Genomic DNA, 107,768 nt, shown 5'->3' with positions numbered 1-107,768 from the left:
CTTCATAACACATAAACATGGTGAAAGAACACTTAAGAACCGGGCTCATCAAACTCATGCAAAATCATACGAAAATCACACCCGACGAGGTGCCGAAACACACAACACATGGCTGATTTTTTTGAGACTTTTCTAACTCCTCCACGTTTTTTAACCATAAACTAACAAAGAAAATGCTTGAGAAGCTGATTTTAAAAGCTTGAAAGAAGTTTTAACTAAACAAGAACATGACCAACACTAAAACTAAACAACAAGCTAAAACCGGAAATTAAACAAGAGCTAAACTTAAAGCACGTTAAATACACAAACACTTAGAGAAATTACTACTTCAAATGAGCTTTTAGAACAAGAACAATAACAATAACTAAGAGTGAGAAATGTGCAAAATAACTACAAAGTTAAGAACAAGCAACTAGTGAAACAAATACTACTACTAAATTACTACTACTTCAACCCATGATGAACAAAGATATTGGCAACCTTGAAGTTGAAATATCTCTTCTTAAAGAAGAGAGAAAAGTTTTCTAGAGAGAGAAATAAACTAAAACTAAACTAAAGTGATAAAGTGACAAGTGGTTCTTGGGGAAGAGCATAGTTAAGTACTTTTAATACATATATCCAATAAAAGATATTTTCCCTTCTTATTTCCTCTCCAAGGGCAGATATGGGCGTGTGTAGCAAGTGGGATTTGTCCATGATAAGTGTGTGGAAGTGGCTTTAATCATTTTCCCGTCGGGTTCAAACTAGCCCGTCCAACAGCTTGGGCAGTTTGAGTCTTCTTTGCCTTCTTCCTTCACATTCTTCCATTTCATGTCATTTTGCCCTCTTTCTTGCATGTTTTCCTCTTCGTGCCTTCATTAAGCAGCTTCCGAACTTAATGATCCATACCTTGCCAAAAAAGTATCTTTTTCATGCAAATATTTAACTAATAAGTGTGAAAAATGATTGTTTCCGAGTGACGAAAACTAGCCTATCAGATGGCATATACCCATGTGGCCTGTTTTTATAAAGATGATCAGGTTCCCAATGGGTGAAAAGAGTTTTATTTTCGCAAAAGCAGGAGGTTGCGCGGAAGGATGTGGAGCGGGCATTTGGTGTGCTCCAAGCGGGGTGGGCAATAGTGAAAGGTACGACGCGTTTCTGGTTCAAGGAAGTCATCGCCGATGTCATATATGCGTGCATCATCTTGCATAACATGATAGTCGAACACGAAGGTGGAAGAGTCACCGATTGGGGCGGTGATGAAGTTGGATCTAACTCCAGCACGGAGACCTCGCCCCACGTTCGAGGATTACCGATAGGCTTCAATGAGGTTTTATCTAGCAGGCATCAATGCGCAACCAACAAGACCATTCTCAGCTCATGAACGACATGATTGAAGAAGTTTGGGACTGTAACCGCCGTTGAGAATTTTTAGTTTTTTTTTATTTCGTACTGTAATGTTTGAATTTTCAATGAAATGAAGTTTTTTTTTTCAATTTCTGTAATGTTTTAAATGTTGAAATAAATAAAATGCTTAGGGTGGACTATAGGGCAGACTATAGAGCATCCCACTGCAGGTGAATGGGTGGGAAGATAAAATGCTAATGTGGCAGAGCATAGGACACCCTATAGGGTGGCCTATAGGGAGCCCTATTGTGGATGCTCTTACTTAGTTGTTTGTCTAAAACTCTTATTTGAATGAAAGTTTTGGGGCTTAATAGTCCAAGCCAAAAATTTCCCGCCAACTTAAGTATAATAATACTTAGATAGTTGTGATGAGTGTTGAAGCATTTTATTTGTGAATATAGATAGTAGAGATAGATTCAACAGCACATGACATGTAGAAAAAAAGGGGAAGAAGATATGATGCAAGTTGACGTGCAATGACAAGGTTTCTTCTCTTTGGTTTTAATTAATTTCATCGCAAACTACAAATTGATTATTTTTCAATCCTCAATTCAGCTATATAAATGCAATGTTCATACTCAGCTTCCTTTGTGTTGTTGTATATATTTTAGTTGTGTGTAATGTTGCATAAATCAATATGCTAGACAATTATTTCAGTTGGATCTAGTCAATTTGGTCATGAAAAGTTACTACAAATTTAATTTTTATGAGAATAAGCGCCCATGGCTTGGTCTCGTCTCGAGCCATGAATAGTGTAGTTGAGAGATGGATAAGAAACTGAGCTACTAATGTCCTAAATAATTATATCTTGAAAATCATGTATAATATTAAATGTTTCTAAGATTACTTCAGAAATAATAATAATAATAATAATAATAATAATAATAATAATAATAATAATTAAAAAAAATCCAGAGTCAACCATTATAATATCAAAATGTTAAAAATAGTTTCACATGGATCCTTACAACTTAAACCGTACAATTTGCGGTCGTGAGACCAAATAATCCACTATTTTTAAGGTAATACATTTGCTCAAATTTATTTAGCGTCACGCAATTCCATAACTCATTTACAAACATAATATATGCATATACATTAAATAATTCATTAATTATTGGTGCAAACCTATATCTATTACTCCACTATTAGAAGAAGATAGATTCTGCAGCACATGCAGAAACATAGGGAGGCAAGTAGTTCAGGTGTGCCTCCGAAGTGATTCTTGTCCTAGGTTTATGCATCAAGCGTTTCATGTACAAGTGCAACTAGATGATTTATTAATATGTAGCAACTAGCACTTTACTTAATTTTTTAGTGCTCAATTGGGCTACAAATTGCGTAGAGTTAGTTTATCGTATTGCTTTGCTTGTATATATATTGCATGTAATGTTGCATAAATCTGATAATTTAAGTGAAAAGATGGGTAGAGAAAAGGAGGCATTGGCAGAGGGCGGTGTGGTTCCATTCCACAAACTGTTTGTTTGCGCAGACAGGCTCGACAAACTCCTCATGTTGGTCGGTACCATGGCCGCCATTGGCAACGGCATGAACCCGCTTCTCATGGCCTTGCTCTTTGGCCAGATGACCGACGCCTTCGCCCGCCCTCAAGCTCGTCTACGTCGCCCTCAGCTGCGGTGCTGCAGCATTTCTCCGTAAGTCTCTCTATTTAACGCTTATTTACAGCGGAGAAGTTATCGGGAGGATGTCTGGTGACACGCTTCTCATTCAAGAAGCCGTTGGAGAGAAGGTGGGCAAGTTTGTGCAGTTAATGGCAACATTCTTTGGAGGGTTCCTGATTGCCTTCACCAAAGAATGGCTTCTCACGCTGGTCATGCTCTCGTCCATTCCTCCCTTACTGATCTCGCCCGGGGTTATGTCTCATCGTCGCCAGGATGGCGTCTCGTGCTCAGAACTGCAGCTGCCGTTGTGGTCGACCAAACCATACGCGCCATCACAACTGTTGGTACCTTACTTGTTATGCATATCACTGTTTTCATAGAGAGTTTCAGATTTGATTAGTTAAGTGTGTGTGTGGCGTGGATAGGTTGTGTCGTTGTTGGATTTAGATATTGACTGTGATACAAAGGTACACTAACCGGGCGTAATACAACCCAAAGAAGAACGGAGAAACTTAACGGAAATAAACTGAATTGAAATAACAAATTAGAAACTATAAACCGTTGATATAATTTGTAAGCCGAGTCTAGGAGTCCTCTTTCCGCAAGACGAGATATGCCCTGGTAGTGCTCTCGGTTTGGCGTGTCGTCCCCAAAGATAAAACGGCTTCGTCTCTAAAGTAGCAGCACCGCTAGCAGCAGAGCTCCGACGAACGGGAGTAAGGCGGGGGCAGAGCTTCGACGGGAAGATTATGCAGAGAGGAAGAGAGCGTGTATGCAAGAATGCTTGTGTAGGTTCTGTTTAGAATGCAATGGATGCATGTCTATTTATAGGCCAAATCCACCCGCACGGGCATTGATGGAGTCAACAGTCATTATGTGTGTCATGATGGCTTGACTGTAACCGCCGGGGGTTATTGACTGGTGCACTAGCCATTGAGAGCTGAAGAGACACGACGCACCTGGACATGCTACACGACGGGATACACGATGGACCGTCGGGGTCCTTTTGTCTCTCGTTATGCGTCGGGGTCCAGCGGGAACATGACGTGGACCAGATCCGTTGGGGATAGCGTGTAGTTTGGGGTGGTCTAAAAAGAATAAGCGGGGCTTGAACCACGCTCAACGACCAGCTCCAAAGAACAGCCCAAAGACCAATTGCCAAGATCCAAGGCACAAGGCACCCGGCGCCCGGGTCACGGTGCACGATGCGTGACTCGCAGCTCGCGGGCAGGCGGCGGCGGCGCGCGCGTGTGGGCTCTGTCACCCGTCTTGTTTCACGATAATTATTACACATAATAATTCATCTTATTAAATACTTCATTTAACACTTAGTTAATTAATCCATTAGTTTTTCCCATAGCTCATTTTTAGCTTTATTGTGACCAACTTTAATATATTATTTCTCACTCACCGGGAATCGGATTTGAGAAAATGAATATACTACGGTCATCTACTCAGAACGTAGATCGTGGCTATTGCATTTAATTTCACAAAATTAAATGTCTTGTAACATTTATTATTAGTCAAAGTCGTTTGACCAAGCACGATTTCAACAATCCCCCGCATGAGTGGAAATTGTCAAATGCATATGTATGCAGGCACAAGCTCAACCCTCAAGAGGTATGTAAGCATAAGGATAGGTAGTTTTTGGCTTTGAACCATCCATAGTCAACACCATCGGATACACATGCGGACTTGTAGCGCGATGCTTTGAACTATTCCTCCACGGTGTGCACCGAGACAATGATGTTAACACTTAAACACCTCAACCTCATCCGTTTTCATATTTTGTGTCCATTTCAGGCCTTGGACACCACTTTGGATTCATAAGTGTATTGTTTGAAGCGGCCCCACTTCACACTTACATAGGTGATTCCTCGTTAAGTATCTTGCCATACTCGGTGTCATTGAGAACTTCATCTCGACGAGATCCTTTAGGGATCATTAAAAGTCATAGACTTAACCTCACCACTAGGCAAGTTTTTCAACACTCTATTGCTCTCTAGGGAATAAATATAGATGAGTGTTTCACATGAACTCTCATAGCTTAGTTTTCCCATTGAACCAAGTTCTTGGGATCTCCAGTCATCATGGTTGGGTTACCACTATGACAATTTTTAGTTTCTGGATTTAAACTCATTCCCTCTAACAATTTATTCATTTGATCACGATTTAACCATATGGTTAGCGGATCCGCTAGATTACTCAATGACTTCACATAGTCAAATGTAATCACCTCTGTTGTGATCAAATGTCTCATAGTATTATGTCGTCGACGAGTATGTCGAGACTTACCATTGTAAAAGCCATTATTTGCCCTTCCTATAGCAGCTTAGCTATCACAATGAATCAATACTGGAGGCACTGGCTTAGACCACCATAGAATATCATCAAGGAATTTCTTAAGCCACTCGGCTTCCTCACTAGCTTTATCTAAAGCTATGAATTCTGATTCCAAGGTTGATCGGGCTATACATGTCTGTTTCATGGATTTCCACGAGACAGTACCCCCCAATAGTAAAGACATATCCACTTGTTCAAAGTGAGTCTTTGTTATCGGATATCCAGTTCGCATTACAGTACCCTTCAAGTACCGGGGGGTATATCGAGAATTATAGCCCATGATTTTGAGTATATTTCAAATACCTCAAAATTCTTACAAGAGCTTTCCAATGCTCATTGCTTGAATTGCTCGTGTAACGACTCAACTTGTTCACTACGCAAACAATGTCAAGACTAGTGCAATTAGTCAAATACATAATGCAACCAATGACCTGTGCATAATCTTCTTGTGCAACAGGCTCGCCCTTGTTCTTGCTCAAGTGAACATTGAGCTCTATAGGTGTCTCAGCTGACATGCCTTCATAGGCGTTGAATCTCTTTAGTACTTTCTCAACATAATGAGATTGTGTCAAGATGATTCCTTTGAATTAGAATTTTTCATTCCAAAAATCACATCGACTAGACCCATATCCTTCAAGTCAAAGTTTCTCTTTAACATGGTTTTCGTATAGTTAATCACTTAGGTGATACTACCCATGATTAACATATCATCAACGTAGAGACACACTATAACGTATTCATTATTAGTGTTCTTAATGTAGACACATTTGTCACATTCGTTGATTTTAAATTCATTTTATAACATCACACTATCAAATTTCAAGCAACGACGCTCGTTTCAATCCATAGAAAGACTTAACCAGTTTGCAAACCTTTCTCTCTTGTCCAGGTACTACCAAACCTTCAGGTTGTTCTATATAGATTTCATCTTAAGTCACCATTTATACTTATCAACTGTTCCAACGACCTTAAACTTGCTTTTAAGGACTCATTTGCATCCTAAAGGTTTAGCACCTTCAGGTAGATCAACCAACACCTAAGTGTGGTTTAGCAAAATTGAATCAATTTCTCTTTGAACTGTTTCTCTTTAATGGAGCCCGTCTGGGCCAGCAAAGGCTACTTTTATCGATGTTAGTTCTTCATCCAACATAAAAGTAATATAATAAGGACCAACTGTCTTTGGTGTACTGACCCTACTACCACGTCTTAGTATTGTATCGTTTGGATCGGGCCTTGTTCGCTTGTGCGATTCTGGCTCTTCATCCGCTGATTCAGAACTAGTGGCTTCATCCTCAATTCTCATTTCAGAATTGGATGCAACATTTTCCTTGTCTTTGTGAGGAAATATATTTTTCAAGAAATACTACATTTCGTGACTCGATTGTTATTCCTACGGTCGCAGTCGGTATTTTAGACTTGTAGACAACAAGTCGATAAGCACTCCTATTAAGTGCATACCCAATAAAGATGCAATCAACCGTGCTATGACCGATTGTAACTTCTTTCGGCAGAGGAACCATCACCTTTGTTAAACACCCTCACACTTTGAGGTATTTCTAGGATGACCTCCTTCTCTTCCACAACTCATAAGGAGTAACATCCTTACTTTTGAGTGGGATTTTGTTTAGGATGTAGTTGACTGTCAAAAATAGTTTCCCCCCACATGTTCTGGGCCATCCCTGAACTAATCAGTAACGCATTTATCATCTCTTTAAAAATTCAGTTTCTTGCGTTCTGTAGCACCAATAGATTGTGGTGAATATGGTGCAACCGTTTGAAGAATTATACCACTTGTGTTGCATAATTCCTCAAACGGGGCTACGTATTCGCCTCCTCTATCACTTTGAATCATTTTAATTTACAATCCAAGTTGATTCCGGACTTCGTTCTTATAATTTTTGAACACATCAATTGCTTCATCTTTACTTCTTAAAAAAATAAAAATAGCAACATCTTGTGCAATCATCTATGAACGTGATAAAGTATTTTATACCACTTCTAGTTTGCACGAATTTTAAATCACATGCGTCAATGTGAATTTTCAAGGGGTTTCATGTTTCGTTCAATAGAATGAAACAATAATCTAGTCATTTTCGCCTCAAGAACAGTCTCACATTTATTTTAGGTATTAACTTCTTTTGTCTTTAGTAAATCCAAGTTTACTAAACTTTTATAGCATTAGGATTCACACGTCCTAATTTATAATGCCACAAACAGGAGGAAGTATTTACATTTTCATTATTAGCCAATGGCTTTTCAACGCGGCGAATAGCCGATACACTTAGTTTAAAAAGAACCCTCGGTTACATAACATTTTCCAATGGGTTTTCCAAACTTATACACAAAGAACTTATCAGACTCAAATACAAGTTTAAACCCCTATTTACAAGTATTGATCCAGAAACTATGTTCTTGCGTATGTCCGGGACATGTAGCATTTTCTTAGAGTGATTGTCACGTCGGACGTCATCTTGAGGACCAGGTACTACATGTTGAGCTTCCTCCCCTCAACAGTCTTGTAAGTGTAGAACTTACTTCTATCGGCACACACGTGGGCAGTGATATCTGTGTCGATAAGCAATGAGAGGCACCAATCCAAGAACAATCAGAGACAGCTGCCAGCAAGCAATGAAGGCTATAACAAGCCCCACAGTTGCTGAGGAAAGATCCTGCACAATCTGTGCTAAAGCATCACCAACTAGAGCTCCAATTGTAGCTGCATCACCCGATAGCCTCGCCCCAATCACTCCACTCGAGTTCTCAGCCTCATCAAACCAACCAACCTCCATGTTCACCACATTCTCAAAACACATAATCCTTATCCTCTTGATCAGCCTACAACCGGCTAAGCCAAAGAAGTAACTCCGCACTGGATTTACAATCAACGAAACCACACCAAGACCCACAAACAAGACCGCCCATAACTTGGAGTCCCGTCTCATCTTGTCAGGTGGCTCGTAGAACGTCTTGAACACATGAGACAATAAAATCCCAAATAATGGGACTATTGCCCCATTTACAATTGCAGCCATGGTGCCAGCTAACAAAGCTGGCACCTCAGGCATGTTGAGGGCCACCAGCCGTGTCAATGGAACCCCATGTTGCTTATTTTTGTCAAGAGCGAGCTCCAAATCATTCCTGGAGATATCTACCCCTCTTGATATAGAGTTGTGGCTTGCACTTCTGAACCCGGTGGATCTTGGGCTCATCTGAATGTCGAATGTTTCCTTCTGGTACGCTTGCATGTTGTACCCTGACTCATCAACGGCCTCATCTTCCTGATTACGCTCTTCTTGTAGCCATACGAGCTGAGAATATGCGCCTTCCCGATCCTCCAGCAGCTCTGAGTGGGTGCCTGCATCCACATTATGACATATAAACACAAAATTATATCTTAAATAGTTGCTTTTTTTAAGCTAATAAAATAAGATCAACTAATGAAACTTATAGATGCTTGATTAGATCGATGTGATACATATGCAGAAGATAAAAAGAGTGTGAACTGAAGGTAAATACCTTTCTCAACAATCTTTCCTTTGAGAATGACTACAATCATGTTAGCGTTCCTAACTGTGGTTAGACGATTTGCAACTATGACGGTCGTCCTGTTAACCATGATCTTATCAAGCGTCTCCTGAACTAGTCTCTCCGACTCTGCATCTAGTGCACTCGTTGCCTCGTCCAAAAGCAAAATTCGCGGATCTTTAAGAATCGCTCTGGCTATAGCAATCCTCTGCTTCTGCCCTCCTGAAAGCAGACTCCCCTGCTCACCAACTGAAGTATCCAAGCCCTACACACAAATATATTTAGCAATCAAGATTGGATTAAGCCTAAAAAATTTTAGATGAAGCCTATTAAATAGTTGAGTGAAAAAAGTTACCTGTGGCAATTTATCAATGAATTTAGCAGCATTGGCGAGTGTCAACCCTACCTCCTTGCCCAAGACTTACCAAATATGTGAGAAGATATTATAGGAAAACATTGTAATTGATAGAATAAATAACCTCCTAGAAATAGAGTTATTCTCTACCTAATTTACATTGTAACAAGCCCTATATTAAGGGGGAGGTATCAAGTATCAACATATCAAATAACAACAATCGATTAAACTCAATTCTATCTTCTTTACTTCCAATATGGTATCACGAGCAGGTTCGGGCTTAGAAAAATTTCATCATCGCCCATAGCATACCTTTCCCGACCTTTTTTCTGATCTGCAACACAACAACAAACATGTCAGGCTCCTCCGATACAGAAACATCCCACAAAACCACTGAATCCCCAAACCCATCACCCTTCCCCGCGGAACTTGGCGCGCAATTCGCGGAGTTCCTCTGGCAGAGCATGAGTTTAGTCCCAAACAAAACACCAGAAAAAAATCATTACCCTGAATCGTTGGGTGAAATCACGGTAAAAACAAAACTCGATGAGGACAACTACCCCCTTTGGGCCAACCTCATGGACAGGGCGATCGGGGGAAAGCGACTGACGTCTCACATCGATGGAGTTTCTGTCCCTCCACCCATACCGACCCCAACTACCAACAATGGCAGCAACGAGACCATTGCGTCTTTAGTTGGATCATCAACAACATGGCGGCGGACCTCGTGAACGAAGTTTCACAATATGCCACAGCCAAGGAGCTCTGGTATGGGCTAGCCGTAACATACGGCAGCGGAGCCGACCCTGTCCAGGTCTACGACCTGCACAGACAGACAAATACCATCAAGCAAGACGAGATGTCCTTAGAATCGCTATGGAACAAACTCCAGAATCTCTGGATCTCCATTGACCGACGGGAAACAACACCAATGACCAAAGAATGGCTACGCCTATACCAATTCGTCACTGCTCTAGACGATAAATATGAGGCAGTTAAGAAGGAGTTAATCAGGTCAGAACTGTTACCGTCGGCACGTGAGGCATGCGCGCGAGTTCGCCGGGAGTCAGGTAATAACCAGATTCAGGGAATCGGCACAAGCGGCCCATCGAATCCAAGCATCGGCTCTGGCCTCGCGCTCACCCATCACCACCGCACCGGAAGCCCTCAGAATCCGACGAATCGCCCATGGCAGAAGCGGCCGGAGGATGACAAGAGTCGTCTGACTTGTACACATTGTGGTGGGAAGAAGCACACAAATGAAGGATGTTTCCTCCTCATCGGATTTCCGGAATGGTGGGACGATATGAAGCGGAGTAGAGTGGCAAAAGCAGCGAATCGTGGAGGACGCGTGGCCACCGCGGTAGGAGACAGCCGGACTGCCGACGCCGGCAGAACAGCGAGCAGTTTCAGGGCGGCGCACTTCACCCAGGCCGACGATCGCCCTGCCGGAGATGAAGGAGTTAGCTCCTTAGCTGCGGCAAGGTTCTTCTCCGCTGCAGGTATCAATTGGGGGAATTTAACCCCTAATTGTAATTGTGTTCAATTTAACCCCACCAAAACCCCTATTTTACACAATTGGCACTTCCGCCCCAGTATTTCACCTAATTTCCAGAGACCACCCCCCAGTCCTAATTTATCCCATAAAAACCTCCCCATATCAGATAAATTGCCGAACAAGCCCCAAATATTCACAAAATCCAAAAACTTTCGAAAAACCAACCCTCAGCCCACTACACTTGAATTTTCGCCCAACATCACTTGCCAGAATTCCTTTGATGCCCTAGCTAATTCCTCTGTCACAACAAAATTGGACAAGGAGAACAATTGGATTTTTGATTGTGGCGCCACGGACACTATGTCTTTCGATGCATCTGATTTTACTAACATCTCTACTTCTCGAAAGAGCTTTGTTCGCACAGCGAATGGTCATATGATCCCAGTCGCCGGAGCAGGCACTGTCAAACTATCTCCAACACTGCAATTGTCGAACTGTCTCTATGTTCCCTCTCTGGCGCTGAAACTTGTCTCTGTTAGTCATGTCACTAGAGAGCTAAATTGTAACCTCTTAATGCAACCAAATTTTTGTGCATTACAGGATATTAAGACGGGGATGACGATTGGGCGTGGCACTGAGCGTCAAGGGCTTTACTATGTGGACAGGATGGCTCAACACGGGACTGCGATGCTGACTCACGGACCGACTGACTCACAGGTCTGGATGTGGCATCGCCGGTTAGGACATATGTTTATAGGATATTTACGATTATTGTTTCCTAAACTTACTAGCAAACTTTAGTTTTTAAATTGTAATACTTGTTTTTTGGCCAAAAGTCATAGACACTCTTTTAAATTCAGTAATACCCGAGAGAAATCTCCCTTTTCCATTGTTCATTCTGATGTTTGGGGTCCCGCACCTGTTTTGGGTGGTAATGGGTTTAAGTATTTTGTTCTTTTTATTGATGATTGCACACGTATGACTTAGGTGTATTTTTTAAAATCAAAATCTGAGGTTTGTGAAAGGTTCACTCGGTTTTATGCTCTCGTGCAAACTCAATATGGTCAAAATATTAAAATTCTTCGGTCAGATAATGGGGGTGAATTTGTTAATTCAAATATGCAAGCTTTTTTTTCTAAGAGGGGAATAGTTCACCAAACCACTTGTCCTCACACTCCGGAACAAAACGGAGTAGCAGAATGGAAAAATAGAACTCTCCTTGAAATGACTAGAGCCCTAGTAATTGAATCCCATGTACCCAACACCTTCTGGCCAGAAGCCTTAGCTACTTCCGTGTACCTCATAAACTGACTGCCGACCAAAACCCTTAACTCTGATAACCCACTTGACGTGTTTAGCGCCCACCATCAAATACCACCACCTCTTAATCTCGAGCCCCGCGTTTTCGGCTGTTCTGTTTATGTCCATATTCCGAAACATGACCGATCCAAACTTGCTCCCCGCTCTGTTAAGTGTGTTTTTGTGGGATATGGGACAAACCAAAAAGGGTATCGGTGTTATGATCCTAAAGCCAAACACCTCTACACAACCATGAATTGTGATTTTGTTGAGAGTGAATACTACTACACCCAACTTCGTGGTCAGGGGGAGGGAAACAATAGTAGTGACCACCTCAGTTGCCTTCCAGTTAGCGACCTAGTTCACTTGAATCTTTGTTCGCCAAATCCAGTCTTTGTGCCTGACGTTGGTCCAACAGACGATGCACACAGTAGTCCCATCGAGCCGTCTACAGAGTCCCATAGTCAACCTGAAGAGCTCGGTGACAACGCTACACCATCTTCTCCGTCTATGATTCCTCTGGTCAGCAATAGTGATAATGTTGAAAATAACAATCTGAGACAGGAACATGAAGAAGTCAGTGAACCCGCGGAGACCAGTGGAAGAAACATGGGAGGTTTTACTTTACCTCCAAGGAGCACCACTCAAGAGGTACTCACCAGACTGGAAAGGAAGGAAGACGCAGTATTCCATAGTCAATACTGCACAGGGACAACTCACTGAAATGACACAAGCGTTTGAAGCAGCCCTATATGAAGACGAAGAGATACCATGCTCATGGATTGAAGCAATAAAACACAAACACTGGAAGGAGGCAATGAAAAAGAAAATGGATTCCCTCATCAGAAACGAACTTGGAAGGAATGTGACTTGCCAGAAGGAAAAAAACCAGTAGGGTGTCGATGGATATTCACCATCAAGAGAAGAGCGGACGGTTCGATTGAGAGGTACAAGGCCCGACTAGTTGTAAAAGGATACACTCAGACATACAGAGTTTACTATGAAGTGACCTTTTCTCCAGTGGCCAAAATGAACACGGTCAGAACACTGTTGGCTGTAGCTACATGCAAGGACTGGCTCCTGCACCAGTTTGATGTAACCAACGCATTCCTACATGAAGAGCTAAAAGAAAATGAAGAAGTCTATATGGAGATGCCACCAGGATACACAGGAGGTAAGAAAGTCTGCAGACTGAGGAAAACACTTTATGGGCTAAAACAGTCACCTAGAATGTGGTTTGGCAGGTTCTCACAGGCTATGTTGAAGTATAGGTACACCCAAAGTCACTCAGACCACACCCTTTTTTTGAAGAAACGAGGTGGAAAAACGACATGTCTTCTCATCTATGTAGACGACATGATCATCACAGGAGATGATGCAGAGGAAATCAGCAACCTAAGGGCACACTTATTCCAAGAATTCGAGATGAAGGATCTAGGGCCCCTTAAGTACTTTCTGGGAATAGAAGTACTATGGTCAAAGAAAGGAATTTTTCTGCTACAGAAGAAATATGTTCTCGACCTCCTAGCTGAAACAGGTTTGTTGGACTGTAAGCCTGCTGACACTCCAATGATGATGAACCATGGATTGAGGTTTGAAGAAGGTGCCAAGTTGGCCGACCGTGAAGAGTATCAACGCTTGGTGGGCAAGCTTATCTACTTAGCGCATACGAGACCGGACATCGCATATGCTGTTGGAATTGTAAGTCAGTTCATGCACCGTCTTCAAGTGAACCACTTGGATGCAGCCATGAGAATTGTCCGATACTTAAAGGGAACTACATGATATGGAGTACTATTGAGGAAGAGTGAAGATCTTGAGATAGATGGATACGCTGATGCAGACTGGGCAAGTAATCCGATAGAATTGTCCGATACTTAAGTCGACTGGTGGATACTTCACATTTGTTGGAGGGAATCTAGCCACTTGGAAAAGCAAGAAGCAGAAGGTTGTGGCGTTATCAAGTGCAGAAGAAGAATTCAGAGGAATAAAAAGTGGCCTAACTGAGATATTGTGGCTGAGGAGGCTACTCACTGAAATTGGATTTCCACTTACACGGAAAAGCCAATTGTTCTGTGACAACAAAGCTGCCATCAGTATTTCCGAGACGAAGCCGTTTTATCTTTGGGGACAACACGCCAAACCGAGAGCACTACCGGGGCGTATCTCGTCTTGCGGAAAAAGGACTCATCGACTCGGCATATCTAAGATCCTAAAAAGGATAGATATGTATGAATACATTAAATAATAAAATATCTCTTCCTAATCTTGAACAATGGAATTAATTTGAATTTAATTTTTCATGTCTTATTAAGAATTAAATAATTTATTTTAGACATATCTTATAGTAGACATGAATAAGAATTATATTCTAGAACAATAATTTCCTAAAGGAAGATACCAATTAATAAAAGATTTAATTATCCAGCAAATTAAATACCAACAAAAGTTAATCAAGCCTTTCTCTGCCCTAAGGCTAAGGATAATTAAAGAAAAACCATAACCCAAATATCTAAGCTATAATTACGAACTCAACGTTTGTATATGGTCTCCACCAATTGGTCTGCAATTTATGAAGCCTTTTTCTAATATTATCGCCACCTGCACTGTGGGGACAATAATCCTAAAAAATAGCAAGTTCATATGGCGGACTTCTCAAATATAAATGGTATGAACTAGAATGGGGTTTCCAATATTATCGCCACCTGCTCTGTGGGGACAATAATCCTAAGAAACTACGAGATTCAGAAGTTCACACAGGATTTATGAGATAGCTTGATCTTGTTAGCAGCATGTAAGCATTGTTATGGGAGTGTGTTGTAGAAATGAGATTTTGTAATGCTAAATTCGGTGGTCTTGCTTAGGCAACATTAGGCGGTCATGCCACTCTATGGTCTCTGGACTATTCGTCAGTGTTGTGACCAGTAATATTGTAAGATTTTAATGCGTATTGACTTCCTCTGGAGGGTACAAAATTTTAATTTTACAGTTGTAAGATTTTGAAAATTTTTATGGTTAATCTAATCAAATTTCTTACATAAGTTTATGACAAATAGTAAAATACTCTGTTTTGCAGTGCAATTCAAATAGTCACAATGTCATTCAATCCTCTTTCTGCAATTCTCAAAGAAAACAAACTCGAGGGCCAAAATTACATAGAATGGAAACAAAATTTGGACATCGTTCTTACAGCTGAAGAGTACAACTTTGTGCCCCGCGACCTCCGTACCGGCGGCTAACGCTGCGGTAGGACTCAGAGATGCACATAGAAAGTGGCATAAGGCGAATGAGATGGCTAAGTGCTACATGTTGGCATCTATGTCTTCAGTACTCAAGCATCAGCATTCTGCCATGGAAACTGCCACTGAAATTATGCAGAATCTCAAGAATCTTTTTGGTACTCAGAATCGAACGGCTAAGTCTCAAACCTTTCGGAGTATCATGTCGAAGACAATGAAGGAAGGCTCGTCTGTGAGGGACCATGTCCTCGAGATGATGGGCCACCTCAACCAGATTGAGGTGTTAGGAGGGACGATCGATCCCGAGTCCCAGGTAACAATCATCCTTCAAAGTCTTCCCCCTAGCTTCCAGCAGTTCAAGCTCAACTTTGAGATGAACAAAATGAATTACACCTTGGCAGAACTATTGACTGAACTTCAGTCAGCAGAGGACCTTATGGTCCAGGCTAAGGCTGCCATGATGACTTCGGCACCTCGTTCCTCTGGCTTCAAGCCTAGCAAAGGAAAAAGGAAGGCACCGAACTCAGAATCGGGCAAAGTGGCTAAGGGAAAGAAGAACAAAAGGGCAAATAAGAAGCCCTCGGAGAAGTGTTTCAAGTGCGGAAAAAAGGGGCATTGGAAGCCAGACTGTCCTAAAAGGGGCAAGGCTACAGGTATGCACCAAGCTTTAGTAGTTGAGTCATGTTTGACTTTGACATCTACTTGCACTTAGGTTATTGACACAGGAGCCACTGATCATATTTGTTTTGATCCTGACTTAATGCAGGTGACAAGACGGCTACATGATCGTGAGATCGAAGTCCAGCTGGGCGACGCTACCAAAGTGGCGGCCGTTGCAGTGGGAGACATTTATTTGCATTTTAGTAGTGATAGATTTTTTATTTTGAAGAATGTTTTGTTGATACCTTCTTTTAGAAGAAATTTAATTTCAGTTTCTAAATTGGTTTTTGATGGATATTCGATTTCTTTTAATGACAACTGCGTTATTAAGAAAGATCGTTCTTATATCTGTCTTGGTATCATGGAAAACAATTTGTACACAATCACTTCTACACAATTTAATAATCGCAAATCAGAACTCAATACAACATCAAAAATTTCAAAGAAACGAAAGGAACCTTCAAGTTCAATGAACGAAACGTACTTATGGCACCTTAGACTTGGTCATGCAAATGAAAGGAGGATCCATTCTCTTGTTCAACAAGATCTTATTAAAGGTATAGAGGAGGAACCTTTTCATAAGTGTGAGTCATGCTTAGAAGGCAAGATGACCAAGAGGCCTTTTAAGGCTAAGGGCAATAGGGCCAAGGAAGTACTTGAGCTCGTTCATTCCGATGTATGTGGACCAATGTCTACGGAGGCAAGATGTGGTTTTCGATACTTCATCACATTTATTGATGACTTCTCAAAAATTGGATATGTCTATTTGATGCGTCACAAGTCAGAGTCTTTTGACAAGTTTAAAGACTTTAAGACTCTTGTGGAGAAGTATCATGGAAAGAATATCAAAAGCCTACGATCTGATCGTGGAGGCGAATACCTCAGTGCCAAATTTTTGGACTACTTATCGGAGTCGGGTATTGAATCCCAACTGACTGCGCCGGGCACGCCCCAGCAGAACGGCGTGGCTGAAAGAAGGAACATGACCTTGTTAAACATGGTTCGATCGATGATGAGTTATGCGCGTCTGCCTATTTCGTTTTGGGGACATGCCTTGCTTTCTGCAAGCCATATTTTAGACAATTTACCATCGAAATCCGTACCTACTACTCCTTATGAGTTGTGGACTGGGCGTAAGCCCAATCTAGCACATCTCAAGATTTGGGGTTGCCCGACTCATGTATTGGAAAAGGATCCAACTAAGCTAGGATCAAGGACGGAGGTATGTTTGTTTATAGGATACCCCAAAGGGACGAAAGGTTATGAATTATTTAGTCTCCGAGACAAGAAAGTCATTGTGAGTACTCACGCGACATTCTTAGAGGAAGACTATGTAATGAATCATAAACCCAGCAGTGAAGTGGCTCTTGATGAGCTAACTTCTGTCACAAGTTCCTTTAACCAAGAACAAGTACCAAGTGTACAAACAATTCCCGAAACTTCAACTTCTACTCAAAATATTGTAGTGTCGCGCCGCAGTGGGAGGGTCTCGCATGAGCCCGACAGATACATTGGTTTGGGAGAATCTATGGATCACTCCTCGGACAACAATGTATTAGATCCCTGGAACTTTGCGGAGGCGCAGGCAGATGTCGATCATTGCGAATGGGTGAAAGCAATGGATTCAGAACTACAATCTATGATAGACAAAGACGTCTACGATTTGTCCGTCCTACCCGAAGGCTGTACTGTCATTGGGAGCAAGTGGATATATAAGCGTAAACGTGGACCCTATGGACAAGTTAAAGTCTTTAAGGCAAGACTAGTGGCCAAGGGGTATACCCAAAATGAAGGCATCTATTATGATGAGACCTTCTCCCCAGTGGCCATGCTCAAATCGATCCGGATACTATTGTCTATTGCAGCTTATATGGATAAGGATGTATGGCAGATGGACGTTAAGACTGCATTTCTAAACGGCGGTCTTGAGGAGACCATCTACATGGAACAACCTGAAGGATATGCCATAAAGGGCAAAGAACACATGGTTTGGAAGCTTAAGAAGGCCATTTATGGCCTCAAGCAAGCATCTAGATCGTGGAACCAATGTTTCGATCAAACTATTCGCAAGTTTGGATTCGAAAAGTGCCCAAGTGAAAGCTGCGTGTATAAGAAAGTTGATAAGGGGAATGTGGTGTTCTTAGTTTTATATGTAGATGACATTCTTCTAATTGGAAACAATAAAAAGATGTTGTCATCAGTACGAACATGGTTGTCGAACCAGTTCGAGATGAAGGATATGGGAGACGCGGGACACATCCTCGGGATCAAGGTTCTTCAGAATCGAGAAAAGAAGATGTTGTGCTTATCTCAAGAACCTTACATCAACACAGTACTTAGTCGTTTTAGCATGCAGGACGCCAAGAAAGGTTTCTTACCTTTTAGACACAGCATCCATTTATCTCAAGAGATGTGCCCTAAAACGCCGTCTGAGATACAAGCAATGAGAAGGATTCCATACGCTTCGGTAGTTGGAAGTCTCATGTATGCTATGCTTTGTACTAGACCTGATATTTGCTTTGTTGTTGGCATGGTGGCAAGATATCAGTCGAATCCGGGCCAAGGACATTGGACTGTCGTAAAGAACATACTCAAGTACCTTAAACGAACTAAGGACTATGCTCTAGTTTACAATGCAGTCGAGCTCTGTCCTTTGGGATATACTGACTCAGACTTTCAAGCTGATCAGGACTCGAGAAAATCTACTTCAGGATATGTGTTCACCTTAGGAGGTGGAGCCGTAATTTGGAATAGTGTGAAGCAGAAATGCATCGCGGACTCGACCATGGAAGCCGAGTATGCGGCCGCTTCGGAGGCTGCAAAAGAGGTTGTATGGTTCAAGAACTTCCTTATGGATTTAGGTGTGGTTTCGAATCTGCCCAAGAGCATCACCATTTATTGTGACAATTCTGGTGCTATGGCAAACTCGAAAGAACCAAGAGCTCACAAAGCGAGCAAACACATAGAGCAGAAGTATCATATCATCAGGGATATAGTGCAGAGAGGAGACATATAAGTGGTCAAGATTGCGTCAGAGAACAACCTGGCAGATCCCTTTACAAAGGCTTTGGCGGTGAAACCGTTCGAGTGCCACGTTGAAGGGATGGGCGTTCGATTCACTCAAGACCTCAACTCGCTTTCAGTATAAGTGGGAGAAATTTTAGATGTGTGCACTACCATTTTGTATACTCGAAAGCTGTTTTGAGTATAAGTGGGAGATTGTTAGGGTTTTGTATACTAGAAATCACCTTTCGAGTGATTGGATACTGTAAAACTCTAATTGTTATTTTCCAATAAATGCAACAGATTATTTTTTATCATAATGTTGTTATGTTTTACATTTAATGGTTGTTTATTGCATATTTAAATGTATAAGCAAACGTAACAAAGTCTAAGTCTTTATTTTAGTAGACCGGTTGTGGGCGTCGTCCAATTTAAGGTAACACGGTCAGTTCTAAACAAAGAAAAATAAGAATTTCACAACCTAGATAGGCCTAGACTACCTATCGTGAAAGGCTGCAATGTCAGTCCGATTATTTCTAAGACTTATTGAAATAAGATGACGTTGGTGTGGTATAGCACTGAATGGATCTAACAGCAAGACGAGTCTTTATGCTATCTATTGAAAGACGAGGTCTTGATAATTAATTTCTTAATCAATGTACGTTAGCATTTAGCATACGATATTGAGTATCTACTACTTTGACTTACCAAAGTTGCGGGTTTTTCGTCACCCAACGATCCAGGTATATTGGGTAGTGGCGATCATTATCTAGCGGTGCTAGGATTGCTATTACATTGAATCGTGCGCGAGGGGAGTCTCGTTTGATAACATCCACAAGAGGAGGTCGAAACAAGGTTTTATTATTCGGAACCTAGCTAGTTGGAGTTTAATTACTCCATGAATAATAAATAAGAGTTTCTTGCTAAGTCCACTCTTGGAGATTAAAATATGTTAATTAATTAAGTCCATAGTAGACAATAATTAATTAATGGATGTTTCTATCTTAAGCGCAGGAAATAAATTAAATGCAATTAAAGGAAACCCGGAATACTTGTAATTTCGGATTTGGAAGGCAGTGCAATATTACTTCTGTAGTGGCTGCTTGTAATATTCCAATATAAGCTTATATTAAATTGTGGGTTCAATTTAATTGGTAAAAAGCTAATTGGGTGAGGCATGTTCCAAATTCTTCCTTAGATCCCTGACTGGGCCCAATATGTGACCTAATATAAATAGGAGAATAAAGGAGACAGAAAATATACATTATTACTCTATCAAATTTTCGTCCCCCTCTAAGAAAGAGAGAGCTCGAAATTTTGCCTCCTCCATGAGCTGAGTTCTGTCTTCGTTATTCAAGTCCTAGTACGTTGGTGAGATTTGCCCACACAAATATCAGCGTATAGTCCGGGACACCAGTCAGAAGATCCAAGGTCGAGTATTGAAGATCTTCACGTGGAGACGGAGCAAGCCATCATCGATTCTTGATTGAATCAACGAGGTAAATTGACTAATTCCGTAGTAAGCATATTTTAGGGATTTTATATGCTAAAGCATGTTTTAATTCAAGTTATGAGCATGATACATGTGATAATTACGCGAATAGAATTTGTCTAAATAATCTGCTAAATAGATCAAATTTATGTGATCATTAAATGTTGCACGCTTCCGCTGCCAACCCCTTGATACTTCACATTTGTTGGAGGGAATCTAGCCACTTGGAAAAGCAAGAAGCAGAAGGTTGTGGCGTTATCAAGTGCAGAAGCAGAATTCAGAGGAATAAAAAGTGGCCTAACTGAGATACTGTGGCTGAGGAGGCTACTCACTGAAATTGGATTTCCACCTACACGGTAAAGCTAATTGTTCTGTGACAACAAAGCTGCCATCAGTATTTCCGAGACGAAGCCGTTTTATCTTTGGGGACGACACGCCAAACCGAGAGCACTACCGGGGCGTATCTCGTCTTGCTGAAAGAGGACTCATCGACTCGGCTTACAAATTATATCTACGGTTTATAGTTTCTAATTTGTTATTTCAATTCAGTTTATTTCCGTTAAGTTTCTCCGTTCTTCTTTGGGTTGTATTACGCCCGGTTAGTGTATCTTTGTATCACAGTCAATATCTAAATCCAACAATCGCAAGACGAGATGTACTTGCCGTTGAAGAAGGAGTTTGGACTTTAAATTGAATCTAAAACTTTCGGAACTAATACCTTAGCATGGAGATGGATCCCGTTGCTACGTTTGCCGTCGCCACTTTCCTCGACTCCAACACTAACGTGCCCACTGTTCCCCGTTGGCTCCCCGTCGGGTCCCCGCCATGACCACGACTCCGTCGAGTCCACATCATTACCTATGACTACCCCTGAGAAATTACTAACCCGTTTGGATTAATTGGTGCATCCACCTTTGGTGGCACCGATGGTTCCACATTAAGTGGTTCCATGGGATCCTTGATAGGATCGATTGTTGGACCTTTCGAGGTCAACATGGGTGTCGGGGCCTTCGGGACCAACACGAAGAATGACGGTTCCACTTTTTGTGGTTCCGCGAGATTCTCAAATATATCGTGTGTTGAGTCATTTGGGATCAACACGAGTGTTGGAGCCTTCGGGGCCAACACACAAATTGACGGTTCCACTGTTAGTGGTTCCTTGAGATCCTCTAACGGATCAGGTGTTGAGGCCTTCGGGATCAACATGTGTGTTGGGACCTTAGGGGCCAACACAAGAACTGGGTTCCACTTTTAGTGGCTCCGTAGAATCCTCTAATGGATTGAGTGGCCGGGTCCAATACGAGAGTTGATGCCTTTGGGATCAACACGACTGACTCCAATGTGGGGGAGAGACCTCATGAATGTGAATGGTCGGTAAGTCATACGGGACGTTTCCCGTTGTTCCCATGGATAGGGTCGTTGGGCGTGTCCCATTGGTCTTAAGGGACGTCTCCCGTTCATCGGGAGACATGAGAGACGTTTTGCTCCCGTCCGTGCCTTAGAAATGTTCGAAAACATTTGGCACACATTGGTCCCAAGGGACGTCTCCTGCTCATCAGGAGACATGATGGACATTCGACTCCCGTCTGTGGCATGGGAAATGTCGGGAGACATTTCTCACCCGTTCGTGCCTTCAAAACGTCGGGAGACATTTCGCTCTCGTTAGTGCCTTAGAATATGTCGGGAGACGTATGGCACACATCTCTACCGTGGGAAATGTCGGGAACAAATTTTGCACCCGTTGGTCTCCTGTTCGTCGGGAGACATGGGCTCCCATTCGTGCCTTGGGAAATGTCAGTAGACGTTTTGCACCCTTACATCCCATGTAAGATATCAGGAGAAATTTTGCACATGTCTGTCTCGTAGGAGATGTCGGGAGCAAATTTTGCACCCGTCGGTCTCTCGTTCGTCGGGAGACATGGGGAGACATTTGGCTCCCGTTCAGATGTCGGGAGAAAGATGAAGCCACCAACCAAGAAGCTTGGTGGAGCCAAATTTATCAAACATGCCAAAGGCAATATAGCCGTCGTGGTAACTGAAGAAGTCAACCACGTCGGAACAATAAGAACCGTGGCTTCGTTTTGTGCAGAGGAAAAGATTATGGAAATATACAAGAAAAAGTGTAAAGGGGCAGTGAAGATGGGGATAAGGCAAGGATTGATTAGTGGCGCGCTGGTTTTGGGCTATCATTGGCCTTGTTTTACTTCGCCTATGCAGGAGCTCGACTCGTTGAGGCCCGAATAACTACTTTTGCAGATGTGTTTCGTGTAAGTTCTGCGCGGTGCAAACTTGTGTTTCGTGTATATTGTTAGTGAAACTGTTCCTTGTTTGTGCAGGTTTTCTTCGCTATAACCATGGCTGCTGTTGCGGTGTCCCAATCGAGCACATTTGCGCCCGACTCCAGCAAGGCTAAGAGCGCAACTGCTTCTATATTTGGCATTCTAGACAGAAAATCAACCACTGATCCTAGCGATGAATCTGACACCATCGTACATAATCTTAAGGGGAAAATTGAGCTAACTCATATCAGCTTCAACTACCCTACTAGGCCTAATATCACTGATGTGAATCCGGGTATTCACAATCATAGGATACAACGACATCGAGGGCCATGGGTTGATTGGGGTCCGAGAAGAAGGTGGAGACATGGCAAGGAGCCAATCTGGATTTGGAGGTCTGATTCAAATCAGAATTTGCCTTTGAAGATAAAGTCCAAATCCTCTCCTAAGACTACCATTGTCTTCATCGTCGAAATAGCTTCGTGTGAGTATCTTGCACTCCTCAATCGGATCCCGGATGAGGAAGCTATGGTCGTTTTAAGAAAGCTGCGCAATGCAAAATGAAACGCGCGGGCGGGCGATTTTGCAAGGGGAAAACGCCCGACCGGGCGTTTTGATAGTTTTTGGTCGCGAACGCGTTTTGCATGTGGAAAAACGCCCGACCGGGCTTTTTGATCGACTTGCGCTTTTGGACTCTTTTTGTGCCTTTTTTTTAGCACTTTTTTTCTCTTGTATAAATACCCATGTCTAGGGTTTTTGTGAACAGACTTTGAACATTATTGAAGAACAAAGACTCCATTGTGAGAGCTCATCTTCATCATTGAAGATTTATCCAAAATCCCTTGTGGTTGCATTTAATCTATTGTCGGGCTTAGATTATTTGTTAAGGTATGCTTGCTAGTTCTTGTGTTGTTAGTTGGTGGAGCCATTAGGTTTTTGTTTGTGAAAGTAGCCATTGTGTTTTCTTTCTTGAGCTTGAATCTAAATCATAACACTTATCATCTTCTTCTTCTTTTCCATCTTTTTATTATCATATTTCTTGTTTGAGTTATTGAATATTATTGCAAGAACAAATCCGGGCAACATATGTTTCTTGAATCCTTAAGATTCACATTAATCACAATCTTCACACACCTTTCACTCACAATTCATTCGGCCAAGGTATATATCTATTAAAAAAAACAATTCACATTTTAAAATACAATTACAATTTTCTTAATCTACATCCCCATTTTTATCTATTTTCATTTTTAAAGAAACTAAATTTTGTCAAACAATGATCTTTTATAAGGTGTAGATTGTATACTATACTTGAGATACATAATCATTTTGCATAAATCATGATAAGATTGCATTTAATGTATAATGTATATGTAATGAACAGTAAGTACAGTTCGATTTGTTAGACAAAATAATCATAAGATGTAGTCTAGGATTGAGGGGTAAGATTATTTTAGTTGGACGGGTGGTTATGACTAATTATTACTCCCTTCGTCCGCCATTAAATGTCTCATTTTTCCTTTTTCGTCCGTCCGCTAATAAATGTCTCATTCCACTTTTAACATATTTGTCAAGTGGACTTTACATTCCACTAACTCATTTCATCCACATTTTATTATAAAACCAATATATAAAAGTATGTCCCACTTCCACCAACTTTTTTACCCACTTTACTTCATAAAGTCAAATAATTTCTTAAAAATCGTGCCGGTCAAATATGGAACATTTATTGCCAGACGGAGGGAGAACATAATTATCTAGGGTTGAGTCGTGAGATTCAATCTCACCATACATAAACAAATGACATTAATACACTTTAAATGATAGTAATATATACAATGAGTGCAAATACTTTATACCTTCTCTATGTGTTGGGTGCCTAATATTTGGTTTGGTTTGGTTTGGTTTGGCTTGGCAGACAGTGGCACTGGTGGGGGAGAGTGGAAATGGGAAATCAACGGTGAAATGCCTGCTTCAGAGATTCTACAATCCTAACTCAGGCGTGATCACCGTTGACGGAGTCGATATTCAGAACTTGAATCTAAAATGGCTGAGGCAGCAAATGGGGCTAGTGAGCCAAGAGCCAGTCCTATTCAGCGGAACAATCAGAGACAACATAGCCTATGGCAAGGGAGGGAACGCCACGGAGGCCGAGATCATGGCCGCAGCCGATCAGCGGACTGAAGCAGAGGATCGCCATTGCACGGGCCATTGTGAAGTCCCCCAAGATACTGCTTCTAGACGAGGCGACAAGCGCGCTGGATGCAGAGTGAGAGAGAGTGGTTCAAGATGCCCTTGCACAGGCTGTCCACGATCAAGAATGCTGATGTCATAGCTGTGGTGAAGAATGGAGTGATTGCTGAGAAAGGGAAGCATGAGTCTCTCATTAGTATTAGAGATGGCTTCTATGCCTCACTTGTGGCATTGCACATGCCTGCTTCTGCTTCTGCTTCTGCTTCTGCTTCTGCTTCATGATCATTTGTATTACAACAAACAGAATAATGCAAAATCAATTAACTTTGAAAATGAAAATACCTCAAAAACTTATTTTAATTATTTTTAAATCGGCTTATTGAAACTAATTCATTTGATTACAGTCAATAAATAAACATTCATAATAAGTGTGGTTTGCGTGCTCTGTTGTTTCCCGCCATATCACTTTTCGTCTTTTCCGTTTCGCTCTCACCGATTTCACTCACATACGATTTCCGGAAATTTTGCTTCAGAATCGTGCGCCATGGCTGATTTGACCGTAAGAAATCGTTCTCCTCCCTGTCATTTACTCTCCAAGCCTGCATGATACTTTGATTTCGTGGGTTTTTCTTTTTTTTCATTCAATTTTTGTTTTATTCGTCTCGATGCACTATCTCTGATCCTGTTTCGTATGACTTGAACTGAACTAGAAATTTGGGGAAAATTCTCATACCTGCAGCTGTTTTCGTAGCCCTTGCTGCTGATAATTTTAGTTTTCATGATTTACCACTCCACACAAATCTACTCACAAGCTTTACACTGTTTTTCTGTTTAGTTCTCTTTCCTTTTTTTCTGGTGATAAATTTTGTACGTGGATCTCGCAGAAAAGTATATAGGAACACAATCGAGGAGTTGATTTTTGAATACTGAGATTTTTAGCAACTTCTTTTAAAGCTATGGGAACGGATGTTGGTAGACAGACCGATCTTCACGAGGTGAGTGTTGCATGCTACCTTTAATCCGAGATCTATCGTAGATGAATTATGTATGGACTGAATTTTTGCTTGTTTTGAATCGTCACTTCGAGAACCTTGTATCGACATCCTTTGAAATCATTAATTTAGTTCCGGGAAGAAATTAAGTTTGGGTTACTTTGCTCATTGTTTTATTTTGAAGAATTTGTATTCTCGGCTTGTTCAGCTCTTTCGTTGGCTAATATAGAGTTAGCCTTATTGGTTTCTGTATTTTAACATGTTAGGAGCCAATGAGTGATCGTCAGAGTCTTAGCAGCAACTACCGTTACTGCAGTCAATCCAGGAAGATGTCTGTAGGAATTCTTGTTGATTCTGTTTCCAATGCCAAAGTCCAGGAACCAGGGGCCCAAACTGCTGAAATTGAAAGATGCGGCCAAAAAAATAGTGTCAGATGCCGTGAAGGACATTCACCACGTGTGGAAAAACACCTGATAGTTGAACCGAAGGATGCCTCCCCTTGGGTTTCCACTAGATCTTTCAAGCCAAAGCTACTACCTCATTCAGTCGCAGATCTAGATACAGAATGTACTCCAAGTTTGCCAGCAGCTTCTGTCAACTTTTTTGCTGCTAAGTCTGGCTTAGGATCTGATGTATGCAAACAGAGGAACTCTGGTAGAGCTTACTGCTCCGTGGAGGAATGGAACGTTAATAATGCAGAGCAAGTTGAGAATCCGGTATGTTCAATTGAACAAGGAGTTCAGCAAGAAAAAGAACAGGTACAAAATAATGATAAGACAACAGAAACTGGGGGCCGAGAATCTCTGAGGATCAAACTGTGGGAGATTTTAGGAGATGTTTCTTCACCAAACAAACAGCATCCCAGTCTTCAGCGTGAGGTATTGCATCCGGATCAAGAGAGGAACAATAAGCAGTGTCCTACTGAAAAACTAAGCCTGAGTTCAGACACTATTGAAAGTGATTCTCAAGCGCAAGTTTCCACAAGGCCAATGACTCGATCTTTAGCCCGGAGGAAAGCCACCAGAAAACAAGGTAATAAGAGTGAACCAACAAAATCTAATGATAGAAAAGAGTGTCAACGGAAAAGAATATTCTCATCCAAAGGAGATATATCTGTGGGATCATATGGTAAGTTGATGGATGGTTCTTTACCTTGCAAGGGAGAAAAATTTATGGGAATGAGTTCTCAAGCGGAGACAAATCAGGGTGTAAGGCATAAAAATGTAGAAAAGAGACAGCAGTCAGAAAAGAGCAAATCAATACCAGCTGTGGATAAACTAATGTTGCATAAGAATAAAGTTTCCAATGCTAGCAGTTCCACTGACAGAAGAAATGATGTACATGTTGAGACTGAGAAGGTTTCTCTTAATGCAATGACTGATCAAAGGGATGTTCAGCAGCCAATGGTTGTCGAAGCTCCAAAGAAGAATCTGCAAGAAGACATATGTAATTCTGTGTTAAAAAGGAAAAGGAACTCTCCGCAGTTACAAAAGGGTTTCAAAAATAATTTTTCATTTGAGATTCCTCTTAATGCAATGACTGATCAAAGGGATGTTCAGCAGTCAATGGATGTCGAAGCTTCAAAGAATTTTCTGCAGGAAGACATGTCTGATTTTATGTTAAAAAGAAAAAGGAACTCACTGCAGCCAAAATCGGTCACCAGGAATAATTCTTCATTTGAGCTTCTTCTTAATTCTATGACTGATAAAAGAGATGTTGAGCAATCAATGGACGTTGAAGCATCAAAGAAGAATCTGGAAGAAGATATTTCTGATTCTCTGTTACTAAAGAAAAGGAACACTGTGCAGCCCCAAAAGGACACCAAGAATAACTCTTCGTTTGAGTTTCCTCTTCATTCAGTGACTGACCAAAGGGATCTTGAGCTGTCAATGGGTGTTGAAGCTTCAGGTAAGAATATGAAAGAAGGCATATCTGACATCCTGTTGAAAAAGAAAAAGAACACTGTGCATAATACTTCAACCCCTCCTTCCGAGATTAAGTCACATAGCAGTTTGCAGAAAAGTAAGCAAGAAGAACTTCACGATCAAAGTCCTGCTGCGAAAATATTTCATAGAACTAGCATGCAAAACTTCAAAAGCTTTCTGAGTTCAGAATCAGCTAAACGAGGACCAGATTTGCAACAGGAACCATCTGTATCCTCAATTACTTTCAGCACAATTTTTAATGTAGTGGCACTCAACAAAATAATCATTATTACATTGTTTGACGCACCTTTGTATTCCTTAATAAATTTAAGGTTGGTAAGAGTAAGAACAAAGAAGACAATAGTCTGAAAAGAGGTCCCCTTGTGAAACCAAATGTCTTAATTGATGAAGACAGTGATAACCAGTCCAAATCTTTAATTGATGAGACTGATTCTGAGAGCTCTGAAGATGAATCAAGTAAAGTTTATTGCCTCTACCTAGCATCATGTATATTGGTCAATATACATTCCACTTATTTGCTTTACCGTCTGAATGATATGGTTTATTGTGCTCGACAGAAGCATGATTGTGTTGAAAATGTGCAGTGTCATCTTTTATTGCATTTGTTAGGTTGTTTGGCTAATTTCGTCAGTTGCAATGCACCTTGTGGAACATCATGTTAAGCATCAAGCCATCCTGTTTTGTATGTATTGTGTTAAGCATCATTCTGTGGAACTGCAGATTGCAAAGAATCAGAGGAATTGTCTCCTGAAAATCACATATCTGAGAATATTCTACATAATTCCGATAAAAGTCTTGGCAATGGCAAAGATGTTGGAGTGATTGGATCTAGTCAAGCATCAGATTCATTGAAAGGTTTATTAATTCTAGCAAAAGACCTTCTAGTTCCAACCATGGGCTGGCTCCCTTATTTCATTTGTCTGGTTTATAGTATTATCTTTATTTCTTCCGTGTTTGTAACATCTCTTCTTGCCTCTGCTAAAACTAGAAGGGGTACATGACGCCAATGAAATGTACATGGAAGAGAACCAGGAGGATGGTTTGACCAGGTATTCCTGTCAGTGTTAAGTAGATATAATAATAATAATAATATGGGAAAGGGCTATTCTGATGCAGTTCATTTTTATGAAATATAGGGCTGTTGCACTCTTTACTGTGGCTCTGTCTCGTATTAAAACCAAACTGAAGTCAATAAGTAGCAGAAGGTCTGCTGATATTTTGCGCGCTACAGTTGAGGAAATATTGTTACGATTGCAGAATGCGGAATCTCTTATTAAAACAGATGTGTAAGTGCTCTAGAATTTCAGATCATGGAATTATAAAATTATTTAAATAATAGATTGTGCATGCAAAGGCTTTGTCTCATGAGCATGATGTTTTGTGTACCCAGGGGAAAGCTGACCAATCTGAGTAATTCAAAAAGCAAACAGCTGGAAACTAGATTTCAAGGTGCCTTGAAACTTTGCTTAATAAGTTGACCGATATGTATATATTTTCGGCTATCATGCACTGTGTTAGACCTAACTGCATTTACTTGCACGTGATTGCTTTAGCATGCATGACCAATTGGAAGGTGTGTTTTCAATTTATCTGGGGAACTTGGTCTTGGACTCATAAATGTTAATTTAGGTGTATCATATTTGAAGCTTAAAAAGTTAGGCTTGTTTAAAGACGTGTGAGCACTTAGCTTGCCAATTGCACTGGGTATCAGCTATAATCAGCTTGCCAAAATTACGCTATTAATTATACAGTTTTTACCTGTTCTTTCTTTATATTTTGACGGTAAGTAGTTTATCGTGATAGGGCCTAGTGACCAGGGAAGGGAACGGCATAAGTACAAAAAATCAGGATATGCATCTATGTAAAGGGGTCAAATATTCAGTGTAAAGTAGGAATTAGTTTAATTCGTAATAGGAGAAAACATTATAAACATTTTGAGAATGCTTAGCTGGATGATTATGTTCACAACAGAAATCGCTTGGATATGTAGGAATAATCACGTTTAACCTTTTGGTACAAATTAAGCACTGCTTTGCTGGGTGATTTTGTAGACTGTCTACTGCTCTTGGCTCTGTGGCTTTGGTGGTCATTGCATCAGTCAGTACTGTTAGCTATAAACTAATGATTAGGCTAAATGTACTAATAGATCTAGAGTTGTGCTATCATTTTGGCTAACTAACATTACATATATCACCGTGTAGGCTCCATATAAGAATCAAACATCCACTAAAGAAGTAAATCTCATTTACAAAATTACAAGAGCTAAAAAGACTAATTTTGTTAGTTTCTCTGTGAAATGGAAGTCTCTGGGCTCTTAGATGTCATTCTATCGTGGGTTCATGCATTTGGGAGATATGTTTCTGTTTCTCTTATGTATCGTGGGTTCGTGCATTTTTTCGTACAGAGAAACAGGAACAGTTGATTGGAATACATAAAAGGTTCAAAGCAGAGGTTGAACAGCACCTCCAGGAATGTGGCAGCCTAATAGCAAATCTAGAGGAGCATGAGATTGAGCTCAAAAGATCAATGGAAAAGCAAAGTATGATATTCAATCTCAAGTACTACTTTTGTTTGCAAGTCACGTGTTAAGTGTGTTGACAAATTATGCCGAAGTTTCCACTTTAACCAGTTTAAGCTTCTTCATTTTTATTCTGTTGCTATGCATATATATGCTTCAGTCAAGCAGTTATTAGATATAAACCTTGTGAGCTTGTTTTGTAGACGTGCATGTAAGAACCTTTTGTGCCTTTCGACATGCTGTTTTACTTAGTACTTATATTGCCAAAAATTTGATGATAACTACTCTTTCCTCTGCTAAATTTGGACGATTTCACTTCAGGAGCAGCGCATAAAAAGTTTTTGTCACAAGTGGAGCAAGAAACAAATGTCCAACTTGAAGATGCTGAAAGCAGAATCATGGCTGTCCAAGAGGTGAGTTAAGGTTATATAGAATTTAGTGTATATTAGCTTTAACCATAGTAGGATATTGCAATAGTTGAAAATGTGTTTGAAAAGATTGTATAGAACCCTAAAAGAAAATCTAAAGCTTCTAATCCTTTTACTTTTTTATCTCTTTCATGTTTGCTGCAGGTTGCTAGGGAAAAGATGCTTCAACTGAAACTTGGGGTGGCTGAGTGCTTGAAACATGGTGGCTTGAGTTGAGACTAACATGACTTGTAAATTCTTGCTTATTTTGCACCTAAACGCGGGCCATATTAATTTGTGAGGTTTTTTAAGTAGTTATTTGATGTTTATTAGATGGGTATTTTAGTTAGATATGGTTACTACTTACTATTATGTTGAGATTTTAGTGCATCCACAACCCACAAAGTTTTATAACTAGTAGTATTATTCAATGGTCTAATATTTTTTTTAATTATTTCTTATCATTTGTTATTGCGTTTTATATATCATACAAGAGAATAATTTTACAAATAAGAATATCATTAAAATTTTTAAAACTACATGAATTTACAAGTAAACCTCTTGCTATTTATATACTACAATAACAATTTAGTCTTCATAGAATTCATGTTAGAAATGATATCACCACTCAACAAGCAAACAGATTATCAAAATGACACCTTTTCCTCATCTCTGAGAATAGTATTTTCAAGGTCTCTTGTATAATCCCAAACTCAGAATGTGTAGCATCTCCAGCATCAAATACATGAGTGTGGTGGCCTATCTGCGTCCAACTCTTCCCCGGTTTCTTTCTCAATCCTTTCTCCTTTATCCGAGCTCTAGCCCTCGATGCATCTCTCCATCTCTTTCTCGATGCATACATGTTCGAGATAAGGATATGGTAGCCAGAGTCATCCAGTTTATCTCGGAGAATATCTTCACCGGTAAGATCCACGTTGTGGAGCCGACACGCAGCAAGCAAGCACCCCAGAACACTAGCATTCGGTTCCTCAGGCATCGCCCTGATAAAATCGCACGCATCACCAATCCGCCCTGCTCTGCCAAGAAGGTCCACCATGCACGAGTAGTGTTCCACATTGGGTTGTATGCCATAGTCAACGACCATGGAACGATAGAGGTTGCGACCCTCATCCACTAGCCCTGCATGACTGCACGCGGAGAGGAGCCCCACGAAAGTCGCTCCACTTGGCCTCGTCGCCAGAGATTTCATCTCATCGAAGAGCAGCAGCGCTTGCTTGGCATGCCCGTGGAATCCGTAGGAAGAGATGATCGTATTGTACGAGACGATATCCCTCTCCGCCATCCTATCAAAGAGGTTCCGTCCGACTCCAAGGAATCCACATTTACAGTACATATGAATAACTGAATTGGAGACTGAAACAACCATGTCAAGGCCATTTCTAATAGCATAGCAATGAATCTCCATTCCCTGTTTATGTGCCCCCATTTTAGTACACATTGGGAGAATGCTCATCAAAGTGATGGAGTTCGGTTTAAATTTCGACTCCCACATCTTCCTAAAGATGCCGAGACCCAAACCATGATCCTCAACGGAACTAATTGCCGAGTTCCATATCATGACGTCCCAATCCGACCACACGCTCAACAGAAGCCGTATTTCTCCCGTCAATCCACAGAGAGAGTACATTTCCATCAAAGCACTACAAACGACAACATCAGAGTCGAAGCCTCGTTTCAAGACCAATCCGTGCATCCCTCTCCCCTCTTCCGCTAACCCGAGTCTCCCAATCGCAGGAAGAACACTCGCCACCACAACCGCACTTGGAAAAATCCCCAAACTCATCATCCGAGCGCAGACCTCAATACAAAAGTGGTACTCTGCATTACACGAATAGCCAGCTATCAACGTCCCCCAAGAGACATCATCCCTGCAAGGCATTCTGCGAAACACGGTGTAAGCCCGTTCCGTCTCCCCCAACTTGCAATACATATCAATAGTAGCATTAGCAACAAACAGGTCATCATGGAAGCCACACTTGAGAGCAAGCCCTTGCAGAGCCATCCCCGTGTGGGCGGCCTGCAGCCTCCCACACGCGGGGAGAACAGCTGCCACGAGAGGCATATCCGGGCGGAGGCCACCCCCAGTCCTCATCATGTCACTAAACAGCGACAGAGCTCGGCCCGCGTGGCCGAGCCGTATAGTCCCGCATATCATAGCAGTCCAGCAAGGCAAATCCCTGTCTCGGTGCAGCATTTCATCGAACACCTTGCGTGCATCCTCCAAGCTCCCGCATTTGGCATACATGTCGATGAGGGCGCATTTGGTGTAGGCGTTGGGGTGGAATCCGGCGGCGGAGGAGATCAATTGATGCACATTTCTGGCGTCCTCGAGAGAGGATAGTGAAGAGCAGGCGGTGAAGATGAGGGGGCAAGTGTAGTTGTCGGGGACAAAATCGAGAGTGGAGACGATGTGATTGAAGAAGTGAATGGCCTGGGAGAAGAGGGAGGCGTGGAGGTGGGCGCGGAGGATGGCGTTGCAGGCGAGGTTGAGGTTGGGGAGGCGGGGGAGGGAGTGGAAGAGGAGTAGAGCTTCTCGGAGAGAGGCGGAGGCGGCGTAGAATTGGACGAGAAATGGAGCTAAGGAGTGTAAGTTTGTGTGATGGAAGCAGCCAGTTGTTATTAGCGCGGAATGCAGCCTTTTGGCTTCCTGCAAATCACGATTCTTCAACAGAGATTTCTTCAGTAATTGTAAGAAACCGCCGCCGCGTTGAAGAGCTAACAGCCGCCGCATTGCATCGTTCGATAACAAACTATCCCAACAGAACCTTAGACAAATGGAGTATTTTAAATCGATTCAATTATACAGGAAAGAAATAGTACTCCCCTATCCCTTGAGCGTTCTAATAGTCCTCTCGTAGCATTGCCACTGCTACATCATCAGTACTAAAATCCTCCTACCACATCATCTGGACAAGCAACTGGGCATGCAATAGCCCAGCCACATCACTAAATTATGAAAAACAAACAATTAACAATCACACAAAATACGAAATTGGCGTGAGAATCGGCGTCAGCCCAAGAATCGGCGTGGGCAAGCCGATTTTGACGCCGATTTCGCCGACGCCGTCTGCAATGGTTCGGCGTCAGCACCGGCATCCGCGAAAAATCGGCGTGCCGGTGCCGACGCCGCCATTGGAGATGCTCTAAATATTATCACAGTTTGGACACGGATTTTAAAAAATGTAATGACACGGATTTTAAAAAATGTAATGAAAAGTGAGTTAAAAAAATTAGTAAGATGCGGGTCGTACTTTTAAAGTATTAGTTTTATAATAAAATGTGAGACATAATAAGTTAGTGGAATGTTGAGTTCATTATAAAAAATGGTAATAAGTGAAATGTGACAAATTTTATGGGACGGGAAATAGAAAAATGTGACAAAATTTCAAGGACGGATGGAGTACTATAAAGGGATAATTACATCATACATACAAAATGTTTCATTAATTTTCAAATTGGTACAAAAAGTTTTAAATTAGCATGTTAGATAAGGTTTTTAATTAGTAGATTCTATTAAACTCTTTAACACCGTTAATTTGATTAACTCTAAATCATCCAACATATCATTAGAATACTAGTAAATGAAATAGAGTTTACCTTCAAGAAGATGAACAATAACTTAGCTTCTCTCTCCTAATTGCTTCAAAAGAATCATAGAGCTTCTTTATGTGAAAAACAGGTAAATCGTCTACTTTTTGGAAATGTTTGGCTCAAATGGTTTACACTTTTGAATGTTTATTAATCTTGGAATTTAGATTTGTAGATTTGATTCAAAGAGTATTCCAACTAAAATTTTTAGTCTTGGTTTAAGAATATTTAAGAATGGGATTCAAAATTTTGATTCGTAGTTTTGCTGGTTTTTTAAGAAGAGATAACATCTTTTTTAGTACATCAACTATCCAAAATACGCAAATTTGGTCCATAACATTTCATAATATCTTTTAAGGTCCATCAACTATAAGTTAATATCAATTCAACTACTTTTTGGTCATTTCCAATATTTTCATGATCAAAGTACCCTTAAGGCCAATGAAAGCTATTCAATCTATTTACCCTTTCATTTTCATTAGAGTATGTAATTTGGGATAGTTGATGTACCAAAAAAGAAGTCCCCTCTAATTTTAATTTCAAAATAAAATTATCTTAATGATATTAATGTTCTATTACTATTAATTATTAACGTTTAGTTTACTTAATTGTAATGTTTTAAATCAGTGTACTATGTTTAATAGTAATAGTGAAATAACTTAGATATAAATATAGGTAGACATTATACTTACACAATATTTGTATATAAAAGTAGTTCAATTTATTAGATGGAATATTAATTTTTCAATCTTAAAGCTATACATAGAATATGTTATTTTTAAGTGCAATACAAAATTGATAATTAAAAATACATTAAAATTTATTAACATACATAGAATCTTAAATAATTAAAAGAGCTAAGTTTTATTTTATCTACTCTTATGTAGTAATTGTAGTCTAAAAAAATTAGTTGAAATTATCAATAATCAATTTAATAAAAAAGACAATGACATTCTTAGTTGAATATATGATTAATTTAAATCTGTGATTGTTTAATTAAATAAAAAATCAATAGTTGCTATCAATTGTTTAATATCATAATTCACAATGTTGCATCTTAATATTATCATTAGGCCATTTACAACATCATGAAAACTGTCATAGTTCTCATATCTATTCCCTTGACTATTCGTGAATCATATTTTTTCTACTTTATTAAATTTTTATTTCAATGTAGTATATATTATATATTATGATTAACTTAAATTTTGAGTTTAATAAAATTACGAGATTCATTAAAATAAAATATTTATCTTTGTTTTTCTAAATAATTGAGAATGTAACCATATAAAAGTATTAACTAGCACTAGAAAGTAATATCATAATATTCAAATAAGGTATGGTATATAGTTATAATAATAGTATAAGATCTATTAAACTTAATCCTAAATAAATTAGAAGAGAGAAAAAAGTGGATGAATAAATAGATTGAATTACCATTCATGGCCTTAAGGGTACTTTGGTCATGAAAATATTGGAAATAGTCAAAAAGTAGTTGAATTGATATTAACTTATAGTTAATGAACCTCAAAAGATATTATGAAAATGTTACGGACCAAATTTACTCATTTGAAATAGTTGATGTACTAAAAAAGATGTTCTCTTTTAAGAATGTGTTTCAAAGATCTTGTGAAGGAGCCGGGAACATTAATATATATTGTAGATTAAGGTGATACACAGTGCATTAATGGAGCTATGTGATACATGTTTTATTGGAGCTTTGAACATTAAAAAAGTTAAACGGCGTTAAATATTTTAACAGAATGTACTAATTAAAAATCTTTATGACACTTTTTTATGAACCATGCTAACTTAAAATCTTTTGTACTAATTTGAAACATTTGTGAAATATTTTATATGCATGATTTAGGGTGTAATTACCCTACTATGAAGGAGTATTGCAATTTTAAAATTTTTAATTTTATTGGTAGATAGTGAAATTTATTTTTAAATAGAGTATTCTTTTATATACTTCATCCATAGCATATGAATAGACTAATTGGGGATGCCACATATTTTAATGCATAATTAGATAAGTAAGATAGATGGAGAAAAAGTTGTTTAAATAATGTAATGAATGGTGGGACCAATAAATGATAAAGTAACAAAAAAAAAAGGTTTTCATAAATAGATATGGACTATTTTTATAAGACAAATGAAAAAGAAAATTCCGTATATTTCTACAGGAGTGGGACGGAGGGAGCATGTAAAAAAATCCTAGCACGTTTTATAAAATTTCAGGCAAAACCTTTTTCTGCAAATAAGGTAGAATTTGGTTTTACACCGTAGAGTGTAATATAATTTCATACAATATGTTTATTATAATACAAAATAAACTTATCACTCAAAATAAACAATATATACAAAATGTCGAAATGTGGCGTTTTAAGTGATAAATTTACATCTTATTATCATCTTTCTGTTAAGAGGCATATAAAAACAAGAAGAATGATATGCTACATATCTTGTCTTTATCTAAGCACCAATCTCGTTTGACACACGTTTAACGTTGTTAATTTCTATTCATATATTTAGTTTGATTCTAATATATTCAACAATGTATTGCAATTTTTAATTTCACAAAATTCATAAAAGCGAAAGATTATTTTTTATTTTATTAATTTAATTGAATTTATAGAGAAAACGAGTAAATCGAGCTTTGATTTTTATGAATTTGGTGAATTTAAAAATTGCAATAACATTTTTTATGTATTATAATCAAACTAAATATATAAGTCGAAACGAACAGCGCTAAACGTGCATCAAACGAAAATAGTGCTCACATAAGAAACTCAATAAGATACGTAGCATATCATTCCTCTATAAAACAAAGATAAGTATATAAGAATCTAGTGAACTAAAACATCTTTAATCTATAATAAACATAAAAACACTCAATATGATGATTACATTGTATAAATAAATATAAACACGATATGATAAGTATTACTCCCTCTGTCCGCAAATAGGAATTCTATTTTTCTATTTTAGTCCTGCACGAATAGGAGTCCCGATTTACTTTTACCATAAATGGTAATAGAATCTCATCTTCCACTAACTCATTCATCTCACATTTCATTTAAAACTACTTCCTTTGTCCCACTCAAGATGGTCATATTCTTGAGTGACATAGAGTTTTATGTGGAATACTTGTTTGTAATAAAGTATAGAGAAAAAAATAATTAAATATTTTAATGAGAATAGAGAGATTTTATACAAAATATAGAAAGTGGTGGACATCTTGAATGAGAAGGAGACAGTAATATATACAAGTGAGACCCATATTGATATTCCACTAACTTTTTTCCGCCCACTTTTTTTTTAACATTTCTTAAAATCCGTGCCACCAAGGAATAAGACTCCTAATGACGGACGGAGGGAGTACAATGTAAATCTTCGACCTCGATGCAATGGAAACCCTATGTGGCGTCGATCACACACGACCAAGAACCAACCGGCCCGTCCTTCACCACCGCTCGTGCATTAGGTTTGCAGTAACCGTCACGACGTGCTGCCCAACTCCAAGAAATTGTTGTGCCACGCTTGCATCCAACTCATCCACACATCCCATGTGCCCAAGCTTTTTGAGCATCGATGCATCGTCCCATCAATCAGAGTCTGCATGCCTTTCACTCACGCGTTACACGCAGTCTCTACTAGCACTCAGTAGATGTGCTCGAAGCTCTATCCAGCTCCCGACAACCTTTGCACCCATCGACCGAGGCACGTCGCATGAACCCCACATGGCCTGGTAGACAGGCCTTTAGGCCTCTAAAAGTAAGCCACATGGAGCAAATCAAAATAAATGAATACTCCCTCCATCCGTCATTAGAAGTTCTGTTTCTTGACGGCACGAGTTTTAAGAAAAGTGGGTGGAAAATAAAAAAGAGAAAAAAAGTGAATAGCATATTCCGTATCTATTAATCGAGTGCGCACAGGTGGCGAATCCTAAGCGCAGCGCACGCTTTTCACGTTGTCAACTCCGAATGCTGACGACGCAAACAAGGGTTTCACTTTTTACTGCTCCTGCTGCTGCTGTGCTTTCTTCTCCGCACACATTGTTTCAGTGATCGGATGAATGAATAACTTTTTAGTCGGTAACTCGCAGAAATCCCTTTCATTTTCTATCCCTCTCCTTTTCATATCTATATAAGATAATGTAGATTAAACCCCAAAATCAAACTCTCAACGTCAATTCTCCCTCTCTCTCTCAGAAATTGGGGCATTATTATTCGTCAACACGACTTTTCCTCCATCGGCGAGCTCCGGAAGAGCTGTGAATCGAGGGTTTTTGGTTTCGTTTAGGGGAAAACGGAGGCGCTTCGCGGACAAATTAATGGTAAGCATGTTGATACCTAAGGAGCCGGAACAAGTAATTAAGCAGAGAGATGGATCCGTGCTGGGGAAGAAGACTATTCTCAAGAGCGACCATTTTCCAGGTTGCCACAACAAGCGCTTGCTTCCTCATATTGACGGCGCCCCCAATTATCGCAAGGTTCAGTTGAATTAAGCATTTTCTGTCTGTTTGTATAATGCTCTGGCTTTGTGTTTGGTAAATCATGATTTTGTTATCAACAACCGTGTTGTATTCTTCAAAGGTTTTGCAAATTGAGTTCATTGCAATGTGTTTATCCCGCAGGCGAGCTCGTTGCCTGTTCATGGGGTAGCGATTCCGACTATTGATGGCATCCGAAATGTTCTCACGCATATTAGGGCTCACATGAACGGAGAGCAGATTCGTGTGCTCTGGATTAGTCTTCGCGAGGAACCGGTAAGTTTCCACTTTTAATGGTTACAATTTCAGTTTTGGAAGGATTCCTATAACATGCTTTAAAGTAACGTAATGCTTCCCTATGTTACGCCATAGCAATACAGTATTTGCTGACTTCTAAAGTGTTTGGAACCATAATATTTTGTGATATTATAGTGTTAGGATGATGCATAAGCTGTAAACATATGTTTTAAGGGGGTTTTCCAAAATTGTATAACGACTTTCCTGTTGTATTACTAGGGGTTTTGCTCTGACACTACTTTTTCACATGTGTGGATACCTTGTTCTCATTCTAGATATTTGATTTTCTTTATTCTGAAACAATATCTGTGTCTCGTAATAAAATTCGAGATTCCAACTGAGTATTTACATATTTTGGGTTCATTCAACTGCATGTCCCATACAAATATAAGTACATGTATTCCTACTTTGACATGCACAGACACCCAACACTACACTCGTAGCTAAAATTTCGTTATTGCCACACGCTGGTTCATTTCCTTTGATGCTTAGCAAGCAAGGGTAAAAAATTTGAAGTTGATAGGATTAGATATAATACGGAAAACATAGTTTCTGTAAGCATTTTGACATTTAATTATATGAATTAGGAGATTGCTTTACTTTACATGCTGACTTGGAGCCACTTATGGTTTATTGAGAGGTAATATTTTACCGAGTGTTTAGCTTGGGAGAGTAATAAGATTTAAGTTTGTCGTGTGTGATATTGTTGGGATTCTTATTTTTCCTTAGCAATCCTATTGTTAGTTGAGTAAACAGGCTTACCTAAGAAGATAGAAATGTTAGTTTCTGTAAAATGTTTGACTTATTTTGTATACGAGGAAGTAGATTCTAAGATGATCACAGATCCTATTATTGTGATTATCCTTTTTCACCACTTAGATCAAGTTCTACAAAGTGCAAGGACGGAGGCAATGTATAGTAAGTAAGACCCCTCCTCAGTTTCTCACATACATGTAGATATATGTAACACATTATTAAAAATATTTATGGAGCACTAAATTGCCCCCCTTATATTTTAAAATTAAAAAAAATGTAATTACCCCACCTTACAAGATATGGCAGTTAGAGCCCTGGCAAATAGAAAAGATGGAAATTATTTTTTGCCTTCCTTTAGAGAACTGAACACGTAGAAAAAATATCAAGGGTTTAGAGCTGCTGGAGAACAAAAACTAGAGCTTCTCTAGGACAAAAATTTACTCCCTCCGTCCCCCATTAATTGACACCAATTTCCTTTTTCGTTCGTCCCCAATTAATTGGCACCATTACTTTTTACTACTTTTGGTAATGGACCCCACATTCCACTAACTCATTCCAAGTACATTTTATTATAAAATTAATATATAAAAGTAGGACCCACATTCCACTAACTTTTTCCATCCATTTATCGCTATATTTATTAAAACTCGTATCAAGTCAAACGGTGTCAATTAATGGGGGACGGAGGGAGTATATGTTTATATTTTTGCCCCTCCGACTATAATTTCCTGACTCCATCCTTGACCTGTGTATAGGTTTGAATTTGATTCCATATTTTATGCTTAGCTGACGTAGTATCGTTGCATATTATCATTATCCTTGAGTATTCTCACTTCTCAATGTGTATAGCTTCTGAAAAGATAATAATACTGGAGGAATTAACCTACTGTGGGATAATAGGAATAAAAGTTACAAACACTTTTAGCCTACAATTGGTAGCAAGTATTATTGGCTTTGCTAGAAAGCTCAAAGTGTGTTTAATACAATTGTGTTTTGAGCAGCATAGTCTTTGCTTTGGTGGAAACCCAATGCAATATCCAGGACAGAAGTATAGTGTAGGAGATGATAGTTGGGAGGTTATGCAACTGTAAATGTTGTTTTGTCACAGAAGTAGTTTTAGAATTTGGGTTTTATCTAGTTCTTCGTTCCTTCCTTATTTTTAACTTTAGGAAAGGTGTAGGAGATGATAGTTGGGAGGATATGCAACTGTAAAATCTTTCTTGTTTCTAGCATGCATCAATAATAATTGTATAGTGTTTGTCCCAAAAGTATTAGAAACTCAAAGCCTTATTTAGGCTCTACCTGAGAATGTTGGTTTGTTTTTCCATTTTCCGAGCTACAATCTGCTTTCATTGAATCTCCGTACATACGAATGACTTCTCACTGAGATCCACTTGCCTCTCCACTTGTTTATTGGCATGATTACCAGTTTTTTTTTTAAATTCCATGTTATGTTGAATTCCGACTAGATGTGAATTTAGACCAAAAGCAAATAAGACAACATTATTGGCAATAACACTTCCAAGGGTTTATGGATTAACACCATTGTACAGCTGAGTACGTGGGTATCAACTGAATAAGTTGGTTGTCCCTTTGAATACTGGAACTTAGCTGTGTAATAGGGATTTCCCTGGATATTTCTATTTAATCTATTGTTACAATGGTAAATGAAACAGGTGATATACATTAACAGTCGGCCTTTTGTTCTACGTGATGTTGAGCAGCCCTTTTCGAATCTTGAATATACGGTATGTCAAAGCCCTGATATCCTGATACTGTCTTCTACTGTTTATTATCATTTTTTGTTCTCACGAGGCAAAATGCTTGGGGATTATTGTGTGGGTTGAAGTGAAACCTTGGACTGGTTTTAATATAAGACATTGTAATGTATAAAAATTTGACTGGTGTAGGTAGACTCACTACTAGCAGTAGGGAGATTTAGACTAGGACCAGTTTCAATTTTCAGCAATTGCTTTGAATATTGGAATGTTAATCTTTTTTTTTAATATTTTATAAGGGTGATATTAATTAGGATTATCCAAGTAGGACAGCATTGTGATGTCTTGAAGTGTTTCAATGTACTTATTCCTTTTTTAAAAAATAGTTCTGTTATACTATCTTCTATCGTCCTCTTCCTTGAAAGTTCTCTTTGCTGGTGCATGCGCAATGCATTTAGGTTCTTATTTTGGGTTTTATTCAAAAAGGCTCTTGAGACAACATAATTGATCCCATAAAAGCCTTCCAAAAAGCAAAGACATTGGGTTACTCTTTGTTATGTAAACCAGTTTATGGGGTAAATCTCGTGGACAAATGCCTTTTCATGTCTGCTTTGTGGCAATCCACAGGCACTCAAACCTGAACCATGATCAGTCAAATAAAAACTTTTTATTTGATCACTGCGCATTGAATAATTTCCAGCATTGCTTCTAAAATTTAAAAAGTTCCTCCCCGCTTGTTCCAAAATGAATATATTAACTCGATGTGTTTGAGAGCTTTCTACTTCACCTTTTGGTCCATATTATTTGCTTCGATTTTTACACTCTTCACAGCAGCATCTTCATCATTATCTTTCTTTTCAAATAAAAGTAGGGCATTAACAGGGTCAGGGTAGAGCAAATGGAAGATCGATTGAAAGAAGATATCCTCGCAGAAGCTGCTAGGTACTCTTTATTCCTTTAATCGTTCTTCTAGACCTATTGTTCTATGATATATCTTGGTTGTTATTATGGTCTCTTCAATGATATAGTCAATCTTTCCAACCTTGAATAACAGGTATGGAAATAAAATCCTTGTAACTGATGAACTACCAGATGGGCAGATGGTGGATCAATGGGAGCCAGTTTCACATGATTCTGTTAAAACACCTCTAGAGGTATGCATACTTTCTGTTGAAATGAATTAGATTAAACTACATGTTTCATTATTCTATCTTCTTCTCCATCAGGTGTACGAGGAATTGACAAATCAGTTCCTTGTTGATTATGAACGCGTTCCTATAACAGATGAAAAGTCTCCTAAAGAACAGGATTTTGATATTCTGGTAAGTTTCAATTCTAGCTGTAGTTGAATTAACATCTTCCGTAGCACTTACCCAACCAAATATAATCTTTGCTATGCTTACGCCCTTACATGTCTTTTGGGGCACTGCTAAATTTTATTACTTAATGCACCATCCTATTTTCCCCAATAACATAAAATATGGTCTCCTAATAGGAAAAATATTACATGCCAGATTATGTTCTAATCACGAGGAAAGAACCTCCTATAACCTAAAAGATACATCAATGGAAACTCCTTAAATTACACCAATAAATCCAATGCTTGAGCGAGTAAGGCACCCTGGATAAGCCAACAGCAAGTGTTCGGGTTTATATTGGACAAAATAATGCACATTGTGGACCATGTTAAATGAAGGGATAATTCTTTTTATGTTTGTGTTTGATCTAGAGGGTTGGGCTATACTTTGCTTAGCGTTTTATCTTTTCTTTATTCTTCATATTCTCTACCAGTTATAAACCATGGATTTAGTAAAGTATAATCTTTCTATAAATATGGTTTTGAGCTTGGGTGTATCAATCTTACATTGCTACCCAATATTCTTTACTTTTAAGGTCCAAAAGATTTCTCAAGCGAATGTAAGGACAGAGATTATATTCAACTGCCAAATGGGGCGTGGACGAACAACCACAGGGATGGTTATCGCGACACTGATTTATTTTAACCGCATTGGAGCTTCAGGTGAGTTTTTGTTAGCTTTTCACAGCCTAATCTTGACCGTAATACTGAACGCCCTTCTATTCTTAGGATATGCAGATAGAATTTTGAGAAACGAGTTCTTTCGAAAAGAAGTCTTGTGTATGAAGCTTTCATTGACACTTTTATAGGTTTTTCTTTACTTATGTTCATTGATTTAAATCTTCACGCTCTTCATTATCTATATTTGAGCACTGTAATTTGTTACCTGTTATTGATTCATTCAAATGTAATTCTCTCTTTCAGTTGTCTTTGATTCTGTTTTCTGCAACATGGTAAATTGTTGAATATCAGCAAATAATAAAATATTTATTACTATAGATATGATTACATCATCTAGCGACATAAGTGCGTAAGGATTCAAGGGGAATGTTTTCCATCTGATTTTTCGTATTATAGAATCTGTTATATTAGCATTACCTATTAGTTGGGTCATCTGTCCTTGTGATAGAAGATCTATATATATGTCTGTTTGTTCTGTCTCATCTGAACTAACTCCATGTATTACAATATATTTCTATATAGGCATTCCTAGAACCAATTCTATGGGAAGAGTTTCTGATTTAAGTGCTAGCATTTCAACTGAGTTACCAAAGTCAGAGGAATCTATCCGCAGGGGAGAATATGCTGTCATTAGGAGTCTCATTCGAGTTCTTGAGGTACCAGATACTATATAATTTGTACTTCAATGAATTGCAGTAGACCCTTTTTCCCTTTTCTTTTTCTGTATAAATATATATTGACTAGTAAATGTCTCAAGGGTGGTGTTGAAGGCAAGAGGCAGGTTGATAAAGTCATCGATAAATGTGCATCTATGCAGGTAGTGTTTCCGACTTTCCGGTATTCAACTCGGGTGCTTCATTTTCTTAATTCTAGTAAGCAGAAACACTTCTGAAAATTGATTAAGACATGGTGCTACAGTCAAATTCTAAATTTTTGTAAGTGTTGCTTTGCTTACAGAATCTACGTGAAGCTATTTCTAGTTACCGAAGTAGTATTCTGTGTCAAGCTGATGAAATGAAGAAGGAAGCATCTCTTTCCTTTTTTGTAGAGTACCTGGAAAGATATTATTTCCTTATCTGCTTTGCTGTATATCTTCATACAGAAAGAGACGCTCTCTATCCTATATCTCCTGCTCAATGCAGTTTCACAGAGTGGATGAGAGCTAGACCAGAGCTTTATAGTATATTGCGCAGGTAATAATAAAGTTCTTTTCTCTAAGTTTCAATTTACTGCTCAAAGTCTCTTAATCAAGTGAATGTATAATGCTTCGTCACCATATCACCCATGCTAGCATCTCTGTTGCATATTGTATCTACAAGATGCCCTATTTGGTAATTGTAGATTAAAGGTAGTGTAATAAAGAAGATAAACTGACCTGAAACTCCTGAGAACAAGGGCACATGGATTTCCTGGCGGCAAAGCTGTTCTGAAAGATGATTCCAAAAGATGAACCCTAAGGGCATATTTTGTTTAAAGTTAGTTACTAGAGCCCAGGTAATGAGGCCTAGACCAACCCGTACTAAAACCAATCCTAAAGCAATAATATGTAAGAAACATAACTAGGATAAAATTAACTCTGATAACAGCCTAATTCGCCTGTCTTTCACATCTTTTCTCGCACTTCATGCACACCTTCTTGAAGGTTATGCTCTGCACTCTATCAGTAATAGATTTATATTATTCCACCTTTGACCTTTCTTAGAAAAAATAACTTTTAGGTCTATGGACGGTATTTCTAGATTGACATGCTGATGCTTAATACTACCTCCATCCACAAAAAATAGAAAAAGTTGTAAATGGCACGGGTTTTAATGCGTAATTGGTAAAATAAGAGAGGGAGGGAAAATGTGGTGGAAGTAGTGTTAGTGGATTGTGGGGACCACATTTAGAATGACGTGTAGGGTTAGTATTGGTTTAAAACTTTCCATTTTTAGAACTAGTCTAATTTTGGTGGACGGTCCGAAATGGTAAAACTTGTCTATTTTTTGTGGACGGAGGTAGTAATACTAATAGAGACGAACTGGTTTTGTAGGCTTAGGATAAAAACTCCAAACACCGTTGGAGACAATATTTCTTATGGGAAATTCTAGAAAACTAAATTAGAGAACTTGAATTGAGTGTCATAAATATTATTTTATCTTATTCCCTATGTATGGTCAGATGTCAAAATCACATACCAAGGGAGTGGGAAAATTTGTTCCTTTTACTCTTATTTGTAGGGAATATGAAGAGTCTGCAACTTATAGTAGCATGGAAAGCTGGACAAGGGTAAATTTTGTTTTTTGGCGTCGTTTTTTGTAAATTATATGGAAATAGGTCCCTTTTTTTTGGGGACAGCCATTTTCAGAATAGTACATTTATTCAGGGACACATGAAGTTTTTCCTAGAGCTCTCGAATTACCATGACTCTGCATAGCACAACGCTTTAATCTGTCCCAAGTTTATATGGATGGCTATCCACGGTTATTAATTATGGGAGACACAAAATATGTTAAGTATATTTTTAGCAATAAGAGTGGATCGTTTTTTCTGTCAAACTAAGAGGGAGAAATAGTGTAATATATTTATTATGAAATTCCTGTTTCAGAGTCTGGATTAGGGTAGAGTAAGATTTGTTTAATCGTGCACACTTGTGATCAAAGTTATTTCATGCATCTTATTTGAGGAACTGGGGTCAAGATTCTCTGGTTTTGAGTCCCACGTTGCAATTAAAGAATGAATCACCCTGCTGAAGCACATATGTTGATAATGAAATTTGGGAAACTGATTCGTCTATGTCAAAACTGTGTTAATGTTTTTTGATGTCGCGCAGATTGCTTAGGAGAGATCCAATGGGGGCTCTAGGTTTTGCCAATTTGAAACCACCTCTACCGACAAATACTGAATCTGTTGATGGCCGCCCATTAGAGATGAGCCAAGTTGCTGCCTTAAGGAATGGAGAGGTCCTTGGAAGTCAAACAGTTCTCAAAAGTGACCATTGTCCTGGTTGTCAACATCCTTGTTTGCCGGAAAGACTGGAGGGTGCTCCCAATTTTAGAGAAATTCCAGGGTTTCCAGTTTATGGTGTTGCCAATCCAACTGTCGATGGAATCAAATCTGTCATTCAAAGGATTGGTAGCTCAAGAGGCGGCCGTCCAGTACTGTGGCACAATATGAGAGAAGAACCTGTTGTTTACATTAAAGGAAGACCATTTGTACTTCGGGAAGTTGAAAGACCATACAAAAATATGCTCGAGTATTCGGTATTTAACACCATATTCCTTGATTTATGCAGTAGATATTTGCAAGAAGTGAAAACTCTTATGGCCAGAGATTTCCCAAATAATAACATGAGTGTCTTGTCCACCTTCTTTCTTTCTTTTGCTTGGGTTACACCTTAGAATAAGCAGAGTTATTGTCTGTATTTGCAATTTTGCATACTGGGATCTGTGATGACGTCACTATTTATATTCACCAAAGTAGTAGTAATATTTATCTTTTTCCTTTCAAGTCAAATGTAGCGATCAGAGGTCTTGTAGTCATAGTAAACGTTGGTTAATTAGCTCTATTATAACAATAGAAGTTTTAAGTAAAAATTGATAACCAAGCTGGTCTTGCTACCCTTTTTGTTTGAAATATTCTTTGTTTCTGGTTCCCATTTATGGTGTTCCATACATTAATATTTTATGACGTATATTTTCTTAGGCCTTGTACTATCTAAATAATGTCTTTCTCCAATACACTTATTACTTAAACATCTCTGTCAAGGGGATTGACTGTGAAAGAGTAGAAAGAATGGAAGCTAGGCTGAAGGATGATATTTTGCGTGAAGCTGAGCGTTATCAGGGTGCCATAATGGTCATTCATGAAACTGATGATGGAAAAATATCAGATGCTTGGGAACACGTGGACACAAATGCTGTTCAGACCCCAAGGGAGGTATTTAGCTGCTTTGAAGCTGATGGTTTCCCCATCAAATATGCACGTGTTCCAATAACAGATGGAAAAGCTCCTAAAGGTTCTGACTTTGACACTTTGGCCATGAATATTGTGTCTGCCTCCAAAGACACAGCTTTTGTTTTTAACTGCCAGGTAGCTATTGTTTCAAGTTTCGCTCACCCATTTGCATGGACCATTCTTAAGTTTCTGAATGTATAGTTTCTATCTGTTCTAGCTTTCTTACTGGGTAAAGTCTTATACAGATGGGGATTGGACGGACAACAACTGGTACTGTTATTGCTTGTCTTCTGAAGCTCCGGATAGACTATGGAAGGCCTGTCAGAGTGTTAGTTGATGACCCATCACAGAAAGAGCTTAGTAGCCGCAGAGATGATGAGAGTGAAGAATGTATAACTTCATCATTATCTTCTTCCGAAGGAGTAAGGCCTGGGGAAGACTCTTGTCATTCATTTGGGATTAATGACATCCTATTGTTGTGGAAGATTACAAGATTATTTGATAATGGGGTGGAATGCCGAGGCGCTTTAGATGCTATAATAGATAGGTGTTCAGCACTTCAGAATATTCGCCAAGCTGTCTTGCAGTATAGGCAGCTGTTTAATCAACAGCATATGGAGCCTCGAGAAAGACGAGTTGCATTAAACCGTGGTGCTGAATATTTGGAACGATATTTCCGCTTAATTGCTTTTGCAGCATATCTAGGAAGCAAAGCATTTGATGGTTTTTGTGGGCAAGGAGAGTCAAGAATGACTTTTAAAAACTGGTTACATCAGAGACCAGAGGTTCAAGCCATGAAATGGTCCATCAGATTAAGACCTGGACGATTCTTTACTATCCCTGTAAAGTTCCTTTCTTTTACGAAACACACTCAAGTTTGTACTTTTCTTTGCCTCTTGATTGACTGTTTGTTATGTTTCTGATTGCAGGAGGAATTGAGAGCTCCATATGATTCTCAACACGGAGATGCTGTGATGGAGGCAATTGTCAAGGATCGTAATGGCTCAGTTTTGGGGAAGGGCTGTATTCTTAAGATGTATTTCTTTCCTGGTCAAAGAACTTCTAGCCACATACAGATCCATGGTGCACCAAATGTATACAAGGTAAAAAAGAGGTCGTATTTTACATAGAAGTTCAGGATATCATGTTTGTCGATTGACAACAAGATTTTATTAAGATTTTATAACCTTGACTTCAATGACAACCTGTATGTTTTGAGGAGCTATCATGGATTTTATGAACAATGCCAATTACAATATGTATTGCTGATTTTTGGTGTTATATTTTTCTTTTTGGTTTGATTCAAATTACTTCTGAAATTGTTATATATATACATATTGGTGATAGTTCATTTCAATACTTTTCTTAAAGCAAAAACACATTACTATAGAACTATCAAATACATTAATATCAGTTGGCATCACAAAACATATTAGTTCCTGACTCAACATCAGATTCATGAATATCTGCTTCTCACTCAATATCAGTATTGGACTCAATATCAATTCCTGATCGAATATCATGAACTGAAATCTTTTGTGATATCAACTGAAATATTAATGTATCATAGAACTGATATGATTTCCTGGTCCAGTTACTAGATGATGACTGTGGTGCAAGAACTTTTTAACTTTGTTGTGATGATATTCTAAAAAGTATGCCTTTGCTCGCAAGTTTGTCACCAGAGCATGTCTCACTGTTGAGATTTTTGTGGTTTAAGGTCGATGGATATCCTGTGTTTAGCATGGCAACCCCAACAATTGCTGGTGCAGAAGAGATGTTAGCTTATTTAGGCACCAAGCCCATAGCAGAAGGAAGTTCTCAGAAAGTAGTTTTGACAGATTTACGCGAAGAGGCTGTTGTGTACATCAACAACACACCTTTTGTCCTTCGGGAACTCAATAAGCCTGTTGATACACTCAAGCACATAGGAATCACTGGCCCAGTGGTATGCTCAATTCCAAGAGTTTGTTCACATTATAAGAGTGCAGATAAAGTCGAGGACCTTTTCGTTTCCTAATCTGGTTGTACATTACAGGTGGAACAGATGGAGGCACGTTTGAAGGAAGATATAATTTCTGAGATAAAAAAATCTGGTGGTAGGATGCTTTTACACCGCGAAGAATATGATCCTGCATTAAAACAGGCCAGTGTTATAGGATACTGGGAGAATATTTTTGTAGATGATGTTAAGACTCCAGCAGAGGTATATGATGCTCTAAAGCATGAAGGGCATAACATGGCTTACCGGAGGATCCCATTAACCAGAGAAAGAGAAGCTCTACCCTCAGATGTTGATTCCATCCAGTATCGAAAGGATGAGTAAGTTTTCAGTTTAATTGTCTTAATTTCTAATCAAATGTACCTGGTTTGAGATGATATCATTCTATATGTCTAATATAGAGATTCCATAATCTCTAGCCAAAATGAGTGACACTACAAAGATTATTTAGATTATTCGTCCATGCGTTGCCACAACAGACCACTGTATCCCTGAGACTTACTAGAGAAAATTTATCCATCTGACTAGAACGTTCTATATATGTCCTTTTGTTAGTTTTAGATGTTGTCATGCTACTACTATAATCAGAGTGTATATATATATATGTCCTTGATGATTCAAATTCTTTAGAGTGCATATGCCAATTGCAATTGCAATTAAGGTGCTACTATATTTGTGAGTCCTTTCTATAATCTGATGTCATCATGGTATCATAGACACTAAAGCAACGGTTTTTCCTTTCTTGTGCATCTCAACAGCTCTGCAGGGTCTTATCTTTTCATATCACATACAGGATTTGGAGGGGTTGCGTATGCAATGGCTATCATTTGTATGAGGCTTGAAGCAGAGGCAGCACTAAAATCACATGTCTTGCGATCTGTTGGAATTTCAAGCTCCACTAGTTCAGTTAAAGAACAATTTAATTCTGATGATGAAGCAAGAAAACTGGGTGATTACAGAGACATTTTAAGCTTGATTAGAGTCCTTGTCCATGGTCCTGAGAGCAAAGCAGATGTGGACTCGGTTATAGATAGGTATGATACTCATCTGTGCACATATTACGCTTCTCTTTATTAATCCATGCGTTTATGCTTTGATCTGCATCACTGTTCTTTTAATCATTGCTAAAGAATGTCTTGTACTCCCATATAATAGTATTCCCTCTGTCCCAGTCCCACTTAGTTTGTCCCACCCATAGTTTGTCCCACCCAAGATGACCCATTACTAAAAATAGAGCCCCTTTACTTCTACTTTATTCTCTCTCTCTCTCTCTCTCTCCACTTAACACACAAAATAAAACTGCATAAAATCTCATGCCGCCCAAGGAGGGGGCATCTTCCTTTGGACAGATGGCCAACTAGAATAAAAATCAAATACTCCATGTAGCAGGAAAATTGGTATGGAATAAAAAATTGTTCAAATGTACACTATGCTAGGTCTGGTTTCTGTTTTAATATCTTTTAGCAAATAATCCAGAAATTGCATCTTGTAAAAGATATCTGCTTAACCAAACATAATATAGGATTTTGAAGGCACGTGGAGTTTCTTGCAACATTTAACTTACAAAAAATAATACTGGTAGTTTGGTGGTAAAACTGATGTAACTGTTAGCAAAAGTTTGATGGGTGTGGTTGAAGCTCATATAGGACGATTAGTTTGGATTCTCTCAAGGTTTGACTTCATTTCATAGTCATACAAATATGGTGAAAATAGTATACAAAAGGGGAGGGGTGGGCTGTAGATGAAGTATAATTTTCCTTGCCATCAAAAAGCGCAATGATGAAAAAAAGGGTATGGTTATTTTGCTTTGTTTTGATGCTGCTTCTCTAACTATCTAGTTATTTCCTCCCTTTTGAAGGTGCGCTGGTGCTGGACACTTGAGAGATGATATCCTATACTACAGCAAGGAACTTGAAAGGCTTTCAAATGATAGTGATGAACATCAGGCACACCTTGTTGATATGGGTATCAAAGCTCTGAGGTTGGTTTCCGGCTATGCTACATAGGCACCATTTCATATCGATATTCTACTGATGTTCCATTTTCAGTATGCTTTCCATTTGCAATAATGGGCTTTAGGATCTAAGATCTAATGCTGCTGTGTGTGTGCACAACGCAGGCGATACTTCTTCCTGATCGCGTTTAGATCCTATCTGTACAGCACGTCAGCCGGGGAGATGAAATTCACAACATGGATGGATGCGAGGCCTGAACTGGGCCATCTTTGTAATAATCTTAGAATTGATAAGTGATTATATAGTGTAGAAATTATGTATAGAGAAAGCTCTGCTTGTCTTTAATATACTCATCATATAGTAGTAATGAGAAGTTGAGAAATTCACCTCATAAATGTTTGGTTAAACTTTAAACGCTACTCAATGATTCCAAGTACAATTAGGGCACGTTCGGTTTCCCAGAGATGGGTTCATTTCTTGACGATTCTGTCTGTTCAGCATACGAGTTTAAAAAATGAAGAGCCTCGAATAGAACGCCACCCGCACTGTTCCTCTCTTAATTGTGCAGATACAATACCTTAATTGCAGTTGTAACTTTAACCCTTCTCTTATTTTACCAATTGTGTATTAAAATTTGTGCATAATTAAAAATGCATTTTCTTGTGTGGTGGATGAAATATTATCCTCATGAATGAATTTCTTCTTTCGAGATTTTGATGAGTGTTTAAGGGGAGTTCCACACCTTGTTTAATAATTTTACTGCAATCCATATGTGATTTGGCTCGATAACAAGATTGAATGACCACATTATCAAAATTATGCTTGGCGTTAATTTCTTTAAATTAAGTACTCCCTTCATCCCTGAAAATCTGTCACATTTAATTTTCTGAACTCATTATGAAAAAATAATAGCTAAAGCGGAAAGAGAAGGTAAAGAAAGAGAAAATAACGTAGATGAGACTCTTCTCTACATTATTTTCCCACTTACGTTAGCCTCTCTCTACTTTAACTATTTATTATCCTTTTACAAAACGAGTGCAGAAAATAAAATATGACAAATTTTCAGGGATGAATGGAGTAAATAATCAGGTTATTGACTAGATGTTCTCATTTTGGCTAGTAAAATCAGAGGATTTGGGTCACGTTAGCTATATATGAAAATATATTGATACATTTTTATTAACAAAATGTAAAAACTGCTCATTTAGGTTAATAAAAAAGCTTAAAATCTTAAGGTATTGATCAGCATTGATCAAATACTAATATCGATCCTTTTTTATATACTCCACTATACATAGTATGAGATGTAATAAATCCTATTACTGATAAGTCAAAAATAATTGAGCAATAGAGGTAATAAGATTCCGACTTAAAAATAGAATAATGGACTAATGGTAATCATTGAAGAAATGTGGTAAGGTTCCAACTTTTATGTAGAGTTGACAAATTACAAATATATTCAACCATCCAAATATAGGATATACACTCCATTATAAATTCGTGAGGAACATAATGTGAAATCAAAACAAAACAAAAAAAAAAGAAAAACTTCATCCATCCATCATGAATACAAAAATGATATTACCTGTGTTAATAGTTTTGCAGTTACTATCGAAGGCAAATTCTCTGACGGTGTTCGACATCACGAAATATGGAGCGAAGCCAGGTGCAGACATTAGTGAGGTAATTAATTCAGTAGAATTTGATTAAACTTCATAATTTAAATAATTATTGTTTCTAATTATAGATGTAAAAATGTGTAGGCACTGCTTAAAGCATGGAAGAACGCGATCGCATCAACAACGACAAGCCAGATCTTGATCCCAACCGGTGATTGGATATTGAGCCAAGCTCGCATGCTCGGGCCGAACAAGGCTCCCATCAAGCTAGAGATCAAAGGCAACCTCAAAGCCTACGCAGACCCAACCAAACTCCCTGTGAAGACCTCTGAATGGGTCACCATCAACCACGTTAACTTCCTGACCATCTCTGGCGGCGGTGTACTCGACGGGCAGGGCCAGCAAGCCTGGAACTGCAAAAAAAACAACAACTGCCCCAAGCTCCCCATCAATCTGAGCTTGAACTTCATCAACAACTCCATCATCCATGACATCACCACCAAGGACAGCAAGAACTTCCACGTCAACTGCATCTCCAGTCACAATATCACGTTTAAGCACTTCACAGTTATCGCCCCAGGGGACAGCCCTAACACCGATGGCATCCACATAGCCCGAGGCAACCGCATAAGGGTCATCGACTCCGTCATCAAGACCGGCGACGACTGCATCTCCATGGGGGACGACCTCAGCGACGTGCTCATCAAGAACGTGAAATGCGGACCAGGTCACGGTATTAGCATTGGTAGTTTAGGAGGGAACGCGCAGGAGAAAGACGTGAAAGGGATAACCGTGCAAGGGTGCACTTTTGCCAACACTGACAACGGGGTAAGGATCAAGACATGGCCCTCTGCCCCAGCCACACTCACGATCTCGGACATTCGTTTCATCAACCTCACCATGGTCAATGTCAGAAACCCCGTCATCTTTGATCAGCAGTATTGCCCGTGGAACCTCTGTTCCTTGGATAAACCTTCCTTGATCAAGATTAGCAACGTTGAAATCATGAACATCAAGGGTACCACTACCACCTCAGAGGGGCTTATCTTCACATGTAGCAAAGCTAAGCCTTGCGACAATATCAGGATCGGGGCCATTGATCTCAAATACATTGGAAATACACCCGCAACCATCACCACAAGATGTGAAAATATTAAGCCCATCTTGTCCGCCAAGCAAAATCTCCCGGTCTGCTCTGGCTCTCTTGCTTCCAAGCCACCACCTGAATAGTTCTTTCTCTTTTTCTCATCATTAAATTGTAATCACTAGAAAAATGAAAATTAACAAGGAAAATTCCATTTTTGTGATAGAAGATCTCACCCTCTAATTTAATTACGATTGGAATGAAGAAATTAATTGATTGGAGGGCAAGAAATCAAAGATGAAGTTATGGCAAGAATAATGAAGGAAATCAATTAAAGATTATGAAAAATCAAATAAAGAAGATATTAGTAGAATTAGAATATATTTTCCATGTATAGCTAGAATCGAAGCCTATAAAAGATTGTGTAGTCTTTATAGTTTTTCGTCTTTTACTTTCTGCAAAAATATTTTATTTTCCATATTTTATTTTTGAACATGGTATCAGAGCAGGTTCGATACATGGATCAATCCGTCTCTATAGAGCAAAAAAAAACCCATCGAAAAAACATCAAGTAAGAGGAGGCTCTGCAGCTAGCAAGAGGCTGAAATTCTACCCAGTAGGAATTTTTCACCAACAAGGTGATGGCAAAGCAAGATCCGACGGTAGGGAAAACATTTATTGAAAAAGTAGATATTGTGATTAAAAGTATTGGGGCTACTACCTTGTTATTGTTTTCATTATTCTTGCTCGATCTAAATACATGGATTATTCTCCTAAATGAATTTCTTCGTTCGAGATTTTGATGACTGGTTAATAGGGGAGTTCCAACACTTGTTCAACACTTTTACTGCAATCCGTACAGGACATTGGCGGATCCAGCTCATGACAACGGGGTACAACTTTACCCCTAAAATATTACTCGCTCGTTTAAGAAAGTTGAGTCGTATTCCTTTTTAGTCCGTCCCAACAAAGTTGAATCATTTCTTTTTTTAACAAAAGATAAAACATGTAGTCACTCTTACTTTATTCCATCATTTACTTTACTCTCTCTTATTTTTCCTACTTTTTTCATCTCTCCTATTTATTTTATATAAATTCTTAATCTCCATGCCCAAAAGTTTTATCTCAACTTTCTTGGGACGGAAGGAGTACGCTTTAACATATAATTGTTTCAACAACTAACCTGAGTTCGAGTCCCGTTGTTATTTAGTCAATTTAGTTCCTTTTCTTTTATATATTAGGTATTACTGTATTTTATTTTCAATGTATTATATTCATGTATTTGGTTTGAAATTTGCACTAAATTTAAAAGTTCTGGATCCGCCAATGGTACGGGATTTGACTGGATTACATGATTGAATGATAACACTAGCTAATGTGCGATCTAAAATTATGGATGGTGTTAATTTAGGGGTAATTACACCCCACATTCAAAATGTTTTAGAAATATTTCAAATTAGTATAAAATGTTTTAAGTAAACTTGAATCATACAAATAATTTCATTAGTGTTTTAAGTTAATACATTCCGTTAAATATTTTAAGCACCGTTAGTTAATTTTGTAATCTATCCAACTTATCAGCATAATAATAGAATAATCAGTATTTAATATAATTAATCACTAACTTATAAATTAATAATTTTTGTGATAATATTAATAATAAATATTGTTGATCTTTATTTATTTTCGTTTGGTATAAGTTGCGTAATCCAATTAGAATATTGCTGATAAGGAAATTGTGATGTTGCCATGTTCTAGTTCTTCGCCCATTTTTATAGATCTTAGATTAAGAAGGCAGTTTTTTACCTCCTTCATAGTTTATAAACATTTCTTTTAACTCTCGTCTCGAATTATATTAAAATTATGCACTTTTTGTTTTAGAAACTTTTTTCTCTCTAATGAAGTGAGATCATTCTGTTAGTAATTCTTGTGTTCATCTAATTAGCGCAGCGGAAATTGCATACAAGAATAACAGATGTAGATTCATAATCATATTGCAAGTTGAACATGTAATACACAACGGAACTAAATCTTACTTGTTGTTGTGTTTTCTTCTACGATTGTGTCCTGCAAGTTGAATCCACTACTATCGAGGTCCACGTGTATTCTGATCCGATGCAGGAACAATTCCTCGGTACAATCGCTCTATAGAGAAAGCTAGGAATTCTCTACAAAGCTTTTCGTATTTTCTCTCTAATGTTACGATATTTCTCATCCCCCACAATGGAGAATAAATAACCATTATATAGACAAAGAGTCATTAGGGTTTCATGATTGTTGGGCTTATGGACTAATTATAATTGTAGCCCAACTATAATTATTTAATCCATATTAATCTAATCTAGCCCATATCCTTTCAATCTCCCACTTGGACTAGCATTAGATATAATACGCAGTTCCAACTTTGTACCCTTGAGCGGATCAAAATACACTTATAGTGTGACCCTTTAGGCCCTCATTATCGACGACGATCTAATCGAAGTCTGCACAAAACTCTTAGACTGCGTTGGCAGCGTAGCTCGATATATGAAGGACGTTTACGTGAATTCGGTAAACAAGCCTTTACACAAAGTTTATAGTAACATCCTTTCATTCACGAACCACCCGATTGAGCCTAAGATTTGTCATGTGTCATCCAAATAGCTCAATCACTTTATCTCATCTTTATTAAATGACTCATTCGATCATATTCAATTACTTTAATTGAATATATCTTTGCATTGGCCAATGACTTAATGGTCAGGTAATATAGAGAATTTGAGTGTTCTCTCGAAATTCTAATCGATGAATGAATCTCACTCTTGGCTCAACTACCATTTCCATTTATCTTATGATGTACCCAACACAAGTCCGTGTCTTAATCCTCCGAGGGGAGGCAAAGCGTTGGACAAGATCAAAGCACACCACTCAACAAACAAAATGTGTAATGACCTCAGATCCAAGGACTATTACATACTTCATGTACTAATAAACTGTAGACACTTAACAAAACAGTTTAATAGTAGGGTATACCAATACTCTCCAAAGTATACCATGTGTCCATCACGAGTATCTAATATCTCATAGTTGTAAGAACAACTACATTCTCGAAGAATGTGATGCAAACCTCATGCTAACCTATAACATATCATCAATATCCCATTCTTGATGATCATTGATTAGGGCTATTTTAGAATTATACTATATCTTTAATGTCTCACACCATTAACGACAGTCATAATTCAAGGGAACAAATATTTAGAATAAAATCAAACATTTAAAACAATTATTCCAATAAGTGCACAAAACCCATAGGAAATAAAATTTTCATATAATGTGATCAAGTAATATTGTCTCAACATAAAATGTTTCTAAGACATATAAAACTGTAACTCCCACTGATTCAAAGCCATCTACCAACATGCATAACACATAAGCTCTCTAAGTGCTTGTTGTGTTTTGCTATACATAACGGTTTGGTGAAAAGATCAGCCAAGTTATCATCAGTGGGCACTCTTTCTAATTTTATATCGCCTCTTTTAATTATTTCTCTGATCAGATGATATCTTCTGGGAACATGCTTGTTCATGTTCGTAGCTCTGGGTTTTTTTTGCTTGCGCAACAGCACCAGTGTTGTCACAATACAAAGATATTGCACTATTGGCACTCGGAATGACACCCAGTTCTTTAACGAACTCTAACAAAGCAACAACTTCTTTGGCAGCTTCAGATGCATCAATATACTCGGCTTCGGTGGTGGAATCGGCAGTTGTACCTTGTTTGGAACTATTCCAACTCACTGTTCCACCATTGAGGACAGAACTTATCCAGACTGAGACTTATAGTCGTCATGGTCTGTTTGGAAACTAGCATCAGTGTACCCAATAACTGATAACTCTGGTTGTCCACCATAGACTAAGAAATATTCTTTAGTCCTTCTAAGGTACTTAAGAATAGTCTTAACAGTTTTCCAATGTTCCTCACCGGGATTTTGCTGAAATCTGTCAGTCATGCTAAGCGCATAGGCCACATCTGGCCTAGTAGAAATCATGGCATACATAATAGATCTTATAGCTGAGGCATACGGGATCCTTTTCATGTTGTCTCTTTCTTTGTCATTAGAAGGACAATCCTTCTTTGACAATACAATGCCATGTCCCATAGGAAGAAAACCTTTCATAGAATTCTCCATTGAGAAGCGCCTTAGCAACTTGTCTATGTAAGTGGATTGTGATAATCCTAACATCCTATTTGGTCTATCTCGATAGATCTTAATTCCAAGGATGTAGGAAGCATCACCCAGATCCTTCATCATAAAGGAACTAGACAACCATTCTTTCACGGATTGCATCATGGAACGATCGCTTCCCATAATCAAGATGTCATCAACATATATGATAAGGTATACGACGTTTCCATTTTCGCGTTTACTATAAACACATGGGTCCTCTTTGCTTCTGACAAAACCAAACGATTTGATTGTTCTGTCAAAACAAATATTCCAACTCCTCGAAGCTTGCTTAAGTCCATAGATGGACTTCTTTAGCTTGCACACTGCATTCGGCCTTTCTTTCGATACAAAACCTTCTGGTTGTGTCATATAGACATCGCCTTCTAATTCTCCATTGAGAAATGCGGGTTTGACATCCATTTGCCAAATGTCGAAATTGTAGTATGCAGCAATTGCAAGTAATATCCTAATGGACTTGATCTTAGCAACTGGCGAAAAGGTTTCATCATAGTCAATGCCTTCGCGCTGACTATAACCCTTTGCCACTAACCTAGCCTTGTAGGTTTGTACTTTGCCATCTGCATCTCTCTTCTTTTTGAAGATCCATTTGCAACCTATGGGGTAAACCCCATCTGGCAAGTCAACTAGTTCCCAGACTAAGTTGAAGTACATCGAGTCCATTTCAGATATCAAGGCTTCAAGCCACTTCTCTCGATCGGTGTCTGACACCGCCTCGGTATAGGTCTTAGGCTCATCGTCGTCTAAATCAACTTCATCATCTTGGTTCTCAACCATTAGATTCAGTCTCTCAGGTGCACGATGAATCCTTCTAGGCCTATTGAGTTGGTTTTCTTCTGGCTCGGGCTGTTCATTCTGATTGTGAGTAGGCCCAGGAATATCACTATGATCTTCTTGAGGTAGAGGTGATGCAACTATTGTATCATCTTGTATTTGATGCATCTCATTGTCTTGAAGAGGTTCTTCGAGAGTCCCTCTAAGGTCTCCTCTAATAGTATTTTCCCCTCCCAATAGATCATAAAAAACTCCCACTGAGTTATTGTTCAAACCATTTGACAATACATCATCCTCATTGTTAACTTGTGGTTCTTGAATTTCTTCAAGATCTACCGTATTTTGACCTTGTTCCTTGCAGACATAACTGTCTTCAAGGAACGTCACATTCCTTGATGTTATCACCTTGTGATTTTCAGGACAGTAGAAATCGTATCCCCTAGTTTGTTTAGGATATCCCACAAAGTAACACTTCTCACTTTTAGATTCCAACTTATCAGTCATTTGTTTCTTAACAAAAGCTGGACAACCTCAGGTCCGCATATAGTTAAGACAAGACTTTTGCCATACCATAACTCATATGGTGTTTTCTCAACTGATTTAGATGGAACTCTATTCAGAATGTAAATAGCAGTCAATAAAGACCCCAGAGAAATAAAGGAAGACTAGCTAAACTCATCATGGATTGAACCATATCTAATAATGTTCAGTTTCTCCTTTCAGATACTCCATTCATTTGTGGTGTACCAGGAGGTGTCCAGTCCGACTGAATTCCAAGCGATTTCAAGTAATCAAGAAATTCTCGGCTCAAGTATTCCCCTCCTCAATCTAATCGAAGAGTTTTTATACTTTTCCCAAGTTGTTTCTCAACTTCACACTTAAACTCTATAAATTTCTCAAAGGCCTCAGATTTGTGTTTCATAAGATACACATATACATACCTTGTCAAATCATCAGTGAAAGTAATGAAGTACGAATAACCACATTTTGCTTGAGTTGGAAACGGTCCGCACACATCTGTGTGGATCAACTCTAGCACATCATTAGCACGCACCCCTTTCCCAGAAAGTGGCTTATTAGTCATCTTTCCTTTGAGACAGAATTCACAAGCACCATATGATTCAAAATCAAACGAATTTAGATAGTCTAACTTTCTCAATCTCGCTATCCTTTTCTCATTGACATGACCAAGTCTACAATGCCAAAGATAAGTAGCATTATCCGTATTACATAGCTTAAGTCTTTTATTTTGCACATTGAGAATATCCCGTTTGCATTCAAGCATATATAATCCATTCTCTAAAGCGGCATTTCCATAAAACAATCCATTATTAGAAAACGAGCACCTGCTGTTTGCAAAATGGAAGGAAAAACCTTCGATGTCCAACATCGGAATGGAAATAATATTCTTTGAAATAACTGGAACGAAATAACAATTATGTAAATCTAGTCTATGTCCTGAGGGAAGATCTAATCTATAAGTTCCCACGCGTTCGGTAGCAACTTTTGCTCCATTTCCAACACGTAGGTCTACTTCCCCAGGCCTCACTTTCCTGCTGTCAATTAAACCTTGCACATTATTACAAATGTGTGAACCACAAGCTGTATCTAATGTCCAGGATTGTGAGTTATTCATAGACATATTTATCTCAATGACAAACATAGCTGAGCTCCCACTCATTGCACCTTGTGCCTTGAGTTTTGGGCAGTCTCTCTGCCACTCCGTGAAATTTGACCTAGTCAATTTGTTTGTTTCCATCATACACTCATAAGATAAGTTTGACATATTATCTGAACAGAAAATAAAACGAAAAGCAAATTAGAAAAGCATACAAAGATCACAATCACATCACTAATCAAACAAGGGTTTATTGTATTGATTAGCTCCCACTAATTTTAACATATATTATGTCCCCCAAACATAAAATACGAATTTATATCTAATATAAATTTTAGTGGTCCAAGATCCAAGTCTATATTATTGCAGCCTCTGCGAGGGCTGATGACTACAATAATATCACCAGGTAGGCCTCCAAGCCAATTGTAACAACAATTTTACAATTCTTGGTTTATTAATCTAATTAATATACGTCCATAAATTATTCTGGTTGCGAGGGCTACTCAAAATAATTTAAGCAAGTCAACCCCATCACACGATGCCAACCATGCATCCATGAATGAGCCTAAACCTTGTAGATTTAGAGTAAACGCGAGGGCGTAAAACTCGTGGTCGAAAAGGCTAGGAGCATCAAACAATTGTGACGGACGACGCGTTTGTTTCAAAACAAGACTTATATTTTATGGGGAAGAGTGTGATACTAGTTTTTTGTGAATATAATATCTAATATTAAATTTCAAACAATACTGGGCGCCGCCTACCCAGGCATAGTATAACACGGACTACAAATACTGGGCGCCGCCTACCCAGACATAGTATAACACGGACTACACATACTGGGTGCCGCCTACCCAGACAATAAAACGGTCTCTAACTACTATAGTTAAAATAAATAAGCATAAAATCAAATAGCATGCTTATCACATAAGATATCAAATAATGCTCAACAAAAAAATCAAATTTTATTCTCTAATTAAATGTGGATTTAATTATTTATATTAATTCTAAATTAATATAAAATTATAAAATATTAATCCAATTAATATTTTATTACAAATTAAACGTTGACTAACAATTCATATTAATTCTAAATTAATATATTAGATATTCAATATTAATTCCAAATCAATATTAAATATATATGGATAAGCACCTTCTTTGCTCTTCCTATCCATGGGCTATCTTCTGGTGCCATAAAGATTAGGCATTAAAAGCTACTGTTCCAGCCCAATAAATCCACCTAATTCCCTTCTTCACACATACACACACACGATTAGATTCAAAATTCGACATTGCAGATTCAAAATCACGATCAATCGCGATCGGCGATGAAGTTCGGGAAGAGATTGAAGCAGCAGACGGAGGAGAGCTTGTTTTGCAGAAATTGGTCGATTTGTTGCTTGTATCGATTTGTTTTTCGGATCAGCCGGAGCCGTCCCCGAGAAGCCAGTGGCCTCCCACCGCCGCCGCGCCGACGGCAGCGGCAGATTCTCCGGCACGATCGTTTCAAGCGAATTGAGCTGCCACGGCAAGCAAGCTCTCTTGTCGCTCCATCTTGGAGCCCCGACGGCGATCGCGGACGGTTGCATATCCATCGCCATAGCTCTCTCCTGATCCCCAACCAACGCGAAATCGCCGCCTTCGAGACCGATTATCGCGCACGTTAAGCGAAGGATGCATCGACTCCTCCACAATCGATTTGTTGAGAGTCGGAGAGCGTGAAAGTTGTTTTTATTGGGGGAGAAGGTGGTGTCGTGGAAGGAGTAAAAGAATTTTGAAATCCAATTTCAGAATTTTGATTTCCAAAATCATCCACAAATTAATTAAGCAACAAAATTAATTATGAATCGAGCCCTGAGCTCTGATACCACTGTTAGAAATTCTTGTGTTCATCTAATGAGCGCAGCGAAAATTGCATACAAGAATAACAGATGTAGATTCATAATCATATTGCAAGTTGAACATGTAATACACAACGGAACTAAATCTTGCTTGTTGTTGTGTTTTCTTCTACGATTGTGTCCTGCAAGTTGAATCCACTACTATCGAGGTCCACGTGTATTCTGATTCGATGCAGGAACAATTCCTCGGTACAATCGCTCTATAGAGAAAGCTAGGAATTCTCTACAAAGCTTTTCGTATTTTCTCTCTAATGTTACGATATTTCCCATCCCCCACAATGGAGAATAAATAACCATTATATAGATAAAGAGTTATTAGGGTTTCATGATTGTTGGGCTTATGGACTAATTATAATTGTAGCCCAACTATAATTATTTAATCCATATTAATCTAATCTAGCACATATCCTTTCATATTCTCCATTAACAATACTTCATTCACTTTTTCTCTCTATCTCTATCTTACTTTACCAATTGTGCATTAAATTAAAAACCGTGTGTTCATCATAATTGATAGCTTATAAAAACTTATGATAGCACGTATCCCCTTTATGCAGGAATTCCAATTGATAAGGTTGCATCCAATCAGGTAATGAGGTGTGGAAACAGCGATAGAGAGATGGTGATTGAGATGTCGAGGAGGCTAGGGTTTCTGAGCGGAATGGAATCAGAGATAATGGTGGAGGCTCATGTGCAGGGGCTGCCGTTTGGGAGGGTACGATTTTGGATCTACGAATATCACTCAAATCTGGGGGCAACGATGCTGCGCCACAGGCTCACACCCCCTCCGAAAGTGGCCTACAGCCTTCACCGCAAGCTTTCCTCGCTTGCATCAAGCTTCAGGCTGTGGTTCCTTGCACAGAACTGCTGCTTCAAGTTTACAACAATTATCACTTTGGGGGATCAACCAACACCGGGGATAATTACATATTTCATATAAAATGTTTTACTTAGTATTCCAAAATAATACATTCCGTTAAATATTTTAAACACCGTTAGTTAATTTATAATTTATCCAACTTATCATCATAATAAAAGAATAATTAGAGATTTAATATAACTAATCACTCTAAAACAGTCAATATCAATTCTTCCGGCAATTGATCGTGATTTTAAAAAATTCTAGTTTTTTATTGTATGCTTTATAGAACACGTTATAAAATAAGTACATATTTCATCTTTACAAAATGACTAATTTGAGCTTCAAACAGCCAATAAGTTTCGACCAAAAGATTCAATATGTATTTAGTTGTATTCTCCATTATTACATGATAAAGCTTCGACAATAAAATGCAATTCGCTAATTTAATGGTGAAGCGTGGTGATTTTTTTTCTCTGTGTTTTTCATTTTTGTGAGTAATAAAAATAATTGTATTTGAAATAATTAATGGAAAGTTTTAATTTAAAACTTTTTGTACAAATTTGAATCATTGATGAAACTTTTTGTATGTATGATGTAATTGGAAGTAACGGTGTTAGTGGAGACTTAACGGAACGTATTATTTTGGAACACTAAGTAAACTTTTTTGTATGAAATATGTAAACTTAGTACTTTTTATATTAAATTGAAACAAATGTAAAACATTTTGTATGAAATATGTAATTATCCCACCAACACCGCTATAAAATAATTCTCTTCATAGTATTCATTTTGAAATTTATATTCTTATTAGATTGGATAGGAAATTTCATCAAACATGTGAAAGAAATTGGAAATAAAAAACCAAACATGTACTGGTTCAGTTATTATATTAACTATGCTTTTATTTTGGTATCTTTTGTTTTACAATTCAAATTTAGAATAGACTCCAATTTTAATTTTCATAGACGACATAAATCAACGAAGCGAAGGCTAGAATAGACTAATTAGTAAATGGAGGAGGCAGAGGAAGCGGCGGCGGCGGCGGCGGCGGCGTTTGTGAGGAGAGAGGTGGAGGACTGGGACGAGGAGGTGAAGAGTCGAGCGCGATTCAAAGCGCTGAGCGGGCAGAGGTCGGATTGGGAGGCGCGCTACTGTTTTTGGAGGGATTTAATCGTGAAGACAGCTCGACACCTCCGCGTCTTAGTCATCCGCCCTTCCCGCCTCACCCGCCTCTGGTTCCGCCGCCGCCCCGACGGCCTCTCCCCTTTGTGCCTTGATCAAGTGCTCCTTGAAATGCACCGCGCCGGAGACTTGCTGCTTCCTCGCGCTTCTTCCTCCTCTTCTCGCCTCCCTCACATTTTCCGCAGGGCGCTCGATTTTCTCCCCCTCGGCGATCGCCGCCCTCTCGCTCTCACCGCCGACTGCTACATTCTCGCACCGCTCTTGGAGGTAACCATTTTCATGTTTTTTTTTCTAGGGTTAATTGCATATACGAACTACACCTAATTTTTGCCCCAATTCACAATTTTGTGGAATTTGGCTCGCGTTGGCCAATAACTCAAAATTTTGAAGCCACGATTGGAAGTGATTAGAGAATGAAGGGGCGATTGAAACTATATCCTTTTATTATGCCGGAATTTGAATCTCTCTACCACATACGGTTACAAAAACTATCGTTGAGAGCTTTCCAGCACCTTTAGATTTCCCATTGGCGTTTCATGTATTTTTGACAGTGGGTTAAAAACTGAAATTTGGTTATAGTTTGTTTGTGCATTTGCTGAAGGTTAACCCTTCTTTCTAAGTCTCTTTAGTTGAATATAGGAACGATCTGTAGAAGTAATTACCAAATTGTCGGAAAATTGTTGGACTAGTACCTGTGTTGTCACCATGGACAAGTTTGGGGAAGTTTGTGCGGGCTCTGAGGAGGAACGACTTGCCATTTTGGATTACTTGGAAACACGCGGAAGAGCTACACGCCTTGTCATCAACAGACCTCATCCTATAGAGGTTGCTGCTACTCTTATGCATAATAACTTTCTGGAATTGGAAATGATGGAGTTTGACTTGTTTCTTTTCCATTCTGGTGATGCAGGGTGTTAAATTGTGTATTTCTCCTGCGGCAGCTTCTGCTGCCTCAACTACGGATTACAGTTTACTGCACTTAACTTGGACTGCTGAGAAGCTGGGGAAGCAGCTTCATTTGATTGACCAACGATATCAAAAGTAAACATTCTGAGCTTAGTACATTTGTGGTTTCGTTAGGCTAATAGACATTCACATGTTAGTTAAACTGATTATTATAGCTATGACTATTCATATCATGTTTCTCAAGGGGTTCCTAACTTCTCAAGAAGGAACAAGTTACTGTTGTTTCTTCTTCTTTTTTTGGTTGATGTTATTAACCTAATTACTGAATTGGGCTCTGTGCAGAAGTAGGGAGTCTGCTATAGCATCTCTTAGAGAAGCAAACAAGAAACTTGCCCTGAGACATACAAAAGAACTGAAGCTGGCATCTCAAAGTAGAGAGAGGTGCTCGGCACTATTGGACCAGGTGGAGAAAGTTCTCCAGGCTATCACGGATGCTGAGTCCTCCAAAAAGGTTGATTTTGCATGCTAATCTTATTTCATTATTCATTCGTCTTGGCTCGTTGGATGTGATGTACAAAGTTAGGGATGTCTTTGTATTGATGCTTGATATGGTCCATAGCTACTGAAGCCTGTTCAAGTACAGCCTGATATTTTATTCGATAAACATAATTCGATGCTTCGTTTCATCAGTCTTAATCAATATGTTCTCATACAGGTGGCGGAAGCCTTGCAGAGCAGCAAACGTGCTATGCAGGAAAACCAAGTTAACATTGAAGAAGTTGAACAGTGCCTGCTGGAACTTGATGAGAACATTGATGCACTGAAACGACTTGATAACGCTCTAGGTAAGCATTCGCTATCAGATCGTGCTGAGCATGTTAACAAAATCATATGCTTACATACTATGGTCATTATATATATGCCTAACATGTGACTATAATTTTGTAGAAGCAACTACAACATATGGTGAGATAGATGATGAAGATATCGAAGAAGAATTTAAGACGCTGCAGCTGGAGCTAAACAGCACAAAGACAGTTGCAGCAAAGGCTGAGATATCAGAAGAAACTGAAACAGATGCTTTGAGCAATGTGTTGTCGAATCTTCGTCTCAAGAGTGAGGAAGCCAAGAAGGTGGAGGCAGAATGTTGCACAGATGAAAATATGTCAAATGATGGAGGCCTTGAAGCGGCTTGAATTTATGTAAACAGATAGGATAGGTAATCCAAGTGTTGGATTTTATGTAAATGGGTTGATAATATATGTATGAAATGCGAATGAGTTCAATAGTCTTGTAAAAACATACATTTTTAGGAAACAGAGGGAGTATTAGTAAAACCATCTGATATGTAATTCATCCAGCTCCAACGGCATACAAGAATGCTAGAAAACTTCTGGTGTATATTAAACAATATTGCGAATCAAATTTAATGTTGGTAGCGTTCAGATGCTATAAGATCAAATTTCAATAATCTGAAATACAAATGTTACATAGAGAAATCGAGAAAGGACGATAAACAACCGTGGGACATAACGAGAGCAACCTCTTCTACTCTTCGTGGTAAAGGTACAAGCCAAGACCAAATCGCGAACATGCTCTGCAGAAAGCTATCTGCTCTGCTGCAGCAACAGGATCTACAAGTTCGCCATTGCCAGGTGACACTGTCCCAGTTGACTCACGATGTGCCTGCATTATAAAATTTCAGCCCTGGTATTTTTCCTATTTTCCTTCCCTTCCATAATAAACAGAAACATTTATGACCTAGCTTCCAATGCACGAAATATTAACACCATATATTGCATATAAAAAAGGGACCTCCTATTCCAACAGCTTAATAAACCTTGCATAATGAGCATTTCTGGTTAGCCCAAGCCAGAAAAATCTAGTGTTCAATATTTTGTTGTTCGAAGTGAGTGAATGTTGAAGCAAATGAATTTCATAGGAAAACGATCCTGGCCATCCAGCCCATGTACAAGAACTTTTTATGCACTTTTCTAGCATTTTAGTAGTTCATTAACTTTATGTAAATTTCATCTACCAGATAAAACACCATACATATTTTTCCAAATATTTTCAGATTTACAACAGCCAGATGACAACAAGCTTGTACATTTTATTGTTTAATCAATATCTTGTAGGTGGATCCCTAAAATGTCATATTCATGAACCCTCAGATGACTATATCAGAACAGCCATAATTGTTGATGTCACATCCAATTCAGATGGACAATGAAGTCCGTAGGCCAAGAAAAATGGGGAAATTCTTCAACTTTAGAAACATTATGGATAATGTGCTCTAACATGTATAGGCAATAATTACATACTAGCAAACAGATAAAAAATATTAATTCCCTATTAAAACAATGAAAATCATATCATCCATTCACAAAGTATTTTAGTAAACTGGCTGCAACCGATGCGTACAACAAAACCAAATATATGAAAAATGATAGATGGTAGCCCAATTGCAAGTTCATTTTAGGGGAGGGAATCATGAGAGTTGTTAACATTAGATGCTAAAACATCATGTGTAAGGTCTCCACTAAAATAAACCTTGATGAAAATATTATATTCAATCCAATTTGCAAGCAAACAATATGCTTTATTAGATCAGTCACTTAATATATTCTAAGCAAATTGGATGAGGTGCAGATTGCGTTATCAGGTATGAGGTAATATGGAAAGGAACACACCTCGCCATCGGAACCCCGTACAGTCACCCGATAAACCACAGTCACACTTCCATTCTCAGAAAAGATAACATCACGGATTTCTCCACACCAACCTACATAAAATGGTTAGTATTTTGGAAGATCCAAACACATCATTGGTATTAATCTTGCCTAACATTTAGCCCTACAATTTCTGACTAGCATAATGCAGTACACTATTATGATATAATAACCATCAATGAGTTCGCAATATCAATCATTCTGATACGTGCATATCTATAGGAATATCCCCATATCTTTATTAATTAGTTAGATTTGATTTCCGTATCTTTAGCATATCTATTTTCTTGTTCGTTTAAGTTACTAGCATTATAAATAGGTGACATTGTTAATCTTCTAATCAATCAAAGAAATAACAAGTATTTGTCTTTTATCTTCTTTAATTTCCTGTCTTTTAAGACACTATAATACAAAAGATCTATCAGGTTCCACATTTTTTTTGCATTTTGAGATAACAAGGTTATCAGAATTCAAGGACTAAAACAGAAGGTTATGTATATAGTACTTCAAGACAACACAATGATATCTTTTTCTTGAGTGAGTAGATAGAATAAATATGGAAACCATGCAAAGGGACGTCATGAACTAGTTACGAGGAAGCAAAAAGACAATGTCGCACCTAAGGGGTTCAACTGAACAACTATGCAAGATTGTGATATTTCCGACGAACATATAGTTCGATGTGCATCCATAATCAGAGCTATACAGTATGTACTAGTGCAATCGATAACTGAATTGGTGTGGACTTAAAAAAATAGAAACCTAATCACTAATGAGTTCTTTTGATATTGTGAGATGACTCATGACTGTCGTTACAGGGCATGCCACAAAATCATTAAGCGAGAATTGCTTCAAGTGCTGCTTTTACATTTTAAGACCAAGAAGAAAAATGAGACGAACTAATGTTACCTGGGGCATAAAAGCTCAGCATACGATTGGCATGGTACCTGTGAATCAATAATTAGTACTACCACAATAGATAAGTAATAAAATAAAAATACACAAAGGTCCAGAGCAATCACCATGGGATAAATGTGGAATGATCATCATTGGTCTTAATGATATTATCAGAAACCTTCTTATTGAGGTCACGGAGAATCTCAGCAAGGGGGCGAGCGATGCAGGAAGACTTGTCTAACGGAACCACATAATTCGAATTGGGGGCAGCAGATTTCTTGATACTACTACTATTGTCTCCTCCAGAGAGAGCTGAAATCCTGAGATTCATTGCCTTGTTGGGAACACTGAAGCTGATCTTAGTCTGTGTCTGCCATGGTAATCGATTACGCATCACAGGAAAACCGGCTTCTACTGCTGGCCTGATTTTAGGGCATTGGACTGCCATTCCAACAAACCACAGCTACCTGAAGGTATAAAAAACTTCAAAAGCTAAATCGGTGCTAACAAAAAGGCATTGAAATCCAGAAATCATAGCCATTAATAATTAGGTCACCTGTATCCTAATTCCTAACCCTATTCCTCATCAAATTAAGTACACACATAAGCTGGATTTGAAGTAAAATGGAAGCACGGCATTCAGAATCAGAAATTGAACAAATTGGAGATCATATAAAGTAGGAAAAATCATTTGCACGGGTTAGGGCTAAGAAAAAACTTAAACCTTGAGTAGAAAAGTTGAGTTTTGGCTTGTGCACGATGGAGGATTTCGATATTGGAGTGCGCTTAAACCGATGAAATGCGGCGAAGGATTTTGAAGATCCGATTGAAATTGAGGGAGAAGAATACCTAATCGGGTGAAGAAGAAGGAGAATGAATGGCAGAAATTGCAGAGAAGAGATGTGTGAGGAAAGAGCTTCAGTTGAGGTTGCTGGAAGAATAGTCATATTTCTGATTTTTAGATTTTTTTTATTATGGAAATTCCGTTGACATCGATCGAGTACACGTATTAATTTAATAGGTAATGAACAATAGTAATGTTTAGTCCTTATATTTTGGCTCTTTCTATAAATAACTACAAAGACTTGTTCTCACCTTACATCATTTTAGTGCTATACTACTACACTACTATTATATGTTAAAGCATCCTGGTCCGTCCTATAGCCCGCCCTATAATTCGACACTTTAGCATTTTATCTTTCTACCCATTCATCTGCAGTGGAGTGCCCTATAACCCGTCCTATAGTCTGCCATATAGCATTTTATTTATTTAAAAATATAATAAAATTGTAACACTACAAATTTTTTTTTAAAAAAATCATTTTATTGAAAGTTGAAAGAATACAATACGAAATACTTAAAAAAACTACAATTTCAACGGCGGTTACGTGCCCAAATTTCTTCAACCATGTCGGACATGAGCCGAGCATGGTCCTGTTGGTTGCGCATTGAGGCCTGTGCCGCTAGAACCTCATTGTTGCCCATCGGTAATCCTCGAACGTGGGGTGGGGTCGCCGTGCCGGAGCTAGATCCAGCTTCATCATCACCCCAATCGGTGACTCTTTCACCTTCGTGTTCGACTATCATGTTATGCAAGATGATGCACGCGTACATGACATCAGCGATGAATTCCTGGTACCAGAAACGCGCCGAACCTTTCACTATTGCCCACTGAAGTGATGCGTGGTGCGCTGTGCTATTGATATATCACAAACCCCTAGGTCCAGAGGATTCGCTAGATCACAGGGTCTAGGAGATCGTGGAACCTTAAGAATCCGGTCGTTGGACACACACTTTCCCGCTTCAAAAACCTCAACCCACTACACTATTGGCTAGTATAGATAAGTAAATGATTGATCCCACGAGGACGGATGAGTTAGCATGCATTTGGAGGGTTTTGGGAGGGTTCGGCTGCTGTCACGCAACAAGTGGGTCGAGAATTTTAAACTACTGGACTTAGGAAATGAAAACTAACTAATCTATCTACAGGGTCCAGGAAACGGGTACGTACGGTGCATGCATGACTCAAAATGTAAATCAGCTTAAGAGACAAAATCGACGAACTCGGACTATACTGACTTTCCTAAAATGATCCCGAACAAACTAGCACAGAAAGTGGGGACCAAATTTCCCCAAATGTTCAGGTTCTAGAGAATTTGCAGAAAAGTAAAAGGACAAAGCAGAGAGAGAACAGACAACTTGCATATTTGATCCTAACTACTAACAAACTTCATCTTCTTCAGGTATCCAACGGGAAAACAGAGTAGAACAGAGTAATAAACATCATGAAAACATAGCAAGTTCCAGATCTGAGATTAAACAAGGAATTAAAGGCTAAACTCGACAGATCTAAACTGCTAGACCTAGCAGATGCGAGAACAAACAGTAAACAATCATAATCATGCAGAATGTAAACAGCAACTTCAGATCCACTACGATTCACAAAATCCCAACGTCTCCATAATCAGATCCAACAATTCCAACAACAAACCAACAGATCCCAACTCCAAATATTCAACAAACAACCTTAGATTCAACCAACCTCAACTATGATCCAACAATCAATTGCGAAAAGCATCCAAAATCAGTACTACCACATCAAGCATAAAAAATCATAATTAAACAGAACGTAGAAACTGCCATAGCCACGAGAATAATATCCAAAACACAAAACAGTCGCCGAGCTTCCGGCAAGGAAGTTCACGACGAGAACAAACAACGGAAAATAAAAGCAAATTGTATCTCCGTCCTCGTAAGGACGGTGTTACACCACAATAGCCGGAAGTCACCCTATAAGTGCCAAGTGCGTGTGAAGTGAAGTGAACTATGATTGGAGAGCGAAGCTAAGGAAACTAAATGTAAAAGATGGAAAAAAATTCTAAAAATGAAGGTTCTTCTTCTAAAAGGGGTTGTCCCTTTATATAGGCAGCAGTCCCTAGGGCACTCTCTCTTCATAATTTATCTTTTTTGCCCTTCATCTTTATATTTACTCCTTGCTCCCTTTTTATTCGGCCAAGGTTCCTTTTCATCTCCTAAGTCTGGTAAATTGCTGGCGTTTTCACTTCTTTTTCCTCATTTTCCTCTGCCCCTGGTAATTTATATGCGCTTCCTAGGTCCGGCAGATTTTACACGTACCTCAACTTAGAAACATACATTAGTGCACCGAAAACACAGAGTTTTGATCTAAAACCAATGCATGAAACGAGCCTTATCACCCACCGCGCTTGGAGCACACCAAGTGCCCGCTCCACATCCTTCCGCGCAACCTCCTGTCGTTGCACAAATAAGGCTCTCTTCCGATCCGTTGGGCAGCTGATCGTCTTCAAAAAACAGGCCACCTCAGGTATATGCCATCGGCCAAGTAGTACCCCATATGATGCTGGCGTCCGTTTGTAGTGAACTCGATGGTCGGGTCATTGCCATTGCATTGCTCGGTGAAGAGATATGATGTGTTCAGGACGTTGATGTCGTTGTTTGACCCCGCCACACCAAAGTAAGCATGCCAGATCCAGAGCCGATGATCAGCGATGGCTTCGAGAATCATCGTCGGGTGGCTGCCCTTGTATCAACTAGTAAATTGGCCTCTCCACGTCGTCGGGTAATTCTTCCACTCCCAGTGCATACAATCTATGCTCCCTAGCATTCTAGGAAAGCCGTGCACCGTCTCGTGCATGTTCATTAGGGCCTGAAAATCGTCAATAGTCGGCCTTCGCAAATATGTGTTGCAGAAAGCCTCCACAACACCCCTACAAAATTTCTCCAGGCACTCGCGGCCAGTTGTCTTCCCGACGTGAAGTTACTCGTCGAATATGTCCGCTGTGGTGCTTAGGTCAACTGCCGGAGCGCAACCGTGCACTTCTACAACGACGTAAGTCCGGGTCTGCCGATGCCATCTTCCCGATACTGGAAGTATGGATCACGTGCCTCCAACGTGTGGACAATGCGGAGAAAAAGATCTCGCCGCATTCTAGACCGACGGTGAAAAACCGTCGGGTCCCACCGTGGTTCCTCGGAAAAATAGTCTGCGAACAGACATTGGTGCGCTAAGTCGTGCTCGCTGCGGACAAAGGTCCGACGTCGAATTGGACTCTGGACCTGCTCCGCTGCTTCACACTCGCGCTCCATTTCGGCCAAGCAATCAGCCGCAGCTTCATGAACGCAATCGAATAAGGCCAGAGTAATTCCCTCTGAGGTACTCCAGTCGTCGTTGGGTCTTATTTTTAGAGTGCGAAAGATTGGTGTGTGAGGAAAGAGAATTTAGAGATGGGAGAGAAAGATTGATGTGAAAAATGGAATGAGAAATGAGGTATATATAGATAAGAAATTATAAAAAATAAGAAAAGAAAACGCGTTGCATCGTCCGCGGTATCATCCCCGTGGCCCGCAATGGGACGGACGATACCGCGGACGATGCATCCGCCATCGTCCGCCTTACTACAGTGGCAGACGATGGGGCGAACGATGCATCGAGCGGGCTATCGTCTCCCCCCCTCCCACTGTGGATGCTTTTACTACTTTCTTAAGGTAAATAAATTTTCCAACTTACACTACAACCTTTCATGTAGGTAGCCAAAGACTATCTAGGTTATGAATTATAGTTTTACTTCTGCATGAAACTGACAGACACCTACTTTAATGTCCTATTCCACGACCTGTCTATAATGGACCTTGACTCCTTTACTTTTAGACATAAATGCACAACATTAATGAATAAGCAAAACCCAATGTGACAATAGTATTTCTTCTCATTAATTAATGGATAAAAGTGGGTTTACACTATTTTCATTATGTTAAACCCTAACATGGCTGCCATGCTCGACACCATCCGCCCGGATAAGGTGCCCGAGATTCAAAGAGGGAAAACCGACCGGGTGCCTTAGTGGCACTTGTTTTACCCAACCGACTAGATAAAGCACCAGTGAAAGTCAGAAAACTCCACACGACCAGATGGCTCGCAACAATTAAATCATATTTTAACATTGTAGGAACCCTAAGAACTCATTTGAATCTCTTTTTCTCCCTTATAAGAATTATCTATAAATTTCATTTCATTGTTGTTGCATTCATTGATTTATTTTTTTAGTAATTACCAAGGGTATCTATTCTCGGATCCAATGACTATTCTCCGCGCTAATTTGTAGCCATCTCAATGAATGAGACAATTGACCCAAGGATTTAAAGCTGCTCCATAATTATTAATTATTGTAAATATATGATATGACTTTTAGATTGAGTTTTGTTATATATATAGAGCCAATATAGGTAGATTGCTTGGTAAAATAATGACCCAACCCAGTAACGCCTAATTACTCGAACCGACTTGTTAAGAAAACTATCAACCCTAATATGAGCCCGACATGTTAACTTCAAACCCGAACAAGATACAATATAATTTAGGTTGACATAATATGATAATAATACGATAACTACACAAACCTGATTTACAGTATTAAAACCCGATTTAGACGATTTAAACCTGGTTTACACATACCTAAAAAATAAAACTAAAGTATAATTTTTTTAAAAAAAGAAAATAAAAATAAGTGCAATAATAATATTATTTTTTAATAGGTTACTGGGACCTTACCCAACCCGACTTGAAAGTATCGGATTCTAACAGACCGATTCGATAAAGATCCAAACCCAATAGAGTTTAACCAAAATTCATCAATTTCGTGCATGTTTGGGTTGGATTTTGTGTCGCCTTCAATTCCATATAAAGAGGAGCAAATAATGTCCCAAGTGAGATTCCTAATTCACAACACTTCCTCCATATTCTCTCTCTTTTATCTTTTTTTATCGTCAATTTCTTTGTTGATTAAGCTTGGGAATTACAATACTACATGTTTTGGGGAAGCCATGTTACATCTAAACAAGGACGGCTTTAGCTAGACTTTTACTTTCAACTTTTCATCTAAGTGAATCACTATGAAGATTTAAGTTTGTTGTAAAGGCTCATCTTTGAAGAATCTAAACAGCAAATTAAATTAATACCTCCCCTCCTTGAAATCAAGTAAAACAATTGCATCAAAAAAAGATGAAGTGAAGAATAAAACCAAGTAGGCATTCTCATATATACATAAAGTATGAGAACAATGTATCCAGTAAAATGTTGTGTGACAACAAGAGATTCACAAATTCTACAAGATATATAAAAGTACATAAAAAAAACAAAAGGTGAGGACTCAGTCTATAAATGCAGCCCCTCAAATCAACAAAAATTATAGGATTATAAAATAAATAAAATGAAAAAAAAGACAGAAACATGATGTGTAGCTCTCTTTTTTCTGAGTTTGCAACTTTGAGAGATGAAGCCTATATTAGTTTGCTCTTTTGCTTCTCATTCCTTTCTTGGGACTTTGGAGCTGTAGAAATATCATTTAGTACTATAATTTAGGAATTATATTGAAAATGTAATTCATTTAGGGCGATATACATACCGAGTCCATTGGCCTCGGACGTTCGCATGATTCTGAGTCGTTTAACCGTGTTGAGAAACATCCTGTTCGATGAAGAAAAACCACATGTTAGCCTTATGAAGAAAAATCTGTTATCCTATTAATAGTTTTTACGTGCGTACCCCCATGGAACGTCGCCCACCAGCATCCAATCGCCTTCTTTGTCCTCGTACGTTAGCACAAACTCGGATGATCCATCCAAGAGCTTAACAGTCTGTTCTTTTCCTCCACCTGATTGACATAAAATGGTATAGTGAGTGATTTAGTCACGCTACAACAAAAAAATCGGATAAAGACACTAATTTGTGTGTCTAATTATACCACCAACGTTTCATAAAGTGTCCTTATTGTTAGTGTCTCAGCTAAAATTATGGGACACAAATAAAAGCGTCTGAAAAAAACAAAAGATGAAAGAAAATTGTCTTCAACAAGGTACACTTTCTTTTGCATCCTAAATTTATGGTTATTTTTTAAAATTTCCAAACGCTAGTAATTGCGTTTGTCCTTAAAAGATAAGTTTTTGTAGTGTCCTGTCGAATTCTCGATGATATGAAGAGAGAAACGTACGGCTATGGGGGCTCGGACTGAAGAACATCTCCTCCAAGGCCTTGGCCAAAGTTTGGTAGGTTTTGTGAGCATTCAAATCAAGCTTCCTTCCAATTGGCAAGCCATCCATGTTCACCTTCACAAACCCAAGATGGCCTCCGTGGTTCATCTTCTTCTTCGAGCTCTCGTCGTCTTCGCCCGCAACATTTGAAGCCTTGGCTTGACTCAACAAGCTGTTCATCCTGTAAGACCTTATGGGAGGCCATCCTACTACCTGCCTGCTTCAACCAATGAATTCAATCTCTATTACTCTTATATTCAATTATTAGCATTACCTAATTGAAGGGCTAAAAGTGTCATTATAAACCAGAACATGATTATGTTCAAGTAAAGGGTTAAAGGGGTATTGAAACAAGTGCTACACAACAACTTTTTTTGGGTGAAATGAATTGATGCAAAAGCAAATTAGAGGAGACATAATAATATGAAAATGGATAAAAAGAAGATAAAGTAAATCTAGACATAATGCCAAATTATTATGAGATGGATTAAGACAACTAAGAGGCATCATGGGTTTTTAGAATCAAGAAAAAGAAAGTGGATGGTCTTTTATATGTTGTCGTTCGTTCGGAAAATTTATGACATCTTTATAGTATATACTCTATTAGTCCACAATTTAAAGAGTCCTTTTGACTCGGCACGAATTTTAAGAAATTATTTGACTTTGTGAAGATAAGTAAAAGAGAGAAATTGAGTAGAATGTGGAACTTATTTTTAGTATTAGTTTTATAATAGATTGTGAGTGTAAAAAGTTGGTAGTAAATAGAAGGAGTATATATATATATATAGCTAGAATAATTACCATTTAAATCACAATTTTTCATTGGTCAGTCCTAAAACTTTTAAAACTGTAATATATATAAATTTTCAAATTTTTCGCAATTTACCACAATGGTCAAAATCAAATATGATGAGACAACAAACCGATATTGTTTTGAAAAAAAATGCATTCTATTTTTTGTGTTGATTATACCGAAACCAAGTTATCTAATATAACGTGTTTTTGTGCGACATAATTTGACCATTATGAGAAAATTACAAAAAAAATTATGATTTTATATTCTAGCTTTAAAAATTATAGGACTAATCCGAAAAAAAAACTACCATAATTCAAATGACAATTATCTCCATGTGTATATGTTTTTCTATATATTTGTCAGCTTCAATTTTCCGTGACTAGCGCTATGATTTGCAGAATGTTATCTATAGTAATAAAAATTAAGGAAATTACTGCGTGTGATGTGTGGTGAGTGATCTTGAGCTTGACCTATATGTACAATATTTCATTTTCATTTTCATGTTCATTTAGATATCAGTATTGATGCAGTACTAATTTTATAATATTTTTGTATTGTAAACAAAAGCGTAGCTACTGCAAAAACAAAAACAATCTAAATATACCATAGTGAAATAAATAATTAAACAAGAATGAACATGATGTAGCTAGTTCGTTACCTGAGAGCAGCAGGATCAGAAGAAGAAGCAGATTTTTGAGCCCTTTCCCTCTTAGTGCCACATGCAAATCCATTTGGAAAATCCTTAGCAGTTAATATCCTACCACCATTGCCATATGCTGCTGCACCTTTCTCACCACTAGCATTTCCAAGACTGAGGCCTAACCCCAGCTCAAGTTCTTCATCGCCTATGTACTCTTTCTCCACTGTTGAATTCTCCATCACATAAACCAACTTAATTAATTACTACTAATTTGCAGAGAGAATATGAAAGAAAGCAACAGAAATACAGAAATAGAGAGCAGAGGGAAAGGATTGAAGTTGGAAGGGATAATGTAATGGCGGAGACGGTGGAGAAGGTCATTATGGTGGGACCAATTTGTCTGCCACTAATTTCTCTCCTCCACTTTCTCTTCTTTCCATTTACTACTTCTACTAGTATCTAATCTAGGGTTTTCGATATTTTTCCTTCCTTTCAGTCACTTATTAGCCCGGATAAATTATGAGAAATAGTCAAATTTTCATTTGTTTGATACCCTCCGTTCTCTTCTTTTATAGTTGAGTCATTTTTTTTTCGGAACTTCCTTTATAGCTGAGTCATTTCCATATATAATAAAAAAATTATTTTCTTACTTTACTCTTTCTTACTTTATTCTCTTTATTTTATTTAATTTCTACTTTATTATCTCTCTTACTTTTTTATCTATTTATTTACCACACTCAATATCCCTTTCTTTAAACTCCGTGCTGAAAAATTTCGCCTCAACTATGAGGGAACGGTGGGAATACTTTTATAATTGGTATATAAATCCCTAAGTTATTTAAAATTTTACAATTATCTACGTTATTTTTCTGATGAAACTCGTAATAAAAGGAAATTAGATTTCGTAATTATCCCACCATCGTATATAGATAAACCATATGATGTCATTATGTGTCACCGCTATTTTGTACACGTAGGTAAATTTGATTACCACATGTAAATTAATTAAGGGCTGAAAGGGGCAGTGGTGAAGAGAAGTATGAAGAAACAGGGGTGATTCACAATTTTTTTTGAAAAACTAGTTTGACCGGCCAGCGGCGCCCTGCCCGACCGCCCGGTTTATCCGGTCTAAAACGGTTCAACAACATGACGGTTTTAGTGAGAAAACCGGACGGACAACGCATTGGTCCACGGCCGATCCGGTCCGGTTTTAAAACAGTGATTACAACTCATTTAACACTAAGGGTGTATTTGAATTGGAGTTTATCTATCATTCAGATAAGAGCATAACCATTTTGCAGCAATGCTTTTTTTGGTTTTCCATTTCTGTTTGTGGTGTTTGGATTGATAGTATGTTATCTATAGTCCTTAATAACACGTATTTGGTTTGATATTTAAAGCCACATTATAGTAGAAAATTAAAAAAACTATCCTCTAACTTTTTCTATATTTCCAAGACTGGAGGCTATATTAGTAATTCTAGGTAATTTAAGATTGAAATAGTATTGCAAAGATTATTACCACTGAATTTTTCATGATAATAAAACAGCCATTTTCAGCCTTTTCAACGGGCCCTTCCTATTGAGCGGGTCACATAGAAAATTTAGCCAACAAATCAAATATCATATTGGGCCATTAAACGCACTCTAAATGTCTCTATCTACCAACTCAAACACACCCTAATAATAATGTGGATCTTACTATCCACTAACATTACTTTAGCTACATTTCTTCTTCTTATCTTACATACCAATTGTATATTAATTCTCATGTAATTTCAAATGCACATATTTTTATAGGACGGATAGAATATACTCCCTCCATCCCATTTTAAGTGGAGCATTTCTATTCCGACACGAGATTTTATGTAGTTTTGTTTTGTGAGTTAAGTGAAGAGAATAAAGTAAGAGAAAGGAAAAAAGTAGAGAGAATGATGTTTCTATTTTTAGAAACGTGTCATTTAGAATAGGACACTCCAAAAAAAAGAAAATAAGAGGTGGAAGGAGGGAGTATAAAATATTGAGAAAATGTTAAATACTAGTAACAAATAATAGTAATATACATGGAATTCATCGTCATATAGTAAAAGTAGAAAAGACAAATATTGAACAGTTCATTGAGAGAAGAGTGGCAAAAATTAAGTATTGAAAGCAAGCAGGAGTTAATTAGTTAAACATTTCCGACATGAACGTCTTTAGTTTTTCATGCTTGTGCTAAACTTTATGTTGATGCACTCATGACAGAGACAAGAATGAATCTTTCTCGAGGCCTACAAATATATGCATAAGTATGTAGTTTAGCGGCCAAAATTATTACTCCACGTACCCATTCCAGTTAATATGATACACTTTCTTTTTTAGTTTATTCAAAATAAAATAATATATTTCTATTTTTAGTAACTTTGTCTTTCCAATTAATATAACCAACCATTTTTTTTCACTCCTACTAAAATATTCAACTCTCTTTCTCTCTTCAATTAATACTATAACCACATTATCTCTCTCCAATTAAACACATTAACATATAACTCCTAAAATATCAAATTGTTGGAGACACACACGACAGCCAAGACCCCTCCACTCCACTCACTACTTTTTGAATTCAGAATTCTTGTTTTACAACTCATAAAAGTAACAACTATGATGATAAAGTAAGCGATTTCATGATGTGTGCTCCCTCTAAACAAGTAATTATGTAGAAGTATATACTTATTTACTGTAATTGTTTTGGTGATATATATATTGGGCTCGCATTAACCTAAAAATTACACCTCCGATGATAATACTTCCTCCGTCCCATCAAAACATGAGTAATTTATATGACACATGAATTAAAACAATCTTAGTAAATTAAGAGAAATGAGGAAAATGGTATTTAAAGTAGTGTTAGTGGGCAGTGAGGCCCACATTATTAGTAGTGTCTAATGGCGGTATAAGTTGTATATAAGTTGATGTATATGGGTAATAAATTCGGATAACTTTCTAAAAATGGAATGCACATATTTTTGTGGGACATGAAAATGGAAAGTGCACATATTTTTATGTAGCAGAAGTAGTATATCATCTGTAGTTCATGTAATTTTAGTTTGTTAGTAATTTTAGTTGTATTTTGGTCTAGACAGGAAAAAACATTAGCAATTATAATAAAAATTTAATTATTATATTTTTAATTTAGTGTTTAAATTAAATACTTATAAAATCTTGATAACTTTTTAAATATGGAAAAGTAAAGTTGTTAAAAATTATATTTTCATAATTTCATTTACCTAGATATTATTTTCGAAGTCGAACTTTACTTTTCCATCAAATAAATAGCCTTACTTTTAAGCTCGCTTCTTTCCAGTGTTAAAGAGCCCATAGTATAGAAGTAAAGTTAATCATTACCATGGTGGTTTTCGTTAAACTAATATTAACAATAAGTTCATAAGGTCAAAATAATCAATTGGATTTTACTCGATAACAAGATCTAATTAAGATTAGGGTGTCTCAGCTTTAGCTAGAAATGTAGAAATTAGTAGGTTAAAGTATGGGAAATTTTGCGTCTTTTTACAAGCATCCATTTTAAAATGTATATATTGTGCTGCTCCATACTTTATTTCTTTTGTAAGAGCATCTCCAATGCTGACGGACGTCAAATAGCCGTCAAATAGCCTTCACACTGCCACATCATCAGCACTACAATTCTCCTGCCACATCAGCTTGCCACATCAACTGGACATCAAATAGCCATCAAATAGCCTTCACACTACCTATCCACATCACTAATAACAATTATATAATTTAATTTACACTTGTATCAACATACGGAATTTAAATTACGAGACAAATACGGAAAATTCGAATAATAATATTAAAATTTTTTTATTACATTAATATAAAAAAAAGTACAATAATTAAAAATATTACATTTAAAAAATTACATAAATTTGCATAAAAACTACCGCCTTGCAGTCCTCAGCGCCCACAACTCTTCAACTAAATCATTTTGCAGTCGAATATGAGCCTCCGTCTGACGCATGTCGGCATGTGCTTGGAGGAGGGCTTCTTCATCGTGCGGTACCCCACCTCGTACGTTGGCGGTGATGACGCCGTGGCTTGGACCTGCTTCATTATCGTCGGTGGCCCAATCAGTCAGTTGTACACCTTCATCTTCGACGATCATGTTGTGCATGATAATACAGGCATACATTATATCAGCAATGCAGTCGACATGCCACAAACGCGTTGGTCCCTTAACTGCAGCCCATCGAGCTTGAAGCACACCAAATGCGCGCTCCACGTCCTTTCGCGCCGACTCCTGCCGCGTCGCAAAGTAGGCCTTCTTCGGCTCTGATGCGCACCGGATCGTCTTCACAAAGACGGGCCACCTAGGGTATATCCCATCCGCCAAGTAGTAGCCCATATCATGCTGGTTGCCGTTGGCGACAAAACTGATGGCCGGACCGACGCCCTGGCACTGCTCGTTGAAAAGGGGCGACGAGTTGAGGACGTTTAGGTCGTTGTTCGAACCGGCTATCCCAAAATACGCATGCCAAATCCACAACCGGTAATCAGCCACGGCCTCGAGGATCATCGTGGGATTTTTTCCCTTGTAGCCGGTCGTGTAAAACCCCTTCCAGGCAGCGGGACAGTTCTTCCATTCCCAATGCATACAATCTATGCTGCCTAGCATTCCCGGGAACCCGTGCTGATCCCCGTGCATCCGCAGCAAATTCCGGCAATCTTCGGGGGTAGGCTTTCGGAGATACTGATCACCGAATACTTCGATCACGCCCTGGCAGAAATACTTCATACATTCGATGGCAGTCGTCTCACCGATGTGGAGGTATTCGTCCCACATGTCTGCCGCGGTGCCGTAGGCCAACTGCCTGATTGCCGCAGTGCACTTTTGAATAGGGGTGTGGCCGGGTCTGCCAACCGCATCGTGCCTGAAGCGGAAATACAGATATCGCTGCTCCAATTCGTTAACAATACGCATAAATAAGTCCCGCCTCATCCTAAAACGACGCCTGAAATGGTTGGCGTCAAAACGCGGCTCCTCTGCGAAGTAATCTGTGAACAGGCGCTGATGTGCAGCGTCATGATCACGATGCACCACTTGTCGACGGTGGACAACTGGTCGTGGGCGAGGTGCCGCCGGCTGCATATAACTCTGCATCCATCGATCAACCTCACGGCTCGTATAGGCATCAAGCTCTTCGTTCATCATACGCTCGTACTCATCCGCATCCCCACCACTACCACCGGCATTACTCATTTCTTAAATTGATCTTGTACAGAAAGTAAGGTAGAGAGAGAGTACTCGTTAAAACAAGTGGTGCGAATGAAAATGAGGTTCAACGCGCGTATATATAGTGTTTTGCGAAAAAAAAAAAAAAATATTTAAATCCGACGCCGGTTTGGCGCCGATCCGGGAGCCACAATGGCGCCCGTGAGGATCGGCGTGGGAACCGGCGTCAGCGCGGGAATCGGCATGGCGACGCCGATTTTGACGCCGATTTCGCCCACGCCGGTTCCAATGGTTCGGCGTCAAACCGGCGTGGGCGAAAAATCGGCGCTCCGGTGGTGACGCCGACCATTGGAGATGCTCTAACTCTGTCTACTGCACTCAACACAATGAGTAGTCAGAAACCTTGCTTTCGAAAGTAGGGACCTATAACATATAGATATGCTCCACCACCATACGATAAATTATTATGAATAATGCTACGTGACCACGTTATGGCCAGCCATAAATTAATTAATTAACAAAAAAATTGATTTTTTTTTTCAAATTTTTGGTTTAATACTACTTGATTTTACTTTTATATCATCTTCATTATATGTTGCTCAACATGTTAGTGTTGCTCTTTCGTAGTTTTTGCTCAACTTATTACTACTGTCATTTCTTGATTGTTGCTCAACGTATACAGTAATTCGTGATATTAACGTGTTTTACGTAATGGAATTCAAAGATAAGTATCAACTCACAAGTCCATTCACACACATATAAGTTTATATCGGTAATTCTAATTTTTTTATACATGTAAATGGACTAAATTAACTCTTTATGGCCGGCCACATTATGGTCATTTAGCATCACTCTTTTCTTTACTCTACTTTATCACAAACAACTATTTCATTTAAAACTCCGTGTCATTCAATAATGTGATCATCTTGAGTGGGACGGAGAGTATAATCATATATGTAATCAATATATTCTCTTTAATAAAAAAGTACTCCTTAATTCCGATTTCTGGTTATACTCCTTATATATCACCTTCATGCTTTCTACTCTAATAATTAATGTCAGGCATGCTACTAAGTACTCCCTCTGTTCGTTGTTAATAGATACATTTCTTTTCGGCACAGAGTTTAAGAATAGTGTATTAAATGGATGGTGGAAAAAGTAAGAGAGAATAAAATAAGAGAGATGAAGAGAGAATAAAGTAAAAGTGAGAATTACTTTTTGCCAAAAATAGAAATGACTCAAATAACTTGAAACTTCACAAAATAGAAAAATGATTCTATTAACATGGAATGAAGGGGTACTAATTAATGTATTTTTCGTTTTTAATGATTTATTTCATTAATAAACAGATCTCATGCGATTAGATGATTAAAAAGATGAAATTAACAAGTCGCTCTTTTAGAGCATCCACAATAGGAAGGACTTCCCCACGGACTAGCACTAGGACTTCCCAAAAACACCTTCTGCCACGTCACTAGGACTTCCCATCCTACTGCCACATCACTAGGACTTTCCACTGCACAATAGTTGACAACCACTAGGACTGGCCGACGCCCTAGCCAATAAAATAAATTGAAAAATACGATTAATTCATTTTAATTGTTGGTGTTTATCAAATATAAAAAAAAAATGAAGTGCACGTAAATATTGAGTATAAATAAAAAAGTAAAAAAAATAGGATGTCCTACCTCTTGTCCGTCGCCTGCCCACAATAGCGGACTAGCGCACGAACTAGCGCCAATTCCGACGGACTAGCTCTAGCCCGTCTGGCTAGTATGTCTGCTGCTAGCCGCCCACAATAGTGGACTAGCACAAGGACTAGCGGCTAGTCCGCGTGCTAATCCGCGTGCTAGTCCACTATTGTGATGCTCTTCTTTCAATTCTAGAACTATAGCTAGTTTGATCAATCTACCATGAAGAAAAATATTTGACCCTTGGTTTAACTTTAACACAGTTTTTGTCAATGTATATTACTCTCTCCGTCCTTGAAAATTTGTCACATTTTTCCATTTCCGTCCATCTACAAATTTTGTCACATTTTACTTTTTACTATTTTTGATAATGTACTCAACATTCCACTAACTCATTTTCACTCACATTTTATTGTAAAACTAATACTTTAAAAGTATGACCTACTACCTACTAACTTTTTTAATTCACTTTCCATTACATTTCTTAAAATTCGTGTCCAATCAGACCGTGACAAAATTTAAGGATCGGAGTGCGTATTATTTACTAGTTCCATACTTCCACATATTATCAATTGAGCTATAATTGTCATTAGTATAAGATAGCATTTTTATAATGATTTGGATTTCTTTTAATTGGGAGACGATAAAGCACATCTGAAATCTCAATTAATAAGATGTTTCCAATAAATTAGGGATTCGAATTACTTTAGATTAGTGTTTGGGTAGAATATGTGTAATTTAATCTAAATAATATTATAATAGAGTTTTTCACCACTTTTTGCATAATTTGAATATACTGTTTTTTTGAAAGAGGGAGACAGCTTGGATACGTGCAAGAAACAGTCCATACTGCCTCCGTAGTTGACTTTGTGCATCATAGAATATGCGTTTCTTATATTCGGTAGTTTGTTTTCAGGCTCTTTCTACATTTAGTTAAAAAAATAATAAAATAATTTGCTGCACATATAAATAAGATAATAATACTAATATATTATCTACCTATTTATTTGTTATTGATTCACATCTAAGAAAATAAAATCGTATTAGTGGTCCTTTATTGGATCCAAGAACAAATTCTTCGATACGCTTCTCAACTCCCGATTATTTTCTAAGTTGGGCCTATCAAATAACTCATGGTAAAATATTTTAGTACTATATCAGTAAAAATATTAGAAATTAATCTTATCAACATTTAACTCTTTCTCTTTTATCGCATAGAATAAAGTAGCTTTTAAAGTAAATACTAAATTTAAGAAAATATATACAGTACCCGAGGGAACGCAAACTATTCTTGAGGCTGTCGCACTTTTTTTTTGCCTATTTTATGGGCAGCTTAAATCTTTTAATTAATTTCTAAAAGTATGAACTTATATATGAGTTGTGATATAGGTTTAATGCCGACTCGTCGAACTAAAAAAATACTTATTTTATTATTAAACAACACATAGTTCATTTTAAAATCATTTTAGTTCAGTCATTCTACAGTAAAGTAAAATGATCAAATAATAAAGTTCGTAGAAAATGAAGTAAAATGATCTAAAAATGAGGTACTCCCTCCGTCACATAATAGAAGTCACACTTTCCTTTTTAGTTTGTCACATAAAAGATATCACATTTCCATTTTTAGAAAAAGTTCACTCTCACATTAATATAAAAATTATATTTTCTCTATCTATTTAACACACAAAACAAAATCTCCTAAATTTTGTGTCCTTCCACAAATGAGACATCTTTTATGATACGAATGGAGTATCATTTACATGATTATTTTATCTATTAGAATAGAGAAAATGGATGAATGATATTTGATCACTAGTTCAAGTCATTAAAATTAGTTCAATATTAGAAACCTAATTATTCAATTATGCATATGTATGGTCTGAGCTTGGACCAAATTCCCATTTTCGGCCCAAATTCAGTCAAGATTTAAAATTTTGGTTCTGAGATTGCCGTTTTCTTTTAAGCGACACGGCCCACACCACTCACAAGCTAGTTTTTAATTGCGTACTATATTTTATTATTTTACAATTTTATTGTATTTATATAAATCATGACATTTGTAAATTAAAAATAAGTAACTAAAAATTGAAAACTAGGAGCACTTAATTGGAATTTGAAAATTACATTAATCAAATATTCAAACTTGCATAATTTAAATTTCTAAACTTACACAATTAAAGACTAAATAAACTTCTGATTCAAAGAGTTAAAGCGTAACCTAATTTGTTCTATGAAAACTTATTGGAGTTAGCTGTTAGTTCTTGTTGTTCACATCTTTCCTTCACCAGGACTTCTTCAACCATCCCCGGAGGGCATTATTTCTTATACACCGATGATCTAAAATAGAAAAAAACGGGACTCTTATCCGTGGACAGAGGGAGTATAATATATACGGAGTATATTATTTCGGTATATAGGCATACGCCAGTTTTCGGCTTATACCGAAGATTCGGTATACTAATTTTTCGGTATACCGCGGTATAAGAAAATTTATACCGTTACCATACTGAAAATTATGGTATACCAAAACTTCGGTAATTTTCGATATTATTTGGTATGATACGAGCTATATATCATTTTTTGGTATTTTTACATAATATAAAGCATACTACTACTGGTTGGACGAAAAATGAAATGCCATGAAATCATTCTGCTTCAAAAATATCCCAATCAAATTATTCAAAACCAAAATTTGAAATCATCAATGCCAAAATACAAAAGTGAAACAAAACAACATAGAGATGAAAAAAAAAGAAACAATGAAAAATAACACCATTATTGGCAGTAGATTGAACACTAGATCGACTATCTCATCGTTCCATCTAAACTTCTCACGCCGCACCCACACTCCTTCAATAGATGGATGATTTGTCCGGCGAAGATTCCGGCGACGTTAGGCGCTGGTTGTTGTCTCCCGGTGGCTTGCCGCAGACGCATTGGCATTCATATCCAAACACATTCCCAAAGCAAGTAAACATTCCGTCTTTATCTTCGTCCCGCGTCGTCGATGACTTGTAGCTACTCGGAGTGTAATCTGCGCCGGCGTTTTCGAACGGCGGCAGCTCCATCCGCCACCTCTCGAGCTTCGACCGGAGCCCTTCCTCGCTCTCGTCCATGCTCCACCCGTCCAGCACCGAGCTCTCCTTGTCGTCCTGCAGTGGATACCGCCTCTCCACCATGACCGCCGCCGCCACCTCCGACGGCGATGGCCCCACCTCCGAGTCCGACCACCCCGCGTGGCCCCTGTTGATACTGATGTACTGTTGCTCTTGTGGCTGGTTGGGATCCTCAGTTGTATTACCACTGTCGTCTTTAGGTTTTTCGTTGGCCGGGAGGTGTTCGATCCCGTCGTTGGCGTCATACATTCTCGTTAGCTGTTTGACGTCCACGTGTTTCGTTGAAATATATTTCGTTGAAGTGGATTCGGGTTTTTTGACGCTCTTGACGGAATAGCTGACGACTGAGCTGGCCCTGGTTTTGGTGGGGACGGGTCTTCGCCTGTCGTCTCTGAGCTCTGCACCACAAATGACGGAACTGGCCTTGCCAACCTTCCGTACGGTCTCAACGGGGACCATGCACTCCGTGATGCTCAAAATCGAGGCCTCTTTAGTTTCGATTTTGGGCTTCACTATGATGATGGAGCTGCTGGGAGAGTAATTGCCGAACCCTGTCATCTCGCTGCGTCCGCTTCTTGACCTGCGCAGCGTAGCCTCATCACCCGAATATTCTTCAAGCGCGTCCGGATCCTCCATCAGGTTTTGGTACCCCACGGCCGACATGGCAGGCTGCGTGTATAACGGCATGCTTCTCATTGAGCTGTCCAGTAGCGCCACTCCAATGTTTAGGATACCCTGTGGCCGCCCCGATGGCCTGCGTATCTGTTGGAATATAAGATATATATGTGATTCAAGAAAATTATATAAAGCTGGAATATGAGAAATACATAATCAACGCTTAATAGATTGATTGAACTTTATACTATAATGTAGTCTTAGCCTTTTATTTTCCGGATTTATCTATTGGAATATGAGAAATATATGTGATTCAAGAAAATTATATAAAGAGTTGGATGTATAATGTGGTTTTACAGTTTTTCCAGTCTTTTATTTTCCGTATTCTATTTATAACACGAAAATAAATGTAGAAAAAGAATGTACCTGAAGGGCAACAAAGCGCATGCCAATATAAGGCTGGCCGTTGTGAGAGCGGCCGGTCTGGGGGATGAGATTCCCGACGAGGCAGCGCACGGTGCCAACGAGGACGTCACGGAACCAGCTGTTGGAATAGATCTCGATCATGACGGCGGAGTTGTCCTGCTTGAGAAACTCCTCCTCCACCCTAAACACAAACTTCTCATTCCAAGTAGGATTATTCTTGCCAAGGTCGTCCACGCGCGACGTGAGCTTTCGCTTCGGGTTCATCCACGCCATGGCGTACGTCTTCATGGATTTCGAGACCAGCTCGAGATCCTGGGCCGAGATGATGTTGATCTCTAGGAGCTGATGCGTTTTCGACAACGGCGCCATTTTTTTTATTTTTCTCTTCTGATCCCACCGTCGCCCTCAAAAGGGTCGACGAGGATGAGGAAGAGGAGGAGGAGAAGAGGAGAAGGAAGCGAGTACGGTGGAGAAGATTAATAAATTGGTCTCGCTAGATCATTAATGGAATGGGGTGCAAAGGGGAGATAAGGAATCAATTTTGGGACTGCTTTTCTTCTATTCTCACTAATTTTAGTAATTCTTCAATTAGTGGATCTCGACTCTTCTTCATTGGGAATCATTCATTTCATTGCCAACGTAAATTTTTGTGGTCTATATTTTATGAGGCACATTGTCTATTACTAGTATATAAAAATTATTCTATTTTTGGCTATTGACTTTTTTTAATATGGTTAGAGCATCAGCAATGGAGGCGTCAAAACCGCGACGCCGATTTTTCGTCGACGCCGGTTCTGACGCCGAACCATTGCGACCGGCGTCAGCGAAATCGGCGTCAATTTCGGCGTACCCATGCCGATTCGTGTGGTGACGCCGATTCTAACAATTGTGAATTCAAGAATAATACTTTTTCCGTCCAACAATAGAAATCACATTTTTGGTGAGGAACACGGGTTTTCAGAAATACTCCCTCCATTTTTTAAAATTAGCAACTATTTACATTTTGGGTCTTTCCTTATAAATAGAAAGTTTAGATACTTTCTATTTTAGGACATGGACCTCACAATCCGCTAACTCTACTTTCACTACTTTTTCTCTTTCTCTCTCTTACTTTACTCATTTCTCTTTTCATCTCTCTTACTTTACCAATTGTGCATTAAAACCCGTGTCATTTCAAATGTTTCTATTTTTTGAATTCGGAAGGAGTAGTATAAAGAATAGTGGGTTGGAGAAGTTAGTGAAATATGGGGCCTATATTTTTATATTAGTTTCGTAATAAAATATGAGTGAAGTGAGTTAGTGGAATGTGAGACCTATTTATTATTTATAGTAAAATGAAATGAGACTCTTATAGTGGGATGGATCGAAATGACAAAATATGACTCTTATTGTGGGAAGGAGTAATTAATAATTGTTTATAAGGTTTATAATAGTACTATAACCCTAACTCTCAAAACTTTAATATGCGCTTAAAACTTATGGAAATTAATTATTCATTTTATAGTACAATATATTGGAATGTGAGTAATATTAGGGCTGGGGAAAAATACCGAAATGCCGAAATACCGGCCTTATCGTACCGAAAAAATACCTAAAATATCGAATTTTCGGTATACCGTGATTTTCGGTAAGGTAAAGGTATGAATTTTTATATACCGCGGCATACCTAAATTCGGTATATACCGTAATTTAAGGTATATACCGTAAAATATGAATATAATAATATATAAAGTATTTTATGTATTTTTAAATTATAAAATTTATTGTGAAATATAATATAATATGAATAAAATATACTAGTATTTAATACCCGTATATTATTTAAATTACTATAAAATATAAATAGTATTCTAAAAACTCAAATATTCAACTTTCATTGATATTGAAAGTAAGGTATACCGCAAAAGTATGGTATACCGAACTTTGGTACGGCATACCAAAAATGAGGTACGATATCGGTATGAAAATTCTCCATACCGAAAATAAGGTATACCGAAGTTCGGTATACAAAAATTTTTGGTAAGATAAAGGTATGATTTTTCGCATACCGAATTTACGGTAAGGTATACGGTATGGTGGTTTCGGTAAGGTATACCGTACCTACCCACCCGTAAGTAATATATAGAAGTAGTTTAATTTAGTTTAGAACAATTTTTGAGAATGCAAACAGGGTGTTTGGTCGTGTATATTAAACGGAATCAAAGATAAATTGGGCTTTAGCACCAGCTCATCAACTTATACTTAGAAGTTAGAACTTTATTCATGGAGAAATATAAACTAAACATTTTTCACCAATTTTCTTTATTATTTTGAAACTCGTGTCAAATTCAATTAGACTTCTAAAATGGAACGGATGAAAGGATGAGTATTGTTAACCATTTAAAATAACTGGTACGTATATGATTAATTTAGTACATTAAAGTGGTGTTCAGTTTCCAAGATAAAATAATACCAAGATATAATAATGCCAAGATATAATCTAGGATTAAGTTGTGAGATTATTTTAGTCATATGAGGTTAGCTATAACTAATTATCTCATGATTATCCAGGATTGAGTTGTGTGATTCAATCTCATGAACCAGACACATCATAAATTTAATTCGGAATACAATCTTACAAATCGAACGCCTCTAATTATGCGGAGGATTTGCACATAGCTGGATTACAATCCCTGTGGTTGGACTAGTGACGTTAATGCACTTAAGCCCACAATGTGGGTCCCAACAGTCTAAATCCACGTCGCACGACCATAATCCACATGGTATAAATTCCATTATTCCTGAGAAATCAAATTCCAAATGTTACATCGAGTTACTATATGTAGCATTTCACATGAATAATTTTAGTCGATTTATTCTCTAGTTGAAAATTATACTGAAATTATAGATTGTCTATGTTTAGATTGAAATATGTGCATCTGTTTAGACTGAAAAATAATGACACGTTAATATTCAATAATTTTTTTAATTTTCAATTTTAGCACATACCCATTTTCCAATTGAAAAGATGCGTGGAAATTGTGCCAAAATTTTCCTTCACAATCGTAGTTGCCATATCACTTTTTTTTTGGGAAAAGAATTCTTAGATAATACTCTATCCTCCTTCCATATTAATAGATGCATTTTATTTACTACACTTATTTTGAAAAATAATACTCCGTAATAAATACTTAAAGTGAAGAAAAAGTAAAGAGTAAAGTGAAGAAAAAGTAAAGTAAGATAGAGAATAACGTAGCTTACTTTCTTTTTTCTGCACTTTAACTATTTATTATTATTTTTTAAAAAATGGGTGTCGAAAATGAAGCGTCTCTATCAAGGTGGCACGGAGGGGAGGGAGTATGTAATTATCTAAAAACAAAGTTAATTTATTGGTATTAATCCGCCAAAAACGAAATTATTAGATTAAATTAATAAAGAAACGAATTACACTTTGCTCTAGAATACACCACATGAATTCTTCAACATATATAACTCGCTTTGATACGAATAAAATATAGTGATAATCAACGTAGAAATATGACTTACCACCAGATGCAGTCACAAAATATAAAGCTAAAAAAATTAAAATTCCAACACCGGTCTTCCCCATGTTTATTAAGATCGATAAAAAGTGATGGAGTTTAAATATTATATACACAAAGTTATGGTTGGTTTGTGTTGGGGATATGTTTATAATTCCACAATCATGTATATGGTGCTATACAAACGGTTGAGAAGTTTAATAACCATGTATATTTTGTGCTGATCATGTAATAGGCATGGAGTTATAATTTTTAAGACGCTTAGTATTATTTATTTAGGAGTTTAATATTTGAGTTGATGTTGCTTAATTCAAGTTATGTATGGAAAAATGTATCAAAAAAAATGGACTCCCGAGTGAGTCAGCGAAACTATTGGTCCATGATTTGATCGGTTGGACCGATTCGATTAAGAACTATTCTGGACCACATAATTTTAAAATATGATGGCTGCAAATAGAGTGAAAAATCGACATATTTCCATGTGGGTATCGAAAGTGGGAAAAATGAGTAGGAGAGAGAATATAGTTCTATGCCTTCATGATTTTATACGAAGCAATGTCTATATTCCTATACATTTTGGTCAGGACAAGAAAGTTTGATCCCTACTATGAATCACGAATCTTTTAATCCAATTATAATTGAATCCCAATGGGACAATTGGCCCTATGAACCACGAATCTTTTAACCCAATTATAATTGGATCCCCATGAATTTAAAGCTGCTCCACGAAATGAAGTAAGCAAATTGGAGATGCGGGGTATCGATCCCCGTACCTCTCGCATGCTAAGAGAGCGCTCTACCATCTGAGCTACATCCCCAATTTTTTAGAAATCTTAGATTGTTATATCATTGTTTACCCCAATTCTTCTTCTTTTTTATTTTATTGATGATAGATTTATTAGGTGAAGTGAACTAAATTCATTGGGCCTATTTTGTTAGACTTAGTTGGGGCCTTTCACCTTAAAATGATGATGGGCTTATTTGAATAAATAAGTTGGGTCGATTATAGAGTAATTAATGTTTACTAATTTCATAGTTTCCTTTTCGTCCGTAATGCAATTAAATAAGATAACTTCTCAAGGAGCAAGTACAAGGAGCAAGTAGCCCGGTATTACAACCAAAGGGTGAAGAAGCTGCAATTTCAAGTGGGAGATCTCGTCCTGAGAAACAACGAAGTAAGCCGAGCAGAAAAGCTGGGCAAGCTCGAACCCACATGGGAAGGTCCGTATCGGGTGTCAGAAGTCCTCGGCAAAGGGTCTTACAAATTGGCTCACATGTCAGGAGAACAGGTACCCCGAACATGGCACATTTCCAACCTCAAGAAGTTTCATTTGTAAGAGACAGTCCGGTCAGTCAGTCTTGAGTCCTGTCCGGTCAATGTGCTTTATTTGGTTTGCTTGATCTTTGTTTCTCTATGTGCTTTTTATTTGTCTCTGTGCGTTTTGTCTGTGTGTTTTGTCTGTCTCTGTGTGTGTCGTCTCTTACAAATGTTACTGAGGTATCTTGTTCTTCGAAGGCTGATCCCCTTCTTAGAACATATACAAGCACACGATTGTGAGTCAAAGCTTCTACAGAAGATACAAGACCACAATTCAGCTTAAACAAGCAGTTCGTCTGAAACGAGCTGCAACAAGCCAACGATTGTGAGTCCAAGCTTCTAAAGAGGATACAAGACCACAATTCAGCTTAAGAATCAAGCACTTCGTCTAAAACGAACTGCAACAAAAGTCTGATTCTCGCGATAAAACTTGCCTGAATTAGGACTAGGGAAAGTCCGATCCACGCGATAAAACTCGCCGAATTAGGACAAGGGAAAGTCCGATCCCCAAATTAGGACAACGGAAAGTTCGATCCGAGCGATAAAACTCGCCAAATTAGGACACAAACCAAGTCCGGTCAAAGAAGAGTTCACTTCATCAGACCGAGGACAAACATCAACTTACCCCGTACCTTTATCCAGAATGCCGAAGTGATTCACTTCACTTTTCGGGGGGGGGGGTAGTGATGGAGTACGTACTAAACAAATACTAAACAAGCCCAACAGCAGTAAAGCCCAAGAAAGAGTATCAGTTCGGCATGGCTAAAGAGTATCAGTCCGGCATGACTCAAGAGTTCAGTTCGGCACAACCACAGAGTTCGGCTCCAGCCTACAGCTCGGTAAAAGCCAACCAATCAAACTCTGCTCTCTGGTCGGCATCAAGCTCTACTCTCAGATCGGCAAAAGCTGCTCGGCAATAATTCAGCAGTCCGGTCTCAGTATTCGACCGAACTAGGAAATAGTGGACTCATGCAAGATTTCCACCTCCGCTACACCGACGATCTATTTAGTGGTGTCAAGCAGTCATTAACTCATGCAGGATAGTGGACCCATGCAAGGTCGCCACGACCTCCACGACATCCACTACCTAATAAATGCTGCATGCCACGATCTTGGTTCAATGTATAAATAGAACCTAGGTCAGATAGATAAAGGGCCTTCTGTTAACTTCTGTTAAGCTCTCTAGAGAGAAAATAGCAAATAGCAAGTCTGTATTGTTAGCTGTAGAAAACAGATCAAGCAATACAACTCTGCCCTCTTTTCTTCCCGTGGACGTAGATTTACCTCAGTAAATCGAACCACGTAAATCTCTGTGTGTTGATCTTCCTTTATTTTTACGAGCATTTATCACCATCAAAAATTCGCCGATTCATCACTGGCGCCGTCTGTGGGAAACAGAGAACCAAATTTGTGATAAAGCGAATTTTTGACCCTTTTTCCACCCCAAAAAAAAAAAAATGCATACCAGATCACATACCACCCGTAATACCGTTCGCGATAACCGTGAGGAAGCTAGTCCAGCTCGCAGGTCTGAAAAACGGCCTCGGGAGACATCTACCTCCGGTTCTCACGAAGGAGGAACAAGCCACTCCAGGAGTCATCGCACCGAGTCTTCCCAGCAGCCCGATTTAAATGAAGCTGTCAAGCTGTTCTTGGCCGAGAAGCAGGAGGAGTTCTTAACCTTCCTGCAGAAGAGCCAACAGCCGGAGAAGACAACGGCGGATTCTCCCTCCTCATCCAGACATGAAAGTCACTACCGCAGTAGTGACGTGTCTTCCAGGAGAAAGAATCCTCAACCCCGACATGTTCCAGTTCCTCCTCGGTACCGGAACCACAGGAGAACTCCATCTCCTCCGTACCGAAGAGATGTCGGGTTCGCCATGTACGGAGCATTAAAGACTCCGTTCTCGGACGACATCACCCGAACTCCTTTGCCGCGGAACTACCGGACACCGTCAATGACTTATGACGGGCTAGAGGATCCTCATGACTTCTTGGGACGCTATCAATATAATATGGCGAACCAGGGTCTCAATGAGGTCCATATGTGCAAACTGTTCCCCGAGCTGCTCATCGGGAACGCCAGAAGGTGGTTCGACAGCCTTCCTCAAGGCAGCATTAGATCCTACCGAGATCTAATGGATGCTTTCCACAGGAGGTTCTTTCAGAAAGCAGAAGCCCGGATCACTTCGGCTCAGCTGCTTTCTATACGTCAAGGTCGCGACGAAAAGATCAGCGACTTCCTGACGAGATTCCATAAAGAATGCCTACAAGTAGATAATCTCAATGATCTACTTGTCATTTCGGCATTCCAAAATGGAATCCTGCCCGGAGCTCTCTACAGAAAGCTCGTGGAGTGCGGTCCGCAAACAGCTCAAGAAATGTGGGACATTGCGGACCAGTTTTCCCGTGCGGATGAGGCAGACCGTCGAAAACGGTCTTTAGACAGCTCATCCCGAGGAGACGAAAAGAAGCCCGATCATAGCGATCAGAGGCTTCCTCGCCGAACTCCTTTTGAAAGAATTCAAAGGGCACCGGTACAAGGCAGATTGGGACCACGTCTCAACCCCGAGAAGCCGCCCGCTCAGTTCGTACCGCTGAACAAGTCAAGAGCGGAAATTTTCGAACTACATTCCGATATGTTCGAAAGACCAAAGCGGATGACGAAATCAGCCGTGCGGCGACCTCAGGATCAATATTGCTCCTTCCATCAGGCCCACGGACACGATACCGAGGAGTGCCGAGATTTGGCTGCAGATATTGATGTTCTTGTGAAAACAGGAACGTTAAAAAAATACCAAAGCAAGCAGCCGAAAAAGAACAAAAGACAGAGAGGTGCGAACTGCAATCCTCAGGATCCGAAAAGGCATGAGGATCCCGAAGACGACGACGAGCCGCAATATGATGGAGTAATCCTGACTATTGATGCTCTCCCTGCCGGGAAGACTAAGTCGTCCCTAAAAGCAGAACGCAGAGGTTCCAATCAAGAGGAGCCAACACATAAAAGGCTGAAGAAAGACGAAGTGATTACATTTTCAGATGCCGATCCCGTCCCAGCCATCTCTCCTCACCAAGACGCTATTGTCATTCAAGCCGGAGTGGCAAACAAACTGATCCACAGAGTATTTGTGGATACAGGAGCGTCAGTCAGCATTCTTTTTAAAGAATGTTTCGATAAAATGGAAGTGGATCCAGCTCGACTCAGTCCGGCTCCGCTTCCTCTGAAAAGTTTCGCCCAGGAGGACACCCGCCCTGAAGGTATTATCAGCCTTCCGATTACGGTGGGAAAAGCGCCTACAAGCTCCAATACGATGATCGAGTTCTTTGTGGTGAAAGCTCGGTCCCCGTACAACATCATCCTGGGGAGAGACTGGCTCAACACAGTTCGGGCCGTTTGCTCTACTTATCACCTCACCATCAAGATCCCTACTAAAGGAGGGATAGCGGTCATCCGAGGTGACCAAAAGAGAGCAAAGGAATGTCTACAAATTGCGCTTAGAAGTGCCGAGCAGTCAGATCGGCACCACCAAGCATAGCAATCACAGCAGCCGGAGTCAGAGGTGATGACCGAAGCCATACCGGAGCCGAACTCGATGACAGTTCAGCTGTACGAAGACGATCCATCCAGAACGGTTAAGATCAGCTTCGCGGGAACACCTCTACTTCGGGAAAAAACCATCCAGCTCCTCAAGGAGTATAAAGACGTCTTTGCATGGTCTCCGTTGGACATGACCGGAGTGCCCCCCGAGGTAATCACTCATCGGTTAAATATTGATCCTTCGGTCCGGCCGATAAAACAGAAGCAAAGACTCTTTGCGGCAGAACGAAGTCAAGTCATCCATGACGAAGTCCGTCAATTATTGAAGGCGGATGTGTTATTCGAAGTGAAGTATCCTTCGTGGGTGGCCAATCCTGTCATGATCAAGAAAAAGGAAGGAGGATGGCGGATGTGCATAGATTTCACCGATCTAAACAAGCACTGTCCTAAAGATTGCTATCCCCTTCCGAATATAGATAAAAAAGTAGAAGCTTTGATCGGCTTCGAAATTTTCTGTTTTCTTGATTTATATAAAGGATATCACCAAGTATTGATGGATGAGAGCGACGCTCCGAAAACAGCTTTCGTTACCGATTTCGGCATTTTCGCTTATAAAAAGATGCCATTCGGTTTAAAGAATGCCGGAGCAACTTATCAAAGGATGGTAGACAAGCTTTTTCGGCACCTAATCGGAAAGCAGGTTGAAGTGTATGTTGACGATATAGTCGTCAAAAGCAAAAGCACTTCGGAGTACGAGCTCAACCTCAAGTCCACTCTCAACGTGCTCAAGAAAGCCAACCTCAAACTTAATCCCCAAAAGTGTACCTTTTTGGTAGATTCGGGAAAGTTTCTGGGTTGTTGGGTTTCAAAGGACGGACTCAAGGCAAACCCCTCAAAAGTTCAAGTCGTTCAGAACATGGCAATGCCGAAGTCCATACATGACGTGCAAAGGCTAACCGGATGTCTAGCCGCACTGAATCGATTCCTTTCCCAAGCAGCCGAAAAGCAACTGCCGTTCTTCAAGGTGTTGAAAAAGGCACCAAAGTTCGAGTGGGGAGCCGAGCAGAAAAAGGCCTTTGACGAGCTCAAAAGTTATCTAGCCGAGCTTCCTATTCTCTCTGCTCCAACCGAAGCCGAAGTAATATTCTTATACTTAGCGGCATCAGATCAAACCATCAGCGCGGTGCTTGTACGAGAAGAAGGCCTAAAGCAGTTTCCCATCTACTTTACAAGCCGAGCATTAAGAGGTCCAGAAACAAGGTATCAACCTCTGGAAAAAATTGCTCTGGCGTTAGTAAATGCAGCAAGGAGACTGCGGCCATACTTCTATGCTCACAAGGTATGCGTCTTAACCGATCTGCCTCTTCGGCAAGTTTTGACCAAGCCAGAAGCATCAGGCAGAATCGCCAAATGGGCCATAGAGCTGGGAGAACACTCAATCGAGTACCTACCTCGGAAAGCCATCAAGGGACAAGCCTTGGCAGATTTTCTTACAGAAGCCAAGTTCGATCAAGCAATCCCTGTCATTGCCGAACAGAAAAAGTCTGCCAATGCCGAACTAGCACAGCCCTTGGAATCCGAAGTAGAGCCGCCAGACTGCTGGAGCGGATTCGTAGATGGAGCTTCAAACAAGATGGGAAGTGGAGCTGGTATTTTACTCGTCGCTCCCGACGGACACGAGGTAACCTACTCACTTCGGTTCCTATTCCCCACTACTAATAATGAAGCCGAGTACGAAGCCCTCCTGGTCGGACTCCAGTTAGCGCAAAGTCTGCTCGTCAAATCTCTCAAAGTCCATTGTGATTCACAAGTCATAGTAAATCACATGTTGGGTACAAGTGAAGCTCGTGACGAGAGAATGAAGAAGTATTTGGACAAAGCGCAAAGCATCAGCCGAAGTTTCTCCTATTTTCGGATAATCCGCATTCCCAGAGCAGAAAATAGCCGAGCAGATACCTTAAGTAAGTTGGCCTCAGATCCGAGCTCAAAGGCGGAAGAATTAATGCATCGAAGCATTGATGAAGCCGAGGTACATTCAGTATCCAGCTCGCCGAACTGGATGACGCCGATCTTGCAGTATCTGGATCAAGGACAATTGCCCGAGGATAAGAGAGAAGCTCGGAAGATCACGTGCCGAGCACTTCGGTACGAACTTCATGAAGGAGTCCTCTTTAGAAAGTCTTACCTCCAGCCGTTATTGCGGTGCGTAGGGCCAGAAGAGACGGACTACATCCTCAGAGAAGTTCATGAAGGATCGTGCGGCAGCCACATCGGAGCTAGAGCTTTAGCTAAAAAAGTTCTAAGATGGGGATATTATTGGCCAACCTTGGTACAAGAAGCAGTGCAGCTCGTCAAGACCTGCCCGAAGTGCCAAATCCATGCAAATATCCCAAGGATGCCGCAAACCGATCTATCCACTATGCAGAGCCCTTGGCCTTTCATGCAATGGGGCATAGACATAGTGGGACCACTTCCTCAAGCTCCTCGGCAAATGAAATTCCTAATCGTTGCCGTGGACTACTTTACGAAGTGGGTGGAAGCTGAACCATTAGCTACGATAACGAGCTCGAAGGCATTGGATTTCGTCTGGAAGAACATAGTGTGCCGATTTGGCATACCCCACATCCTCATCTCGGATAACGGGACTCAGTTTACCGACAAGACGTTCAAGAATTGGTGCCAAGAGCTGAATATTCAACAGCGGTTCACTTCGGTCTCTTATCCACAAGCAAACGGACAAACGGAGGTAACAAATCGTATCCTAGTGAAAGGGTTAAAAGCTCGGTTAGAACAAGCCAAAGGACAATGGGTAGAAAATCTCCCTCAAGTCCTATGGTCCTACCGAACTACACCCACAACCTCCAACGGTAAAACTCCGTACAGCCTTGTGTACGGCACTGAAGCCGTAATTCCGGTGGAGATCGGCGTACCCAGTCCCCGAACTCTAAATTTCTCCTCAGAAATGAATGACGACGGACTGAGAGCTGAGCTAGATCTTGCCGAAGAAAGAAGAGAATTGGCATGCATAAAAGCAGCCAAGTACAAGGAGCAAGTAGCCCGGTATTACAACCAAAGGGTGAAGAAGCTGCAATTTCAAGTGGGAGATCTCGTCCTGAGAAACAACGAAGTAAGCCGAGCAGAAAAGCTGGGCAAGCTCGAACCCACATGGGAAGGTCCGTATCGGGTGTCAGAAGTCCTCGGCAAAGGGTCTTACAAATTGGCTCACATGTCAGGAGAACAGGTACCCCGAACATGGCACATTTCCAACCTCAAGAAGTTTCATTTGTAAGAGACAGTCCGGTCAGTCAGTCTTGAGTCCTGTCCGGTCAATGTGCTTTATTTGGTTTGCTTGATCTTTGTTTCTCTATGTGCTTTTTATTTGTCTCTGTGCGTTTTGTCTGTGTGTTTTGTCTGTCTCTGTGTGTGTCGTCTCTTACAAATGTTACTGAGGTATCTTGTTCTTCGAAGGCTGATCCCCTTCTTAGAACATATACAAGCACACGATTGTGAGTCAAAGCTTCTACAGAAGATACAAGACCACAATTCAGCTTAAACAAGCAGTTCGTCTGAAACGAGCTGCAACAAGCCAACGATTGTGAGTCCAAGCTTCTAAAGAGGATACAAGACCACAATTCAGCTTAAGAATCAAGCACTTCGTCTAAAACGAACTGCAACAAAAGTCTGATTCTCGCGATAAAACTTGCCTGAATTAGGACTAGGGAAAGTCCGATCCACGCGATAAAACTCGCCGAATTAGGACAAGGGAAAGTCCGATCCCCAAATTAGGACAACGGAAAGTTCGATCCGAGCGATAAAACTCGCCAAATTAGGACACAAACCAAGTCCGGTCAAAGAAGAGTTCACTTCATCAGACCGAGGACAAACATCAACTTACCCCGTACCTTTATCCAGAATGCCGAAGTGATTCACTTCACTTTTCGGGGGGGGTAGTGATGGAGTACGTACTAAACAAATACTAAACAAGCCCAACAGCAGTAAAGCCCAAGAAAGAGTATCAGTTCGGCATGGCTAAAGAGTATCAGTCCGGCATGACTCAAGAGTTCAGTTCGGCACAACCACAGAGTTCGGCTCCAGCCTACAGCTCGGTAAAAGCCAACCAATCAAACTCTGCTCTCTGGTCGGCATCAAGCTCTACTCTCAGATCGGCAAAAGCTGCTCGGCAATAATTCAGCAGTCCGGTCTCAGTATTCGACCGAACTAGGAAATAGTGGACTCATGCAAGATTTCCACCTCCGCTACACCGACGATCTATTTAGTGGTGTCAAGCAGTCATTAACTCATGCAGGATAGTGGACCCATGCAAGGTCGCCACGACCTCCACGACATCCACTACCTAATAAATGCTGCATGCCACGATCTTGGTTCAATGTATAAATAGAACCTAGGTCAGATAGATAAAGGGCCTTCTGTTAACTTCTGTTAAGCTCTCTAGAGAGAAAATAGCAAATAGCAAGTCTGTATTGTTAGCTGTAGAAAACAGATCAAGCAATACAACTCTGCCCTCTTTTCTTCCCGTGGACGTAGATTTACCTCAGTAAATCGAACCACGTAAATCTCTGTGTGTTGATCTTCCTTTATTTTTACGAGCATTTATCACCATCAAAAATTCGCCGATTCATCAATTATAAATGGTATTTATACCGTGGCCTCATACGTGAGAATTGTTCTTCAATTTTCTTTTCATCTTTCAGTCTCTTATAAATATATTGAGTTCTTCTTTCTTAAATTACAGTGTTCCTTTAATTAAGTTGGAATGCAGCCTTTACTCCTACAGCAACTCTCATGAGATGATCCTTTTTAATGTTTTGACAGAGATACATTATTGCCATGGTTTGCTAAAAAATAATACTCCTCCGTCTCATAATAGAAGTAACATTTGACGTGGACACGAGTTTTAACAAATATAAAGAATAATTGATTGGAAAATTAGTAGAATATGAGGTCCAGTTTTTTAAATTGATTTTGTAATAGAATGTGACCGAAGTGAGTTAGTGGAATGTGAAACCTACTTACTATCTCCAAAACAACCATTTTCTATTAAAATTAATAATCAAAATGTTTGATCAATTTAATAACTTAATTATAATCTAGGACTAAAGTCTAATTTTGGTCCCGTATATTTTCCATAAAATTCCTTTGGGGTCTCATATATTAAGTTGTGACCTTATTTGGGACCAAAATGTACAAAAATAATATATTAGAGACCAAAATGTCACAAACTTAATGTATGAGACCAAAAAGTATTTTAGGACAAATGTAAGGGTCCAAAATTGGACTTTAGTCTACTATTTATGATAAAAGTGAAATGTGACTCTTATTGTGGGACGGAGGGATTATACGAACATCATCATAAATCTAATTTACTTTAAGTGATAATATTGGTTGATATAACATCACACTTTAGTATTCGAAGGATGGAATTTCAAAATTTCAAAATTAATTAATGTGTTAAAATAAATACTATGAGATTGGCTTGAATTATTGCCTACTTCAATCATGAAAGATAATGTTCAACATATAGTACTAGAATTAAAATAATTAGCCCATGAATTGAGTTGATTAGCAAAATTATTAAAAACTATAAGCCTCTTGCACGATAACCTCTAGAATATCTTGAATCTTGATTTACACATTAATATATATACATTAACTAAAATAAAATACAGAGACATAGAAAGAAACAAGCATCATTTTCATATACCAAAAAAAAGAAAAAGAGTCCATGAAGAAGCCATAACTGGTAATGGATGCCATGTCTTGCACATAAAAAATTGATAAACCATTCTTGAATAAACAATAGAAGCTTCTATTTCACACTATATAAGGCGACATTTCCCATCACAATTCACACAAACAAACCTTCATATCTTAATTTCCCATATATTTAATTCCAATTAAAGCTCATAAAACATAACCATGGTTGCCATCACTTATGATATGGAGGTTCCTTCCTCAGCCCCAGCTGCAAAGATGTTCAAAGCCATGGTGCTCGACGCCGACACTCTCATTCCCAAGATCATGCCTCAGGCCATCAAGAATGTGGAGATCTTGGAAGGGGATGGTGGCGTTGGCACCGTGAAGATCATTCATTTTGGCGAAGGGAGTCACTATACGAGCGCTAAGCACCGCGTGGAGGCCATTGACAAGGAGAACTTGACACACACATACAGCATCATCGAGGGCGATGCTCTTGCAGGTGTCCTCGAGTCCATCACTTATCATATCAAGATCGTCCCAACGGAAGATGGGGGATGCATATGCAAGAACAGAAGCATTTACAACACCAAAGGCGAGGTCGAGATTAATGATGAGAAAATAAAGGAAGGGAAAGAGAAGGCCATGGCTATGTTCAAGGCCATTGAGGCATATGTTCAATCCAATCCTGATGCCTAAGTGTCAACTCAATTGCTGATTCTCTCATTTATTTTCTTCCCTTTTAATGCTTGAGTTTGTGCGTTTTTTTTTGTTCTGTTTCTGTAATGTTGTTATTTTCTTGAATTTCAAGTCAATGAATTTGATAATATCTCTCCACACATCTCTTCTCATATTCTTCTGAACAACAAAATAGCAATTGGTAGTTAATATACTCCCTCAGTCCTTCGTTAAGCAAGGCACTCTTTTTTGCACTCATTTTGAAAAAATAATATCTAATAGTTGAAGTCGAAAGAAAATAAAGTAAAAGAGAGAATAATGTAGAGTAACAGCTACCATGCTTACGCTGCTGCAAGAGAGCGGCCATCAACGTAGACAGTGACATTGTTAAGCCACTCAGGATCAATACGTAACTCGGGGCAATCTTTAATTTCTAACCAAACTAATTTAGTGAGGGGATGTAGTGCATCCAGAGAGGGTAAATGCCTCAGTTTGTTGCAGCTATATAGTGACAACCTAGTTAGAGATGAGAGGTTCCAAAACCATTGGGGCAATTCTTCCACTCCTATGTTCTCTAACCTTAACCAATCTCTTCAAGTTGATTGAGGTATCCACTCCCATTTGTGCACTCCCTTCAAGTTTAAGTGAGTAAGTGAGTTGCAACATCCTTCCAATAACACATAGAAAATCGTGTCATTTCCCGAACAGATATTCACTCTTGCAAAGAAGGATGCACTCCACTGCGAGGCGGATTACTTGCGGAAGAGCTTCCCGCGGTTTCAGGGTTGAACCAATTTCCCGCATTAGGTCCTTCGTCGACGACAATCATGTTGTGCAAGATTATGCACGTATAAATGATGTCGACCATATTCTCCATAAACCATGTACGGGCCGGGGATTTGATAATGTTGAATCGAGCTTGTAGAACCTCGAACGCTATCTCCACATCCTTGCGAGCGGCCTCTTGCTTCTGTGCAAAAAGAGCATGTTTTTCGTTTATCTACCTATTGAACGTCTTCACGAAGGTTGACCACTTCGGATAGGTGCCGTCGGCAAGATAGTAACACATTTTAAACTGGCGGTTGTTAGCGGTGAAGTTGATGGCCGACGCTTTACCATTCAAAACTTCGGTGAAGAGGTCGGATTGGTTGAGCATGTTGATGTCGTTGTTCGATCTGGAGACTCCGAAAAACGCATGTCAAATCCATAGCCGGTAGTCGGCAATGGCCACGAGTATAACGGTGGGGTGGGTGCCTTTGTGGCCGCTCGTGTATGATCCCTTCCACGCCACAGGGCAATTCTTCCATTGCCAATGCATGCAATCGACGCTGCCAAGCATCCCGGGGAGTCCGTACGCTTGTTCGTGAAGTCGGAGCAGAAACTGACAATCTGCGGTGCTTGGCTTCTTCAGGAATTCGTCGGTGAAGGCTACCCGGACGCCTTTGCAGAAGTTCATCAAATATAGTCTCCCAGTGCTATCCCCAATGTACAGGTACTCGTCGAACAAATCCGTCGTTTGTCCAGTAGCAAGCTGACTGATTGCTGCAGTATAATTTTGGAGCGTCGTGAGACTGGGACGGCCAGTTGCGTCGAACCCTTCTTGGAAGTACTCTTCACGCCGCATGCGGAAACGGCGACGAAAGTAGGTATTTCCCCATACTGGGTTCTCACAAAAGTAATCTCGTATTAACCTTGCGGCGGCTTCCTCCCGGTCACGATGGATGTATTTCTGGGGTCGATTTTGACGCGCCGCGGTGGCTTCCTCCTCCCTACGTCACTCTTCTTCTAGCGATTCTTCCATTATTCGACGCATTTGCTCAAATGGATCCATGAATGGATTAAATTTGGGAGAAGAATTGGAGAGGAAAGAGAGATTGTATGATAGTGATGAGAAGAAAAAAAGATAAGGGAATTTTTTAAAAAAATTTTACCGTTGAAAATTTTAAAATTTCTAATTTTTTTTTGCGAAAAATCGATTTTAAAAAAATATTTATTGCGTCAGCAATGACGAAGCCCACTCGCGGGGCGGAAAGTGGGCGTCACGCCGTGCGCCAGAGCTCGCCATGTGGCGCTGGCGCGTGGCGAGATGGCCTGCCGACCCTCCCTCCCCCACGAGCTAAGCGACGAGACGGATAGGCTGCATCAGCGTCTCGTTGCGGGCTCGTCTCGCCGGGACGAGACCGAGCCCGCAGCGAGACGCCGCTGCGGATGCCCTAATTGTTTTATGTCTCGGGACGAGACCGAGCCCGCAGCGAGACGCCACTGCGGATGCCTTAATTGTTTTATTTCTTGTTTAATTACTCTTTCTTTAATATTTAAATGTTTGGTTAATGTGGAATGTAGTGGAAGGGGTTAGGGTGTACATGTACTGTGTTTGGGAAGAGGGAATATTTTAAATTCTTTTGTTACTCCTTTATTTTAGTGTTTGATTAAAAGTCCTTTATTTTAGTGTTTGATTAAAAGTGGAAGTGGGTGTGTACATGTGGGATGAAGTATTTTTAATTGCTTTCTTTTCTTATTTTTTGGGACTCTTAATTTAAATTGGTTGGGCTTGCTTTAAAAAAATTTGTTGGGGCGTGAGCGGACGAAATTAATCCAAGTATCTAAGCTTATAATTGGGAAGAATTTGTAATCTTGATCTGAGAAAATAATTGAAGACATAGAATGCATGCATCTTTTTATATTTTTTTTGTAAGGTTGTGTTGATTTATGTGTTAGTTAAATGCTAAAGGTGATTTCTTGCAAGCGAGATGTGATATCAAGAGAAAGAAAATAATTTCGGATTAAGCACTTCAGGTGGGCTTTCTTTTAAATTAGGACAATGTCCTAACTATTTATCGATGTGAATGAAATGTGAAAATGTGTATCATGCCTATCTGAAATGGCTTTGCCATTATTATTTAAATCGAATTCGGGTCCTTGTAGGGCCGCAAACCCTACTTGGATTAGTGTACACCTATGGTAGACCGTGTGCCAGCGTATGGGTTGGCTGGTCTAGTGACTTGGTTAGTGGCCACATTGCAAGTCATGAGCAGATATGGTTGACGTCTATGGGAAAATGGCTGCGCAACCGCGATTTTTGAACGATGAAATATTTTGGTGCCTCGGGTCTTTCTAAAGCTAAAACTCGGATGGATACTTGAAAATGACATGATAAATATAATATTTTGAATAAACTGTTTTCGGCATAAGCCCACTAAGTATTTTATAGTACTCAGCCCTGCACGTGTTTTCCTTATGTGCAGGTTGAGCGGCGACGAGCTTGGGGTGGTGTTGAGTCGAGCTTGAATGTCTTGTTGGCTTCTTATTTTGAACTTCGAGGGTCGTCGTGTCTTCAAACATGACGTCACTCTTTCTTTTGAACGCTTCCGCTGATATTATTATTATTATTATCTTTCACTATTATGTTTTGAACTCTCATCTGTTGACTTTGGATTTAAATGTCAAACATTACTCTGACTATTAATTATGTTGGTCAAACTCTTTATTGAAACCCTAGAATATTTCCCTTTCTTAAAGTCCTATTAGTTGCGACCACAACATTTATTAACTATAGAAAGGGCGGTCGTGACAATTCTATAGTTGAAGCCGACAAAAAATAAAGTAAAAGAAAGAATAATGTAGAGTACCAGCTGACATGCTTACGCTGCTGCAAGAGAGCACCCATCAACGTAGACAGTGACACTGCTACGCCACTCAGAATCAATACGTAACTCGGGACAATCTTTAATTTCTAACCAAACTAATTTAGTGAGGGGATTTAGTGCATTCAGAGGGTAGAATATGCCTCACTTTGTTGCAGCTATATAGTGACAACCTTGTTAGAGATAAGAGGTTCCAAAACCATTCGGGCAATTCTTTCACTCCTATGTTCTCTAACCTTAACCAATCAAGAGCAGTGAGATGCTGAATTGATTGAGGTATCCACTCCCATTTGTGAGTTGCAACATCCTTCCAATAACACATCAACACTATGTTTAATGGAAACACACTTCTTCTCTGACCACTCCACACTCACATCTATCTTTAGCTCCTTCAACCTGCCTAAACC

At 39.0% G+C, this 107,768-nt stretch overlaps 10 protein-coding genes, 1 long non-coding RNA gene and 1 pseudogene across 15 annotated transcripts; 7 read left to right on the top strand and 5 right to left on the bottom strand.

Moving 5' to 3' along the window:
• Positions 1-15,126: 15,126 nt before the first annotated feature.
• LOC121793074 lies at positions 15,127-15,712 on the top strand (the record flags this gene model as incomplete). The annotated part of the gene is made up of 2 exons (XM_042191283.1): positions 15,127-15,256; positions 15,291-15,712. Coding segments are annotated over exons 1-2 (552 nt in total), but the record flags the coding sequence as incomplete, so codon positions are not given.
• A 6,582-nt stretch (positions 15,713-22,294) lies between these two features.
• Positions 22,295-25,179, top strand: LOC121774966 (annotated as a pseudogene).
• A 200-nt stretch (positions 25,180-25,379) lies between these two features.
• LOC121770545 (meiosis-specific protein ASY3-like) lies at positions 25,380-31,150 on the top strand. The gene is made up of 11 exons (XM_042167273.1): positions 25,380-25,456; positions 25,782-25,892; positions 26,156-28,042; positions 28,147-28,291; positions 28,556-28,690; positions 28,824-28,884; positions 28,972-29,121; positions 29,226-29,284; positions 30,240-30,374; positions 30,675-30,766; positions 30,926-31,150. The coding sequence occupies exons 2-11, from the start codon at positions 25,854-25,856 to the stop codon at positions 30,995-30,997; spliced, it is 2,775 nt and encodes a 924-aa protein (XP_042023207.1). The 5' UTR covers positions 25,380-25,456; positions 25,782-25,853; the 3' UTR covers positions 30,998-31,150.
• Positions 31,151-31,268: 118 nt separating this feature from the next.
• LOC121768636 (pentatricopeptide repeat-containing protein At1g06140, mitochondrial-like) lies at positions 31,269-33,552 on the bottom strand. Its single transcript, XM_042165170.1, has one exon. It carries the CDS (start codon positions 33,510-33,512, stop codon positions 31,389-31,391), a length of 2,124 nt encoding a protein of 707 aa, XP_042021104.1. The 5' UTR covers positions 33,513-33,552; the 3' UTR covers positions 31,269-31,388.
• Positions 33,553-38,329: 4,777 nt separating this feature from the next.
• Positions 38,330-51,973, top strand: LOC121790322 (paladin-like). Of its 5 annotated transcripts, none has more exons than XM_042188574.1 (20): positions 38,330-38,466; positions 38,584-38,864; positions 39,009-39,140; positions 41,594-41,665; positions 42,507-42,577; positions 42,690-42,789; positions 42,862-42,957; positions 43,529-43,655; positions 44,196-44,329; positions 44,431-44,490; positions 44,631-44,866; positions 46,486-46,915; positions 47,421-47,744; positions 47,855-48,451; positions 48,539-48,712; positions 49,330-49,557; positions 49,648-49,931; positions 50,370-50,645; positions 51,470-51,592; positions 51,731-51,973. In XM_042188574.1, exons 1-20 carry the CDS (start codon positions 38,448-38,450, stop codon positions 51,861-51,863), a joined length of 3,897 nt encoding a protein of 1,298 aa, XP_042044508.1. In that variant the 5' UTR covers positions 38,330-38,447; the 3' UTR covers positions 51,864-51,973. The 5 variants fall into 5 exon arrangements, with proteins under 5 accessions (XP_042044508.1, XP_042044504.1, XP_042044520.1 ...); XM_042188570.1 differs by having other exon boundaries at positions 44,431-44,545; positions 44,614-44,866; XM_042188586.1 differs by lacking the exons at positions 51,470-51,592; positions 51,731-51,973 and having other exon boundaries at positions 44,431-44,545; positions 44,614-44,866; positions 50,405-50,599.
• Positions 51,974-53,116: 1,143 nt separating this feature from the next.
• Positions 53,117-54,415, top strand: LOC121774958 (polygalacturonase-like). Its single transcript, XM_042171882.1, has 2 exons — positions 53,117-53,249; positions 53,330-54,415. The coding sequence occupies exons 1-2, from the start codon at positions 53,130-53,132 to the stop codon at positions 54,413-54,415; spliced, it is 1,206 nt and encodes a 401-aa protein (XP_042027816.1). The 5' UTR covers positions 53,117-53,129.
• A 10,187-nt stretch (positions 54,416-64,602) lies between these two features.
• Positions 64,603-67,080, top strand: LOC121790302 (charged multivesicular body protein 7). The gene is made up of 6 exons (XM_042188558.1): positions 64,603-65,101; positions 65,474-65,659; positions 65,745-65,875; positions 66,083-66,251; positions 66,456-66,585; positions 66,689-67,080. The coding sequence occupies exons 1-6, from the start codon at positions 64,664-64,666 to the stop codon at positions 66,934-66,936; spliced, it is 1,302 nt and encodes a 433-aa protein (XP_042044492.1). The 5' UTR covers positions 64,603-64,663; the 3' UTR covers positions 66,937-67,080.
• A 40-nt stretch (positions 67,081-67,120) lies between these two features.
• On the bottom strand, positions 67,121-70,325 carry LOC121790311 (DNA repair RAD52-like protein 2, chloroplastic). Its single transcript, XM_042188564.1, has 5 exons — positions 70,094-70,325; positions 69,495-69,836; positions 69,382-69,419; positions 68,434-68,525; positions 67,121-67,426 (listed from the first exon to the last, which is right to left on the bottom strand). The coding sequence occupies exons 2-5, from the start codon at positions 69,815-69,817 to the stop codon at positions 67,289-67,291; spliced, it is 591 nt and encodes a 196-aa protein (XP_042044498.1). The 5' UTR covers positions 69,818-69,836; positions 70,094-70,325; the 3' UTR covers positions 67,121-67,288.
• A 5,087-nt stretch (positions 70,326-75,412) lies between these two features.
• Positions 75,413-78,263, bottom strand: LOC121762188 (auxin-responsive protein IAA13-like). Its single transcript, XM_042157999.1, has 5 exons — positions 77,889-78,263; positions 76,395-76,651; positions 75,950-76,058; positions 75,810-75,871; positions 75,413-75,734 (listed from the first exon to the last, which is right to left on the bottom strand). Exons 1-5 carry the CDS (start codon positions 78,107-78,109, stop codon positions 75,685-75,687), a joined length of 699 nt encoding a protein of 232 aa, XP_042013933.1. The 5' UTR covers positions 78,110-78,263; the 3' UTR covers positions 75,413-75,684.
• Positions 78,264-87,444: 9,181 nt separating this feature from the next.
• On the bottom strand, positions 87,445-89,658 carry LOC121769323. Its single transcript, XM_042166096.1, has 2 exons — positions 88,948-89,658; positions 87,445-88,668 (listed from the first exon to the last, which is right to left on the bottom strand). The coding sequence occupies exons 1-2, from the start codon at positions 89,314-89,316 to the stop codon at positions 87,643-87,645; spliced, it is 1,395 nt and encodes a 464-aa protein (XP_042022030.1). The 5' UTR covers positions 89,317-89,658; the 3' UTR covers positions 87,445-87,642.
• A 1,864-nt stretch (positions 89,659-91,522) lies between these two features.
• LOC121772100 lies at positions 91,523-92,572 on the bottom strand. Its single transcript, XR_006044269.1, has 2 exons — positions 92,473-92,572; positions 91,523-91,727 (listed from the first exon to the last, which is right to left on the bottom strand). It is a non-coding gene; the product is annotated as an uncharacterized LOC121772100 (long non-coding RNA).
• Positions 92,573-103,089: 10,517 nt separating this feature from the next.
• LOC121770157 (major allergen Pru ar 1-like) lies at positions 103,090-104,099 on the top strand. The gene has a single exon (XM_042166949.1). The coding sequence runs from the start codon at positions 103,262-103,264 to the stop codon at positions 103,736-103,738; it is 477 nt and encodes a 158-aa protein (XP_042022883.1). The 5' UTR covers positions 103,090-103,261; the 3' UTR covers positions 103,739-104,099.
• The last annotated feature ends 3,669 nt before the right edge of the window (positions 104,100-107,768 follow it).

This window comes from Salvia splendens, chromosome 2, assembly GCF_004379255.2.
Source record: "Salvia splendens isolate huo1 chromosome 2, SspV2, whole genome shotgun sequence".
NCBI lineage: Eukaryota > Viridiplantae > Streptophyta > Magnoliopsida > Lamiales > Lamiaceae > Salvia > Salvia splendens.
The sequence above is the reverse complement of the archived record's forward strand: the minus strand, read 5'-3'. Positions and strand labels throughout refer to the sequence as shown.

Excerpts from the sequence above, each read along its gene's own strand:
- LOC121770545 (XM_042167273.1), top strand. The coding sequence starts at position 25,854 with ATGGGAACGGATGTTGGTAGACAGACCGATCTTCACGAG. Across the intron at positions 28,292-28,555 it reads GAGCTCTGAAGATGAATCAA|ATTGCAAAGAATCAGAGGAA; the intron begins GTAAAGTTTATT and ends GTGGAACTGCAG. Across the intron at positions 29,285-30,239 it reads GCTGGAAACTAGATTTCAAG|AGAAACAGGAACAGTTGATT; the intron begins GTGCCTTGAAAC and ends TTTTTCGTACAG.
- LOC121768636 (XM_042165170.1), bottom strand. The coding sequence starts at position 33,512 with ATGCGGCGGCTGTTAGCTCTTCAACGCGGCGGCGGTTTCTTACAATTA.
- LOC121790322 (XM_042188570.1), top strand. Across the intron at positions 44,330-44,430 it reads GTCTCATTCGAGTTCTTGAG|GGTGGTGTTGAAGGCAAGAG; the intron begins GTACCAGATACT and ends AAATGTCTCAAG. Across the intron at positions 47,745-47,854 it reads CTTTTGTTTTTAACTGCCAG|ATGGGGATTGGACGGACAAC; the intron begins GTAGCTATTGTT and ends AGTCTTATACAG.
- LOC121774958 (XM_042171882.1), top strand. The coding sequence starts at position 53,130 with ATGAATACAAAAATGATATTACCTGTGTTAATAGTTTTGCAGTTACTA. Across the intron at positions 53,250-53,329 it reads CAGGTGCAGACATTAGTGAG|GCACTGCTTAAAGCATGGAA; the intron begins GTAATTAATTCA and ends AAAAATGTGTAG.
- LOC121790302 (XM_042188558.1), top strand. The coding sequence starts at position 64,664 with ATGGAGGAGGCAGAGGAAGCGGCGGCGGCGGCGGCGGCGGCGTTTGTG. Across the intron at positions 65,102-65,473 it reads TTCTCGCACCGCTCTTGGAG|GAACGATCTGTAGAAGTAAT; the intron begins GTAACCATTTTC and ends AGTTGAATATAG. Across the intron at positions 66,586-66,688 it reads ACGACTTGATAACGCTCTAG|AAGCAACTACAACATATGGT; the intron begins GTAAGCATTCGC and ends ATAATTTTGTAG.
- LOC121790311 (XM_042188564.1), bottom strand. The coding sequence starts at position 69,817 with ATGGCAGTCCAATGCCCTAAAATCAGGCCAGCAGTAGAAGCCGGTTTT. Across the intron at positions 69,420-69,494 it reads CATTCCACATTTATCCCATG|GTACCATGCCAATCGTATGC; the intron begins GTGATTGCTCTG and ends ATTGATTCACAG. Across the intron at positions 68,526-69,381 it reads GCTGAGCTTTTATGCCCCAG|GTTGGTGTGGAGAAATCCGT; the intron begins GTAACATTAGTT and ends CATTTTATGTAG.
- LOC121762188 (XM_042157999.1), bottom strand. The coding sequence starts at position 78,109 with ATGGAGAATTCAACAGTGGAGAAAGAGTACATAGGCGATGAAGAACTT. Across the intron at positions 76,652-77,888 it reads TCTGATCCTGCTGCTCTCAG|GCAGGTAGTAGGATGGCCTC; the intron begins GTAACGAACTAG and ends TGGTTGAAGCAG. Across the intron at positions 76,059-76,394 it reads CAGTCCGAGCCCCCATAGCC|GTGGAGGAAAAGAACAGACT; the intron begins GTACGTTTCTCT and ends TATGTCAATCAG.
- LOC121769323 (XM_042166096.1), bottom strand. The coding sequence starts at position 89,316 with ATGGCGCCGTTGTCGAAAACGCATCAGCTCCTAGAGATCAACATCATC. Across the intron at positions 88,669-88,947 it reads TGCGCTTTGTTGCCCTTCAG|ATACGCAGGCCATCGGGGCG; the intron begins GTACATTCTTTT and ends ATATTCCAACAG.
- LOC121770157 (XM_042166949.1), top strand. The coding sequence starts at position 103,262 with ATGGTTGCCATCACTTATGATATGGAGGTTCCTTCCTCAGCCCCAGCT.